At 32.5% G+C, this 144,179-nt stretch overlaps 3 protein-coding genes across 3 annotated transcripts; 1 reads left to right on the top strand and 2 right to left on the bottom strand.

The window, feature by feature from the left end:
- The first annotated feature begins 9,465 nt into the window (after nucleotides 1–9,465).
- LOC134718974 (glutamyl aminopeptidase-like) lies at nucleotides 9,466–46,348 on the top strand. The gene is made up of 21 exons (XM_063581857.1): nucleotides 9,466–10,731; nucleotides 25,199–25,308; nucleotides 25,883–26,052; nucleotides 26,863–26,983; nucleotides 27,735–27,889; nucleotides 29,403–29,516; nucleotides 29,927–30,064; nucleotides 30,590–30,655; nucleotides 33,497–33,562; nucleotides 35,273–35,436; nucleotides 37,023–37,111; nucleotides 37,705–37,829; nucleotides 39,267–39,322; nucleotides 40,816–40,963; nucleotides 41,624–41,697; nucleotides 42,025–42,129; nucleotides 42,727–42,894; nucleotides 43,250–43,390; nucleotides 44,010–44,091; nucleotides 45,396–45,469; nucleotides 46,181–46,348. Exons 1-21 carry the CDS (start codon nucleotides 9,887–9,889, stop codon nucleotides 46,257–46,259), a joined length of 3,090 nt encoding a protein of 1,029 aa, XP_063437927.1. The 5' UTR covers nucleotides 9,466–9,886; the 3' UTR covers nucleotides 46,260–46,348.
- Nucleotides 46,349–49,551: 3,203 nt separating this feature from the next.
- Nucleotides 49,552–109,085, bottom strand: LOC134718118 (deleted in malignant brain tumors 1 protein-like). The gene is made up of 24 exons (XM_063580610.1): nucleotides 109,013–109,085; nucleotides 107,201–107,351; nucleotides 106,848–107,008; nucleotides 105,291–105,462; nucleotides 104,026–104,177; nucleotides 103,312–103,462; nucleotides 102,355–102,515; nucleotides 101,093–101,243; nucleotides 93,543–93,691; nucleotides 91,537–91,684; nucleotides 84,704–84,867; nucleotides 82,291–82,440; nucleotides 71,388–71,532; nucleotides 66,453–66,646; nucleotides 65,848–65,995; nucleotides 63,455–63,618; nucleotides 61,722–61,866; nucleotides 58,898–59,064; nucleotides 57,822–58,000; nucleotides 55,361–55,499; nucleotides 53,138–53,340; nucleotides 51,918–52,351; nucleotides 50,504–50,790; nucleotides 49,552–49,607 (listed from the first exon to the last, which is right to left on the bottom strand). Exons 1-24 carry the CDS (start codon nucleotides 109,083–109,085, stop codon nucleotides 49,552–49,554), a joined length of 4,044 nt encoding a protein of 1,347 aa, XP_063436680.1.
- Nucleotides 109,086–124,308: 15,223 nt separating this feature from the next.
- LOC134718971 (uncharacterized) lies at nucleotides 124,309–133,451 on the bottom strand. The gene is made up of 8 exons (XM_063581856.1): nucleotides 133,363–133,451; nucleotides 130,934–131,139; nucleotides 129,176–129,338; nucleotides 127,765–127,856; nucleotides 126,390–126,603; nucleotides 125,497–125,652; nucleotides 124,946–125,044; nucleotides 124,309–124,518 (listed from the first exon to the last, which is right to left on the bottom strand). Exons 1-8 carry the CDS (start codon nucleotides 133,400–133,402, stop codon nucleotides 124,364–124,366), a joined length of 1,125 nt encoding a protein of 374 aa, XP_063437926.1. The 5' UTR covers nucleotides 133,403–133,451; the 3' UTR covers nucleotides 124,309–124,363.
- Between the last annotated feature and the right edge of the window lie 10,728 nt (nucleotides 133,452–144,179).

The raw sequence follows: 144,179 nt of genomic DNA, 5'->3' as shown, positions 1-144,179 counted from the left end.
ACGCATGTATTCCACTGTCGGAAGGAAGAACTATAGATGACTACATTCTCTTATCTTTGGCCACATGCTCTTGTTTAAAAAAAAGAGTCCTATATACCTTAATATAACACAAGGTACATGTACTCTACTAAACTTTTTGAAAAATGTCACCAAGTCGCGAACTTCCGTCATATTTCGATTTCTTAGTTGTCTAACCTACTTAAACTTATCATGCCGTAAATCTAAATTGATTTATCTACACAATGGTGTATGACGCGACTACCATTGTTGTCGGGATTATTCGGAGCAGGCCTCATAAGCAGTTTGAAACGCTAAGTTCGCAGTGATTGATTTATTATAAGAGTTATTAAAAAAATCTTTCAGATTTTCTCTGAATAGGAATTACTATCTGTATTGTGTTATATTAAGTTATATAGGAATAAAAAAAATTCTGAGACAAGTGTCTGTGTCCTTGGCAACTCTTATGGTCCCTTTAGTAGGATTGGAGATATTGTAGCTACTTTTTTGGGGGTATGACATTGGTTGTCATAGCATGTGCTTACTATTATTCAATTAACGGCAATAGACGCAGTTCACTTTTTGTATTGGTACACGTAACCAAGAGGTAAATCCTGACATGTGACCATGAGGTAAATCCTGACACGTAACCAAGAGGTAAATCCTGACATGTGACCGTGAGGTAAATCCTGACACGTAACCAAGAGGTCAATCCTGACATGTGACTATAAGGTAAATCCTGACACGTGACCAAGAGGTAAATCCTGACACGTGACCAAGAGTGTAATCCTAACACGTGACCATGAGGTGAATCCTGACACGTCACCAAGAGATAAATCCTGACACGTGACCATGAGGTAAATCCTGACACGTGACCAAGAGGTAAATCCTGACATGTGACCATGAGGTAAATCCTGACAAGTGACCAAGAGGTTAATCCTGACACGAAACCAAGAGGTAAATCCTGACACGTGACCATGAGGTAAATCCTGACACGTGACCTAGGGGTAAATCCTGACAAGTGACCAAGAGGTAAATTCTGACAAGTGACCATGAGGTAAATCCTGACATGTTACCATGAGGTAAATCCTAACACGTGAACATGAGGTAAATCCTGACATGTGACCATGAGGTAAATCCTGACATGTGACCATGAGGTAAATCCTGATACGTGACCAAGTCAGAGGTAAATCCTGACATGTGACCATGAGGTAAATTCTGACACGCGACCAGTGTCGGATCTAAGTAGGGTTCGGTGGTTGCAACCCCCTTTAAAGACGATCAATGCTGTTGAATGGAAAAATATGATCAAAACTCCCCTCCCCTGTATCATGGATTGGAACCATCTTCTAAAAATAGCTGGATCCGCCCCTGCTTGGTTAATGAAGAATGGTCCGATGGTATAATTGGAAGATACTGGATAAACCGAATATATCTTTTAATTTTTAAAGACATACATTTAGAAAATAATTCTTTTTAAAAAGACAAATATACATAAAGTACATACAACTGAAATTGCACGATATCTATTTTTAACTATTTTTATTTAATTTATCGAGATTGATATGTTAATCCATCCGTGACTTCAAAAATAGTAAGTTGATTCGAATAAGATTGATTTCGACCTATAAAATTTTTTATTTTGGATTCAAATTGACCATCAATTGTTCCGTATTTGCAGGAGATAAGTTACTGTACATAACAATAGGACAATCAAAGAATCAGTTGTGTTTGCGTCATCTAATGTTTGTAATTAGTTTTAAATTGGTTTTGAAAAATAAAATGAATATCTTTATAGAATAGAATCAGCAGGTCACAGCAAGAATATAGGTATAATTAGATCAATTTTTAAAATGACCGTAATATTTCTTTAAATATCTTGGGTCTTTGTTTCAATTGACTTTGTTTTACCAACAGAGGGGCGAAAGACACCAGAGGGACTGTCAAACTCATAGATTGAAAATAAACGGAAAAGGGCATGGTTAAAAACTAAAAGACAAACAGACACGTAATAGTACACAAGGCACAACATAGAAAACTTAGAAGACTTAGCAACATAAACATCCTTTCAATTGGTTAAACGTTTCCCTGTGTTTTTAGGTTATGATTAAATTACATAAAAAGGTAACGGTTCCATAAATGCATTCCCGTTCCTATACGTCACGATGTACATGTACTTCTGGTTTCTGTTTTAATTTGCAGCATGCATGAGACTTTTGAAAAACACTGTTTTTTTTTCAGTTAAAACGTGCATTTTTTTATGCAGTAGATTGACTTTCAAATCAGATAAGCATGTAGTGTCTGCATCTTAACTGACCTTAACTGAATAAATATGAATTTTTATTAATTTCTAACTTCTTTGCATTAACGTAAAACAATTTCTCGTACGTACATGTAGTAATGTCGTAAAAAGTTGTAAATGTCGTTAAAGTTGTAAATACGTCTAAAACGGAATAAAAACCATGGTCTAATTAATGGATCACAAAGAAAATCATCAACAACAGCAGACATTATGATGTATTTATTTTCCAATTTAATTAAAATATCTGATTGAACACATTCCCTGGAAAGCAATTAGTGTAGCAACAATTATCTCGTGAAATAAGATGACAGGTCACGTCTGCTGATATCGACACTCAAAGTGACATTGCATTGTTCCCGCTAACTTATAAATCGACGTCTAGTTATCTGTACATTTCAATACCGAGTTTCAATAAATAATCAAAAAGGGAAAAGTTAAAAATTTAACCCCATTCTAGCGTCTGCAGTGCGATGAATTTTCGATAATCAATACTGTTAATTACAGAGGGTAAGCATTGTTAAAACTAAGAAGATCTGGTATGATTGCTAGTAAAACAATTATATATCCACCGGAGAGCAAAGAACGAGAGTGTATAGTGCACCTTGAACAACGAGTAAAACTAAATTGATAAAATGTCCTTGCATATGACATGATTTAATGCAACTCAAATGAGAAAACTAACGGTCAGATATCTGCTAAAGTAATGAACGAAAAACGAATATTATGGCAGATAGAATTAAACAACAATCACTGAATTGGGACAATGCATCATGTATATATTACAGAATGAAGCGGGATTAAACATGCAGCTAGCTAAGTTTTCAATAACAACCACTGATTAATGCTATTTTTTTCAAATTGTTTAGTCTAAAATATATATGAAACATAAGGTTTCTACGTAATAATAATAATTCTGCACTTTCAAGCGTAATATTCCAAATGCTTTTCAATAAACTATTTTAGATATGTCAAGTGGAATACTACCAAAATCAAATATGATTTATAACCTACCCACAGGGTACATACCTATACAACATATCGAATATTACATTGAACTTCTTTTTCACGGAGTGGGGTTATCGTAATAGCAAACAATAGCTAGCAGCCTTAAGATTGTTCCCCTGACTGTCTTCAATAATTACACTCAAAGGCTTATGATCTCTACTTCCGACCATAGTGGGGACGGTAGAACCGATTCTTCTTGTAAAGTGAGTACCGCACGCTTTGCATGTAAAGCACGCTTGCAACTACTCTTTGATTGGTCCGAGTGTGACCTGTTGAAAAGCAAAACTGTTGTTTTTATCTAAACAATTTGCCCTCTTTTTCCAACGGCTGTCCAAATTTCCCGGACTTTTTTCCTGGAAGGCCTCTATTGCATAACCTAGGTTGTGGTTATTGTTAGTAATCATTATGTTTTCGTCCTGAACATCAATAAAATATTTGCCACTGGACGATAATCAAACAACGAAACGTTAAACAATCAATAAATCAATCAATCAATTGTTAGTGAAGAAGCATTGCTTTTTTTTTTGGGGGGGGGGGGGAGGGGGGCGTGTTTAAACCAGAGCGTAAACATGTTTTAACCATACTGTTTGTATGTGTATCTCATAAAAGACTATTCCCGTGTGCCGTGACTGTCTGTTTAACTGTGGTGTATGTTGCAGAGGAGATAACCAGCAGACAACATCCGTTTTACGATATCACGTAAGTGATAACATTAAACCGGTCTATATATTCATACGCATGTTTTCAAAAAGTGCAATATCATCTTGTTATATTGCAATCAGATACTATGCGCGTAAATCTTTATCCTCATTTTCGAGTTAAAACTAAATATATACAGATTAATGAAATAGATTAATTATCCATACACCCGTTATTTGGGTAATATAAATGTACATAAAGGCTTTGAAATTAAAACATTTGAGCTCAGGATCATTTAATGAAGTTCTTCACCATTTGAGTTCGATTGGCGAGTTCATTGTTTGTACCTTAAAATACAATGACGTCACGTCATTTGCTAAATTTCCATTGTGGCGGACGTTTTAGCCTTTCAATGCGTTGATGTTTACAACTTTAAAGTATGATCCAGAATGTATTAGATTTCTAGAATACCATCAAGTCATGGACATCCAAATCATTGCAGTCGTCTCAAGACTTATCTGTTATCATGTTTTTATAAACAAAGTCAATATGACGTCATGATAGACTATTTGATGCAATCGGAACAACTCGGCCTCTCTGGTTGCACTAAGAAATAACCTCGTATGCATTAGGCGGAGGAATCATTGTCCGGAAAATTTTCCGATTCGATTCAAAATTATATTTTTTCGACTGGACTGGTACATTTTTTTTACCACTACTGATTTAACTTGCTCCTGTCCGGAAAATTTTCCGATCCGATTGAATTTTATATTTTTTCGACTGGAATGGTACAATTTTTTTACCATTACTTATTTACTTTGCTCCTTTTTTCGCGCCAAAATATTTGGCAGAGTTAAAGTTCTTGATTACTGTGATATGTAACCAAATTATAGCGCCACCTGGAGGATAGAACTTCTTTGTGTCGCGGATCACTACAATTCCGGCCAACAATTTAAGAAGAATTTCTCCGTAGTGCATACGAGGCTATTGTACTGCGTAGCGAGAATGGCCGAGTAGTTACGATTGCTATTTGATGCTGACACCAAAATTAAAATGTCAAGGTTTTACATGTTACGGACGTGATGTTACTACATTATGTTAGAAATTACATCCAGCTTGTAAGCGATCTATTTTTGATAATTAATTGATTCAGATAAACATGAAACATTATTATTTTACAGGTTAAAAAAAACGAACAGAGCATGGTTTTACGTCATTTAAAGAAACGTGATTCTAAGAGGATCTGGACGGGGGTCCTTCAATTCTGCATCCCGTTTAAATTTTTAGCCATTTTTCTCTATACTTTATAAATTTCCCTGTTATTCTTTATATTAGTTTGCTCTTTATGAGGATCATAATGGTTGTACCTTCATGACCAATAACGTTAAAAATTATTGCCAAATGACGATAAAATGAAGACTGAGGAATTTTCTTTAAGACGATAATTTTTTTTAACCGATTTTGACGAATCACATTAGCTTTTCTCCAATAATGACGGTTTTAAAACGATAATTATTTGAGACCTCTAACAAATCACGACCAGGATATTTTAACGAATCACGTGAACGTTTTAACCAATTTGACGCTAACGGTAGCCCAAAATGACCGTGTGACGCCTGGCGGCAAAGGACATTACTATCATGCTTTATTCTGCATTTTTTGTATAAACCCCATAAGGACCCTCATCTTAATCCTGCATTATACTAAAATGTATAACTTTTTAACAAAATATAGAACTTCGAAGCAGGTGCAATTATATGCATTTTTCTTATCAACAAATCGCAATCTGTTTATTTAATGCAATTCAAAATCCAACTTATCAATACTTCAAAGTGTATTCCACTTATGCAGTATAAGATGTTGACATAATTAACTATGTTATCAGTATTTTACAATAGAATTGCGTTGTAACTTTCTTTTTTTGCCAAGAAATTTTAGAAAAAGGTCACTGTGCTATATTTTTCGACTTTCCGTTTTCCAAGGTTATGTACAGATTCAATATTTTGTACTATGATCGTACAATAGTTACAGCCGATTCCATTGATTGTGTAGGCAAAAGTATTATCTTTGGTTAGCTTTTTTGCTAGCTGAGTCGAAAAGTCTTATTTAGGTAATGTATACTACGCTCCTTTCGAAGTAGCTTAGTCCTACAGACAGATAGATTGGTTATCTGTCGGACTAGTCTAATTGTAAAGGAGGGTAGTTTACCTGACCTAATAATGACTTTACTGTTCAGCTAGCAAGCAAGCTAACCAAAGATATTAACTTTGCCAACACACTCAATGGAATCGGCTGTAATGCCTTGGATGACACCTAGAGGAGTGGTCAAATAAAATGTCCCATGTTTAAAGAGACATTTTTTTCTTTAATTGATTGATGTTTAATGCCACTTTCATTGTAAAATTTACTTCAATCAACCATTTTCTACATCAGAAAATACCCGTACCAAGTTAGGAATATGACAGTTGTGATAAATTCGTTTGACGTCTTTGATCTTTTGCTGTTGCTATTTGATTGGGGACTTTTCGTTTTGAATATTACTCCCATTTCAATATTTTTATGACTTTCCTTTTTTTCCAGTACTATTGTTCCAAAAGTTGTTTTTTACATATGTTGTTCTCAGATTTTCCTCAAGATATGATTTTTGAAAGTACCCTTTATATTTTTTTCGCCCCTTTTTCCATTTCGTACAAGGAGGCGAACTTGTGTTGCAACACTGGAGGTCAAGGTCATGGTAATGGTAGAGTTTGTCTTATAATCAATCGGCAATCATCGGTAGAATCCGTTAAGATACGGAATCGGCCGAGTTGTGACGAACGCCTTCTGTAGAAATATAATGATCAAAAACAAATACAAACATTTAGATCTGATAAACACAGGCAATCAGTATAGGATTTTATGAATTAGTTTTAGAGCATTGTCGTAAAAACGTCATTATCCGTAATTCAACAAATTAGTACCATGGTGAGCAAGATAAAACGATTTTACTCTTATTTTTAGTGTTATAGATTCAATTCGAAACATTTGATTGATACAAAATAAGATAAAAACCAAAGCAAACATACACTACTTTTTAGGGGGTGAAAAGGGGGGTGAGTATAGCTTGCTGTTAGGTATGACGGTGTGAGTCAAGGCTTTGTGTTTAAGACCGTACCTTGACCTATAATGGCTTACTTTTATCAATTGTTATTTGAATTGAGAGTTGTCTCATTGGTACTCAAACCACATCTGCCTATATCTATAAACAACAGAAAGGCAAAACAGAAACCTAAACAAACAAAAACATGCTCCAACCCCCATCGTTATATAAGTTCCTTGTCTCGAGTCAGGGGCCTGTAATTTAGAAGTTTTCATTGATTGCTGTCTGTCATAACTGTTTTTCGTATATTGTCTTGGTTGTGTAGGCAAAAGTATTATCTTTGATTAGCTTTCTTGCTAGCTGAGTCGAAAAGTCTTTTTTAGGTAATGTATACTACGCTCCTTTCGAAGTAGCCTTGATTGTGTAGGCAAAAGTATTATCTTTGATTAGCTTTCTTGCTAGCTGAGTCGAAAAGTCTTTGTTCGCTTTGGGGATTCCGTATATCGTCAGATTATCGGAATTCCAATGGGGACTAACTGTGCACCACTTATTGCGGACCTCTTTTTGTTTTGTTACGAGTTACAATTTATGACAAAAATAAGCAAAGACCCATCAAAACAACATCTGATAAACAAATTTAATAATACTTTTAGATATTTGGATGATATTTTGGCTCTCAATAATGACGACTTCAGTATGTATATTAATGAAATTTATCCTGGTGAACTCACTTTAAATAAAGCTAATACTAACAATGACCACTGCCCTTTCCTCGATCTTGATATCTATATCACTAACGGAAAGCTGAATACTAAAATGTATGATAAAAGGGATGATTTTTCATTTCCTATCGTTAATTATCCGTTTTTAGATGGTGACGTTCCCTTGTCACCATCTTACGGTGTTTATATATCTCAACTTGTACGATTCGCTCGTGTATGTAACAATGTTTTAGATTTTAACGAGAGAAATTTATGTATTACTGAAAAATTATTACACCAGGGTTTTCGATATCACAAACTAGTCAAAACATTTACTAAATTTTATCATCGGTATAAAGACATCATTCGTAAATATAGCTCAACATGCAGACTTTTTATACGTTCAGGTATTTCACATCCAATTTTTTATGGAAATATTCTTTATAAAGCACAAAGGTGTCAGTATTCACCTCATAAACTTACAAACCTTTGAATAGACTTATTAAGAAGGGATATAATTACGATACTGTTGTCAAGTCATTAAAGATTGCATATTTTGGCGTTAATATTGAGTCACTGATAAGGTCTTTGCGTCGGAACTAAACACATTTATTCTAAAAACAGTTGTTGGCATGACACGGGTTATGTTCTTCTCATATATGTTATGATGGTATGATACTAAACCCCTTACGGGAAGGATTGTGCCTGATGTTCATATGATGAAATCATAATCTTTCAGTCAGTTTAATTGAAGTCTGGAGCTGGCATGTCAGTTAACTGCTAGTAGTCTGTTGTTATTTATGTATTATTGTCATTTTGTTTATTTTCTTTGGTTACATCTTCTGACATCAGACTCGGACTTCTCTTGAACTGAATTTTAATGTGCGTATTGTTATGCTTTTACTTTTCTACACTGGTTAGAGGTATAGGGGGAGGGTTGAGATCCCACAAACATGTTTAACCCCGCCGCATTTTGCGCCTGTCCCAAGTCAGGAGCCTCTGGCCTTTGTTAGTCTTGTATTATTTAAATTTTAGTTTCTTGTGTACAATTTGGAAATTAGTATGGCGTTCATTATCACTGAACTAGTATATATTTGTTTAGGGGCCAGCTGAAGGACGCCAACGGGTGCGGGAATTTCTCGCTACATTGAAGACCTGTTGGTGACCTTCTGCTGTTGTTTTTTTTTTTATTTTATTTTGGTCGGGTTGTTGTCTCTTTGACACATTCCCCATTTCCATTCTCAATTTTGTTTTTATTGGTGTTGGTTTTCTTTCACATTTACATAGCTTCACCTGTAAATAGTTTCACATTTTGATAGTTTCACATTTTCTATTTCAATCTTTTATAGCTGACTTAACGGTTTGGTTTAAGCTCATATTTGAAGGCCGTACGGGATCCTTTATGCACTTTAATTAACGTCGTTCAGACTCTGGTGAACACTTGTTTTATTTGTAATCATATCACGTCTAATAATGGTGTTTTGGAAAATAAATAAAATAAAGCGTCAAGAAAATCAGAAGTAATAACTATCTTTAACGAGTTTTAAATGTTTCATTTCTCAAATCTTCAATTATACAATCTTCATGATATTATTGTTTCCAGTCACTGATAATGTCAATCTCTGTATCTCGTGGTCAAATTAACACGTGCTTCGGCAATAATTTGATGTATAATTCACGTAGCAGAAGATCAGAAATCAATTATCTTATACATTACAACAATGCTGTCTACTTCGAAACATCTCACTTCTCATAGAAAACCGCAGTTGTATTTTTTATTCCGAATGTGTAATGTGGTTACTTTCGCTAATGAAGCAAGCAATTCACTTATTGTAGGCTTAATGGAAAAAAATTAGATATGTAATTGATCTAGTAACGTAATTTTGTGGAATTTTCATTTGGAGAAATGTAGCTGGTATTGGAGTTGAAATTGTTTATTTCGATTTTAGTTTCTTACATAAAAGTGTTCGAGTGTCGTAGTTTGGTGTGATTTTGTGGAAATGTTTGATTATTTTTTTTGGGTTGTTCAAACAATAAATTACCTCAACATTTTTTTAATTACAAAGGAGCTATTTTAGAAGTGAAAACAATAGAGAAAGATCGTTTGAATCTGTTTCAGTGATATTTCATAGTTTATAATATTTCTCAAAAGTGATATTAGAAATGGAGCCTCCGAAAACGTTGACACTGTTAGAAAACGGTTCAATTCAAGGTCAAACGAATGACCTTGACAGTAAAAAAGAGGTCGTAGTGACGTTAAAGGACCCTAAAGGAGGAATATATATAAGCAGATTTAAACTTATACTTTTTACCTCAGCTTTTTTACTATGTATGTTACTTGTTGTGTTATTGCTGACCTTTGTCCGGCATGATGAAACTGTGCGAGTTACCTCCCATTCAGCTATTTCCGGGTGTGATAAAATCATCAAAGATGATAATGGCGGAAAAACTATGGAAAATATAACAGTGTCCTTTAGTGATGGAATTAAAAACGGGTCTCAAGATATTTATGCCGAGAATTTGACCTATCCTGAAAATGTCACAGACGACAAGGACGAGAAGAACGAAAATAAAACGTATGGTATACTGAACGATTCGACTATCAACAAGGATAGAGAACACCCGAGAAACAATATCCGGTTATCGCGAGATTTCATTCCGGAACATTATGATATCCAACTTATGATAGATTTGGAAAATAAAACTTTTACCGGAAGTGTTAATATCATCCTTATAGCTAAGAAACCAACAAAATATATCGCTTTCCATATAAATATGATGCAAATTTTCCCACAAGATGTAAAAGTACGGAACATAAACACGAATAAATACCTAGCAATTGATCAACAAAAATCATATAAACGGAACCAGCTTTGGATCATAGAACTTGTAGATATGGTTGACGTTGGCCATTCTTACATGGTCGAAGTAAGATCGTTCTTTGCAAAAATTATCAGGGATCTCAAAGGACTTTACCTTAGTATGTACGAAGAAGATGGCGAGGTCAAGTAAGTGTAAATGCATTCATTCAATGAGAAAGGGCGATAGGAACTTTATCGGGACGTTGGGATCCGGTGTATTTGAGCTCGGGTTTTCGGGATTGACTTTTTCGGGATCCGGGAATTCTCTTTTTGAAGTTTGGAATGTTGGGATTTAAATATCTTTAAATTCGGACGTCGGGATTTCATGTTTTTAAGCCCGGGATTTCATGATCAGGACCCCTCCGACCCCCCCCCCCCAAAAAAAAAAACAAAATTTAGGTTCTGGATGAGGGGATTTTTTTACTGTTTTACCTATTATTCTGCGCACCATTTGCCAACTACTCTGCATTTTGTTGTCCCATCAAGAACCTCTTTTTTTCTTCGCATTATACAGTGCGTTTGGAAATACAGATGAAAAGGGGTTTCGACGCTTACCATGTCGAAGCACCGGGCTTTTTAAATCGATTTACGAGATTTGAACATCTAGAAACTACTGTCGCCTTTATTTTTTTAATTATTTGGTACAAGTATGTATGATAGGACTGTACTATGTATGTATTTGATACCAAACATAACATTGAACACGTTTCTTTCTTTTGTATTGTATCACTTATCTCATGCAACTATGTAGCTTCGGAACCATAACTCTTATGGTCCGAGTACACAGTTTCGTCCTTTGTTTATATACTAGTAGTCCTTAATGTGGATAGTGTGTTACTTGCCAATTTGTTGTATACCCCTCCCAAATTTATTTATTCATGTTTATACCTCAAATAGGAAGTAGGGGGATAAAATTACACAGTGAAAAAATTTGATTCATGAATTTTAAAGTAAAGTAGTGATTTGGTCCAGATGAAAAAGGTTAAAAATAAAGCATTTCAGAATCTGTCAAAAGATTTTAAGACCCCCTGAATATAAATTTGTCCATATTTTGAGTTAGAGCCGATGAAGTTTTCTATAATTTTGATATAATTGGTCCCCAAAGTAGTACACCACACTGTAAAAATATTATTGAGAAATTTTCACTGGGATTTCCATTTATTTTCTAAAAGAAATGCACTACAAATATATTGGGTATATTTTGGGGACCATATGATCCTTTGGGTATATTTTTGGGGACCATATAGAGCTACGGATGATTATTCATATGATAAAACTTCTAAATCTCGATAAAAATTAAAGTCCCACTATAATTAATACAATGATAGTGTTTACCGCCTGTGCGTAGCTTGTTACGTTGCGGTGTGTTCGGTTCCTATTGAAAGTCATGTTAAACAATTTTTGACAAAAATATCAGATCCAATCTCATCGTTTTTATTGTTTGTTTGTTTTTTTTAATTCTAAAAGCATTAGTCTTGTTGTCTCATCCGTTCTCCTTCTAATTGTAAGAACTAAATATACGTGTTTTTTTTAGTATATATGACAAGAAGATTAAAAACTTAAACAATAAACAAAATACGCTTTCATTCCGAAAGCACAATAATTTTTTCTAACATTAAAATATGGAAAGCCTTTCTGAACAAAAGAAGGCCCACAAAAACATAAGAGAGAAAAAAGTCAGGAAAAATAACCAAAAAATATATATGTTGCTCTTCTGCTTTTTGTACTGGAGTCCGATACAATATTTTCTTTTACTATTCTGTGGCTGCAATGAGCTCCTAAAATTACAAATGTTATCTAATTCTTATAAGTTAACTTCATAGGTGCTACGTTGATACATGTAGGTCTCGACACCTCAGTTCAGATATATGATTTGTGTTTTACCATGACGCCATTAACACATTTGAATTTCCAACTTGACATAGCAGGAAAATTGTTTTCAGTATTTTACGAGTAACAGCCACCGCGTAAATCTGTGTGTCAGACACAATAGAAAAATATACAAATATGACAAACTAGTGTCTTTTGGACAACCGAAAAATAGATTTTAAAATACATTTTTTTTTTCATTTACCTCCTTTGCACTGCTTCACTGTGATAAAAATGTTAAGACGATATATTTGTTTAATACAATCATGTAATTACTTTTAGTATTTACAGCAGAATTACATATATTTCCCTGTTTTCAGCGGCGCGGTTATTTACGTCTAACTTATATTTTCTTGAAGAATTTCAATGAAGAAACTTCTCTCAAAGAGAAACAAACATTAATATAAAAAGCTATAGAAGGCATTCACGTCAAATCAAATACAAATGCGTAGTGTGCATGGTGTGTCCATAATTCAGATCAGTTGACTATTTTGTTGATATAAGCAATGCAATCACGAGACACGCGTAACAGATAAAACCAACCGGAACGACTACTCTTCAGATCCGTACATGACGGGTTAATTAAACAATTTGGTTACGTTCATTGTGCTTTTAATGACTTTCTTATCTGCATACACATCGGCCTCTATCATTTGCAGAATATGTAATACTATGTGTTTATTTGACTTATGTTATTGTTAGAAGTTATATGACAAACTCTAATTCTTGTTGTGTAATAGAGAAAACGACCGTTTGACTTAAAAAGGGGGAAGAGTCCTAAAAAAATTTCTGATCCCCAATTTAATGGAAAAAAAATATTGACGTCAAGCAGATGACAAAAAAATATTCTGAATCCAGATTCCCTCCATAACTTACAAATGTATTTATGGAGTTTAGTTTAGAATAAAAATATAGATAGCGTTGAAAAACTGAGACAAACTTATTTTTTGTGTGTGTTGTTATTTTGGGAAGAGCGGGGAATTATAGAATACATGTAACTAGTCCAATAATTCAAATAGTATAGAAAATATTGAAAGGGGACCGACAAACACATTATTTAAAGAATGCGCATAGCGCATACATTATTTATCAGTGTAACTTGTTTTGTCACTATGGTAGAATATTTTTTCTATACATGTATATGAGGAAGACTCGTTTATATGTTGGTCAAAATAATAGGGAATTACAACCAAATCCTACTTTTTATGAAATACCACAACAGGAAAAGCTAACTCGTGTTCTATTCGTGTCCCTTTTATATTTTAACCCTAAACTATAGAAAAATTAAGCGGGGTTTTGTTTGTTATGTTATCGCGTAATCGTATGGATTTTTTTGGAAAAAAAGGTTTGTTTCCATGCAGTTTTTGCAGAGAAAAAAATAGTTTGTTTTTGATTCTGAGAAAGAAAAAAAATTGTTTGTTTCACCCTCAGCTGCCACTGTATATATATGTTATGCTAAAATTGAAAGAAAAAAAATGTTCTCGACTTTCGAAATAGATTCAATGTTTTTTCAAAAAAGTTTGTCCAGAAAAAAATCCATAGCCCCCCCCCTCCCCCCCCCCCCCCCCCCCGAAACTCAAATGGTTGCTGCCTTAGTAAAGCAAGGTCAACGAGAATTTCTGACAGAAGGAAACAATAAGAGTATTGAAAAAACAGTATAATGGCTTTTTATTAACAGAAATTTCTTTTTAAACCAAATAGCACGTACACTCTTAATAAGCTGTTTGAAGCCTTTATCTGTATTTTGCACATGTTCATCATGATGTTTGAATTTAATCCTTTGTTTGGGGTTTTTGACACAAATAAGTAATTGAGATGTTGATTTCAGGTCAGTTTGATGTTTTACAGGTCAAGTGTACAAAGAGAAACAATTATCGTAGATGACTCTCGGATTACTTCACATATTTTTTAATATCAACTAAAGCACGCTATTCTAAGCTTACTCTTATCTTTTCCAGGATTTTTACTATAAATAATGGTCGCGTGTTGTTGAAATGAAATGATAATAATGGCTCATTAGATTCAACGTACATAAATATTGAAAAGCGCGGGGTGTCAATAATGACATTGTTATTGTTTCGGGCTGCTTATGCCTCATCAAATATACACCTTTTTACATTTCTATGGATGTTCTAGTCGGAATAACTTTTTTCTCCTAATAACGTTAACGTTTTGTGCAATTGTTTTATTGTTTAAGAAGCAATACTGTATAAGAAAACGTGGTGGAATTTTTGAAGAAATAAATATGTTAAGCAATGGGAGCAAGTGAAATGCACGCGATACTTAGATTTTAAATTTGAAGTCTAGAAGCTGTTGACCTATATCACGGGGTGTCATATGAAAAAAGAATTATTGAACATTTAAATGTAGAGTTAGAGTATTCATTGTATAAACTTGTCATTGTTATCGGGGAGAGGGAGCTGGGGTTCTAAATAGTCCAGGCCAAGATTAGATAATTAGACTTTCAACACGGGGTTGTAAGTTCGAATTCCGGACGTGAGAGTTCTGCATGTTACATGTGTGCTCGAATACAATCTTAATTTACAATTATTGTAATTTTTGCTGCCAAATGTCGGTGGTTCTCTCCTGGCTCTTCGGCTTTCTCTGCCAATAAAAATAAACTGGTATTAAGTTAAGGTAAAGTAATAATATGGTCTTGTTTAGAAAAGGTAAAGTAAAAGAGGGACGACAGATACGAGGGGGACAGTCAAACTCCTAAATCGAAAATAAACTGACAACGACATGGCTAAAAATTAAAAGGACAAACAGAAAAACAATAGTACACATGACACAACATAGAAAACTAAAGAATAAACAACACGAACCCAACCAAAAACTAAGGGTTATCTCAGGTGCTCCGGAAGGGTAAGCAGATCCTGCTCCACATGTGGCACCCGTCGTGTGGCATATGTTATTACAAATCCGGTAAATAGTCTAAATCGGGAGGTCACATTCGTAAAAAGGGAAGGGTATTGTAGTTATGACGTACGTTGGAACATATTCGATATCATCTGTGAAAGGGTTATTCCATAACGGTCAATCAACTCGTGATTTTTCGAAGGGATGACTTCAACTTTACCATTTGGTTTAATAGGTTCCTTGTAAGCAAACATCTACTAGTTTCAACTATGATTATTCTGCCAAGCATTTCACTTATCTTTGACTTAGCTGTCAAACAGAATCATTAACCACCTTCAACATGGAATTAGCCATATTTTAGTTAAAACTGGCAAAAATTTCTATAATTTTGATATGATTTGTCCCAAAAAGAAGTACACACCACTATAGAATTTTCTTTGCGATTCTTTAATTTGAATTTATTGTGTCTGAGAAATGCACTACGAAATGACTGTGTTCATGGACTATATGATCCTACATCTATACCCTAGTTGGTCTTTTCAATCTGAAAGTTAAACGCTTTATAATATGCTAGAGAATTGAATTTTATACAGAACTGCACCGTATAATGTAAACACGAACGGCAATAAATCTTGTTCAGCACGATTCTGACTTGACAAATGCCTAAAAATGACGCAACCAATATACTAAAAAAACCTTCCGCATAGATTCAGATGAAATTACACCACGACACAATAATTGATCCTAATTACCTTGTAATTGTTTTGTAAACCAAGAAGTATGGAACAATCAAGTGACATGCAATTGTTTAATTTACTTGCTTAGTCAAACCAATGATCGGTCGAGAAGTGTCACGAACGGCAATAAATCAGTCAGATGAATGTTTTAGGGACATATCTCAATAATAGAACGATAAATCGTGCTGATTTTACACTAATATAGATGCACAATTTTCTCTGCTTTCGGAGCCTTTCGGTTCGAACACGCTTTTTGATTTTCTAACTCCAAAAAAAAATAACTATAAACTATTTTTTTTAGCTTAAACAATTAGCCAAATTAATAGTGCATGGCATTGAGGCGGAAGAAATCAAACTTGATAAATATTGTGCTATAGTTTATAAACATAGAGTATAAAACAACTACTCCTGACAGAGGAGGGATTTACAGAAGGTAACAAGATGCTGTGGACCGACCCTTAGTTAAAATGATGTTTCTACAGTATTAGTTTAGTTACATCTGCTTATAAAACTCCACTAGTCATTTTCGAATTAAGACAAAACCACGCGTATGTTGAAACACTTGTGAATATAAAAAAGAAGATGTGGTATGATTGCCAATGAGACAACTGTCCACAATACACCAAAATGACACAGACTTTAACAACTATAGGTCACTGTACCGCCTTCAACAATGAGCAAATCCGATACCGAATAGTCAGCTATAAAAGGCCCCGATAAGACAATGTAAAACAATTCAAACGAGAAAACTAACGGCCTTATTTATATAAAAAAAAATAAGGCGACCTTTAGTGGCTAACTTCTACGTCAATCATTAGTTTTAGTCTTTGAGGAGAGATGCTTCATTAGAAATCATGCATGTACCACATCTTATTATTTGTTCTTTTATTAGCCAAGCAACTGTCAAAAACAAAACAGACCAAATTATATGTAACTATATATACACAGCCTAAATAAACACTAAAGAACATTTTTGATGCACCTTTTTTGTTATTATAGTCCATAATATATAATTGACTAAGATTAAAGGGTGTAGTCGATGTTTCATATGTATGTGTACAAAGCCCGTACGCTTCTCGTGTGATCGTATTGGCGAAAATGTATATACAAACTTATGTTTCTTTACAGATCTTTTAATGAACACAAAGAGCTTTGCTCATTGTTGAAACCGTACGGTGACCTTTAGTTGTTAATTTCTGTGTCATTTTTGGCCCTTGTGATGAGTTGTCTCATTGGCAATCATACCACATCTTCTTTTTTTATATATACAATGTATTTAGTGTAAACCAACTTCTTTTCTAATCATACTTATGGGTATGAATTTGAATATTCCTTTGATATCTTTCGCTTGTCTTTATCAGTGTAAGTTATTGGTGCATTAATTGGCATTTGGAGATGTAGATATTAAGTTCAAAACTGTTATATGAAATTTGTGCACTGTCGTTCCCAGTTTAATCGTTTTTCTCACAAGCTAAATTCATAGCATGCTTCGTATCATATCATTTTATCAGCAATTATTGTATACTTCTTCTAATCACTTATGATATCTTTTAAACTAATTTACGTATTGCACCAATTCTGGCAGGAAATTTATAACAAATTGGTACTTGGTTCGATATAAAGATTGTATCTGTTTTAAAGTATGAATATATGGGCTAGCTGAAAAACCGGTTCCGGATGACCCGCTGCGTCGAAGACCTACTGATTGTGTTATTATTGTGTTCTTCTGTGGTTTTGTTGTCTTCGTCCAACATTCCTTGCTCCCATTCTTTATTCTATTATTTTCCGATTTTTACATCACAATAATTACATTAGATGTATGTTTCATTATAATACGTTATTCTGATTGGCTAATTGCACATCACATGTAATTCCGTAACCAATTGCATGAGACAATAACATTTCATTCATGATGACACGAGGTCCCACAATTAAGTGCATAGGTGAATTTAAAAATTGAACTTCATGAAAATCGTGTTTTTATAATCCTAGCTAAAAAATGTAATTATAAGTATTGAATGCTTCTTTTTGTAACTTTATAGGGTTGCTAAAGCGTTGACCGTGCGTACATTTTAAGAATGAAGCGCAATGTACTTCGGTCAACGCTTTTACACCCCAATAAATTTACAAAAAGAAGCATTCAATTCTTAAGTAAGACACGAATCATCTAAGGGAGCTACCATTTGATTTTTATGGGGGGGGGGGGGGGGGGGCTAGGATGAATTTTAAAAAAATAGGCAGGTCAGGAGTTTTCAGTAAAATAAAAAGGCAGGATGAGACACTTTCCCAAAAAAGTCAGGATGACAATTTTTGTAAAAGAAGTCAGGATAATATATTTAAAAAAAAGCAGGACCGGATAGAGTGAAAAATAAAAAGGCAGGACAGAGATTACAACTAAAAAAAATGCAGGACAAAATTTTTCATCCTAGCCCCCCATAATAATCAAATGGTAGCTCCCTAATTTGAAAATCCATGATCAAAACGACGCGGGACTCTCAAAATGAGAAGCAGGATCTTCTTACACTCCCGGAGCACATGGAATCGTTTTTTGTTTTGTTTGGGCTTTGTTAACGTTGCTTAGTTTTTATTTCTACTCAGTGTTTTATACTAGAATGTTTTTCGCTATTTTTCGATTTTCCAATGATTTTTTGATTGCACTGCAGCTAATGAATTTCGATTGTTCGTTTGGTATCTTTCGTCGCTTTAAAACTTTTAACCACAATACATTGTTTTTGTACATCCAGATTTCTGAAGACAATATATCCTGCTATCATACAAAAAAAATTGCAGAAAGAAGAAAATGATTCGTTTAGTACTTTGCGACATTCTTTCTAGTTATCTTACATCTCAGGCATTCTGCCGCATTCATATGTGTTGTTGACAACACTGCGAACATTTAAATCTAGAGATAGTATTGTCATGATTGTAGGGCATAAATATCTGACAGTTTACTGTGCCGTAAATCAAGCAGACGATATCTATGACGTCATACACATGATCATTTGAGGTAATCAACGCGCGTTACATATTACAGTTATGACAATAGACAGATGTATTTGTTTATCTGTCAAAAACGTAATGTTGCAACCTGCTATGCAACATTTAAAATGTCTTATCTAATATGCGGTAATTATGTGTTTTAAAACGATATCCAAACAAATCTTCAATTAATTTTACAAAGCATAATATTTACAAAGCATTATATATTATGCAATGTATTTTAAATTCAATTATACAATAGTGACACTTTCTATGAAGGTAGCATAGTTGAGAATGAAAATGGGGAATATGTTTAAGAAACAACCCCCTACCAAAAAGTAGACAAAAGCCGAATCCCAACAATGGGTCTTCAATGCACTGAGACAATCCCACACCCGGAGTAGGACCTCAGGTAGCCCCTAAATGAAATTGTGGACTTCACACTTTTAAACTCCAAAACGTTTAAATGAACTAAAATTTAAAAAAAACATACAAGAATAACAAAGATAAGAGGCTCCTGACTTGGGACAGGCGTATAAATTCGGCGGGGTTAAACATGTTTCGTATGACCTCAACATCCCCACCCTTTTAATACCGCTATCCGATGTAGTACATAAATGCATAGCAATACGAACAGTAAGACTCGCATGTTTTACATTGTAATTGGTACAAGGCGCTAATTCTGTATAACTTACCGTTCCTTTAAAATACATGTATGACACATTTGTAGTAGAAAGGATATGCTTACCCTCCCTGCAGGCCCGTAGCCAGGAATTTCCAAAGGGGGGTTCGTTGGACTCACAAACTCGACTTTAACAGTCACAATTCGAACAGAGCATTGACTTTAACAGTGCTTATTTGTTTTCAAGGGGGGTCCGAACCCCACCCCCTGGCTACGGGTATGCCCTGTGTACCTAATGTCACTAAAGAGATTTTAGGGGTTTAAAGTCAACTGATTCAATTTATATAAATCCATGTAACAGAATCTTATGCCTTATGTTAATATTTTAAAAGGCGGACGTACATCACAATGTCGTGATTTGTTAAAAACGTCATAAACAATGAAAATTCAACCAATGACGTAACGTATATTTCGGTGTTTTTTTGCATGCTAAAAAAGGCGACGGTTTTCGGGGAAATACATTGTATGCTGTACGGTGATGATAATCTATAACCTTCATCCAGAGTGAACATAATAGGGGTGTCTGCCATGGGGCGCATGACGTTTGCGCGCATTTGGGGATTAAAAATGTTTACATTTACGCACAGCTTTTAATTACATTTGCGCGCGTCTTTATGATTTTGGACTTTCCTTTTTGAATTTTCCTCGGAGTTCAGTATTTTTGTGTTTTTACTTTTTAAAGGTAAACTCAGGTTAAAAAAATGATACAAATAAAATTTATATATTACAGATATAAATAATTCTAATTTTATCAATTTTCATAATAGCTATAACCTATAATCATGAAAATGGTTTACTTTTATAAATTGTTATTTGGATGGAGAGTTGTCTCATTGCCACACACACACATCTTCCTATATCTAATGACTATAACAAAAACCTGATTTAAAATATTTTTGCTAATTCAAACGATTTATATAATGCACCGCTGTTATGCTTTTGTTAAACCCAAACAAATTGGAATACTATAGAATGATTATATTCTTAAACATAAAGAATAGATCATAAGGGACAAATGCTACGAAGTACAATCATGTATACTGCAAAATAGCTTTACCCTTCAGTCACAGAAGTGCTTTCGCCAAATTTAGATGTGGGGTTGCTCCCCTTAGAATTGAAACAGGGAGATATGAAAATATTGTTTTAGAAAATAAAGTGTGCCATATATATGACGTTTTTATTGAAGATGAAGCGCATGTTTTATTAAGATGTTCTCTTTAGTGTTTTTATTCTCAGATGTAAATATGATTCGTGTGTGTGCCAAAACCTGTCATTTAATTTTAAAAAGACGTAGAAATTTTATATATTGTACATAGTATTTTATTTCATATTATGTATTATTATTATCTATGCATTTTAATAGTCTCTTATAATTCTGTATAGAATGGCTCTCATTTTATTTAGTGTTATTTTACAATATTACTATTGTATAAAGATTGATTGTACTTGTTGAGAGATGAGACTTTAATAAAACATTGAATTGAATTGAATTGTATAGAAACAAGAGATATTAAACATCGAATAATAAAGACACATAGAAACACATACAACCACTCGTTCTTAGGCCAATATTTTGTCTTACTTGGCTTTTAATTTGAAAATACCTACTGGTCAGAATAAAAAACCAGCCTTAGGGCATATGCCTAGTTGCTAGTGGTGGGGCCTCGGTGGCCAAGTGGTCTAAGTAGTTACTACTGTAACCACTGGTTATTCAACACTGGGGTTCTGAGTTCGGGTGCATTTGACTCCAACCATAATTGACTAGGATTGTCAGTTTTCCTATCAAAGGTCGATTGTTTTATTATGGCATTCCGGCATCCTCCACCAATAAAAACTGGTCGCCACGAAATAGCCTACATGCGGTGGTAAAAAATTGCGTTCAAACGCCCAAAAACCAAATCAGCAGCTAATTGGGCAGACAACTGAAACTGACACTGACAACGTAAATAAGAACAAAAGACTTCTAGTTCAAGAGGTCAAACCACTGTCAAAATCTTGGCGGCCATTTTGGCTCTCAAATTATAGTGACAAACTACAGTTTATAGCAACCTGCAAACTATTTGCCTGCCAGTTTTTGTTCTGTCTCGAACTATTTTAAACAAAATGCGAGAAACCTTTGTCTCGAACTTAAAGATACAAATTCGACATCTACTATACATGTAAAAAGAACAAATAATGAAAACAATATTTCAAAAAGCAGTAATGAGGGTTGTCGGATCGGGTTTAACATAATAATAGGTAAATTCCACATAAATGGAGTTAGCAAAAAATAGACAAGAGACAAATAGGCAACAACAAAAAATAGATTAAACAATAATGAGTGGTTTAAATATAAGGAATAGATAATAATGGTAAAATATTTTGGAGAAGGGATAATAATGGACAACATTAATGAAGAATAAAGAAACGTGTCTTTAACAAAAGATGAATAAAGAAACACAGAACCCCTCCCCCTCTAGAGCTTCAGTTATGTCGATAAAGAATAAGGAGGGTAATTAGTGTTTAAGAGCCTACTTCAGTACAATTGCATACACATGTTATGCAAAGAAAAACGATTGTTTACACCTCCATTAACTTCTAGTTATTGAGTAATTAAACAGTGATAAGCGATGTCAGCTTAAACAAACTTGCTAATTGTTCATGTTTTTTATTTTGTAAAAGAATGTTCCCAGGAAATTTCCTTCACGAAAAATACAGAACGATTTCAATTAAAAGATAATAGAATGATCATTAACATTACCACAGTTACAGCATCAGAATTTCAAATAGCAAATTGATTTTAAGTTGGGAGGTGTAAACATAAAACTACTTGCAATTTTTACAATGATATATGGTGTGAAAATAGTCTACTTCTTGTAACAATTTATATGATTGAAATGTCTTGTACCGTTGCAGACACGGATCCATTGTATTTTAAAAACCTCTGGACACATATCTCTAAGATTTGTTCGCTTTTTTAGTTGTGTTATTTATATACTATCAATGTATTACAGACAAATCTTATTATTTCGAAACAGAGGGACGATCATCCTTAATACGTGTAAATAAAGCAGAAAATAAAAATGATATGAATAATCAAATAAAAAATTATATTCTTCGATCATTATCAATTAATCACGTGATCAATAAATCACCAAATTTATTCAGACGTCAATATTTTCCAATTATTTTTAAGACAAATAATTTATCACCTTGTTATGATCCTGTTTTTATAGTTAAGTTTATGGTTTTATTTTACAATTCTCCATTTTGATTGACGGATGGACGAGGATAGATAAATGAATGATTTTTGGTGATGGATAAGATGATGATTTTATGTTCGAACGATTTATATGGATAACGTAATGATTCTGAGGAAGAATAATATAATGATTTTATTCTGCAACTGATCATTTAACCACTTGCTTTGATTAATACTAGAAACCTGACCTCGTTGAACTTAAATTGACGGAAATTAATAGTTAGCTTCGTTTTTCGATTTGCAGACTTAATAAGTTCGCGTAATAACATAGCCTATCTTAAGTGGCTTTAAGAGTTCAAGAAAATAATCATCTGATGAAAATACGCATCTACTAAGGCTACAAAAACTAACGTAGTAAAATGAATATAGAATTGCAGCAAGAATTAAATAATAGGAGACATAGAAACGGATCAGCTATCATAAATTCTCCGTAATTACGGAAGTAAATTCAGCACACTTTTTGTCCTTCAAGGAACAATTACTAGCGGAGTTTGTTTGCGGACATCAAATGGTACAGTAAGAAAAGGCCAATGTTCTAAACTAATATTTACCTAGCGTCAGTCAAATGTTAAATGAAATTGTGAGATGAAGCGTAAAGAAATTTGTCCAAAAACCGAAACCATTCGAGAATCTTTTGATTCTTTCATTTTCTTCAATGTTTCCCGCGAATCTCTTTCTTGAAAATGTCATCAGATTTTGAGATTTAAAGTGTAAGAAATTTGAAAATCTCTTGAACCTTTGAATTATTAGAGATATGCTTTTCAGGTTAAGCATTGGGTTACATCTATGATACGTGTCGACCAAAGATTCGGGTTTTTTTTGTTTAACAAATTTTTAATAAACTGAAATAAAGGATACACGTCAACTAGGCTACACATACAAATACAAAAAAAACACAAACATATATTTATTTGTTTCGATCTTTTATTGTTGAACATCTTTACATCATCCAATTGTTCGTTGTAAAACAAAATCGGTTCGCCACCTTTGTTTATCCAGTACACCCCATATCATCAACTTAGAAATAAATTCTGCACGACTAATATATAAAAAATGTTAGTAATCGTATCCGTATTTGGCACAACTTTTTGGAATTTTGGATCCTCAAAGCTCCTCAACTTTGTACTTGTTTGGTTTTTACATTATTTTGATATGAGCGTCACTGATGAATCTTATGTAGACGAAACGCGCGTCTGGCGTACTAAATTATAATCTTGGTACCTTTGATAACTATAAACACCACTGGGTCGATGCCACTGCTGGTGAACGTTTCGACCCGGCGGGTATCACCAGCCCAGTAGTCAGTACTTCGGTGTTGTCATGCATATCAGTTATGGGGCCATTTTTATTAATTTCCTGTTTACAAAAGTTTGATTTTTTCTGAAAACTATGGATTTTCGTATCCTAGGAATTGATAACCGTAGTCGTATTTGGCACAACTTTTTGGAATTTTGGATCCTCAATGCTCCTCAACTTTGTACTTGTTTGGTTTTTACATTATTTTGATATGAGCGTCACTGATGAATCTTATGTAGACGAAACGCGCGTCCGGCGTACTAAATTATAATCTTGGTACCTTTGATAACTATAAACACCACTGGGTCGATGCCACTGCTGGTGAACGTTTCGTCCCCGCGGGTATCACCAGCCCAGTAGTCAGTATTTCGGTGTTGACATGCATATCAGTTATGGGGCCATTTTTATCAATTTCCTGTTTACAAAAGTTTGATTTTTTCTGAAAACTATGGATTTTCGTATCCTAGGAATAGATAACCGTAGCCGTATTTGGCACATCTTCTTGGAATTTTGGATCCTGAATGCTCTTCAACTTTGTACTTGTTTGGTTTTTACATTATTTTGATATGAGCGTAACTGATGAATCTTATGTAGACGAAACGCGCGTCCGGCGTACTAAATTATAATCCTGGTACCTTTGGTAACTAATCAGTCTGACAATGGAATATAAGTAACCTAACATCATGATAGATATAAGCTTAAAACCATATACGAAAACAACTGAACAATTTATTTTCATCTTTTTGATGAATATATACTCGTACAATTTATTTATTACATCATTTTGAGGAATATATAGTCGAAATTAGTATCAATTATAAAGAATCTATCGTACTGGATATGTATGAAATGTCAATGGTATTTTTAAGCGTAATGTATTTTTTTTTTAAAGTAAAACGTAACATTTTTTTAAAGCTTAATTTTGAATTTATCAAACTGGTTTTATTTCAGATATTTAGCAGCTACCCAACTCCAGTCTACAGATGCACGTAAAATGTTTCCGTGTTTGGACGAACCTGACATGAAGGCAACTTTTAGTATGACAATTATACACCAAGAACGTAAGTTAGATTTCATTGGCGCACACAGGCAGATTTTTATCACGTGAATTTTTGCACGAATCGCAAGTAATATTCCGGCACATTTAAACTCAAAGTGAAATTCGCCTCCAACGTGCTTATACGCGAAACTCTAATGAACATTTTAATAATTCTTCCATGATTTTGATAAAATTTGAAAATGTTAGATGTTATTGAAACAACTTTATTTTGAAAATTTATGTGAATATATTAATTTTACGTGAAAAAAAATCATCACGAAACTTAAATGAAATCAGTTCACGTGAGTTTCATGTGTAAGCTCGTTTGATGTGAAGTTTTCGTGAAATGCACTCGCGTGAAATGTATTGGTGTACATGCATCCTGAAGAGTTTTGAACAACTACGTACAACCAAGGAAACACAAAAGTTCTGGAAATTTTTAGGAAACTTTGATAAAACAAAAACAGCGTGACTACACAAATCTCACATTTGAAAGCCAATTAGTTTTTTATCTAAGCTATTTCTTAATAAATTCTCTTATATTTTCAAGGCAGAACAAATAAGAAATTAATATTGAAATCACTTTTTATTTGCAGAATATACAGCTTTAAGTAACATGCCAGCAGAAACTGAACAGTATTTGACCTCTGACCCTGGATATGTCAAGGTCAAATATAAGAAATCTCCAAGAATGTCAACCTATCTGTTAGCAGTTATTGTTGCTGAATTTCAATACAAAGAAAAGATTTTTGATGATGGCTATCAGGTTTGAAAAAGAAGAGACAAAAATAAAGAAATTATAAAACAAGCAAACAATTATACTAAAACAATCGGAATGTATTATTATACTTTTGCATAGTAGACGTATGCTATTCTCAAGCAAAACATGTGGCGTGAGAGCACTTTTAAGATAGCTTACCAAAGGGCGGATCCAGCCATTGTAAAAGGGGGGTTCCCAACCCTGAGTAATTAGGGGGGTTCCAACTATATGCTCCCATTCAAATGCATTGATCGTCAAAAAAAGGGGGGTTCCAACCCCCAGAACGGTTGCCCCCCCCCCCTTGGATCCTCCAAATTAAATGCTTACGTTGAAATTGATTGATGGATGTTGAATAACGTCCAGTGGCTAATATTTCACGTATATACAGATTCATAACTTTGGTATTGAAAGATTGCCGCACATTTATCTAGTTTCTAAATAAAATGTACTAGGTGATTTTTTATTAAAAAAAAAGGTACAAATATTCTTTATACAATATCAAGTCAAATGTCATTTTACCACTATAACTATATCGTAAGCCCTGAATGGTCATATAACTTTTTGATATCGACATATGTTAGACCACGAACTCATCTCCCAAGTGAGTTGAAACACCGACATTTCGTATATATACCAGTCTATACATTCGTGATGGTGAGTGGTGACCATACAACTTTTGTAGACTAGTGTCAATTTCAGTTGTTCATCCTCATAAATCTCTTTAAGCACCCCCCCCCCCCCCCCCCCCCCCGGTTACCAAATTACAAATGAAATCTTGATAATAAAATGTGAACACAAATACCCATTTTTTTTCAGTTGAGAGTTTGGGCACAACCTAAGAAGATCAACCAAACTGAGTACGCCTTACAGATAGGAGAAGAAATATATGAGTACTTTACCGATTATTTCGGTATTAACGACATTGTTCCTAAATCAGGTGCGTTATAAAAAATTAAGTTAAATGTCATAAACATGAAATATGATGCATAATTTCTAATACTGTATATTCACAAATTATTGTGTGTATCTATTATTGCGATTTTTTCATTTAAGACTAAAATGCAATTTTATTTTTGCGATATTGAAAAAAATCCTGTTTAATTCATATAAAAAGATAAAAACAATCCGAGTTTAATTTATTGCAATTACAACCCTGTAGCATTTTTTCGCAATAATAAAATTAACCTCGCAATAATTTCTGAATTTACAGTATTCAACTTGACGTGTCACAATATACGTAGACAACTACCGTTTAAACACTGATATCTGCAAGTTCAAAATTGAGTGACAAGCTTATAACTGTAATGTATGATATGCTGTTTTTGTTTACAATTCACATTGAAGAATATCAATAAAAAAGTTGAAAATTAAGATTTAAAAAAATATTTCTACAGCAAAATGCATTGAGTGTGTATGTAAAGGTAATACTATTATCTTTGACTAGCTTTGACTAGATTGTGTGCCCTCCTCTAAGAGTAGACTAGTCCGACAGACAACCAATGTATCTGTGTGTAGCACTAGACTACTTCGAAAAGAGGTAAGGATACCTAACCTATAAATTATATCCCGGTTCAGCTAAGAAACAGGCTAGTCAAAGATGGTACCTTTACCTACACACTACTGCATTTTGCTGCAAACTTGCAATTAGATCAACACAATTGTAACCGATGGTTGTTTGTTATTCACAGATCATGTAGCTGTTCCAGATTTCAGTGGTGGAGCAATGGAGAACTGGGGTCTCGTGATATATCGCGAGACAGCTTTACTGTATGACCCTGAATTATCATCAACTGAAAACAAGTTGATGGTTACATTAATTGTTGCACATGAAATAGCTCATACGGTAAGTACGCATGCATTTATTTATTTTTTCTCTCTTTCGTTCGCTCATTCATTCGTTTATTTCAGCATTCATTTATTTATATTAATTCGTTCGTTTTCTCATTCATTCAATCATTCTTCTTACTTTCTTTCTTTCTTTCATTTATTCTTTCTTTCTGTCTTTCATTCATTGATTTGTTTGTTCATCTTTTCATTTATTCATACATTCATTGAAAGATTCGTCCGTCCGTCCGTTCGTTTCTTCTTTTCGTAATTCGTTATTACCTTTCGTCATTTATCATTGTTCCTTCTGTCCTCCATTCCTTCTTATATTATTTGATCATTCAATCTCACTATTTATTCATTCTTTCCTTCATTTATTCACACATTCATTCATTCATTGTGAGTAAAATGCGATAATTGTAACATTTGAAAATAATAAGGCAGCACAGAAATAAGCACTTTTAAATTTATATGAACGATCATTCATACATTTATTTCTAATGAAAATGTACTGTTTGAAAAATGTTAAAGTATTTGACTCAGTAAGGTATGTCTTACTGTAACCATAAAATGCCATTGCCGTATTATGTACACATACAATTTAAATTTGTGTTTGATTTGGCCCTGAAACTGTTTAGATTTTTGAGCGCCGTATATGAGTCATATATAGAAACAAGTGTGTCTTATGTACAAAATGATAGGCCTGTTATATTTTACTAATTTTTAGGCCTGTTATATTTGACTAATTTTTAGGCCTGTAATAGTTGACTAATTTTTAGGCCTGTTATATTTGACTATTTTTAGGCCTGTAATATTTGACTAATTTTTAGGCCTGTTATATTTGACTAATTTTTAGGCCTGCTATATTTGACTAATTTTTAGGCCTGTTATAATGGACTAATTATTCCAAAACAAAATCTCAAAAACGCTATCATAAAACCAAACAGTCAACTATCATTTTATCGCCGACAACGTTTGCAGGATGTTTTGAATAAATTAAACATTGCACTCCAAAAAGAGTGATTTACAAAAATCTCCATTTGTCAAGGTCCAATAACAAGTACAATCATGTAACTCGTATACATTTTATTTTAATTTGAAGTTTTACCTTATTATCATTTAACAAGTGTTAGATATGTATTTTTACCAGTGGTTTGGTAATATGGTAACAATTGCACCGCAAAAAGTAATTCATTAAATGTCCGTTGACCAATACCCAATTTGATACAATTAATATTTTTTGGTATTTGATGAATGTATTTGAATTTTTTGAACCATTAAATTAATTTTTGACTCTTCACAATGAATAATCCTGGAAGCCATTAATTTAAAATAAATTCTTATCAAAAATAAGGCTAAGAGAACTTTTTGTATTATTTATATTAACAATAACAACGAACACACATGTTAGCGTATGAAGACACAACGTCAGAGTCGGCGTGTCGCCATAAAAATTGAGAAAATTGAAATAAAATTAATACTTTTTTACCAATCAAAAGAGAGTAAATACACCAAAGTTTTGTATTATGCAGTGGTTTGGTAATATGGTTACTATGAAATGGTGGGACGATCTTTGGCTGAATGAAGGAGTTGCAAGTTTATTGATGTACTTCGCCATGGATCATCTTTATCCTGATTGGGACATTGTAAGTTTTTTGGAATATTAATGCATATAAAAATACCATTAGATTCCTGTGCTTTACTTATCTTTCAGACATTTGTATGTTTTTAATTTGAAATATGATAATCCAATTTTCTGAATATGACCTTTTGAAAATGCTAGTATGTAAATTGTGTTTTGTTATGATAATTAAGATATAAAGAACCAATTGAACATGAATTCACCCCTCTGCCCCCATCCCCTCGCTCCAAAAAATAGAGAAAAGAAAAAAAAAGAAAGTATAGAACAATAAACAAACAAGTCGTGTTTATAATTTTTTTATCATTAAATATTTGCATCCATTTGGGATAGTTTTTCAACATATTAAACGGTAATTAACACGACTTTATTTTGTGCAGTATTTTTTGTTTACACATTTTTGTATCTTTTTTTCAGTTTAATCTATATGTTGTTGTTAAAGAAGTGTTTACAGTTATGCTTAAAGATGCTTTACCTACGTCACATCCGGTTTCAACACCAATTAGTACACCTGATGATATTGCCCAAACTTTTGATACTATATCATATAGCAAGGTAAGGTTCCGTTTTCACAAATTTATATATTTATATATTGTATGCCTACTAATTTTCACAAAAGATTTATTTTTGTTTTTCGGAAGTAGAAAATTACGCAAACATGCAAATATGTTAAACTTCTCTTATAAAAATATGAAAATCAGGAAAGTAAATCGCAGTAAAAATTACAAAATGCGAAACTAAGTTACCACAAATATAAGCTGGTTAACAATACATTTATAAGATTTCGAACTTATTTAAGTTTTTTTTCACAATTTTGTTATGTATCAATGTTATAGTCAAAGGGTAAATCATCGAATACTAAAATATAAGATTCATAAAAATACAAAAACAGACCTCGATTAGAATGCGTCCAGTATGGTAAATTAATGCATAAACTAAAAACATTTATGTGTCAAATGAATTTTGCTTGAAATCAGCAGTTTATATAAAAAAAAATGTGTTCACTCATTTTAAAGTCACAACGAATAAGGTAAACTTTAACACGATGCTAACCATAATGTATGATTCTATTTGAATTAGGGAATGGCAGTGCTGCGCATGTTACTTGGCTTTGTGGGCTGGGAAGACTTCAAACAGGGATTAAGGGTAAGTATATTGTGAATCTATCATAAACCTTTGACACCCGTTTGGGTACTGGGTTAAAGCATAATGTTACAATATGAATTATGCCTTTCATAAATGCATACAACAGTTTACCAATGTTAGGATTTCAAAAATCAAGGAAATTCAAAAGAAGTATGTTTTGTGTTGATTGTTTTATCTTGAATAATACATTTATCCTGTTGTTTACTTCACAAAAACGAATTATCAAATTAAAATTACTTTAAAAAACGATGATTATTTTTTTTTAACATTCCTTTTCCCCCTATTTATGTCACCCGATCGACAATGTCGGGTGACATATTGCTTTTCCTCTGTTTCTTTGTTATTATTATTATTCTTCCAACTATTTTGTCCGCCACTTTTCTCGGAGACGATGGAACCAATCTAAATGATAGTTGACTATAATGAGGAACAAAAAATTTCGGGTTGCAGTAGGTCACAAAAGCATAAAAAATGGCTGCCGTTACCATGGAAACCGAACAATTGTGAAAAATTCCAGTTTTTGGTTTTGGTGAATATTTTAGAGATGCTTAAACTCAGAATCATTATATTTTGATACAATGTAGGTGGCGCCCATATACTGGTTTTGGGTGATTTTGGTCATCATTGGAACTACTATGTTGCCATGGAAACTACACCAAAAATTTCAAAAATATGAAAATGCTCCAATTCTTTGGAAACTTAAGCATAACGATGAGCAACTTTAGTAGATGTGGAAATTGGCGTTGGAATTTCCAAAATGTCTGCCGTTTCCATGGAAACAGGGCAAAAATGGTAAAAACGCTTCAAAATCCATTAAAAGTGGCATTTACTTCCTTAAAATGGTAGGTCAAATCCATTGAAACTCTGATGGAATGTTCCCTCTCATGTACCAATGTGGTATCTGCTATTAGAAATTTGGAATGTTATCTGTTACCATAGAAACCAGCCAAAATGTCAAAAAAATCAAAAATTTCAAAATGCTCAAAAAGTAATGAAACTTTATAGGATTGTTGACTGTCAAGTCTGTATGAGACTTTTGAAGTTGGAATTTCCAAAATGGCCACCGTTGCCATGGAAACTTCAGAAATGTCAAAAATTTTCAAAATGCTCCAAACTTAAGGAAACTTAATATTATTGTCAACTGGCATGTATAGATGATACTTTTGACTTTAGAATTTTCAAAATGGCTGCCGTTGCCATGGAAACAGCAGAAATGTGAAACTTTTGTCAATGCACTTATTGTACTGAAAATTAGATATATCGCAATTCATAGATCTGCATTCACTGTTTAGGTGCTTTGAAATGGCTGCCGCTTAGTGGCAATGGGGGGAAGGGTGACATCCGCTATTGCTTGCAATGGCAATTCTAGTTATTTTTACTTTTTTTATAAGCATTAATTTTGTTTTTGTTCACAAACGGCTACAACAGCAAATAAGTAGAAATCATGCATCCTTTAATTGTCAGATAAACTGATCAGAAATACCAGGATGAAAACTCTGTACGCGATTCGTGTACTGTGGATTCATTTATTTTCGTGGGTATCAATTTTCGTGGATTGCTGAAAACTTTCATATTCATAAATATTTGATTTCGTGGTTTTGCCAATCTCTGTATACAAAGTCTATTGAAAATGTGTTATTTGTAGATCATTTGAATTCGTGGTTCCCCTGAACTCACGAAACCCCCAAAATTGGTATCCAACAAATAATAATGAATCCACAGTATAACATATTAACCACTGACCCTCGAATTAAAATAATAGAAATAATGGGGCAATAATAAAGGTCAAATAAAGTATGAAGTTAAAAAGCATTCAGGACTCAAATTCCATTAGTTTTGCCAAACACAGATATGGTAGTATATTCATGAGTGTAGACCATCTTTAGTTTTTCGAAAATTCAAAGGTTGTAAATAGCTAATTTATAAGAATGACCTTGATATCAAAGATAACTCATGTCAGCAAATTAAAGAAGTGCCGACTACTAGACTGATGACAAAGAAACTCATCATATATATACTAGTATCAGGATTAAAATTGTGTATGCCGGATGCGCGTTCCGTCTACAATGACTCATCAGATGACGCCCAAATTAAAATAGTTTAAAGGTCAAATAAAGTACGAAGTTGAAGAGCATTGAAATGCCCCAAAAAGCATGTCAATGACAACTTGATATTGCATATTACAAGCAGTCAGATGATCATGCATTCAATTAGATGTTAAAAACAGGAGTACACTAGGAACGTTAATATCGACTTCAGAAAGTTTTATCTTCTTCACCAAATGAGGGGATCGAAAAACATAATATCAATGCAAATAGTCATGAGTATACACTATTTAAACAGAAATGATAGAAAAAAATTGACATTCAAATCCCATCAAGTGTATTCTTTCCCAATGCACGCATTCCTTTTGAAAATAACATAATAATGCATTGGTGAGTAAACGTCGTATTGACAGACAAACGGAATCATCAAGTGAGATATAGTTAAACCTTTTTCTGTTGAAGAAATAACGAACAGCATGATAAATAGATGTACTTATTGATAAAATAGTCAATATGCAATTTCGTATTTCATTGAACTTAAGTCCATCATATCAAATTTTATCTGTTAGGACCTGATAAAACCAAACATATGTCAACTTGTGTCCAGAAGAGGTTCGGACCAGACAGGTTTCACTGTAACTCCTGACCAAACGGGATACACGGTAGCAAATGTAGTGTTTTGTCCCAATTGTCAGCAATAATTAAAGAGGGACGAAAGATACCAAAGGGACAGTCAACTTACTTAAATATACTTAATATATTAGAAACCCTATATCTCTCGAGGTTTTCTTTTCAGCTTTATGTCACCAAATATCAATTTAAGAATGCTGAAATGGACGAACTATGGGATCAGTTTTCAGAGGTAAGATTTGTGAAATGTAAGAATACAATTTAAATTGGGTTTAGGTGTCCAACTACTCTTTCAAGCTAACTGTCGAGAGAGATACTGTATTTCAATTAACTGAATTGGAAATATTATGCCGACTTCAAAATCAAAGCAAAGTCTTGCATGTGTGATTAAACTAATTATTTTACGTTTGGTTTTCTTGTAGCGCATCACAGAGTTTGCATTGAAGTCGAATATCAATTATTATTTTAGAACTTTTTTTTACAAAATGATAACGCAAAAAAGAAAAGAACAAACAAGTCCGCAAACAATATGCAGCAGTACACAAAAGTCGTAACAGCATGAACACCACAAAAAAAATCTAAGTTGCTACCAAAAACATAAGAAGATTCTGACCTAAAGTTGACACTCGTCACATAACTTTCATAAAATACATTTAAATTTTCTAATGTTAAAATGTGATCGAAAGTAAACATTTAAATAGAAACAAGTTTCTCTGTGTTTAGACTATATAGACAAGACTGTCACGGTTTAGATACAAAAAAATGTATTTAAAAAATGAAAACTCAAAGCCAAACATTCTTAACTTAAAACAAAAATTCCAAACTCCAAAGAAAATTATAAACGGAAGGTTCATAAGCAAATGACAAAATCAAATGCTGAAACACGTCAGGCGAATGGATAAGGTTTTGGGTGCTTTGGTATTGTACACATATCGTTCTGTGGTTCGACTGATTTGGTCATGTCCATACGAGTAAAAAAAAATGGAATTATAGTCACGATAATTGGAAAAAATCCTTTGTAATCTATGACATATATTCGCTTACTGTCAACCAACCCGCAACAATGTTAATCTTTTGATAATCTTGTATGAACTTGTATAACTTAAACAAAAAATAAGTCGGCGAGCTGTGAGCTGTGGAGCACAGTTGCATCCTATATGAATGGCGATTGTTTGTTGATAAACCCTTCATCCGAACTTAACAAATACTTGATGATAGCAGTTCAAAAAAATATTTGTTTGAAAACATTTACATTTAGTAAACTTACACAATAAAAGAAACGATATAAAAATAAGATGTGGTATGATTGCCAATGAGACAACTGTCCACAAGAGACCAACAGGACACATACATTAACAACTATAGGTCACCGTACGGCCTTTAACAATGAGCAACGCCGATACCGCATAGTCAGCTAATTACTAATTAAGTTTAGTTAGTGATTAACCATAATTTGAAATAAGATTGAGCATGAAAAAGGGGAATGTTTCAACCAACCTTTTTAAAGAATAGCAGACAATAGTACTGATATGGAACCAAAAAAAATCATTTAGGAATATTAGTTTCAATAATAAAATCTGTTGGAACGTTGATTCAAGGTTGATCCAAAAAGATGCATAATATCTAACAAAATTATTTACTCGACTTCATGGACCAAAGAACGAATGGAAAGATTTTTTTATTCTGCAAAAAAATGATAAAAGAGGGACCAACAACCAGGGGGAGGGTCAAACTCATGGATGGAAAATAAACTTACAATGCCATTGCTAAATATTAAAAAAATTAACAGACAAATAATAGTACAACAGACACAACATAGAAAACTAAAGACTACGCAACGCGAACCCCACCAAAATCTGGAGGTGATCTCAGGTGCTCTGGCAGATCCGGCACCACATGTGGCACCTATGGTGTTGCTTATATTATAAACCTATATTTTCAGGCGGTTAATCATAGATATGACATAAAATATATAATGAACACGTGGACACGGCAGATGGGATATCCCGTAATAACTATCACGTGTGAGGGTGATGATTACGTGTTGCAACAGTCACGGTTTCTATTGGACGGCAATTCAAGTTTTGGTGCTCCAAGTATATATGAGTAAGTTGAAATTTGAGCCTTGTATACGCGACTTTACGATATGTAATGCTTTGATTATAAAATGCCGTACAGTTGCCCATAATAACATTGTGTTAATGTGGTATGGAAAATGTTTGTTTTTATATTTGTTTGTCCTTATAACGATTAAGATAATAACACAATGTTGATTGATGTACCCCTATTTTTGACATTTATACCTACTAGTATTAATTATGTAATAAAGGCAACAGTATAATACCGCTGTTGTAAAGTCATACATCGAATGAGAGAAAACAAATCCGGGTTACAAACTAAACCGAGGGAAACACATGAACTATAAGAGAAAAACCAACGAAACAATAATACACTGAAGTGCAACAAACAACAATGCACCAAACATACACACAATCCGTTATATAAGGAAATTCAATGTTAAACTTTTAACTTGGAACAGGAAATTTTGAGATTTAAGAAAAACATGGTGGGTTGAATTTTGTTTTTGCTTCCCAAATCTCCTGGCTTTATGGCAATGTTAAAGTTACTTCTAGCATGACAGCATTACACGACGGGAATAAGTATAAAATATGTTGCTTATACATAGAAACTCTTTTGTATGTTTGTTTTGTTCACGTATGAGTCAATATCCCTAAAAAAAATGTGTGTAAAACAAATCTCTCTGTAGTGATATTTGACATGTTCTGTTTTTAACAAGTGACTGAGCTTAACCATTTGTGTTAATTTTGAAAGTAAAGGAACATAGAATAATTATGTTAAAACTATGGATCTATTAAATGTGTTCAAAGCATTAAATTTTTGTAAAGACATTATTGTGTTAACAAGGGATTTTTAACCCCGAGAAGCCGCATCACGAAAATATTTTTGGGCTATTCTGAGTCATTTTTGGAAAAACTAATCTCACTTTGTACCCAGCAAATTTAACCACATATGATAAAATGTCTTAGCCTCGAAACGAGTCATCATACATATCCGAGTTTATGTTACGGACTGAACTACAGAAGAAAATCTTACCACTACTGTTTATTGAGAAACAAATGAGAGGTTTAGCTAACTATTAAACCATCTTTAGTCCACTATTTTCTACATAGGAAAATACCTTTCCCAGTCAGGAATATGACAATTGTTATCCATTCGCTTGATGTGTTTGGGCTTTTGATTTTGCCATTTGATTTTCATTTTTGAATTTTTCTTGGAGTTCAGTACTTTTGTGATTTTTCTTTTTACATCCACTTTAATTAGATTCATTGACGATAACACTTTATCTTCTTGTTTAAATATTTTAAAGATCTATAACGATTTCATTCTGGCAGTACAATCCTTTGCCAATTAAATTGACGATACCAACATTGACGATACCAATTTTATCAATGTTCATTGCAACATATGCTAATAATGTTTTCGATTATTTTTTACATCTGTTAGTATATGTTTATTTATGCATGAAACCACTAACGTTAAGACATCCAATAGTAGTACAGATTTATCGTTGGACATGTAGAAAAAACCCGTATGTTCGGAACAAATCTTAGCCTATGTAGCTTTATGCATACGGGCCTGGTTTCCTAAGGGCTCTAAAATTTATATTTTAGTTACAAATGGGTTATTCCTTTTACGTATATGACAGAGGAACACTCGGACCCGAACAACGCTTCTATAGTCTGGCTAGATATGGGGTCAGGTATTTATATTTCTATAAATAAATCTTACTAGTTACAAAACATTGAGAGACCTGTTAGCTTTTATTGATTTACCTTTATAAGTAATGCTCAAAAACAAATCATTTGAAAAGACAAGGATTAAAAAGAAAGACATTACTCACTATAATTTTTGAAACCAAAATATACGGTTGAAGAATAACCAAGTTCAACGGAGGTCAACTTTACCTGTACCTGCTGGGTGGTAACCTCATTTTTTGAATAATCTATAGTTTTTTTTAGATGAAAAATGAAAAAAAAATGAGCAAACGTCACCCCCGGGAACTAGCAGTTCATCAAACTGTATGGTGCCAATAATCTTAATTTATGATGAATTATTGCTTATTATTATGCATACATACTGTGTACGTAAGAAAATGAAAAACTGCTTCATTTGATTGCCGTAAGAACTGATATTATAAATAGTTTGGGATATAAAGTACTTATCCTTTTATATTATTAAACACTAAACAAGATATGTCAACCCATTTTTTATTTCATGCTATGCACATGAGAGCACATGAGCATAAGAATACAATTTAAAATAGGTGACATATTGTTTTGTATTTTTTTGCAGCAACTATTCCAAAACAAGAGAACAGTTGGATTTTAGGGAATGTTTACTACAAGGGATTCTACAGAATTAATTATGAACTCTCTATGTGGCAGTCTCTAGCAGCTCAACTTAATAGAGATCATACTGTAAGTATTCAGTAATTCATTTGCAAAGAGGGACGAAAGATGCCAAAGGGACAGTCAAACTCATAAATCTAAAACAAACTGACAACGCCATGGCTAAAAATGAAAAAGACAAACAGAAAAACAATAGCATCTGCTGAAATTGAAATCTGAAACTGCACCAAAATGTATTGTCTTTATTTTACAATAAGGACAAGTAGTATGATAACTAATGAGACAACATAAAATTTTGACTCTCAATGCTCTTCTCATTTGTTTTTAATTTTGCATTAAAATGTTTTAATTCGAGCATCAATTCTGAGTCTATTGGAGAACTATTTTCAATATGGCTTTGATACATGTATGATACTATCCTGTGGATTCATTATTATATGTTGGATACCTTTTTTTGTGGGTATCGGTAAACCACGAATTTAAATGTTCAACGAATAACATATCATTAATGCACAGATTGGCTAAACAACGAAATCAAATACATGTGTATACACAAAAATGTATGGTTTTAGCAATCCACGAAAATTGATCAAAACGAGAAAAACAATTCACTGTATTCGTCTATTTCGAAATATTACCGATTGTGTCTAATTCCCGACTGCCCCATTGAATAGCATGAATCACTTTCCTTATCGATGCTGTTTTTTATGCGATTTATCAGCTTTTTGTTATCTGAATTTGTATATTTATAATCAATTTAAAAGATTTGAATACCATAAACTACTGCCGCCGTAATCACATTTTGGTTCATAATTATTACATGTCCATAAAATAATCGTTTATAAATTTGAAAATATTAATACTAAACATGTGTATCGTACTGATACGATATCGGTCTTTTCAGTTCTTCGACATTAAATAGACTTTTTGGCGTATTCTATTAGTTTCGTAGTTGTTATTTGTTTTCCAAAACATACAATAATCTGTTTTTTTTTATACATGTGAAGAAAATTATTATCACTAAGTCATTGTCAGTTAGTCCGAAGTTCACAGATATAAATTAAAGGATCGATTTTCTGTCATTTAGTAAGCCAGACGCTTGTTTTGCATTTATCAAATTACCGATGGCGATCAAATAACAAAAAAACCTTTAAAAAACAGGAACCAAATATGCAGTTGTAGAGTATTGAAATACCTCGAATTTAAACAAAGTACGTCGAATTCAACTATGGCAATATATTTCCTGGAATAAGAAAAACGGAGTGGATCGAATTATTCAACATTTTTTAACAGTAAATTGATAGTAAACAAACATATCAATTTCACTTCTTGTTAATACAAATCTGGTGATAATTTGTATGGCGATACGACCACCAATAGGGGCACCAACCCTTTAGTTGTCAAAAATCAATTTATAGCTAACATATTTATTGTTTGGTATGGCAGACGCCTAGAACATATATTAAGTTTGTTTTTTGTAAATTACAATCCATTTTGTTTTTGTAGGTATTTCCTGAATCTAATAGAGCTGGTCTTATAGGAGATGCTTTAAACCTTGCAAGGTAATACAAACAAATTGTATTGGGCACTGTAGCCAGTCATTTGATGTTTTGTTATTGTTGATATTATGGGTACAAAAGACTATAATTAGATATAGGAAGATGTGGTGTGAGTGCCAATGAGACAACTCTCCATCCAAATACCAATTTAAAAAGTAAACCATTATAGGTTAAAGTACGGCCTTCAACACGGAGCCTTGGCTCACACCGAACAACAAGCTATAAAGGGCCCCAAAATTACTAGTGTAAAACCATTCAAACGGGAAAACCAACGGTCTAATCTATATAAACAAAACGAGAAACGAGAAACACGTATATATTACATAAACAAACGACAACTACTGTACATCAGATTCCTGATTTAGGACAGGTGTAAACATTTGCAGCGGGATTAAACGATTTAATGGATCCAAACCTTCTCCCTTTTTTTGAAACAATAGCATAACATCACAACATAGAAAAACATACAATAAAATATCAATAGGCAGACTTAACTCAATCAAAAAACGTATGATTACACAATGAACGAATAAATTTGATCTGCGATATCTGAACACAAATGCACAGTAAATTAGATATTAGAGACAAACATTCATGACCAAAAAGCTAACAAACAAATTCAAACACACTGAGAAATATTTAACCAATCAATGTTCACTTTAGAAAAAAAAAAAAAAAAAAAAAAAACGCGTTTTTTTATAATCTTGAAGTTCATACAAATGTTGTAAGAATAAGTGAAAAATTGAAGATATTACAAATAATCAAAGCTGGTGTACAGACAAGATCCATATAAATAACAAAATAACAAAAAAGCATTATAAACAGTATCAACAGGTCGAATTAACAAGAAAATACGATTTGAGAGTACTCGCAGTTACTGACAGCTAGTTAAAAGCCAAAACCAATTAATAGTAAAAAATCATGCATCAGAGACTAAAATCGACAGGGATTTAGTATTTTAACGTCATTAATAGTAAAAGAAGACATAACTTGTGCAATGCCAAAAATAAATGTATCGACAGGTAGTAGTATAGCGAAGAGCGACTTCTATAGAAAAAAAAGTTAACGTGTCTGTGTCTCTATACATCTCGCCTCAAAAGATAATGAAATTTAGTTATGTTTTAATTTGCAAATGACAAAATCAATATTAGTTATAAAGCTATTTATACAAAGTTAAATAACAAAAAATAGGAACTCTAAACGAAAAGACCTTACAAAATGTCCAAATCAAAAGCTTCAGCACATTATACGAATAAAAAATACACTGTCATATGACTTCGTACAAGCTGATATTGACACTTACAAAAACTCATATTTTGCGAATGCTATTGTTCTTGTGAATTAGATTCAAGCTTTAAGACGTATTATGTTTTTTGTCTATTTTTATTTTTCGTCTTCAATAAGTTTGTTAAACGATGTAAACTTAGCAACTAGTTTCAGTTTTCTAAAATGAATTTATTTTTCCTCAACGTTAACCAATACCATTTTTCCCCTAGGGCTCAAACTATTGACTATGAGGTTGCATTGAATATGACAACATACCTTAAGAATGAAGAGAACTACGTACCATGGAGAGCCTTTGTAGATTCAATAGAATTTATTAAAGGGATGATTTCAAAGCAGGGTTCATATGTTTTATTACGGGTAAGTTATACAAGGCATTCCATAGACACTTTATTCATATTAGTTATAAAAGATACCGAGATTATATTTCAAAGCGCATGACGGGCGTTGTGTATACATAGCACTCAAGAGTGACGCTCAAATCAAAATATATATAAAGCCAAACAAGTACAAAGTTGAAGAGCATTGAAGACCCAATATCCAAAAACATTTGCCACATACGGCTAAGGTATTCTATGCCTGTAATAAGAAAATCCTTGGCTTTTCGAAAAATTCGAAGTTTTGTAACAGTAAATTTTTTAAAATGACCATATAAATGATATTCATGTCAACACCGAAGTGCTGACTACTGGGCTGGGGAAACCCTCGGGAACAAAACGTCCACCAGCAGTGATATCGACCCAGTTATCAAAGGTACCAGGATTATAATGTAATACGCATAAATCAGTTACGGATATGCCTACATCATGCGCCCGCTATTCGGGAATCTCCTCCCGTAGAACCTTTCGGAAGATAACAAAAATGACGAACACAGTTACAATGTTTGGATGTATATATATAATTAGTTATATAAGGCGTTTGTTTCTTATATCTGTGAAACTGAAACACAATATCTCTCTTCATAAAACATGTATTTCAAACGCAATTTGAATGGTTGACTTCTTAATTGCATGTTTTCAGAAATATCTTCATGACCTGGTGGCACCTGTATTTGACACTGTAGGAACATCAACGTCTGGAACTCTGCCAGAACAGTGAGTTATTGCTATAGAATTGTTATTGTTATTTGATTATGAAAAAGTTGATATTTTTAAAAAGTACAACAACAAAAAGCATCCTAAACACAAAGATGTGTTTTATTGATTCCCAAGTCTGAATTGTTTCCTTACCATCAATAAATTTTATTGCCTTTCAAAAATTTAACCTGAAAAAAAATATATAATCGTTCTTTGAACATTCTTCTTTTTTTAAAGTGTGAAGGGAATGGTATATACGGATGGCAGTAAACTGGACTGATAACTCTTATCTAAAACTTCTCATGCATATTAAACAAAATTTTAAAACAATATGTGTATTTCCAGGCACATGAGAGACGTAATGCTACAAACAGCATGCGATGTAGGTGTAGTTAAAGCTATTAGTTATGCCAAGGAAATGTTCAAGAAGTGGAAGACGGAAGGTATCAAGTAAGTATTAGTTTCTAAATTTAAAGATTTTTTTTCAATTTTCTATTTAACCACTGTACTTACTAATAATTATTAACGCTACCAACCTATCACAATATACATGTATTCGCATTTTCATCTCGATAATGTTCAATGCCGTGTGAATGTCCAGAATATAAAACAAGCGATGAATAGCTAATTATAATAACACAAGGCCTAAGCAAATTAAGACTTGGACAATCCTAATTTAGCTATATATTTCGATTCTAAGAATGTTTGTGGTTTTACATAGCATAAGACTGAGCCGTGTCTACATTTGATAAAAAAAAACAACCGGCTGGGTGTACTAATATATAACCTCTGTTCAATTATTTCCCGGTATTTTCCAAATTATTATTAAAAAAATGGCAAATTTAAATGTTGACTTATTGTAATGGAATTTAAAAAATGCACGTGAAACATGTTACAATTCCCTTATGATTTGTGATGCATTCACATCAGGACACTACGTCCGTCGTAACACTTAAATTCATTGTTCTCTGACACACTTTTGAATATATCTTTTACAAGATCTTTGTCGTCAGTATCTTTTATAACCCTTGCTATTTGAATTCAAAGGTTACCATCTCAGTATTCACTGGTTATTTACACTGTTGGGGTCAGAGAAGGCAGTGTTGAGGAATGGGATTATGTATGGAACAAGTCTAAGTCCTCTAATGTTGATGGCGAGAGGGAGATGTTGATGGACGCTTTGGCTCAATCTCAGAAACCATGGTTACTTTGGAGGTAATTTATAATAAATGTGTATACTAATCATGCTAATAGATAAATATGACTTATGGATAGAAGAATCATCTAAATTATTTTAAAAAAACACGAACATAAACGTCTGAACATTCTCTGGTCAAAATTTTATGAAAACCGTCAAACAATTTTCTTGCAAAATACAGCACATTTAAAAGATTTTGTTTTTATCAGTCAATCCAGAAACTCTCAGTAAATTTTCTGCAAACTGATGCAATTTCATTACATTGCATACCAGTATTTTCTTCCATTTGAGTATATAACAGCTACTGTACTAGATTGCAGAGGTAACGCCAGTGGACATCCATTCATCCTTATCTTTTACCGTTTATGACAGGTATGCTAACTGGATTTTTGACAGTTCAAAGATTAAAATGCAGGATGTTCGGCTTGTTGTCAGCTACTTTGCCAAGAATCCACTTGGTAGGATGATAGCTTTGCATTTGCTGATGACGAAATGGGAAAGACTAAATGAACAGTAAGTAAAACAACAAAAATACCAAACTCAAAGGAAAATTGAATACAAATAAGTGGATTTAACATGGTATTATAGCTAACTAAACATCTCACTTGTATGACAGTCGCAAACAAACTTGAATATTACCTAGACTAACACAATCAAGTTAATTTGGATATCGCGAAATTGAATAGCAGTTAATTAGGCAAGAAAGGGCTAAACGTATAATAAAGCATCCGTGAGAAAAAAATAATAGTTAATGACATTTTTTATTCATTAAGAAATTTAACTTAATGAAGAAGATGTTATCAACAATAAAAGTAAATATGTTACAGTTTGAAAAAGTGGTGACGGCGAATATAAACATGTATCAATCATTGATACATGTTTTTATTCGCCGTCACCTCTCAATTAAGTGTTCTCCCAAGGCCGTTTTAGGGTTGCGGTACCGTGACGCTATATTTGTTCACCGTGATGCTATTATAATTCCCGCGACGCTATAATTATTTTGAAGAGGCTATTTTACTTGTCATCATATATGTATGACATACATATATTTAATAGAACGCTGATAACTATGTCTGTAAGGCTGTTGCTTTTTGTGAATTTATGCACCCTCATAGATATTTCGTTTTGTTAGGTTTGGTGGAGATAATTTTCTTCTGCGAGAAACCATTGGTGAAGTTACTCAGTATGTGAATACGGAATTTGAATATAAACAGGTATGATATCCATATTCAGGGGCAGATCCAGCCATTTTAAAATCCTTCCTCTTTGGATCTGCCACACATAATTTTAGACTCGCACAATCTCAAACACCAGACTAAAATATTCATTGTGTAAGTGCCAATTTGACGGAAACTCATGCTATGGTGAAAACATTACAAGCAAAAAAGCACCAAGGTATACATTAATTTAAACTTAAAATTGAGAATGGAAATGGGGAATGTGTCAAAGAGACAAAAACCCGACCATAGAAGAAAACAACAGCAGAAGGTAACCAACAGGTCTTCAATGTAGCGAGAATTTCACGCACCCGGAGGCGTCCTTCAGCTCGCCCCTAAACAAATATATACTAGTTCAGTGATAATGAACGCCATATGAATTTCCAAATTGTCCGCAAGAAACTAAAATTTAAATAATACTAGACTAACAAAGGCCAGAGGCTTCTGACTTGGGACAGGCGCAAAAATTCGGCGGGGTTAAACATGTTTATGATCTATCAACCCTCCCTTGATACCTATAGCCAATGTAGAAAAGTAAATGCATAACAATACGCACATTAACATTCAGTTCAAGAGAATGTTTGATGATGATAATGTTTTCCTGTTCTGCTATTTCGAGATATAATTATTATTGAGATGCCCTAGAAATTAAAATTAACAGGAGGAGTAATCCTGTAAATTTCACAGGAAGAATCAGAAGACGTATTCCCACTGAGCATGAGGGTTACTAAAAGTACTTAAATATAGGACGGTTATGTCGGCGGGTTTTCAGCCTGGTTTTGAAATTCTTTGAAATAGGGTTATTCTCACAAAGACTGACTCTTTATAACCTTTTTTCCGCCGCTATTTCAAAACTATCTTTTTGTCAATGATTCGAAAGGAAAATTATGGTTCGTTTTCAGAATTGTTAAATATTTTAACTATGATCTTTTAAGAAGATCCCTTTGTTCATGTATTATATATGTGATTAACTCATGGTTAATGGTTTTACGGTGACTGATAGTAGTTCACCTCCATGTTATTTTGTGTCATGAGGAGATAAACTCATTTGCATTCAAACAATATTTCTACATACGATTTGTTTCAATTGAAACCTTTCATAACAGTATTAAATAAAAGTTTTTATATGTTAAATTCAGTACTTGTCTACATGCCCATGTGGACTAAAAATCAACAGGAAGAAGTATCATCTAAGCTGAAACCATGTATCATTTCATATACCTGAAGTTGTTTAAGCTGTTACATTTGCGTGATTTGTTAAGGCCATCAATTTTTTTTTTATTTCATATACTTTTTTTAAGCTTGAGAGACTCTTCCGAGATAAACCACCAAAGGTCGCAAAGAAAGAGGCAGAGAATGCATTAGCTCTAATGAGGTAACTTACGAACTTTTGATAAAAATGAGAGACGAACTATTTTCTTTAAATATTTTAACACATAATAATCGAGGAGTAATGGAAAACATAAAACAATGTCATTTTACGTAGCTATTTGTAATAATTTGAAAGTTAAATGAGAAACAGATAAACATTAGAACTGGCTATGAATATCAACGTTTTGTCATTCAGTCAAAACTTATTATCTATCAAGGAACACAAGGATTACAATTGAACAAAATTTGGTATTTATTTACTATATATATATAAATCTTTCGGATATGTATGCTTGTTTCAAAGCTGTTTTCTTAAAATCAGATTTATAATTTATATGTTGATATATCATGAATGTAATGGTAAGGAAATAACAAAATTAACAGTTTTTTTACAAAGCTTCCTCAAGTGCATCATATTGGTTTAACAGTGTTTTGTGTCAAAGTCAATTGTGCAAATAAGTCATTGACGTTCTAAGTATATAAAAGAGAGGCAAAGAAAACAAAGTGATATTCAAACATATCTAGAATTTAGAAGAGACATATAAATAAAATATACTGTAGTTTTCTAAATAATAAATAACTCGAAATGATAATTCTGAAATGATATTTGTAATATACCTAAAATCACTCAAGTTACAAGTCATATATTTGACTCTCCTCCAAGTATGGTTTTTACTTTTGAATATCAATTTAACAGTAAAGATTTCATTTTTAGAGCAAACATAAAGTGGATGGAATTGAATTATGCTACAATCACAAACTGGTTACGGGATCACGTGGTTGGAATGCTTTAAAAATTATTGGTCATTTAATTATTTGATCATATGACATAGTTTCTGATAGGAAAAATGGCCAGTGACTTGCAAGTGAAGTATTGACAACAACAAAAAAGATGTAACTGTATATGTATATATTGTGAATTAATGTTCAAATTTGTTTGTTATATTTCTTTTTATCTAATAAAATTACTAAATGTTATGCCGTAATAATGTGAAAATAAAACCTAAAATTTGTTGACCCATTGCGTAACATAAGTTTGCTTAGGTTTTTTTTCATTTATCGTATTTTATCCCCATGCTAGGTAAGTGCTGTGCATGTTGTTGTCGACATGATGTTCCAATACATGCTGCATTCAGTCCACACCCACACTCCGTAGTAAAAGTTGAACTTTTTAATTTCAGTACAGATTGTATTCGGGTATTTTAACTCATAAAAACACTATCCAGAAAAGCAACACGAATCCTACAAAACGTCATATATGAAACAGATATTTCAGTTAATATTTTAAAAGGGATAACTTCAACATCACTACTAGGTGTCGGTTGATTCTCAATGACTTCACGATAAACTGCCACCAGAATCTACTTAAGATGGAGTTCATTATGTTGATTTTAGAGTAATTGGTCTTTGGGAAATCTCTTGGTTTGATCCACCTGCTAGTTAATTGTCATTCCACAGAGTTACCAGATGACTAATTGCGTAGTTCATATAACCGTTGGTATATTGGGAAATATTTTGTATATGTTTTCCATTCATGTTGAGCTTCGATTTTTTTCATTTAATAAGGAATACAAATTTTAACACGGTCATGACATGCTATATCGTTACCCGTTTTATACGGTACGTTATACAAAAACAAAATAACATTATCAACGAATTTTAAAAGACCTGCAACCGAAAGGAACAACACAATCAGTTGGAAATAAAATAGCAAAAATCTGAACAAAGCAAAAACAAACGAACCCTGTTTAAATATAAGAATGAACTCTGATGTGCGCGGACAACAGTTCCTGTACAACTAGTGGTACGTTTTGGACGACCCTTTGCGATGAACGACTTCACACGAAAATCTATGATAAACGGGAGGATATCAATTTTCCAATTATCAATTTCCAATTTCTCAGCAGAAACATACCCTCTGCCCCATTCCTATGGTGTTAACCTATCTCAATTGATACATTATTCTCGTGCTTGTTCACATGTATGTAATGTATCCGTTTTTTTTCTGTAATTAGTTAATAATTAAATTAAATCATGTATATCTATTATATAGTCATTTTATAAAATTTACTGTTTGCAAAAGTATAAATTATTCTAAATAATAAGGATGTTGTTATCCTAATCAGAAATCCCTAGCTGTCCTGGGCACAACTTGTTTGAACTTTTGTTCCTCAGTGCCGTTCAACTTTGTACTTGTTTTGGCTTTTAAACTTTTTGTATCTGGGCGTCACTAGTTAGTCTTGTGTGGACGAATCGCACTTTAGGCGTATTAGATTTTAAACCTGTTGCCTTTTGTTAGTTATTATTCATGTATTTCTTTGTCCAATATGTTCTCCTCCCTATTTGTATTGTAGTCCTGTAATGTTATGTTGTAATTATGATATTATATTTAACATTGCCATTAAAGCGGGAGTTTAGACAGGAAAAAAAAAGGTTCAATCCACCATTTTTTTCTCTTATAAAAAATGTCCCGTACCAAGTCAGGAATATGGCCATTGTAATATTACAGTTCGTTTCTGTGTGTGATACATTTTAACGTTATGTTTCTGTTGTGTCGTATGTTTCCTGTTTTGAGTATGAATTCGCATTGCTATAAGACGTGTAACGGTTCTGTTGTATCCCAAATTTATGTTCTTAGTTTTGATGTTATATTTGATATTCTCATCGTATTTTGTCTAATGCTTAGTTCGTTTTTGTGTGTGTTTCATTTTAATGTTGTGTCCTTGTTCTCCTCTTATATTTAATGCGCTTCCCTCAGTTTAAGTTTGTAACCCGGATTTGGGTTTTTTTTTCCTACCGATTTATGAATTTCGAACAGCGGCATACTTTTATTGGCTTTATTTATTATGCTTATGACGAGTAGAGAGTCATATAAAAATCACATTCTTTAATGTAAGAAGATCTAATAAGCGATATGAGGGGAAAAGGAAAACTTGAACAAGAAAAGGAGCACACATTGTTCTTATAGGTATACAGACTGTCTTTTAAAAAACAACTCAACTAACCATTACACATTTGCCGTCGTCAATTATTGCTCTTCTTTGAAGCTCATAACAATTAAAAGATAAAAATAGTTAACATATGGTACAAGCATAAGACAAAAAAAAACTACTTAATTTCAAATACTACCGAGAGATTAGTGAAATTCCTATACAACACATACATGAAGGCCAACAGAGATTGTTTTATAAAATTTGATGATAGGGATAGTTAAAATAAACTCATCATAGATACGAGGACAAAATTTTTTGTATACGCCAGATGCGCGTTTCGTCTGCAAAAGACTCATCAGTGACGCTCGAATCCAAAAAAGTAAAAAAAAAAAAAAACCCAAATAAAGTACGAAGTTGAAGAGCATTGAGATAAAAAATTCCTAAAAGTGTTGCAAAAAACAGCTAAGGTAATCTATGCATGAGGAAGAAAAGCCTTATTAGTATTAAAAACGTTTGGACTTTTTTTTCTAATTTCTGTGTAATTTAGTCAGTGGATCGATCTGTGTATTTAGATGTTAACTCGCTTGTTGACTGATTATCAATTAGGAGATTTAACTGTTTTGTATGTTAAGCCCCGACGGCATAAATTGGTCATTTGATGTTCCCAAACGTCGTCTGCGTTTGAGCAAATGTTTTCATAGCATCAGTTTTGAATTGATGCCATGAACATTTATGACGTTATCCAATCAAAATGAACGTTAAAACGATATTGCATTAGAATTATGAATGATAGTGTTACAAACCAGTACAACTTTTTTTTCTTAGATGATAATTAGATGTCATCAAGCCTGTATTTTTTGTTGTCATTATTACATGTATTTTGTTTCTTTGGTTTGATTGAATTCTCATTAACGAATATTCAATTTTTGTTCGATTGATTCTAAGGTTTTGTTATCAAACTCATTGTCCAATCTATCAATTCAAAAAGATGATTGAAGAAGTTTACTGCCAAACATATGTGCAACTACATTAAACGTTGAACAAATAGATAAATATTGTGTTTTTTCGATTAATTACAAAATAAAGAAAGAATTTCTATATCTAAAAACTTAAATCACATTCATCAGTGGTATTTGTTATCAAATTATTGTTTTCATATTTCAGATATTATAGAGTCCTCTTCATCCAGAACTTTTTGTTGGTCCACAACTGAAATAAAATATAAATAAAATTAATTGGTCGAAATTGAATTGTACGATACTGATAATATTAACAGAACGAAAGAGAAATGATAATAATAATAATAATAATAATAATAATAATAATAATAATAATAATAATAATAATAATAATAATAATAATAATAATAATAGATAAGCTTCGTTTTAAGTTACGGTGCTGATGCAATAAAGAATTCTTGTCTGTTGAACGTTTGTTTGATGTGCAAACATCGATCCTTTGCAAAGTACAACAATGTTACACATTGTCAAAGTGTTGGTTGGTAGACTTTATCTTCGCAATGGGATTTTGTCATTATTAAATACAATATTACTTTTATTCAGAGCTATACACATTTTAGATAAGAGTATAAATGGTTATGATAAAGTGAAATGAGCGCATTCTAAAAATTAAAATGAATTTCAGAATTTACTGACTTTTGTTATGTTTCATTGATTCCTAGAAATAGTCCTTGTTAGGTCAGAAGAGAACATTTAAGACTTGAGATTTCAACATTAGACATTTACTTCGAAACCTCGTTTGCAACCGAATGGGCTAATTCCTAGAAATACTCCACATGTATCCTTTGTACAGGCCAAATATAGTTTGCTTTACATCATGTTTATTCTTTCAACCTCGCACCCTGAGAGTATTGCATTTTATTTTATTTTATTGTGTGTGTTAATCCTGCGTATATAAAATGCATGAATGCTAATGAGGCAATTTGCCATCAGTAACCAAATGATAATATTATAGAAATTGACAACAACACGTAAAATACGGCCTTCAACAATAAACAAAACCCATACCGCAAAGTTTTTGTTAAAATATGATTTTCAATTAGCATATATCTTGTATATGTTCAATATATACATTGCACAGCTTACTGTGTTTTACATCATGCGGACGTTTGCTTGAATCTTCCATATATAATACACGAAACACAGGACTGTATCCTACTTCTTTGAAAGATGTATCGGGAATTCTGACGACACTTCTTTTGGTATGACAGGCTTGTTGACAAGCGATGGAGTTGTCTCCCGTTAGACAAAATGTGGCATTGCATTCAACAAATACGTTATCTTTTTTTGTTTGAAATTCAAAAGAGCTAAATACAAATGTTGTCTCGTGTGTTGTTTGACTGATGATTTGTGTTGTGCTCTCTGTAGGACAGCTGAAATGATAAAATTAAAAATAAAATGGTTTTTTAAATCGCTTGAAAAATATAAGGTTTCGAATGAGAATTAAAGGATTTTTACTTTTCTGATAAATATCTAAGTACGTAACATTCATTTGAAAATGTGATCTAATAAATTTACTTCCTCGTGCATTTTGTTTTATGAATTTAGGATTCAAATAGCGACAAAATTGTATCATTAAGTCGTATTGTGAATATTTGCTTGATAAAAATACAGTACTGGTCAAATGGGCAAGATGTTGTAAATTGCAAAGAAAATACATGTCAATGAATTGCATACATTTATCTGAGTAAAGCTAAGCAATTCAAATCTGATAGCATATCTTTACACTCCACAATACTATATCATTGGCATCAAAATCTTCCTTATCGTTTAAAAATGATTGAACGTATGCATATGCCTCATATTTTCAACTATCAATACGTTATGGTTTGAATTATAATGATATAGTTAATATATTAGGTGACTTTGCTGTTGAAACATATCGATATAAATTATTTCACAATATTAGTTATATAGTGACCTAATACGATGTATACAGCATGTACAGGGTCAGTAAATTCCATATGGGGTGACTAGCACTATGTAATGAATTTATCTTACCGACTATCTTTATTTGCTGAATTAAGACTAGAGTTTTCTCGTTTGCAATCATACCACCTCTTCTTATTTTTATATTAAAGTGTGCAATGTTCTAAACAAAACTAATGCCAACAATAGCAATTTAATATCAACAACTGTGATATAACAATATTAAACAGAACTTTCAATACATTTGAATAATCAAATAAAGCCAAAGTCGTAACTCCACTACTGACCGTGTATTGAAATAAGCCCCGTCTCCCTACTCATGCTACTAGACTAATATGGAATAAACACAGTCTCCACGCAGACGATTTTAACCAATCATTTTCCGAGAAATGTATAGAAAGTAAGATTGGACAAATTGCAAAGAGGTAGGCCTGCAAGTTACTTAAAACCTCATTTATTTTTTGAACTTTATCTTTAGCTATTCATCTTCAATTTGTTGATTTAAAGATGTAAATCGATTCCTGTATAAGGGACTTTAAATATAAATCAAATGAATTGTAAAGCGCCTTACCCATCTTTTATGAGAGGATATGCATACGCAGCTGATGAATAAGATTGTGGTTTCGCTACACATGAATGAAGTCTCATTTTATAGTTGTCTGTCGCATATGTTTTGATCTTGACATATATATTTTCACCAATATTGATTTGAAGTGGATTTCCATTGATCTGTTGTAAGAAATGCTGATCTTTATAAAAGGCAATTATAACACTTTCTTTTCCTGACCCAGATATATGGTCCACATTACTATGCCCGCCATGGAACGACGAAACAGTAGTTGAAAGTATTTCGTTCGGATGGAAATTAACTGTTGCACTGTTTATCTTCGAAAGTTCACAATCAACATCTACTGTCCAACGAAAATGACGTATAACTATCGGGTTAGGTGAACTGGCTTCTGGGTACATCAGTCGATTCTTATATAAAACACTGTTCACTTTATCCTACAATAAAATATACATCCAATAAACTTGTCAAAGATGAATCTCGTGTTTCTAAAAGTAAACAAAATATGATTTCATGAACTACATTTTAATTTTATAGTATCTGCAAAAGTTTAGTGTTTATTCATTATAATCCAGATTTAAACAAAAAATCTTAAAACCACAAAAGAAAGCAATTGGTCAAGCTGGTTTTGTTAGAAAGGAGGACAATTTGGAGAAAAACATATTGGGCAGGCGAAAAAGGTGACGAAAAAGAAAATTTACCTAGAGGAAACCCTGATCATGATAAAACTGCTCCATATATAAAGATCCACATTTCGAATATTTTGTCTAGACAGAAGAATTTAATCCTGAATGGCACAGTATGATCCTTACAAGGGATGAAATTTAACAAAATAATCTGTGCTCTATTTTGATATCGAAACAAAAAAATCTTCAGTCTCTTTATTTGATACCTAAGTAAAATAGATGTATATTTTCCCGTCAATTCGGGTTTTTTTTTTTGCTTTTGAAGTGGCATGTGGTTCCATTTAACTACATCATTTCGTAAAATAATAAAATTAACACCTTTAGTATTGCCTTAAAAGTAACGAGGTAAAGGTAAAACTCGAATATTATCTGATCAAGTAAATTCAGAGAAACCCGAAAAAAAGTTACCAATATGGATGAAATCAAATTGATATATTTGTATCGCCCTAATTTGTGTTCGCAATATTATTACAATATGATTAGGGTGTTGCAATAAAGCAAGAAATGAAAGAAATCTTATTTTACAGACTATACTACCTCTCGTAGGGTTCCACATTCTGTGTATTTATGTGAAAAGAATAGTGTGTCATCTCTCCACACACCTTTACAGCTAGCATCAGGGAAATATATTAATTCCCGAATAGTATCTGGGTATAGCTTTTTCATTATCGTCATGTTTACTGCTATATCCCATGAAGCAGGTCCACATCCTACCTCAATGGCATCCCGTCTTTCTAAGGCTATGCAAAATAAAATAAACTGCATTTAACGGATATAATTTATAAACAATAGAAATAACACTTAATGACGAGAAGCCAGCGGAACATCATCTGAAAATTTTACAATAACAAATCAAAAGTCTTCATCTTAATTTCGAATGTGGACAACGATAAGAAAAAAAAGACAGAGGTACATGCAAACGTCGTATTGAAAACGAGTACGATCAGGTATGTACAAACAGGCAAATGATACTTAAGGTAAAAAAATACATTTAGAACATCTGAATAGCTTGCAAATAAAATGATGTCTCAACATCAACTGGTATTTTTAAAATATTAGTTGTCAAGGTGTGATTCACACAGTATGGAATTTTGAAATTCAGAACAAATTTTTAATAAATAACATTAAATTAGAAGGAGGCCACTGTCATTATTCATTGCCTCTTGTGACAGCCTCAAGATGAATTGGATAACACTCGTCAGTTAACATCGTATATTTAACAACTTTGAGCAAAAGTTCACAACTCATTGAAAGTTAAAGACAAAGGTTTAAGAGGAATCTTCTTGTGTCAATAACTCAACACATGTGCATTACCGACTGACTAAAGATGAACATATGTATTAAGAAAATTGTTAATATAACGAGAAAAGATAAATGCTATCAATCAAGCCAAACACGAATAATAATAATAATAATACAGACACCATGTAAGCATTAATAAAATACCGGTCTGTTTGCCCAGTTGTAACACGATGTTATCAAAATATGGTGAATTTGATCACGTCTTTACATTTATTTGTGTTGTTTGAATTTTGAAATCATTGAAAACACGAAGGCATTAGTACCCAAATTTTACCTTAGCTAGATTAAGCATATTGTTGTATCTTGACTTTCAATTCTCTTAGCTTTGTTTTTATTGACAATTCAATTGTATAAATTAGAGTGCAACTGATAACGCGAAAGTTGCGGCAGATACTCTCATTAAAAACACATGATATATATGTTGTTTACAAGATGTAAGTTTGTACACATTATAGTCTGTACAGGGTTTTTGTACAAGTGATGAGTTTTTTATACAAACCTTCTTGCACCAAGTGATAAAAGGTTATCTTCTAAAATGTATTTGTTTAATGTCTTAAATCAATATTTATATACCTCAACTTAACATTTAATTTATTCTCTTTGTCCTCAAACTAAAATTAGGAACCTTGAATGGTTGAAATTCATATTTTATTTTTCTCCTCATTCCAAAACCATTTCAATAAAAAGTGTTTTGTGTTCTTATAATGTTTTGTTTTTTTGTATCAATGCTCAGTAGTAGACTGTATCATGAAGTTGTGAAAATATGACAGAAATAAGTTAAACAAAAGACTGTGTGCTTGCATCATCCATTTGTGTTTAGCGGTTCATATTTTGTTTTAACTTGTACAAAAACCCTAAAAACTCTAACTTGGAATTAAAATTAGAAAGAAAATATCCTAGGGAACATATGTACAAATTTTCAAGTTCATTGAATTTCTACTTCATCAACAACTACCATAACACAAAACTTTAGCATAAAGTAGACAGACAGGCGGACCAACAGATGTGAACACTTAATGTTCCTCTACTATCGTGGGTAGGGCATAAATAACGACGTACTGTGATGGTCAAGAAATGCTGGTGTTTTGGGATTGAGTTGTCGCATTAAGTTTAAAGAAATTATTACATCTTTAATCAAAAGACAAAATAAAACAGAAAGTAAGAAATAATGGATTTCATTGCAGATAAAAACAAAAACTACAAAGATATGTTTTCGTGATATCTACTTAAAACAAGATAATTATCAAATCTATTCAAACTCAGGTTTTCAAAATTTTAAAAATTGTATTTATGCTCCACCTATGGGCATTATGTTTTTTTGGTCTGTTTGTCCTGTCGTTTGACAATAATGTCTAAGTAAGACTTGATGTTGCTCGTATCTCAAATGAAAGCTTATCATAGAATCATGTAGTATGTGCACTGGTGTATTCTAATATGACAATGTCTAAAACTACATACCTTTCCATGTTATCTTATATCTATCAGCATAGTAGTTTGTATTTGTATATCGGATGTAGAACTCTTTGCCAATAATTTTATCTGTAGTTGGATAATATTGAACATTTTGTAGAACAATTCCACGAACGCCTTCTCTTATCTGCAATATATGAAAAAATATTGTAATTTACTGCCTTATTTGAATTATACAAAACTGAATTCAACCGGAGAAGTGCTTGAAACACATCTTACACTATAAACTAATCTAGGCGTTTGATTTACATTCCGTTTTTACGATGATCAGAATGGCATATTTAGTAGTAAATCATTCATGAAAGCTGAATTTAAAAGGCCAGTAGAACATCTGACTTTTTGGTAGATCAAACACAACCGTTTCCTTAATTGCGACAGACATGTGATGATGCGGATCGAAAAGTTAATTAAACAGATTAATCCAAATACTTACTTCGTAACGTAAAAAGTAAAATAACAAACAATACTGTAACTTCTTATCAGAAGGTTCCTAACAGATGTCAAAAGCAAACACATCAACCGAATTGATATTATCTATACATTTTCGGTTTTATGGTTAGGGTTGAAGCTTTGCAAACTTCTAGAACACCAGAATAACATTTGAATATCGAAGATAATATACAGTACAGATAAGAACTGAGAAAATAAAACGCTATCAATCATTAAAAAAATGATAAAAAACTGTAATATATCTGACTAGGTACAAACATTTGGCTGGCTAACTAACACTGTTTGAGCAACCCAAAAATAAATAATATGAAAATGTGACAATAATTGGGATCCAACATCACATGTAAACAAACATCCAAGGCATACAACACCACTGACTAAAAGTCGAGACGTTCTTTGACAAAACCCTGTTTTCTCCTCAGACGCAGATGAGTTTGACAAAGTCTGAGCAGCTCCAAGCTCTCAAATGTTGTAGGAGTTGAGTAATCTCTATTAAAAAAGCAGGAGCATTTTGTATCTTTGAAAACACGAAGAAAAGTTATCTAGTCAAATGGAAATCGTCCCGGTAGTCATATATTTTTGTACTGAGGTTGCCACTGTTGTCAAATTCGAGATAAATGTCTAAAAATGCTGGAGAGGAGCTGTATCTCCGACCTTTATAGTAATCAAATCAAACAATTCAATGATGTATGTTAATTCAGATAAACCAGTTTCTTTTATCTCCTTTCTTCAAGAGTCTGACAGAATTTCGATTCACCTGGAAAAAAGAAATGGTCGGACAGGGAAGATACACAGGTGGTTCCCATTGCAATTGAGACGACCATAATGGAAATTACTACATTTAATTTAAACAAAAAAGTCAATGAGAAACTCTTACATACTGATAATTTGATCTTTGGTATGATTTGTTTAATTTTTGAGCTAACCAAAATATGAAGAACTACATTTTAATTCAATGATGTGGACAATTAATGAAGGAAAGCAGTGTGCATTGTTTCTTTAAGGTTTCTTTTTTTTCAATTTTCCATGTGGTTTTCTAATAATTATTAAGTTCCACAAAATTGTAGGTTTTGATAGAATTCATTATAATGAATGACCTAGTATCAGTAACGATTTTAAAGAGACAAATAAAATTCATTTAAAGTAAAGGAGGAGCGAAAGATATCAGAGGGACAGTTTAAATCATAGATCGAAAATTAACCGACAACACAATGGCTAAAACAGAAAAAAAAACAAATATAAAAATATTAGAACACCACACACAACAAAGAAAATTGCAGACTAAAAAAACACGAACTCAATCAAAAACTGGTGCTCCGAGAGGTTGGCAGATCTTACTCCACATGTGACATACGTCATGTTGCTCATGTGATGACAAACCTGGTAAATAGTCTACTTCGGTAGGTGATATTGTTTTTACGATAAAAGAAATATATCCGATTACATCTGTGAAACGGTTATTCCATAACAGTCAACCAACTCCTGATGGCGGCCGTAAAATTTACGAAGGGGTGACTTCAACTTCACTTTTTTTTACTTGTTTAAAAAGCTTCCTTGTGAGCAGCAATCCTCTATCAAGGAAATCATGATAGGACATACATGTCCGGGGTATCGGATCAATTGAGAAATACATACTCTGTATGCAGGCGCTGCAGTAATGTTGCTACAAAGTAATGGAAAATTCACAATTGGGAAGCTGAAATTATCCCTTTTGTCATAAAGTTTTGCCTTCAACTGACCCTCATTGTCAATTTCTACATGTCCAAAGTAAGCATTTCTGTTTTTTCTCGATATTTATGTGTATTCTATATTTTACAATGTTTCGTTTGTTTGATTTTTATATAACCGTGAAATAATATCTAATTTACACTTTATCCTTCTCTTTATTTTATCATAAACAAATGTTTCTAAATCACGTTCCTATTTGTATATTCACTACGTTTTTTAAGGAGAAAGGTATTGACAGTGTAGTAGTATGTAACCTAGTTAATAACCATACCTCAATGTTTCTAAATATTTGGATGTGTAAATCTTCTATAGATAAAACATACTCAGATTTTGTTGAGGTTTGTTTCTGAGGTTTTATCACAAAAATACAGTCCTTTCGCTCCGAGAAGGAACTCGGATAGTTTTTGGATGTTATAACACCTGATTCTGTTGTAAACTCTTCAAAGCAGTCTACAAATATAATTACAAGATAAAACAATGTTGCTGTCTTTTAAACTTAAAGGTTCTTTACAGATCCAGTTCAATGAGTGTTACACCATTACAGAAATATGGTGTTATCATATATCGAAATTGATAGCAGTAATAAAGTATAATAGAATAGATATAGGAAGATGTGGTGTGAGTGTTCATTTGCTAGTGTTTATAATAAACGCACGTATTTTATGATATCGAAATAAACTATACCCTACGCAATTTGTTGCGTTGGGTTTATTGTTTTTGACTCGCCTGCCTTTCTGGTTGTCTGTACCTTCATCTGTATGTCCGTTCGTCCATCCGTTAGTTCTATTATTGTCAACGCAGCTGTTCGGAAATCACATAATAGTATTTTGTTTAACTTGTTGATAATAAGGAAAAACTATGTAGATGTGCATATCGACAGAAAATTATGATTCATTTTTTTGGTCTTGGAGTAATGCCCCTTTAAAATTATTGTCCTCATTTTAAATACAGTCCATCAGACTTATTTTTGTTATCGCGACCACACAACAGAATTTCATGAGACTTTGTAGACAATAAGGACATACTATGTAGAAGTGCATATCGATATAAAATCATAAAAGACATATTTTTTCTATGAGTTATGACCCTTTGAACTAAGAATTTTGATCTAGATATACTACTGAAACGTTTTTTTAATTGATTCTGGTAAAGTAATGAGTCTTTGAATTTGAATCTGGTGCGATTTTGTTTTACCAGTGACAATTAAGGGGCGTGGGTTACTTGCATGTGAGCGTGATCACAAGGGTTGTTTAATTCGTTGGTTAGTGAGGATAAACTATTTTCTTTTTCTAAGTAACTCCGACCTCATCACCTCATTACTAACTATCAATTGGTATAACATCGTACCGACACATTGGACACCAGCGTCTTCAGTATGCGAACATGAACCTCTGTCTTGAATATTGCACTGACCAATATGATCTTCCCATCCAGCACAACCTAAATCTGCTATTACTCTCGAGGTATTCCCATGTCCATAATGTGCATTAGATAGTACCACCGGTGTAGATTTTCTGTAAAGTTGTTTCAGAATAGTTTCATGGAGAATTAGCAATTATGACAAAAAATGGAAAAAAATACAGAAGAAGCTTTCTGACCATAAAGGACTACAATGAAGGTAAAATTGAGAATGGAAATGGGGAATGTGTCAAAGAGACAACAACCCGACCAGAGAGAAAAACATCAGCAGAAGGTCACCAACAGGTCTTCAATGTAGCGTGAAATTCCCGCACCCGGAGGCGTCCTTCAGCTGGCCCCTAAAAAATATATACTAGTTCAGTGATAATGAACGCCACACTAATTTCCAAATTGTACACAAGAAACTACAATTAAAACGATACAAGACTAACAAAGGCCAGAGGCTCCTGACGTGGGACAGGCGCAAAAATGCGGCGGGGTTTAACATGTTTGTGAGATCTCAACCCTCCCCCTATACCTCAAGCCAATGTAGAAAAGTTCGAATACGACTACAAATCATATTAGTTATCTTTAGGTGTGATTTTTAGGTTTAATTAATATCACAAATTTGTTCATGTTGTCTGATCACAACGTTTGATATCAGGGTTAATTAAAATTCCCTATTTGTTTGGGAAAAAAAACACATTTTCAATTCTAATGGACCTTGAAATGTGTTTTAATATATTGTCTTTATTTTCATTTTAAAGCAAATTTTTTTCCGTTATGTTTAGTGTTAGAAGTTATTCAAACCATTTTGGAAAAAAAATAAATTATAGCTGTGAGTGAGAAATATGTTGTAGTACTTTTGTTTGCAATTATCATGTTGAGTGTATGTTGTATTACGCAAACTTTTATGAATAGCAAATCGTATGTTTGATTTGAGAAGTGTACAAAAATCACATGAATAAGTCTGACTATGAATCAAACAATGCTTCATTTTTCAAATGGGCAAATCAAAGATTCTTAACATTTCCGCCCTTTAGTTCTTTTTGGACAACGCAATTGAATGAAAACTCTTTTTTTCAAAATGATTGTAGAAAGACAATTTAATTTGAGTGCAAATGATACAAACGTCGGCTGGGGCAAAATGATTACATCTATGACAGGTTTAAAAACTTATAAATATAACAGTACAAAAAAAGTTTAAAGTCATTAGAAACCTCAAATTAAAAAAACAATAATGCATCTGTTTGTTGTAACTCAATAGATAGTTGTCATTATAAAACTTATGTATATATACTTTTTTTCTGAAGAAATTTTTTAATTTATTTATAATAAGAAGAGGTTTACTTTATTTTATTCCAGGAAGCAATTCACCGACATATTTTCCGTATGCAAAGTGACCTCAGTGTGACCTATCTCGTTAAAATCCGGTGATCGCAATACGCATGGATGTCTTTGATATAAACTATTGTCTGAAATTCATGATAAACACGTGCTCAATTTCCAAGTTTTTTGTTGATTTTTTATTGATTGTTGACAATCAGGTGACAATCGTTTAACTTCGGCTTCAAAACTTTTATTACTTGCCATATTTTCACAACAACACTGACCGATTGAAAAAAAATTGACGATTATTCGAAATTTATGCGAAAAAAATGATAAATTCGTGCACAGAAGACTAAGTTTATGAAGTTTGTATGCATTGGTTCAAGAATAGGGAGAACATTTTTTTCACCGGTCACTCGTTTCTTATGACTTTATGGACAGCGATACAAAATTAAAATATTTTGGTTGAAAAAAAAAAAGCCGGATAAAATTTCCAAAAAAAAACCAATATCTCAATAACCATGAGATATATTCTAGATATCAGTACTTTTGAAACTCTAGCTTCCCGTGGTGTAGTGTCATTAAATACGTATCTGTGTAATAACATAAGGGTTAATTTTATAATGCTATTAATCTTTTTAAAGATGCAAAAAACATATTGCCTTACTGTATTCACTCATTATCGAAGACCAAATGGTCACCCGTAATTTAAGATTTTTATTAGTTGTTGTCTTATAGAGAACCGAAACTCATATCCTAGGTTATGATATAATTTTCACTGTGCATATCATATATTATATGTCTCTTATAATTGTTACGATATGCCCGTGCTAGTATTTCCTATCATAATTTTCCAAATAGTGGGTTGCTGCTTACAAGGAAGCTACTGCATCAAAAGTTCCAAATGGTGAAGTTGAAATCATCCCTTCGTTAATTTTACGTCCAATTGACCGTTATGGAATAACCGTTTCACAGATGATATGGAATATTTTCCTTATGTCGTTACTAAAATTCCCTTCCCTTTCATGAAAGTGACCTACCGAATTACACTTTTTACCGGGTTTGTAATCACATGAGCAGCACGACAGATGCCACATGTGGACCAGGATCTGCTAACCCTTCCGGAGCATCTAAGATCACCCCGCGTTTTTGGTGGGATTCCTGACGCTATGTCTTTAGTTTTCTATGTTGTGTCATGCCTACTATTATTTGTCACCATATGCGTATTTTTACGGTAAATGTATCTTCAATGATGGTTCAGACTTACCTTATTTGTGTGTAAAAAATCATATATGAAAAGATGCTACACTTTATGACTTAAAGTATAGACAAGGAATTCAAAAAAGTGTATTTTAAGAATAAGTAAATAAGATAAACCATCATAATTCATGGTTCACGATGAGACATATTCTTAAACATGTTAAAATAGAAACCCTCTGCATACCCAACACCAAGGGAGGAACAAATTGCGTTTGCATCGTAGTTATTCCAACTTGAATCACACAGCGTTTTCCATTCTCCGCCAAGAAATATTTCTACTCTTCCTTCAAATTGATTGGTTCCATTTTGTAGCCGGACCTGTATTCCACCTGAAATTTAAATGTACAGTACTTTATAACTAATGATTAGGACATATAAATCTTGTATAATCACGTATGACTTAACATGTAATATTAGTTATCTTATTATAACGTCATTAAGGAGTAAAAATAAAGCACAAAAAAGTAATATAAAATTAAACAACCACATGCATTGCTACTTATATATGTATTTAAAATCAACCCAAATGACTGTATGGCGAGGTTTACATCAACTCGAGTAGACAGTTACGTGTTGCTGATTGTTACGTCACATATTAAGAGATATACAATAATATTGTCGTTTAAAGTATTTTCAATATCATAATAAAACAATAACATAAAGAATATATTATAGAACAATAACATATATGATGGGATGTTCCAAGTACATACTTACGTCATATGTACCAACAAATTACAAAAAGTAGCACGTAAAAAGCACACCATAACACGTTATTAAGATGATAAACAGCGGCAGTTCACACAATCTATACACCAAGACCATCATGTATCATTTGTGAAGTTGATGAGGAATAGTTATCAGCAAGGTATTTGTACCTTCCGATGAACTTTTTCAGAAAAGGAATGAGACGTTCGTTGAAGCACCCCTGGTTCATCAACTTTCTGCTAAGACACTGATGACGTTTTACAAAATCTGAAAAGGAGCTGCAAGTTCTGGAATATCGAATAAGTTGGGAAATATATATCCCGTATGCATTTAAGTTGGTAAATTGCTACTAAGATGGGGAAAATTAATTATTTCAAAATTTAAATCGTCTCGGTTGTCATAGATTCTGGTACTAAAATGAATGTATATTTAACAATTCGAGGTATATATCTAAAAATGAGGCGGCGGAAGCCGTGTCTGTAGTTTCATTAATTTCTAGTTCACGGGGGATATATTAATGGAACCCCAACAGAAAAGTGCGGATGTAGCCATCTGCCAAAATAAATTGAAAAGGTTCTTGACGGTATTATAGTATCTTTCTAGCAAATGCATGCACGATACTATTTACTTTCATGAGTCCATTAGCTTCTTATTATCCTAAATGAGGGTAGTTTAAGTGACTGTTACTAAGGTTCTGCGTGTGAGCTTACATGTATACAGCAACTAGCAATAAGCTGGCTTCGTATGATAATGCATTTATTGTTTGGAAATACATAAAATAAACTATAACTTTTTTTTTATAAGATTTCACTGTGTTTGATGTGTTGTGACTGTCGTCATCATTCTTGATAGGTCATTCTGACAAACCTATTTTTTAATTATCATCATCATGATTTATTATGCTAGCCACAACAAAACATATACAATGATATCGCTTCCAGATAGATATGATTTTCTCTCATTAACATGACAAAACGATTCCGTTTAAATTTCTTAGATTATTAGACTGTATACTTTGGTTTAAGAAATCTTTGGTCCAGGTGAGTTGCAAATGAACACACTTTTCTACCCGGGTGATATAATGGTTGACATATTGAGTCGACATAATATGCCAATTTCTAACCTTGTTTCTCGATCCAAATTGTCGTTTTGTTGCCTCTATGACATATGCACTTCACATCTGTTTAGTCGTACTTTCATTGAACTTACCAGAACAGTCAATACTAACTGAATCCGTAGTACAATTGTAAACATCATAATATCCTTTACACATTCCTATGTTTACTTCGTCACCAGTACAGTTTAACTCCGATAAATGAAGGGGGTACATCTTTTTGTCTGTTTTATATGAAATAAAACTTTGTCCAAGTGGCCTAGAAAAAAAGCAGAAAACATTAAAACATATGCTGATCCCATTTCTAATTATATATTCCGCTATCTTTATTTATGTGGTCTTATTCTTTTTTAGTATTAAATTACATACTGTATATTTAGTTTCCCTAAGAGAACTAGAAAATTGATTGTAAGATAATAAAATATGAAATATATATACAGATATATTATCTGCATTATAACTTAATTTAAACATATATAAGAGGATGTGGTATGATTGCAATTGAGACTATCCGCTTGGGCTTAATCTGATGGACATGATCGAGTAACCATAGTTCATCGTAGTGCCTACTACACCACTAAAACAAAGACCCAACATTAAAGTTTGCTATGAAGAGCAAATAGTTATCAAAGTACCAGTATTATAATTAAGTACGCCAGACGCGCGTTTCGTCTACATAAGACTCAGTGACTCTCATATCAAAATAGTTATCAAGCCCAACAAGTACAAGTTGAAGAGCATTGAGAATCCAAAATTCCCAAAAAGTTATGCCTAATACGGCTAAGGTTATCTATGACTTGTATAAGAATTTCCTTATTTTTTTGACAAAATTTCAAATTTTGTTAACAGGAAATTTATAAAAATGACCTCATTATTGATTTTTATGTCAACACCGAGGTGTTGACTACTGGGCTGGTGATACCCTCGGGGACGAAACGTCCACCAGCAGTGGCTTCGACCCAGTGGGGTAAATAGTTATCAAAGGTACTAGGACTATAATTTAGACGTGTGTAATAAATTCAAACGTGAAAACAAAAGGGGTAATATATATAGGTCGATGCCACTGCTGATGGAAATTTATTTCACCGAGGGTATTATAAGCCCAGTAGTCAGCACTTTTTGTGCTGACATGAATTGTCATTGATATGGTTATATTTTTTTTAAATACTAAGGCTTTTCTACCTCAGGCATAAATTACATAAGCTGTATTTGGCAAATATTTAAGGATTTTTTTTTCTCAAAGCTCTGCAACTTCGTACTTTATTGGCCTTTTTTTAACTTTTTTGGATTCGAGCGTCGATGAGTCTTTTGTAGACGAAAGGTGCGTCTGGTGTATATATTAAATGTAGTCCTGATATCTATTATGGGTGTATTTGAACCACTGGGTCGATGCCACTGCTGGTGGAGATTTATTTTCCCGAGGGTATTACAAGCCCAGTAGTCAGCACTGTTTGTGCTGACATGAATTGTCATTGATATGGTAATATTTTATACGGTTTACAAATTTTGGAATTTTTTAAATTCCAAGGCTTTTTTACCTCAGACATATATTAACTTAGCTGTAAATGGCAAAACTTTTAGGAATTTTAGTTCTCAATGCTCTTCAACTTCGTATTTTTTTTGGCCTTTTGAACTTGCATGGATTCAAGCATCACCATTGAGTCTTTTGTAGACGAAACGCGCGTCTGGCGTATATACTAAGTTTAGTCCTGGTATTTATAATGAGTTTTTTTATCACAATAATCCAACGATATACATGTTCTTTCAATGGTCGCTTTTAACCAATGATATTTCCAGAAATATAAGTTGAATATGTAGAACTGTATATGGTGCGTGCATAGTATTCTATCATCTATTATTGTTTGAAAATTTTAAGAATAATTCCTTGACAAATTCATGTTGAGTAATAGAATATCTATCATCATAGTTACATTAAGGCACAATGCTCGGTTTTAGGTTTACCTTGTCAGAGTATTGATGGTAGATCATCGATATATAGAATTTTCTTGTTATCCTTGTACCTTTGATAACTACTTATACATTTTATCATGCTTATGTCATAAATATGATAAAAAAAAGTATACATCACCGTGCTGATTTCATACATGTTATAGCTATAAGTAGTGCAAAACGGCGAATTTTCAAATTGATTAATCAGGACAAAAAAGCTTTCTCGTGTATCACAACTTTATGAGATAGAATTTTGAACGAAACATTAAAAGATATGTTTGCAATATGCGTTACCAAAGTGAAAAGAAATAATAGCGTCATTTGTTCATGCTATAAGTGAAAAATTATTTAATATTCCTTAAAAGAAAAAAATAGTATTATATTTACAGTTAGATCCTGTAAAATGCTATTTTGTAAATATGATTCAAACAACGTTAATTATTGATATTTGTTGAAACAATGTGGATAATTCAATAAATCATTACGTTTTCTTCATCTAAATAAACGGGTTTTTTCGTTAAAAGCCATAAAAACAAACCTGTATCCAATAGTTTTACAGACAACATCGTTTGTAATTGTGTCCCAAAATTGCCAACAAATGCCTCCCCAAAGTTTATTGGACAAACTTATTGTCAATTCACCCTTCCATGGACCAGGACCATTTTCCAGTCTTACTTTGTTTCGATCTGTTTAGAGATAATTAAAAAAAAAAATGTTCAATCTATTGAAATGATGCTGATATCAAATTGCGTTTAAGGCTTGGAATATGTTTTGGTTGTTAGAATTTTACCTAATCTAACAGAGCACTGGAGATGTATTTTCCGAGTGTTTTTCTTTGCTAGTCAAGAAATATCCTGCACTAATATATTTTGTCTAACAAAAACTAATGTTCCAATTTTCTGCAGATTTATCAATAGAATACTCAACAAAAAAGAGAGGAGAAAATAAACAGATGAAAACTTTATGAAAAATAGAAAGAAAAGAACAGTGATACAATGTTCAAGGTAAGAAATATTTTACATGATATTGAAAGAGCATGTGAAAAGTGATTAAAATAAATAATACAATTAATTTTTAAACACAAATTCCATACAGTGTTATAATTTGTAAATTCTTACCGTCGGTAAAATTAAAATTAAGTACCTGTATTTGTTGGCAAACATGATACTCCTGCCTCATGTGTATGATCATAATGCATTCTACCGTAAAAGTAGACCCAGGACACATCACAAAGACCAACATCAATATCATTCGGCAGACAGTAAGGATTCATGAACCATAGTTGATTAGGAGATTCTCCAAACCATGAACTTGTTCGTGCTGTGGCAGATGTGCTCCTTTCATTAGAAAAAAATATTTTACCCTTGTATCTATTAAAGCTTATCATTTGAATCAATAAAAATATATTAATAACATATTTTGATTCGTCTTATTAAATTCAGAATTTTTTTAATATAATCAAATGTAATCAGACAGCTTCTTTGAAGTTACAATGTGATTCTATATCAAAAGACATATTAAACACATATTCAGCACAAGTCATACAAGTTACAGTCTCACACTAAATGTTTTGTATATAAATATACAGTATCTTGAAGCCAAGGTGGTCGTTTATACGAGTTGTATATACAGTTTATATATATATAATGACTGAACAAATAGTCAACAATAAATTTTACGGGGCGATGGATCATGTAAACATGATTTAGTACACTACAAACTATAATATATAACAAGTCTAAAAGGGTACAACATCACCAAAAACACAATTAAACGAACAATATGTTAGATATTTCGGATAACAGATATTCCTCATCGGTAATTGCACCATGACAAATGAATCAAGTCAATTCAACTTAAGACTCTATCAAAATCTTGAAATTTATAAAATTTAAGCGAACGCTGGAACATTATTTTTAATTTCCAAACACGGCGCAAATACTACAAAGATATGCCAAAAAAAAGTTATTTACGATGTGAACTGGCAAGTGATGGCAGGAAATAATTGATGGTAAGGAAAAAGAGTGACTCTTCTATGTTTTTTCATTAATGCTCTCTGTGAAAACTGTCCTGAGCTTTTTTATCCAAAAATTATCCGAGCAAATCTGTCGGCTTTAGACCAATCCTCGTGGTGATCTATGATGGTGATGGTAAGTTTTTTTTAAATCAGCTTGGGTGTGCCAATGTCATTTTAAATGACGACTTACGGGGAGGTCGGGCTTGCAGGTGTAGTCACTACGATGACCATTCATGCGTTTGTTGAATGGCTGTTCTGTTTCGCCAACATATTGCATGCCACATCGACACCGAAGAAAGTATACAACAATCATGGGATCTACCAGACAGTCTGGTATTGTTTTCGTCAGTATATATATATTTATATAGATAACGATAGCAACGTCAAAGTTCTTGTATCCGTCATTGTTGTTCTGAGCCAAAAAAATGTCACTGTCACTTCGGCACTCGCTTCAATTAAGGTGGTATGGGTGTCTTTCTCCATCTTGGATTGTAAAGAACTGAGAACCAAAGGTCTAAATTTTCTATTAAGTTAGCAAAATTTGATGCAGGAATGCAGATATTTAATGTGAATTTTCATTTAAAAGAAACAATTTTTAAGAATATTACTTATAAATATATTTATATTTTTGAAAATATTAATTGTTTTTTTTTTTTTTATTCTTTTTTTTAATTGCCATTTTAAGGGGAGGTAATTTTAAAACAGTGCATTTTCTGAAGGATTCTCCATGGAATTTTCATATTTTGTATTTTAGCGGGAAACAAAACGTACGATGACCCTATCTTTTCTTTTGATATTCTCAAAACATTGTCTGAAAGCTATCTTTTCCTTAAGTATTTAACAATTCTATCATTTTGTTTAGTTTCTAATCACAAAATTGTGTTTTTTTTCTGTACAATCCATACAAAATTTGTAATTTTTTCACGTCCTGTAGCTTGAAAAATGCGCGGTGGCCTATCATTTTTATTATAGTTTTCAAAATATATCAATAGATACTACGTTTTGGTAAAGTATGAACAAATTCTATCGTTTTTATTTTAGACTCCCATACCACCTTAAACATTATTACATTATTTTTTAATCCTATGAGTATATATGATTAAAACTCATATGGCATTAAATATTTTTGATGAAGAAACTCTAAACATCAGAATATTAACTTTAAGAATATAATATAAACATTTTTTTTCAGCCATTGCGTATGATTGAGTAATATGACATAAACAGATTTGATTCCTTTTAAAATGCACGAGACTGCTAACAAAATTAGACAGGAAACATAGTTGTCGATATTTGACTGATACACTGTAAATAATGTTCAGAACTGAACGTCTAAATTTAATTTATCTATAAAACAGTATGATAGGAGCACTATGCTGTACATGGATTCCGTTTCACACGTTCGTCCCGTATTGATTTAGATGTATGCACGCCTTTAGATGGGACAGAAGGTATAGTACTGTTGACAATAGTTATCAAAGGTACCAGGATTATAGTTTAGTACGCCAGACGCGCGTTTCGTCTACATAAGACTCATCAGTGACGCTCATATCGAAATATTTATAAACCAAACAAATACAAAGTTGAAGAGCATTGAGAATTCAAAATTCCAAAAAGTTGTGCCAAATACGGCTAAGGTTATCTATGCCTGGGATAAGAAAAACCTTAGTTTTTCGAAAAATTCAAAGTTTTGTAAACAGGAAATTTATAAAAATGACCACATAATTGATATTCATGTCAAATGGGACAATTTCAATTTAGAAATTGAAGCTGAAATTTTGTCATTTCGTAAGTGTCTATCATCACAAGTTTATTATGATATATAAGAAGCATTTTCTCTGTAGAATGTAGGTTATTGGAACATCAGCAATATAATTTGAAAGGGCAATTAAATAACCTTGTTAAGGGGGGTCTCGGGTCTACATAATTTCTTTATTCAATATAAGATTTTGCTGTTTTTTCTATAAATGAACTTTATCTTAGTTTTAATAGAAAAATGAAATAAAAAAATGGGATCACCGTTCATTTACGCTCACGATCTGACTTCGAAAGAAGCATAATATTTTTGTTAATGTCCTTCTTTCTGTTGAACTTATAGGATAAATTGAGGTAATAACGAAATCAAAAATGAATAGCCTATTTGAAAACATTAATAAAGATATATGTCACCGATGAGTTTTAAAAGATATTTCAATTTTAATGCCCAAAAAATGGTATTTTTGCACCAAAAGGAGATAATTTGGAGCTCTTTCAATCTACATTTTAAAACTCACCTTGGGTCAACACAAAATGATTTTTTGGAATGATTTTTGTACCATATGATAACGTAACAACTGCTTAAGGTGACTAGGGCGTCTTAATTAAAACTGACAGAATTTCTAACTTGTCAAAATGAAGCTTTTATCATGTTGTTTTCAAAACTGTATTAAAAAGTATGGGTCACCGGATTAATTTTCACGCTATAGGTTGCTCAAAATTGTCAGATTTTGTATTGCTTATTTATGGAAAATCAAATTTCGTCTCATAAAAAGAAAACGTTCTATAAGAACTTTAAGCTAAAATGTGGAAATATTGCTTATATAACATGCTTTCAAAAAAGCAAACGAAAAATAAGGTCACCAAACTTGTTTTCTTGCTACATATTGAAATAGGTAAATTCATAACACTTTCTAATGTAAAAAGTACTTTATCGGAGTTATCTCCCATTGTTTGGCAAATTTTGAAAACAAAATCTATTGAAACAAAAATAAGGTGTTTTTGAAAAATTACTTCTGCAATTATGTTTAAACAAAATTTTCTACATCCATATCAAAAGTCTTGTACAACAATGACATACACTCTCAAAATTTGCACATTTCACCAAATATATAGACCAAGGATATCAGCTTATTCAAAATCAAAGATGGAGATAGACACCCTAGCCTCCTTAAGGTAATAAATAAAATTTGTAAAGAAAAATAAATGTTTATTTTTTTACTGAAAATTTTATATCCGCGAGCCTCCTCAAATGCTACTTTTACTTTTTTTGTCTTTCAGAAGTTCTGATTTTATTCCGTTGTATTTAAAAATTGAATGCCTCCCTTTGTAACTTTATTGGGGTGTTTTAAGCGTTGACCGAAGTACATTTTGTATGAACTCGGTAGCGCTTCATTCTAAAAATGTGCGCATGGTCAACGCTGTTACAACCCTAAGAAGTTACAAAAAGAAGCATTCAATACTTATACTTATATATTTTAGCTAGGATCATGAAAACACGAATTTTATCTGTTTTTATGCCCCACCTACGATAGTATAGGGGCATTATGTTTTCTGGTATATGGCTCCGTTCGTCCGTCTGTGCGTCCGTTCGTTCGTTCGTCCGTTCAGGTTAAAGTTTTTTTTGTCAAGGTAGTTTTTGAAGAAGTTGAAGTCCAATCAACTTGAAACTTAGTACACATGTACCCAATGATATGATCTTTCTAATTTTAATGCCAAATTATAGTTTTGGCCCCAATTTCATGGTCCACTGAACATAGAAAGTGAAAGTGGGAAGTTCAGGTTAAAGTTTTTGATCAAGGTAGTTTTTGATGAAGTTAAAGTAACATCAACTTGAAACTTAGTACACATGTTCCCTATGATATGATCTTTCTAATTATAATTCCAAATTAAAGTTTTGACCCGAATTTCACGGTCCAATGAACATCGAAAATTATAGTGCAAGTGGGGCATCCGTGTACTATGGACACATTCTTGGTATTCAATTCACCTGTGCAATTTTTTGTGGGACCTCGTGTTATCATGAATGATAAAGTTTTATTGTGTAATGCAATTTCTTAAGGAATAACACAAGATGCCGAGTTAGTCAATTAGAATAACGTATTATAATAAAACATACATCTAATGTTTATTCTATGGGAACAGGACACTCGTTCACTAGGGTTTGAAAATAAATATACATTATCTGTTGAAATATCAACCGGATTAAAAGATCTTGCCGATCAAATTGCACACAATATTGATGACATACGAATATAAATTTTGATTAACAAGTATCGAATAAATGTTTTAAAAAAAAATCTTACCAAAAACCCAACGAATGACAAACTGCTGAAGCGTCATTAGAGTCCCAACTACTATCACACACACCAATCCATTCGTTATTGTATTGTATTTCCACTCTGCCCTCGTGTTCATGGGATCCACCAGAAAGTCTGGTATTCATATTTGCTAAATCAAAAACAAATATCAATTGCAAATGTTACTGGTTTAATATTATAATATGAAAATATATGTATCAACTCATTGTTTGTTCATTTGTTTTCATATATATATATATATATATATACAACTCGTCTAAACATCAACCCAACAATGTTAGATCTGTAAATTTGCTTTCGCAAATTTTTGGTTCTTCCCTCGCCGGGATTCGAACCCATGCTACTGTGATATCGTGACACCAAATCGCCTGCACTGCAGCCGTCCCGCTAGACCACACGACCACCTGGGCTCTCAAAAAAAGAGCTTTCGGTGGCCATATGTTACCTTTCCACGTCAGTTTTAATCTAGCGGCGTACTACAGTACATGATATATAAGGCATGAAGATGTAATTGTCTATATATATATATATATATATATGTGTGTGTGTGTGTGTGTGTGTGTGTGTGTGTGTGTGTGTGTGTGTGTATAGCACAATATGTTAACGAACTGTTATTATTTCATGTGTAATGTTTATACATATGTTGGACTCAAATCTATGGCGGGTTCGAAATCAGATTCATAATCTTTGGCAAATGTGACGTTTCAAACGCCAAAACAACGCAAATTTATGGCAGATTTTGTTTTCTCCAAATCTATGACAGATCTGAGGTAAAGAGTAACATATAACGTCATAATGAATAACGCCAAATTTCATCTTCGATGGCGGAACACATAGTTTTGAACACCATTAAAGATGAAAATATTTCCCTACAACAATTTACGGGTAGTTTAAATGACGATGTGACCTATTTTCTCGAAGATGGACAAAATGTGCTGTACTGGCCGCATGCCGCGATGAACTATGGCACCGCATATGTTAGGAAAAAAAAGAGATTGTGGGGCCCTGTATAGCTTACTGTTCGGTGTGAGTCAAGGCTCTGTGTTGATGCCGTACCTTGACCTATAATGGTTTACTTTTAGAAATTGTGACTTGGATGGAGATGTGTCTCAATGGCACTGATACCACATCTGCCTATATCTATTCAGTAGTAGTTTACGGCTGGCACAGTTTATAAAGTGAAATATCAAATTACCGGATAAGAATTTGATTTTAATCGTCATTAAATTAAAAAGATTTATTAATGATATCGTTGAAATAAATGTTATTTGAAACTTCAAACTGTTTATTTTTATTTGTTACTTTTTTGTATTGTTTAATAAGTTACTATGCACAGATTAAAAAAATGTTTTGTTTTTTTACAGAGCACATCATTTAAATCTTGAAGTCTGTATCAAGGCATACGAATTTTTCCATTTTTGTTTGACCATTATGGACTGTATATTTCACCAATGTTCATAGATATGCTTCCGTAGTCGTGTATGTCCACATGCTTAAGACAAGTAATTGGTCGAAAATGAACTGCATTGTTTTCAATTTGCACAAAACTTGCTATAGATTTTGAAACAAAATTAATCCGACATAGATTAGGAAATTACATAGATCTGGCATAGATTTGGAACCCACTAAAGATTTGAGTCCTACATATATAACATTAAAAAAGGATCTAGTGCATTTGGTATTCTAAGAAAAAGAATCAGAAAAACGAGTTGTTCTATTGACATGTAGCTCTTTCGTCCTTCTGGAAGGACATGTTAAGATTCTGGCAACGTTATTAAATGATACTAACGCATAGGTTCCTGGTTCGATTCCCGTTTGGGATGAAAATTTCAGGAACTCAATTTTCGGCTCTCCCTTTACACCATTTGCGAGTATGGTCTTAAAAGGAAACGATGATAGTCCGTCGGAAGGGGACGATAAATGGCTGACCCGTGTTAAGAGAGATCCATATCTCTTGCACCCTTGTAGATTTCGAAAAAGAGTAGGCTAATGCCGCTACAAGGCAGCACTCGCACCCGCAAATTGGAAAGGGATTAATAAAAGTTGCAAAACTTGTTTTCCAATCCACTCTAAATAAATATGTTTAAACTAAATGATACGTTGCATTAAAAGACTAGTCTTGGATTTTGTGCGGTTAATTTTTTTTATATAGGCTTTTTTTTTATCTTTTGTGCCGAGCTTACCATATACAAGTTATTGAAAAATCCATGCTTTGTCAAGTGTTGCTACATCTGATTCAAACAATCAAAAAGCTGATTCTTATGTATTTGGAATATATGATGCATATACTTTACAATGACAGAGACAAAAAGGAGAAAAAGTACCCACAAAAGCAAAAAACACCAATATCTTCACTATGGCTGCAATCCTGATGGTCATTTGCGGGTAATAAACATTTTGCGATATCTTGGTTACATCCATCTCGTATTCTCCAAACTGGTCCCGAACCTTTCCCATAATAACTGTTTTTCATCAATTGTCCTGTCGTGTGCCTTTTTGTAAATACAAAAAATAAATCAAATTATTTGTGCATCTTGTCCTTGTGCAAATTTTACGGACGCCAACACAAGTTGGTTGATCGTTATGGAATAACCGTTTCACAAATGATATCGGATATGTTCCTTACGTCCTAACTACAATCCCCTTCCCTTTCATGAATGTGACCTACCGAATTAGACTATTTACCGGATTTGTAATCACATAAGCAACACGACGGGTGCCACATGTGGGGCAGGATCTGCTTACCCTTCCGGAGCACCTGAGATCACTCCTAGTTTTTGGTGGGGTTCGTGTTGTTGTTGTTTATTTTTTAGTGTTCTATGTTGTGTCATGTGTGCTGTTGTTCAGGTCAGCATTTTTACTTTATTTTCACAAAAACACGATACAATAATTTTAATAGGATCTGCCAACCAACGTTTACTCATTACTATTATTTGTACATGAAAGATATATATAGTTACATAATTTCTGTTTTCTTTTTCTAATTTAGGATTTTTGAACTCGATTTTTCGTGATCAAAATTATATACACATGAGAATAATACCTCCTTCCCAATGTAAAAGAGGGACGAAACATATCAAAGGGACAGGTAAACTCATAAATCATGAACACAGACAAAGTTTCAGGACTTGATTAATTTATATGCAATCCTCAACCGTCTTGTCAGTCATAATTAGGCCGCTGGTTTTCTCGAATAAATGGTTTTACACTAGTTATTTTAGAGCCCTTTATAGCTTGTTCGGTGTGAGCCAAGGCTCCGTGTTGAAGGCCGTAGATTGACCTATTATGATTTACTCTTTAAAATTGTTATTTGGATGGAGAATTGTCTCAATAGCACTCACAACACATCTTCCTATATCTATAGAACTTTACCATGTTAACGTAATACTCAGAGTACTAAAAATAGTTTACTTTGTATTTTAATTTCTTAGTAAAACAACAATAATCGTGCTAAAAAATTTGCAAAAATAAAATAATTACAATTTACGTTTAGATAATGATTCAGAGTTAAGGCTTACCATGTTAATGACCAAGAAGCAACCATTTTACACACTTCTGTTGCTAATTTTTCTGTCATTCCGATGCTACAAAGTGTTCCCCAAACTTTATTTCTCATTATTTCAACACGGCCAGCTGACCGACTCGGTCCGTTTGCAAGTCTGATGTGCATTCCTGTAAATAATTTGACAGAAAACATGTAAAGTTTAATATGTTTAGCGAAGCATGTGAAGGATTACATAAACCTAACATGTTATAATACATGAACATCCAGGTGGTCTTTCTAATCAATCTTCTTGAAAACAACTGTTTCACAAGTTAACACTATACACATGGGAATATATTTGAAATTTTGCTTACTATGAGGTCACATATTCTGCTATCGATGCTACGTTTATACAGAAACAAATTTTACCATTCAAGTCAAAGTCGGGAACATCGTATGTCATTACATATTTGCACAAGTTTATCTGTTCTTACCTTGAAAATAAGAGATTTTAATAATAAAAAAAAAAAACTAAATATTTTTTAAAAGTCAACTTAATCTAGAGGAATACATTCAAATAATTGCAAAATATGTTTTATAGTATTATATTATTTCTATAACTTGAAATATAATAAAGCTATCTGTTGTAATAAAAGGTATAATTTCCGAAAATATTTCTTCACCCCTATCCTGACTGACAATATTGCAGTACAAAATTACGAGCCTGCCTTTTTTGTTCTGTTCAAACTTAATATAAGAAATAAAAAATAAGATAATACAAAATTATACGCTCAAGTTGATATAAACTCTATTTCTGATATTAAATAAGGGGTACACTGTAATGGAGTCGTAGGATTAATGTTTTTTTCTTGCGACAGTAGCTTGATGTTCAACGATACTTTAATAAAACTAACAATATTGTGCTTTGTCCGAAAACTATACTAAATATTACATATCCACAGAAGCACACACAACAGAATTATTTAGCAAACTTAAGACAACAGTTGCAAAATACAGTAAAACATCTCACATCCCTGGGTCAGAAAACCCGCTAATTTAACCTGATACGTACACTGTGTTTATACATGTATTAGATAAAATACAAAGGTTAATAGTTATCAAAGGTACCAGGATTATGATTTAGTATGCCGGACACTACAAATGACTCATTTGTGACGCTTATACCAACTTTTAAATAAAGCCAAACATATACAAAGTTAAAGGGCATTGAGGATCAAACATTCCAAAAAGGTTGTGCCAAATACAGCTAAGGTAATCTATGCCTGGGATAAGAATTTCCTTAGTTTTTCGAAAAATGCAAAGATTTTTTAATAGGAAATTTATAAAAATGAACACATTATTGATATTCATGTCAACACCGAAGTGTGGACTACTGGGCTGGAGATATCCTCGAGGACGAAACGTCCACCAGCAGTGTAATCGACCCAGTGGTGTAAATAGTTATCAAAGGTACCAGGATTATGATTTAGTATGCCGGACACTACAAATGACTCATTTGTGACGCTTATACCAACTTTTAAATAAAGCCAAACATATACAAAGTTAAAGGGCATTGAGGATCAAACATTCCAAAAAGGTTGTGCCAAATACAGCTAAGGTAATCTATGCCTGGGATAAGAATTTCCTTAGTTTTTCGAAAAATGCAAAGATTTTTTAATAGGAAATTTATAAAAATGAACACATTATTGATATTCATGTCAACACCGAAGTGTGGACTACTGGGCTGGAGATATCCTCGAGGACGAAACGTCCACCAGCAGTGTAATCGACCCAGTGGTGTAAATAGTTATCAAAGGCACAAAGATTGTAATTTGGTACGCTAGATGCGCGTTTCGTCTACATATGACTCATTAGTGACGCTCATATCAAAATATTTATAAAGCCAAACATGCATAAAGTTTAAGAGCATTGAGGACTAAAAATTCCAAAAAGTTGTGCCAAGTACGCTACATTCCAACTGCCTAGAAGTATATTATCTTTTGGTGTACAAAAGGAAGTCAGCTTGTGGACTTTCCGTGGTCTTGCATCCACCAGCGTATTGTCCCTTAAACCATGTTGTACAGCAGAGATGTTATCCTCATGCTGATTCCTAAATGTAATTTGGGTTTCCGTATTCATCATTTTCTTTATTCTGTCTGGTGATTAGCCATACAAGAAACCTACTACCTGTAGGATAGAGTTGTTGTCGAGGGTTTCCCTCCCATAGATAGTTGCCTGCCATGGCTGACGAGTTCTATCTTCCCGGCTTTTCTTACTTGGTCTGCTCCCATAGCCTTTTAATCTTCCCAGATCTAACCACAAGGCAGCGCTACTATTTACCCATAGTTGGGACAAGGTTGATGAGTGGGACTACACACTGCATCTCTATGGACCTTGCTGCTCCGGGATCCTCTAGAATGCTAGATCCTAGTTACCATGTGCTGTCGCGGGGAGGCATTGTAGAAGTCTTGAAGAGTGTAGAGGCTATGAACTGGCAGAAAGACTTACGCACTCGGCTTTCTTTTCACCCACAAAGGCTAGCCAGCGGTGATAGAGAGCCTATGGCCCTAATCACACTAGATGTTTACAGGATAAATAAAATAGAATATCCAAATAATAAACAAATAATGAAATTTCAAGAATTGACAAGGACGTTATGCTTTGCTCAATAAAATTGAGAAAGGGAATGGGGAATGTGTCAAAGCGACAAAAGAGCAGACAGAAGCCGAAGGCCACCAATGGGGTTTTCAATGTAGCGAGAAACTCCCGCACCCGTAGGCTTCCGTCAGCTGGTCCCTTAGAAATATGTATACTAGTACAGTGATAATGGACGCCATTGTAAACTTCGAATTATACACAAGAAACTCAAATTAAAAATCATCAAAGACAAACAAAGGCCAGAGGCTCTTGACTTAGGGCAGGCACAAAGTTGCAGCGGGGTTAAACATGTTTATGAGATATCCACCTTCCCCCAATACCTCTGGCAAATGTAAAAAAGTAAACGCATAACAATACGCACATTAAAATTCAGTTCAAGAGACATCCGAGTCTGATGTCAGAAGATGTAACAAAAGCAAATAGATAAAATGACAATTATACATAAATAACAACAGACTACTAGCAGTTAACTGACATGTCAGCTCAAGACCCCAATCAGACTTATTGAAATTTTATTTCTGGATTATATGAATATCAGGAACAATCCCTCCCGTGAGGGGTTTAGTATCATACTATCATAAAATATATGAAAAGAACAAAACCCGTGTCGTGCAACCAACTGGTTTGTTTGAATTAAATGTGTTTAGTTCAGATGCAAAGACTCTATAAGTGAATCAAAATTAAAGCTAAAATATGCAATTTTTAATGACCTGAGTTTTCTTATACCGATGATAAAATTTAATGAATGTTTTGGCTAGTTTATAATATCGAAAACACTGGTGTAATAATTTACCAGGAATACATAAATTACTCTCGCTAAAATCGTTTTTACATACACAAGAGAATCGTACAAGTTGGATATATATATTGACAAGGGAACGTCACCATCTAAAAATGGATAATTAACGATAAGAAAGCATATTTAAATGTAATTATTACATATGTACAATACTAGATATTTTATAATGATAAACCACATACGGCATCTTACAGATGCTGAAAAACGAGTTCCTGTATCTCTTGTCCAGTTTGTCTCTCTATTTCTCATGCATCCGTCAATGTCAATAGGTTGATCACCACAATAGAGAGTATTCAATAATTGCAGGTTGCTTTCACCAAATATCACTGAGCGACCATACAGGAAAACAACATTGACGTCACTGTTGATAGAAAGAATGAGATCATAAACATTAAACTGTTTTAAAATGGAAAAAAAATCTTATATAAGACAGTCTAGCTATGTACTTTTAAATTCTACTGATGTCTTTCGTATTTAGGTATTAACATCCTTTACTTTCAAATATGTTGGTTTAAGGGTTGGTAGAATCTATAAAATAGTGTTGGACGTACCAAATTAAACAAAAATGCGTTTTTCATTTTCTACCACTTGAACGACAGCGCTGGTTGTCAACAGCTGGTTTCCGGATATCGTAAAAGGGGGTCGGAAACACCAGAGTGACAGTAAAACTCAGTAATTGAAAATAAACTAACAACATCAGAGCTTAAAATAGAGAGGCAAAAAGACACATAAAAGTACAAAAGACGCAACATAGAAAGCAACAGACTAAACAAAATGACCCCCACCATCTTTTTCGGTGATCTCATGTGCTCCGGAAGGATAAGCAGATCCTGCTCCACATGTGGCGCCCATCGTGTTGCTTATGTTATTAAATACCCGTATAGTATAAAGTCCAATTCGGTAGGTGACATTCTTGTAAAAAGGGAAGTGATTTGTAGTTCTGACATAAGGAACATATCCGATATCTTCTCTGAAACGGCTGTTCTATAAAGGAAACAGTAGTTTACAGCTGTACAAAATTCATAAAACTATGTTCAGTCCTTCATCTTAATTTCGGAATCTGCTGCGGTAAGTTAAAATCTCCGCTGTCCAAAGCAATTATAAAATGCATAATGAAAATAGTAGTTTAGTTAATTGGATGGTATTACACTTAATCTACTGTAAAATAAATTATAACAACCGACTATATCAATTAAGAATATTTTGTTTCGTTCAAAAAAGAAAATCACATTTTCTTTTACTCAACTTGGTAACTTGTATGTCCTAAACAGTTATCCAACAAGGACATGCTTTGTCAGTGTTAGATTACCCCGATGGCCAGAGGCCAGAGAATGATCAAACACTGACACACCAAGTCCGAGTAGAATAACTATTTTACATCCCAGCTGTTTCGATTAGACGAAAATCCATTTACAATTCATAAAATCTAGTAAAGAACGCCACACAACCATTAAAATATACTTTATATATTACTATATGATGTATACTTTTTATGACCCCCGAACACGCTGAGTAGATATCAAACAATGTCAACTCGCCCCACTTACCAATCGGTCAATACTATATCGCAACTTTACAAAAAAATCGCCTCACTCTTATTTACCGACTCAAAAAAAAATCAAAAATGAAATTGAACAATCAGTCTGACGACTCACTTAATAACGAAAAAGTTTTAAACCCCAGTGAAAAAAGGTCTGCCAACTCGCCCAACTTATAAAAAGATCTTGCTTCCTTTAAGTATATTAAATACTTGTTAGTTCGTATACAGTCGTCCTGGTGTAGTGGTATTTTTCGTGGCTTAAATATAAAAAAAAATGTGTCGTGGATTGAAATGCTAAAGGTCTTGAGTTCAAATCCCAGCATATACACTGGATTTCGTTCTACGTGAATTTTAATAGATGGTCTTCTCCGTATAATTTAAGTTTACGTTTTTTGGTGGATTGGACATCCCCGCCAAAATGTTACAGAACAAAGGAAAGCATGCATAACAAAGAAATTCAAACTGGGGTGATATAGTGGGGGTGATCCGGTTCAGATCATTCCTGTTGGGATGTAATTAAAATCAACCTACGTAGTTAATAAATTCAGTTTATGATCGTCAATATACCATCCGGACCAAGCTCAAACTTTACAGCAGATGTGTGTTGCCTGTACTTTTGTATGGTTCAGAATATAGGAGAATGACAGAACAAGACTAAAACAAGCTGTCTGTATTCCATAGAGAAGGATTCTGCGAAACTTTTGGCCTTAAAAAACGTTCAAACGAGTACCTTTCCATTAGATACCAGAATATATCCACAAAAATAATGAGAAGACGCTGAAGGTGGATTGGGCATGTCCTACGGAAAGACCAGGAGAATATCACAAAGACAGTACTCCACTGGACCCCAGAAAGTAACAGAAATCGAGGAAGACCCAAAATGACATGGAGAAGAACTATAGAGGCAGAGACTAATAAATACCAATATAAATAGGGCACACTACAAAAAACTGTTAACGATAGACAATAGTAGAAAATCTTCGTTACTGCCCTACACGCCAATGGCGTACAAGGGCAGTAATTAAATAAGTATATGATCGTCTGCTGTAAAATCTTATTTGACTTATATGTGGTATATACCTCTTCGGCTCGGTTTCTTAATTGTCAATATTAGGACATTAAACTGCGGAAATTTCAAAGTCTCTGATAAATCAATCGAGCACGGATTATATCTTATCAGTTGGGACAGCATTTTATTTTAATGCAGCTCGAAACACCATATTTGTTTAAAGCGGAATAATCTGTACATGAATTGATTGTCACCCGTATTACTTTCTCTTCAATAAGCATGTAATATGTGTTCAGTGTTATATTGTATTGTATTTTATTTTATTATGTCATTGTTATAACACAAATCATTGTAATCATTGTATAAAATTTAAAACCCGTAAGGGTCCATAATTGGATTAATAAAGTATTCTTAATCTAATTGTTATTGTATTTCAAATCTTCAAGTTGCACAGAAAACAATTTCATATATATTCGCGTGAATTTAAAACGAGCTTGTACATGTTATACGTGAAACTCCTGTGAAATCAGTTCATGGATGTTTTCACGTGAAATTTACGTGAATATTTTTACATAAAGTAATTCATTTAACATCTCAATTTTCAAACACAAATACTAAAATTATAAAAAATAAATACCACGCGAGCTCGTTTTATGTGAATTCGATGTGAAATGACAAGTTGAATTGGCCTGTGTATATACTCATATACATTTTAAATTGCCTATCCAGCTTTGTAACTCAAAACTGACGAAAAAAAACCGAAAATGAACACCAGGTTGTCGATTTAGATGACTACTTAGAAAAGTGTGCAACCATTAAAGTTGTGAAAACGTTTGTCGTACCGATACGTATTGGTAAGATTATAATCTAGCGATTCTTGTTTTTTTGGAACGTTTCTGTGTTTTAAACTGATCAAACCAGTCAAATTCAGAGATGATTAAAGCTTAAAAAAAATCTTGACAACATTAATAACGTGTCGGCAATTAACTTTATGGACAGTTAGCACGTATTCGTATGCGGACCAATTATGCCATCATGAATAGCAGAGTGACTTGTTCTGGTATTGTTAAGAATAACCGTTTATGGTCAAACTCAGTACGATTCGTCTAAATAACATTAAATTGGTAATTTATAAAATCACTCCCTTATGTTCTTTGATGATCTTTCTGTTTTAAACGATATCGAATTCTAGCAGTTCACCACACAAATGCCCAAATGAACTAGTTTGTAATCAATATAATACAGACATCAATAACTGTCTTTTTTTCATGTAAGATTGGTGCAATCAGCATACCAGTCTAATATAATTTATCTATTAATATCACTTCCACACTATATATGACTGTCCAGTTTCAAGCAAGTTGTTTTTCGTTTTAAAAATGCTAGCTTAATATGTACTTAACCTTGCGTTGTATCCTAACATTCGACAAACAACACGCCCAAACGGATCATTCCCTTGATTAATAGATCCCCATTCAGAATTATGGTAAAACTCAATTCGTCCTTGAAATGGAGCTGATCCATTTATCAGTCGAACTTGATTATGCGCTGCAAAACACATGTCATAATGTTACAATTCAATTATGGAATTACATAAAACGGTACGACATTCCTACATGAAAATTATGTGCCATTAACGACTTCAACCGTTTGTTATCATGAGATATAGCTGGATCTTGAATAATATTAAAAATTGTTTTATTTAATTTTCTAATAACGCATATGCAAACAATGGCAATATTTTTTTTCGACTGTTAGAAACTCTTTGGATGTTTTAGATATATTAGATGCTTTTGATGGTTCAATTCCGGTAATAGACAATAGCAATCCAAACCAAGGAGTAAACAAAGACTTAATCCAAAGGACATATACATCAACAGTTATAAATAATAATTAGGAAAAACACGAACTCAAATAGAAACCAGTACAAAAATCAGGTGCTCCGGAAGGGTAAGCATATTTTGCACTGTTTACAGCACCCGTCGTATTATTTCTTTGTTCAGTTCGGTAATGATGGAAGGTTATCATGACTGAGGAAGAAAATCTTGCACACTTTTGTCAGAATCGTCAATCAGCTCATGATGACGACCGTAAAATCAATTGAGTGATGACCGTTATTTGATTGATTCCTAGCCCTGTCTTAGCAACTTTTGAGAAAGCAGTATTCCGCGTTCAACAAAATCATCGTACTTTGAGATGGCTCAAGAGTAACGGATCAATTACAACACATATAATCCATATGCTGATGCCGCTGGGATGTTGCTTCACAGAAATGGAAAGTTGACTATAGGAAAATTAAAATCATCGCGTTTGTCATAAATTTTGGTATCCAACCTACCATCAGTAGTAATTTGGAGAAAAAGGTCTAAATATGAAGCAGATTTATATGTGTCGGTAGTATCTTTAATTTCAAGTTCACTTGGATATATTAAATGTAAGTGATCACTGAATCTATTATTTTTAAGAGACAGTACATCATCAATATACCGAAAGGTGAAAATCAAAAGACTGGGCTCATTTTTCCCCTTTCTGTACAAGCCTTTGGATGAATTCTACTTCATAGGAATATAAAAACAAATCTGCAAGTAGAGGAGTGCAATTGGTACCAATTGAGATTCCAATAGTCTATTGGAAGACCAAACTTCTAAATTCAACAAATATGTTGTCAATTAAAAAGTCCAGCATGGCAGTGATATCTTGGTCGGTATATTTTTTTCCCGTGAATCTGCATGATCTTTTTTACAAAGTAAGCTGAATTCCAGCCCAAAACTAGATATTTTAAACGTCTAGTGCTCTTTTTGTTAAAGAAACATAAGCTGCCTTTAGTCGACCTTTAAGTCTAGTTTGTGGAATATTGGAATAAAGAGTCGATAAATCGAAGGTTTTGATGTTGGTACAATGTTTTAATGGTTGAGATTGTAAATTCACCAATAACTCTTTTGAATTATTCAGTATCCACGTCTGATTAACACCACTTCTTGAATATGCCGTTTAAGAATATTTCTGAAGTCCTTTTTTTGGCTGCAGTGAGTATGGCAGTAAGAACTTTAGAAAGGGGTTTAGTGGAACACTTGAGAGAACCAGCAATATCCATTTCCTTATAAGGATGCTTGTGAAGCTTAGGAATCCAATATAAGGATGGAAGTTATAACTTTTCGATAATTTAGACAACACTTTCACACAATTTATTGAGGAGAGATGTTCTTATTCAGTAAAACAATATTAAACAAATACCAAATTCCAAGATCAATTAAAAAAGGGCTGTTCAATAGAGACAATCAACCGTTATAAACCAATGAAATACATGGAAAACAAAAATTCTTTGAAAGCACCTGATTGTAGTTTTATTTGCTGGACGTATCATATAGCCATCTTCTATAATGCTGCATGTAATTATGCTAGATATGCGTAGAATTCAATATGTTACTATTCCGTTTTTACAAGAATGGATCGTTAACGCTGCTGGTGGATTGACATTTGCCAAGTGATTGATCTGCACAAAAGTGTATACTTCGGTACTGACATGAGTTGTAACAAAATTTGAGTTATATCCGTCTATGCATTCAAACACTTTAAATTTTTTCTTGATTTTTTTAAAATTTAGTTGGTTATTCTCGTGTCCCATCATTTATTATTGAATGTTTTATCATTTGCAATCATACAAGTATCACATTTCCATACTTTTACAGCAATTAAAATAACATTTCTGTTTTTGAAATCTGACATGAGTTTAATTGTACTTTGTCCTAGTTGTATTGAAAAAAATAACATTTTACATTTGTGCTTTTAAGTTCATAATGATAAGACTCACCACAGATAACACCAACATTGCAATTTTCACTGCAACTTCTTATATACCAGTCATCTGAATTACAGGCAGAAATATCTTTTTCAATACCACTGCATGCTAAATTTTTTATCCACATTGGTTTCTCGTTAGTTCTACCGTACGAATTTCTTGACCATGATGTTACCCTGAAAAATCACAGCAGATCAATAGTTTTGAGGAATTCAAATTGGAATGCTGATATTTTTTTCAGATGAATCGGCCAACCCTTTGTTGGGCTGCTGCCCCTGAATTGGTAATTGTAAGGAAATTTTGCTGTTTTTTGTGATTATCTTGAATATTATTATAGATAGAGATGAACTGTAAACAGCAATAATTTACAGCAATATAAGACATAAAAATAAGTCAACATGACCAAAATGGTCAGATGACCCTCTAAGGAGTTATTGCCCTTTAAAGTCAATTTTTAACCATTTTCATAAAATTTGTAAATTTTTACTAACATTTTCCACTAAAACTACTGGGCCAAATAAAATCAAACTTAGCCACAATCATCATTGGGGTATCTCGTTTAAAAATTGTGTCCGGTGACACGGCCAACTAACCAAGATGGCCGCCATGGCTAAAAAAAATAACTTTGGGGTAAAATGCATTTTTTAACGTATAATTCAAAAACCAAAGCATTTAGTAAGAGCAAATCTGATATGGGATGAAACTGTTTTCTTCCATCCATAACCCTCAATGCCAAACATTTGAAATCCGAAGATTTATCAGTACCGAAACCATTGAAGAGCTGTATGTCAAAATACCTAAAAATTAATAACCCAAATTCATCTAAAGCAAACTTTCTGATGGAGTTTCTGAATAATTTTTAAACGAACAATTTTAGTAAAGTTTGTTAAATCATGTCAGTACCGAAATACTGACTACTGAGATGATGATACCCTCGGGGACTGATATTCCACCATGAGAGGTATCGACCCAGTGTAGTTTAAATATTGTCAGTTGATAGTAAACAACAACCATTAACATGGATGTTGAACACGTGTATAACATGTACAACAGGATAATAGTTTATTTCAATGACAGATCCATCCGTATTGCGTTCAACGGATTTTTTACGAAAAAGGTCACGTTGTGGTCACTGCATATACGGAAAACATATTGGTGAATTCTTTACTGGAATCAAGCAATTATAAAAAAAGTAAATTATTCCTAAATTTGGACAAATTACAGAATTTTCTTCAGAAAACAAGTATATGCAATAGTATTATATTAAAAACTAATAATTAAGTTATAAAATAAAATGTGCATCACATTTGTTTTTCTTAATCTGAAGTTTCATATGATATCTATTATGATAAGTTTTTTTTTATAATACCGTTATTTTCGCGGGTGTAAAGTTTCGCGATTTTCATTTAATAAGGTATACGAAATATTTTGATGGTTTAAAAACCTTTTTCAATACTTTGCGTGTACACTTTTAATTTGGCAAAATTATTTAGGGCAATTTTGTTCTATCGGTGCAAATAAGTGAAAATAAGCACCCCGCGAAAATAACCCGCTTTACTGTTATATCCCATGAAAATGAAACTCAAATGTCTTGCGTTCAAAGCACATTTGTATATGCCTTATATATGAAAGCTCAAACTTAATCATTTAAACGTAAATAAGGACTTAAAATTTACCATAATATTTTTCTGAGCAAATATGGTTAAAACCAAGCAAAAGTAAAAATACAAAAATACTAAACTAAAAGGCAAAATCAAATCCAAACACATAAAACGAATGGATAACAACTGTCATTTTCCTGACTTGGTAGAGGCATTTTCTAAAGTAGAAAATGGTGGATTGAATCTGGTTTTATAGCTAGCTAAACCTCTCACTTTTATGAAAGACCCATCCTGTTCCATTACATTGTCAACGATGCATGAACAAACAAACATTCTCAAAGAGTAAAAATGTCAAAAATAGGGGTAAAACAGTCAATAATGTGTTATCATCTTAATATCACTGTTAACACACCAAACGAACGAAGAAGCAAAAAAAGGCATACATCAAATTTAGCATACTTATTTTGTTTTTCTAATACAACTTAATGTATGTATGTAAAGTCTTCCCGTAAAGGATAGAAGGTTTTCAGTACTGGTGTAAAATTGCGCGCTTGAAATTCGCACAGGTAGACATAAAAACAATTTTGTCGTTCGAAGTATGGCGGCTACATACATGTAGAGTCACTTAAAGTAGATATAACAAAACAGATTTAACAGTAAGAGTAATAATAATAATTAAAATAATTGTGTGGTTCAAAGTATGACGGAATACATAAGTACAGTTTCACGTCAAATGTATATCATAAAAAACAGACTTAACAGAAAATTTAGTATTATTGAATAAAATAGTTTTGTCATTCATAGTATTCAAGATAATACGTAAAAGTAATAATAGTTAATGAAATAATTTTGTCGTTCAAAGTATGATGTTTTACACAACCACAGAGGCACTCCAAAAGAATATATAAAAAAACTGACTTAACAGTACAAGTAATATTGATAAAGACAAATAAAAGAATGCTATACCACGTTATTAAGATGATAACCCAACGTCAGTACGCAAAATCTATACTTCAAGATCATCTTGTACTATTGTGAAGTTGATACGGAATATTTATCAACAAGTTCTGGGTATCTTCCGATGAAATTTTTAAGAAAAAGGATGAGACGTTCTTTGACATACCCCTGGTTCATCAACTTTCTGCTCAGACACTGGTGACGTTTCACAAAGTCCAAATAGGAGCTGCAAGCTCTTGAATACCTAATAAGTTGGGAAATGTATATGCCATATGCAGGTGAAGTTGGTATATTACTACTAAGATGGGGAAAATTGATAATTTCAAAATTAAAATCGTCGAGTTTGTCATAGATTCTGGTACTGAGATGACTGTGTATGTCAAATTCGAGGTATAAGTCTAAAAATGAGGCGGAGGAAGCCGTGTCTGTGGTCTCTTTAATTTCTAGTTCTGGTGGGTATATTAATGGAACCCAATCAGAAAAATTCGGATTGTTAATAGAAAGAACATCATCAATATATCTGAAAGTGAAATTAGATAACCTGGCTTCTTTGATCTTCTTGTTTTTGACAAGTGTCTGGAGGAACTCAGATTCATATGCAAATAAGAAGAGATCCGCAAGGAGAGGCGCACAGTTAGTTCCCATAGGATTTCCGAAAACTTGTTGAAAAAGACTACCCCCAAATTCAACAAATATGTTGTCAATAAGAAACTCCAGCATACTGACCACTTGTTCCTCTGTGTAGTATGTTTTACCCTTTTGTTCCTTATTAACAAAATATGCCTTATGGTATCCCAAAGAGATAAATTTATAGCGTATGCTACCATTTTTATGATGAGGAGCATTGTGGATTATTTCTTTTAGACGGTCTTTCAATTTCACATGGGGAATAGTTGTATACAAGGTTGAAAAATCAAAAGTTTTAATAGAACTAATTTCAGAAAAAGACCGAGATTTAAAATTATCCAGAAGTTCTTTAGAGTTTTTCAGAATCCACATATGGTTAATACCACTACGTGAGTAAACAGTGTCACAGTATATCTGAAGACCCTCTTTAACTGCGGACAGAATTTTAGTCAATCTAATAGACGTTTCTTTAGTAGAACAAGCAGATGAGCCGGCAATGTACCGTTGTTTGTACGGAATTTTGTGAAGTTTAGGTATCCAATACAAACAAGGTAAGTTCTCCCATTTGTTGTCCAATGCAATGTTCATAGAAGCTATGCAGGACTTATGATTCGTCATAATCTCTTCCTTGTCAAATGATATGTTTTTGTATGTGGGATTACCTGAGTGCTCATTTATTTCCAATTCTTTTATAAGACACTCGTAGTAATACGATTTACACACAAAGACAATATTATTTGAAGCTTTGTCCGCAGGAATAACAACATACTTATCTTGAAGAGATGGTAGACATTTTACAGCCTCATTGTCACTGAAAATGGACTTAGGTCGATCATTCACACAGTTTTTCAACTTATGAATGCGACGTTTTATCAGGGACCTGATTGTTTTGACCCATTCTGACAAAGTGTCCAGTTGAATTTCTTCTCGCTTAGCCCATGCTCTGGCATATCTCTCAATGGAATCCATAATAATTTTTAAGTTATGGTTCCAATTGATGTGTTGGGTTTCTCTAAACTTAGGATCACGAGAAATCACCTTTCGGAGATTTTCATGTTGAATTATGTTTAGATACCCAGTAACAACATGGCCATAGGGGCTGTAATTGTAAGGCGAGTGGAAACAGTCACATGTCAGAGGTTGTTTTACGTATTGTTCTAAATCAAGGTCCTGTAATACTTATTTATAGTTAAATATTTTGGGTGCAATGGTTTTGGTGTAACTGTAGGATACAATAGGGACAGACTGATTTTGAAAATAAATAGGAATTTTAGATATTACTTGTGATGTAGAACGTTGCTGATGTTGATTGCATCAATTCCTCTATTTGTAAAGTGAACAGGAAGGAATTCCTCTTTTCCTCATGTAAAGGTTCCGATCTTACTGGTTTAAAGAGACGGAAGAGAGCTACATCACAAATTATACTGACAAGTCTGTATATTGGAGAAAATGTATTGATGCCTTCCTTGTCAAGTGCATAATCTCGCAAACATTTAAGAAAATTAACCGGCAGTGGAAAAAGAATAGTTCTAATGTAATGTAACACTAATGGATGATGTAGATGAGAAAGAAGATAATCAAAGCTTCCAGAGGCCGATCTCGATTTGGAAGACTTTTTTTTGGCACACGACGTTAGGTCAAAACGTGCAAAGTGAACTTCAAATTTTCATTTTAGCTGCGTCGGCTGTATGTTTACGAATTACGCAATTTTTTTTTTTTATTTTTTTTTGTGTACTCTCTTCTGATTTTTCTGTTTTGTTTTAGATATATTATATAAAAGAAATGGAGAAGTTTTGCTACTTAATGTTAGCAGTCGAAATGGGCAACTACTGGAATGAATTATAATGTCCTGCATGTGCCCTTCTTTTCAAATAAAAAATCTTGGAAGTATCCCGGATCTAAATTATTGCATTATTAAACAACAAGTTTAAAAATGTTCGAACACCGGAAATATTTTTTTTTAAATACCACTTAGGAATAAGTTAAGTTAAGTGATTTTAAAAGTATTTGTCGTGATCCTAAACGGCTACCTTTATGAGAGGGTGAGGATTTGATGAATTATCGATCTTTTATTCATGTACCATGTTTTTTAGTGTTCTCATTTTTCCATTATAAAAGATAACCTCATAGTTTTATCATAAACACAGCACATATATTTTGAATCAAGATTCAACACAAAAATTATTAAACCCTCAAATTTCAAATTGGACAAAATTTCTACTTTGTTTAAGTATTCATGCCCCCAATTTGTTAAGATGTTATGTCATCCTTCTACTAATGCATAAAATGTAAAGAAATATATTTGAAATGTGTATTAATGTGTTTTGCCAGGTTGACTGAGGAAACAAAACAGTCTGTGATTGCAAAATAATTCAGCGAAATCTAGCAGATTGTTTACTCCAAATTTTGTATATTTCGAAGGAATTGGTATCGTTTGATGGGTGACTGACATTTAGAAGCGATTAACCGTTCACTTATGCTTATTTTCTGTTTTGGTTTACAATTTTTAAATTCAATGCTTTGAAATCGGTTTCTGTCACGAAAACAAACAGTATCCAGGCTTGAAAAATATGCGTTTCAATATGTTTCAATCGATGGTTTACGTATGAGGCCCATATCAAGAATAACAGATTTATATTTATTTATTCATTCCAGTTATGGTAACTGCAATTCTACAACTTTAAATCACGAATAGAGACACGAAAATCTTCTTGTCCTCTACCGACTAGTGATGAAATCTTTTGTATTCTTGAAAGAAGAATTATAGAATAATTAATATAAAATATATAAAGAGTATAACTTATCCATGAATTTAGACCGGGAATAATACACACAAATGATGATGGATGATGGATGATTATGATAAATGTCTTATATCCAGTGACGAATTAAGGTGCATGTTCAGGATGAGAACTCGGTAATGTAATATGAATATTAGCCGTGCTTGCTACTAGACAGACATGCTGAGCCTGTTTTTATGTGCTAGTTCACAAGGTAACAGTCCACATGAAAGACCTTTCACCTTACCATATCACAGATTTTTTAATAAGTGTAAAGTTGACACCCCATCACTTCTAAATATATATAACAAACGAACGAAAGGATAAATATATATAAAAGAAAAATATCGTGGCTCTTTCAGTTCATTTTTACGTGCTCCACATGCTCTGTGTTCACAGAAACGTGAAATTGGTGACTGTAGATCAGTGTCAATTTCAGTCATTCTTTGTCATGTTAGGTCAGTTTTCGTGCAAAGAATACAACCCTGTTCATAATGTCGTAATGTGTGTGTTTGCAAGAGTATTACCTGTTAATTCATATACAAATTATCACCACAAAATGGAGTAAAGGATGTGTTGCTGGTGAGAAATGGGCCATATGTAAAAGTATCTTTAGTTTTAATCAGATAAGAAAAGCAGATCACATACTAACATACCTCATACGAACGCTGTAGTCTTATCCATCTTAGAATAGAACCCCAATAAAATAAGTTCATATCATCGGACCGGGACTATCTTTCACATCTTTTTACTCCTAGTTTCATATCGGAATGACGAAAACTTTTTTTTAATTTTTAGTTGAAGGTTCATTACTTGTTGAAGAGTTTAAACAATTCTTCATATTTAAGCAAAATATAAAATTAGACTCTTTTGAACTTACCCAATAAATCCTAACTGTTTACAAACAACATCACCACTAGTGCTAGTAAAACCGTCACAACAGATAGCTCCCCAAGAGCCTTGGTATTGTAGTTCAATCCGTCCTTCATTGAAAGACATTCCACCAACTAATCGTAAGGGTGTATGTCCTAACAAAGAATGTACAAATGCACATTTATATACATCAACAGGATTAATTCTATGTTCTCCGGAACGATCACTAATTGTCTGTCCAAAACAGACCTACACCAAATGTGTACCATTGTAAAGGATATCGTGAAAAAAAGGATTCTCAATTCTGAACAAATTATTTGTTATTCAGTTTTCTTGATGACATGGAACGACTTGACCGAAGCGAAAACAAGCTTATTTAGCTTGTTAACAATCCAATAGTCTCCGAACTTATGTCTATAACTTAGAGCAACCACATAGATGTCACTAATTAAATAGAAGCTTATAACTCTTCCGGCTCATTTCAGATCCAGCTTATGCTGTTAATCGAGAGTTACCTTGCATCAAAATTGAAACAGTTTGTTAGATTTCTTTATTGAAATTGTTTCAAGCACCAATCAGGAGCAACCTTATGATACACATCAAATATTGAATGCATGTTAACAGTATGTTAATATATTTGACATGGTCTCAAACAAATTGCCCTTTTCAAAATGTAGTCCAAACAAAACCATATGTTTTTCAAACTTATTCTGTCGAGGTTCTTTACAAGGACCAGATACTTACTAATGAGGTTCAACTATTTGTGTGAAATCTCAAACTTTTTTCTCTTTTCTTCATGGAATGAATACAAAAATGAATGAAAAAACACTATGCGGTTATAAAGAAAAGGCAAGTAACAATACTTCCTCAGGAATGAGCAGAGTAGTTTTACACAATACCGTATAAAAGAATGTGACTAACATCAAATTCAGGGATTTAACCTACATATATCAAATTATTGAGGAGATTTTGGAACGGATTTCGATGTACTGTCAAGCTCATTCTGTTAACGTTTTTCTGTATAAAACAAATTTATATCCTTTCTTCCCGATAAAGTTAATTCTAGAATCGAGCTTTTTGTGCAATTAAAACATGATTTGAAAAGTTTTCATTATAGTGTATAAAATCAATTTTTGATTGAGTTAGTGTTTGTACAAACGAAAGTTTCTCATAAAAACAAAAATATTTGATTTATCTTTTTTGAATGATAGTTCCATGATATTGTGGAGTTTAAAAAGGATATGCAATAATACAAGTAGTTGAAGATCTGACAAATTTAGATGCATTTAGACTTAAGATACTTAGTAGATATTTAATTTCAAACTACAGATTAAAACACAATATCATATAGAATCATATTCAAAACAGTGTGGTCCTGGCCATTGATTGACGACCTAAATTATCCAATTGACTGGGACAGATTAGGTGAACGATTGTCTGTTAGGACCATTGCTCACTTCTTACTTATTATAGAATTTCAACTGTGAGGTCACCATAGGTACTTAACGTCTTTAATAATAAAATTATTCTAAAAATTATTCAGGAATAAGCTTTATGTTTTGATTTATATTATTGATATAAATCAACACATCGTATTATTCCGGATTCGTTTTTCAAATTGCTTTATTTAGGTGTTGAGAACCTTTGGTGACCCTACATATTCAGTGTCTTTAACAAGTACATAGTGAGCAGTGATTGTTACCGACAAACGTTCACCTAATCTGTCCCAGTCAATGGGATAATTCAGGTCGTCAATCAATGGCCAGGACCACACTGTTTTGAATATGATTCTAAACAAAGGCGACGGAAAAATAATTAATGCTTATTTAATGATCGCGTAGAATTATCATTTCTTATTTTCGACAGCAATCAATAGTGAACAAAAAAATTTCTCTTAGAAGTTAATCAATGTCGCAGAATGCTAAGTATTATATAATAGCAAATATTCTTGGCTAAGATTTTATTTTTATGTTAGCCAATTCTGGAACAGAAATTATATGACAAAAAACGTACTACATACAATACCAAGATCCCTGTAATGATTTCTAGTGAGATGATCTTCTGCAAAGGGTTTTCCTGTATACATGAACAGTGGTTGTAAATTCCATACTGGAGAATTGTTTCCACCTCTACCAAATTTATAAGGGTTAAGAAATGTGTCGCTGAAAATGTCAATTTTTCATATTGTAATCCTTGATATATATTTTATAGAAATACATAAAGGTAACAGTAGTATACCGCTGTTCAAAACTAAAGAATCCATTGACAAAAAACAAATTTGGGGTAACAAACTAAAACCGAGGGAAACACATTAAATATAAGAGGAGAAAAACGACACAACACTGAAATGTAACACACATAGAAACGGACCAAGCATCAGGCAAAATCCCACGAGAATAACAAACATAACCTCAAAACCAAATAAATAAATTTGGGATAAACAAGTACCTTGACACGTCTTATCGCAATGTGAGTTTACACTAAAAAATGAGAGAAAACAAACGACGCAACGTCAAGATGTAACACACAGAGAAACGAACAATAATATAACAATGGCCATCTTCCTAACTTGGTACAGGACATTTTTAAAGGAAAACAAATGGTGGGTTGAACCTGGTTTTGTGGCATGCCAAACATCGCACTTTAATGGTTATGTTATATATAACATTGAAATGACAACATAATATTATAGGACTACAATACAATAAATAGGAGAACATATTAGACAAAAAAGCACATGATTAATAGATAACAAAAAGCATCAGGTTTAAAATTCAATACGCCGAAAACGCTCCTCGTCCATACAAGACTCAACAGTGACGCCCAGATATAAAAGATCGAAAGTGAAAAAAGTACAAAGTTGTACAGCACGGAGGATAACTAGAGGCTCTGAAGAGCCTGTGTCACTGACCTTGGTTTATGTGCATATTAAACAATGGACACAGATAAATTCATAACAAAATTGTGTTTTGATGATGGTGATGTGCTTGTAGATCTTACTTTATTGAACATTCTTGTTTCTACAATTATCTCTATCTATAATGAAGTGGACCAGTAATTAAAGTGGAAAATATTTTCTAAAAATCTACCAAAATTTATGAAAAATGTAAAAAAATTGACTATAAAGGGCAATAACTCCAAAAGAGGTCAACTGACAATATCAATCGTGTTGACTTATTTGTAAATCTTACTTTGCTGAACATTATTGCTGTCTACGGTTTATCTCAATCTATAATATTATTCAAGATAATAACCAAAAACAGCAAAATTTCCGTAAAATTAATTACCAATACAAATGCAGCAACCCAACAAGGAGCTTTTCGATTCATCTGAAACTTTCAAGGCAGGTAGATCTTGACCTGATAAACAGTTTAACTCCGTGCCAGATTTGCTCTTAATGCTTTGGTTTTTGAGTTATAAGCCAAAAACTGCATTTTACCCCTATGTTCTATTTAGCCATGGCGGCCATCTTGGTTGGTTGACCAGGTCACTGGACACAATTTTTAAACTAGATATCCCAATGATGATTGTGGGCAAGTTTGGTTTAATTTGGCCCATTCGTTTCAGAGGAGAAGATTTTTGTAAAAGATTACTAAGATTTACAAACTAGAGGCTCTAAAGAGCCTGTGTCGCTCACCTTGGTATATGTGAATATTCAACAAAGGACACAGATAGATTTGTGACAAAATTGTGTTTTGGTGATGGTGATGTGTTTGTAGATCTAACTTTACTGAACATTCTTGCTGCATACAAATATCCCCATCTATAATGATTGGCCCAGTAGTTTCAGTTGAAAATGTTAGTAAAAATTTACAAATTTTATGAAAATTGTTAAAAATTGACAATCTGTTTGTCTGAAATTTTCAGAGCAGATAGATCTTGACCTGATAAACAATTTAACCCCATGCCAGTTTTGCTCTTAATGCTTTTGTTTTCGAGTTATAAGCCAAAAACTGCATTTTACCCTATGTTCTATTTTTAGCCATGGTGGCCATCTTGGTTGATTGACCGGGTCACCAGACACAATTTTTAAACTAGATACCCCAATGATGGTTGTGGCTAAGTTTGGTTTAATTTGGCAAAGTAGTTTCAGAGGAGAAGATTTTTGTAAAAGATTACTAAGATTTATGAATAATGGTTAAAAATTGACTATAAAGGGCAATAACTCCTAAAGGGGTCATTTGACCATTTCGGTCATGTTGACTTATTTGTAAATCTTATTTTGCTGAACATTATTGCTGTTTACAGTTTATCTCTATCTATAATATTATTCAAGATAATAACCAAAAACTGCAAAATTTCCTTAAAATTACCAATTTAGGGGTAGCAACCCAACAAGAGGTTGTTCGATTCATCTGAAATTTTCAGGGCAGATAGATCTTGATCTGATAAACAATTTAACCCCATGTCAGAATTGCTCTAAATGCTTTGGTTTTTGAGTTATAATCCAAAAACTGCATTTTACCCCTATGTTCTATTTTTAGCCATGGCGGCCATCTTGGTTGGTTGACCGGGTCACCGGACACAATTTTTAAACTAGATACCCCAATGATGATTGTGGCCAAGTTTGGTTTAATTTGGCCCAGTAGTTTCAGAGGAGAAGATTTTTGTAAAAGTTAACGCCGGACGCAGGACGACGACGACGACGGACGACGACGACGGACGACGGACGCAAAGTGATGAGAAAAGCTCACTTGGCCCTTCGGGCCAGGTGAGCTAAAAATGGTTAAAAATTGACTAAAAAGGGCAATAACTCCTAAAGGTGTCAACTGACCATTTTGGTCATGTTGACTTATTTGTAAATCTTGTTTTGCTGAACATTATTGCCTTTACAGTTTATCTCTATCTATATTGCTGTGTGTTTCTTTATTCTATAATAGCTAGAGGTGTAGGGGAAGGTTGAGATCTCACAAAAAACATGTTTAACCTCGCCCCATGTTTACGCCTGTCCCAAGTCATGAAGCTCTGGCCTTTGACAAAAAAAATGAGTGAAGACCTGTTGGTGACCTTTTTTATTTTTTTATTTGGTCGGGTTGTTGTCTCTTTGAAACATTCCCCATTTCCATTCTCAATTTTATTGATAGACTGGCATGTTGGTATTTTATTTTTTTTAGTTTATTTAAATGTTTGGAAGTTTAATGTTTACGTCCATTTTCACTAAACTAGTACACAATTTTATTTAAAGACCAATAATTCCATACAACAAAGATATAAGACCTCCTACTTAAAGTATCTGAGGTATGGACTTGACCTTAAAAACTTAACCTTGTTCACTCACTGATGAACTGATGTCGAGGTTAGGTAAAACCGTCTGACAGGCATGAGGAAATTGCATGGTACGCACGTAATATAGTTCTCCTTTTCTCATAATAAGAGATAAAATAAGAATACTTTACTTTTTTCATATAGTCACGGAACTATGAAAATAAGGACAATGTCCATATGACAGACGGAAACTTCATAACATAAGGCATCTGTATACAAGTATGGAGGAATCCGATATTCTACCTTTTGAATTATAAAGCATTTCAGAAGTTTGTTAACGCCGCCACCGCCGCCGAATCACCTTCCATATGTCGTTCCTTCTCTGAAGAAAGTAATCGCAATAGGCATTGCATATTAATGGGAAAAAAGGAATTTAATAAGAACACAAAACAATTTGAACATTATGAACATAATTAATAAATGGTCAAACAGAAATCCTTTATAACCATTTCTGACATCACAAAAATAATCGTGAGAACCAAAATTTATAAAATCTTATTGTCGTCAAGAAATTCCAGCACTGAACTATAGCTGTGCCTCCAGATGAATGTTTCTACAGGGTGTTTTTAATAAAAAAAAAAAAAAAGTTGAGACAACTCGTACCAAAATGATCGAGCCCTAATTGAGTGCGGAAAAAGACACTGATGAATTAACTGAATTGATTTTATTTTTTTCATATAATTCATCATTCAGGCATTATGAATGCATGTTTTCAATAGATAGAAATGTCAATTTAAGTTCTATTGACGTCCTTGCAAGAAATAATTATTAAATTGTTTTTTCAAGTTGACTGGTACAGAGGAACAAAGTAAAGATTTATATCCGATCGTTTATAAACCATAACTTTAAGAAGATGAAAGTGCATGTATTCCTAATTATGATCATGCTTGCAAGAGTTCTTATGATTAGAAGGAAATAATACATGAATACCTACATACAATGTAATTTAAAATAGTCTTACCTTTCGTTATAACCTAAGTTTTTGCAAATCTGGTCCGCCATGTTTCTTGTAAAATGACTACCGTCAACAGTTCCACGTTTGTTTGCTATGGTGACTTCAACTCTACCTTCCCGTGCATTGTAGTTATAGTTCACTAAATGCATCTTAATATCTATGGTGTATACAAATGAAATGTACAGCTTGCTATATATGAATTAATACCATGCATTGTTTGAATTATGAGTTAGAAGAATTAATATTAATAAATTTGATCGGACACAAAATACTCATTTACTTTAATAAAAAGACAGTCATATTTATGTCGAATATTTCAATTCTTTCTTCTTTGCTATTGTTTGTCTTAGTCGTCCTTATTCGGCCAAGGTGTTTTTGTATGTTAGTAGATCAACCAAAAAGAAGGCAAACTATTTGGGAAGATAACTCTTATACCTTGGAGATTTGGCAAAAAGATCAAAAAGTTGACGCAGAAGAAACATGACTGTCGTATGACAATGAATGAAAAACAAAATGTGAAAAGCAGAGGAAAGTATTCTGGCAAAACAACTAATTTTAATGTAGTTAAATCACACAAAATAATCCAACAAAAACTCTTTTATATCCCTTTACTGGTCTCCAGGAGTAATTTTTGTCAATCAATAATAGCGTTTATCTTTATTTTTCCCGCAAAAAAATTATTGATATTGTTTGTCTTGCTATCGGATAACATTCAAGTGTGTATTAACACTGCTCTGATTTTGTTACCTTTACATAAGTTGATTTCTTAGTCCAAAAAAAATGAAAATTAGAAAGATTTAAATTTAGCTTCATTACACACGTTGGGGTAAATAAAATATAAAAATAGGGTCATTGCTGGCAACGTATTTCAGAAACAACAACATCATAGCGGAAATTTGTTTGTTTTGTTCACGCATCGTTGTCAATATAAGGGAATTTGATGCGACTGTCATACAAGTAAGAGGTTGAACAAGCTATTTAACCAGGTTTTGTCCATCATTTTTCTACATAAGAAAATGCTTGTACCAAGCCAGGATTATGAGAGTTGTTATCCATACGTTTGATTGTTTGAGCTTTTGATTTTACAATTTGATTAGAAACTTTCCGTTTTGAATTTTGCTCGGAGTTCATTTTCTTTTGTAATTTTACTTTTTGAGATAAGATATTTTGCCGTGCTTTTGCTTCAGTCAAAAAAAATGTCGTTTCATTTTTTACAGGAACATTTCTTATCGTTTTAGCATCGCTGGAAACCAAGCTTATTTTTAATATATGTCAAAACCTGAAATGCACTGTACTGATGCATCTTCACCATGATTGCAATCTGTGGTCCCCCAACCACTAAATGGACATGCAGCAATGTCCGACTCATTTCCCAGGCATGCAACATTATTCATTGATATTCCTTCTTTCCCTTTATCAAAGTGCGCAAAGTTCCATTGAATTGAATTGCTGAAAGAAATATTGTGTACAAGTTTTATATTGAGATTGACCGTTGTTAGCCATGAATGATTACAAAAGTAAAACGGTTAGAGCTATATAAGTAAGCAGGAACGAAACATAATAATATAATACAGATAATCTTTTAAGGTCAATGTTGCCTGTTGTAGTTAGTTGTTAAGTCATTTATTGATTTATTCATTGGAATTTCAGAAAAAAACATATTTCAATCATGACATAACAGAAGCACATATATTATATTTCCATCGTTACTGATAGTTTATCGGGTTTTATCGACCTAATGTTAAACGTGCGACTAGATAATATTCTAGATTTTACAAACACATGGAGTGAGTTCATGTACTTTATCAAGAATACCATACATTACATGTGTACTCTACAAGAGAGAGTATAGACAATTTTGTTGCGCTGTAAACAAATAGTTTAAAAAATAATCAAATTTGAATTTGAAGATATGGAAATACAACAAATTCTTAAAAGTTGTGCTAAATATAGTTACAGCTTCGTATTTAGGTCAAAACCCTAATTAGTGGTGAAGATATGTCAACAATCTGCAAACAATATATGATAATGTCAAGAATATTAAGATGGTAAAAAAAAGGAAACCACAGATAATCAGCGAAGATCAACTTCACCCGAGGGACCTAAAACCTAAATTTTATAGTCATTTTCACAACAAAATTGTACCGATATTCAAACAATTATCAGCTTTTGGAGGCAACTGTAATAAAGACAAACATCAGATAAATCGTTTGCTATGAAATGTCCAACTGATTCAAACGTCATATAAGGTAGTGTGTCTAAATTAATAAGGCAACAATACAGAAGAAATATATGAACTATTAAAGAGGTACAATCGAAGAATTAAGAAACTGACACCACAGTGATACGTTTATTGTTATAGAATATCTTCTTGTTGTAAGGATTATTAAAGGGGCACTAGCTACGAGATATATAGAAAATCTAAAGTTTTTTTTTTTTTTTGTTCAATCAATAATGAAGGTGAAATAGTGAAATAACAATTCGCCTTTTGCAGCCAAAAAGGTTCAATTTTCTCAAATTACGCTAAGAAACCTTGATAATTGGTTATTCATTTGCAAGTGAATGAGTCGACCTCTTTAAATCCGTATACATGTGAACTTCAATTTAACCCCTAGCTATAGAGATTGAAAACGAATGCATTGTACGTGTACTGGTTATTTAAAGAAAAAGAATGTCAACAATGAAAGTGAAACTACGGTTTCTCATTTGATTACTAATTCGATGCACAGAAAATCATTCTTATACGGTTAAAAGCAATGAGAAAAATCTATTTTAAATCTAATAAATAAAATCAAACATACCTATAAAAATCCAATTGCACGTGTTGCTTACTAGTAAATATATTCATAACTTAATTTATGTTTACATCGCGTATATGCTCATCTGAGGTCCAATCGATAGTTAATTAGATGGCGTCTGGACTAAAATACACACGAAACGAACCTTTATATTATCTACCCCAAGCTCTGTAAACTGTTAATTTTAGACTTTTGATAGTTTGGATAAATGTTTTACATTGTTATAAATCAATTTGAGAATTTGAGTCAAATCGGTGACCATGAATTTGACAGCTAGTGCCCCTTTAACATGTATATGTGCAAGTAATATATCGCTACATTTCATAGAACCACAAATGTAAATTCTAAAATTTTCAGGTAAGATCTTTTTCTCCGTTTAAACTATTAACGTGCATTTGATAAATCTATATATTTCCAAATAAATTGTTCTAATATTGCAAGAAATAAATCTATATTTGTAAAAGCAATACAAATAGGATGTTTAATTTAAGTGAAATGCAAAAACGAACGAAAATCATTTTTAAATTAAAAAACTAAAAACATACTTGGATAAAATGCCTAGCATTCGACAAACAACTTTTGCGTCATTTATGGAAAATCCGCCATCGCAAATAGTTCCCCATGTACCATTATATTTCACTTCAACTCGACCTTCAAATGGAGATTTACCGTCGACTAAACGTATCTCGGTTGCATCTGAAATGTTGCATATAGAATTCAAAAACTTTTAAAGTAGTAATAATCATGATAATAGGTCGAAATGTATTTATATAAGATTCCTTTTCAACTGATTTTCAACATTCCATAATGGTCTGGGTTGATTTTATGTTAGCCTGGAAAAAAAGTAATGTTACATTTTGCAGAAATTAGTTGAAAATAAAGAAGAAGATGTGGTGTGATTGCCAATCAGACAACTCTCCACAAGAGACCAAATGACACAAAAATTATCAACTTTCGGTCAACTTACGACCTTCAACAATGATCAAAGCCTATATATCAAAATCAGCTATGAAAGGCCCCGAAATGACAATGTAAAACAATGCAAACGATAAAACTAACAGCATAATGGCCTAATATGATCAAAGCCTATATATCGAAATCAGCTATGAAAGGCCCCGAAATGACAATGTAAAACAATGCAAACGATAAAACTAACAGCATAATGAACTAATATACAAAAAATGAACGGAAAACAAATATGTAACACATAAAGAAACGACAACTACTGCAGCACGGGGCCCTGACTTGGAACGGCATACACATACAGAATATGACGAGGTTAAACATGTTAATGGGATCCCAACCCTCCCCTAACCTGAGAAAATGGTGTAACAGTACAACATGAGAACGAACTATAAAAGTTAAAAACAATTTTGAGCCAATCAACATAATCTAGTTCATACTTTACTGAGCAATTGAGAATTCGCACGGTTGATGATGAAAGCATAGCAAGAGTTCGTGTAATTACCTAAGTCATTGGTTTGTTATATATATTTGTCTCATCGTAATTGATTTAAGAAATTTGAAAAATTGTCAAACTACTGTAATTCTCATAGGTAAAAGAGTTAATAATCCGCTATTAGTGCTTTAAATTAAAAAAAAACAACATTTGTATTTTTTTAACACCGTTTACAACAACTGTTTAATTTGTTTGTGCCTTTCCATATGCCAAACGGTGAGACTTGGATGTACATCGGTTTTTGATTGGTTTCTTGTTGAGTTAAGTCTTTAGTAACCTTTGTAGTGTTATGAACTATTTTGAAAGAAATCTTTATATACTTTTTGACAGTAGCAACAAATAACTTACAGCACCTTATGCCAACGACCTCATTTTGAGAACAATGTGTATTCCATTGAACATTCTTGCAGGTGTTGATATCCTTTTCACTTCCATCACATGATAAGTTCGTAAGATGTACTTGCCCTAGTCCATGACCAAATTGTTGATCAGTAATTAACTCTACTTGCCTGAAATATAACATTCGATTTCAATTTAACTAAAGAAATACAAATAAGCTATTCCCTAAATTCTCTTTCCGTGATAAACATTTTTTTTTATTGGATACCTTGAAGTGCTTTCATTTTCATGAGATGCTAAAGACGTCGGATCAATTACCAAATACACACCCCTTCATAAGAGTGTGGTATCGTATCAAATACAATGTATGTCTTAAGATGTATTTAAAGTAATTAAAATTAAGATTTTTTATACTCGATCTATGCATAAAAATAAAAGAACCACACATAGTTCGCATGGTACAGATCAATAAGAACTATCCATCGTGTTCAAAAAGATACCGCAATATTACATGTTTCTATCTTTTTTCAGACGTATGATGAAATAACCATTGCGAATTCATTACAGAGTGTCTTATCCCAGGAAAAGATTATCTTAGCCGTATTTGACTTTTTTGAATTTTGGGTCCTCAATGCTCTTCAACTTTGTACTTGTTTGGCATTATCATTATTTTGATCTGAGCGTGACTGATGAGTCTAATGCAGACGAAACGCGCATGTGGCGCATTTAATTATAATCCTGATACCTTTGACAACTATTACATATTGAATCATCAGTTTGAAAATGTTTTATCTCAAATTTACTTGTAAGTATAAGAAAATGTGCAAAATTAGGCCAATTTATTTATTGAACTGTACATCCGGTTCCGATAATTAGAAGCGTTGATGTTCATGATCACTGTTACATTTGTACAACGCGAGTTATCTGTTCTATTTTGGCACTTTCTGTAAAACGAATCACAGCTACCTTGTCCTAAATCCTAGCATTCTGCATACAACTTTACCATCATTTTCATCAAATCCTTTCGCACACACATTTCCCCATTGACCGTTATGTTTAATTTCTAACAAACCCTCGAATGAAAAATTTCCGTTCGTCAATCTTACTTCAGTATGATCTGAAATATTTAATTGTTTAATTTATCCAAATTCACTTTTGAATCCCTTCACACATAGCCAGAAATATTATTTTCAATGTTCGAATTTTAGTAACGTATAGTACACAATGTAGTAAAGGTATAAGATAAATAAGCACAGATATTGCCCTGGTTCTTGCTCTTTTGTAAAAAAAAATAGTTTATATGATTCGCATATACTCCTGGTTTTGACATCTCCTTTGTGTTGAATTGAGGGGTGTTTTTTTTTTGTTCAACTAGTGAACAGGAGAGATTTAAATCGTGCATATAGTATTTTGTGTCCTGTATTTTGTTTTCATGCTTAACTTCTAAAAATATCGCAGCTTCATTTACTTTTAAAGTGAAGCCTGTAGAAGCCAATTATCTAATACGATTGAGTTTTAAATAGACACAGACACAGAAATTTAGTCAACTATCGATGAATATGTTCTCAATGCCGTACAGAGGTAAAACTAATGATGAATATTTTGAGATTGATACCAAATTTCAGTTTATTCAAATTTCTGTTATCAATTTAGACAGAATCCAAAGAAGTTTAAATTTACCACATGAAACCACTGCCACTTGTTTTGAGGAACAAGTTGTTCTTGCTTCTTTTGCACATCGTAGAAGTTGATTTTCAGATCCTTGGCAGTTGAAGTACTCATTCAGAGTTCGATCAGAAGACGAAATTTGAGATGTTGATACGCTTGATCCACTAGAAAGATGACAGTCAATGATTATAAAATAAGATATTGAATAAATGTTTTCAATGAATGATGAATATTTTAAGTTTATTTACAACAACTGGGTCGATACCACTGCTGGTGGAGATTTATTTCCCCGAGGGTTTCACCACCCCAGGAGTCAGCACTTCTGTGTTGACTTGAGTTATCATTGATATGTTTATAAATGTAAATTTACTGTTAACAAAATTTAGAATTTTCGAAATACTATGGGTTTTCTACCTCAGGAATAGATTACTTAAGCTGTATTTGGCAAAACTTTGAGGAATTTTGGTCCTCAATGCTCTTTAACTTCGTTCTATATTTGGCCTTTTTAACATTTTTCGATTCGAGCATCACTGATGTGGCGACGCGCGTCTGGCGTAAATATGAAATTTCAATGCTGGTATCTATGATGAGTTTATTTTCTAAAACCTAAGAATCTTGTCCGTCGATTTGACTCATTCCAAAAAAATCCACATTTTGTGTTGTTGTGAAGGACGCTCAACCTCGATATTAAATAAACTTAATCAGTTGTAATACTTAGTACCTCCAGTACCGTGTGAGTTCGCAAGTAAATTGTTAAGTAAAAAAAAACGAAATTGCGATTCAATCAGGGATTTTATTGACGAATTTCTACTGGACCGCCGGACCACTAGGTGACAAAATATGCTGGTCCGACTCAAATTCTACTGGTCCCGGACCACCGGACCAGCGCTAATTTTGACCCCTGCCTAAGATATGCATAACCAGGCTGATATGGAGTATTTTTGCATACAGAAAATCAAATCAGTTTTTTCTTTGGTATGGAACATTCTGTCATAAAAAGTTGAGAATTAAAATAATGTGATTGTCAGCTAAATCTAGATTCAATGATTTGATTTTAGATGTTCCTTTTAACAGACGGACATCCATTCAAGCGTGTTTTCTTTTGTACCTGTTAAATTGGTTTATAAAATCCTTTACCATCACACAAAATTTAAAAAAAAACGATGGACAAAAAGGGATAAAAGTCAATGTTTGGAAAAAACATTTTATATTTAAAGAACGGATACAGTTTACAGAATGAAGTAAACAGCAATTTCATTTAATATTAATATACATACCTTGAAGAAAAGTTCAAACCTCGACATATAACTTTCGCTTCTTGGTGGTCAAACCCATCTGCGCAAAGTGGTATCCATTCCCAGTGCCTTTCGACTGGTAAAAATACTTCAACAATGCCCTCTGAAGCACTGTGTTTGCCATTAAGTCTAAGTGGTGTATCGTAGTCATAACCTTTGGTAGAAAACAAAATCCTAATATGATTCTACAAACCCAATTATTGGCTTTCGATATGGCAGATACAATAGTTAATACGGATCAAAATCTACTATACAAAAATTCAAAATTTATCATAGTGCAATTGCAATCGGAAATGCCAACAAAAATTAGATATACATAATAGCCAAAACCTTTGTTCTTAATATCAATCGAGAACACATGCAATTCTGCATCTGTCGTATCCATAGCTGGAAAAACAAAAGAAAACTAAATGAATGAATGAGGAACTCTTTTAAATATTAGACATGATATTTCATTTTGCTTAAAATTATTTTACCAAAGATATGAGAAAAATGAGAAAAAAAGAGAATAAGCCATAAAAACGTTTCACAGGACATCTTCCAACAACTTTTTATTATATAAAGTTTTATATAAGCATGATTTCATGTATATCACTCATAAATCTATTCTTTATTGTTATTTTATGTAGTTTTTTGTCGGTTGCTGTTAAATTTCTACATACATTGTAAACATTTGGTTTTGTTTGGTTTAATTAGTATAACAAAGAACATGTGGTATGCTTTTCTTATTAGCAAGTCGATAAGTTGGTTGAAAATGCCTGGTAATACTGATACAAAAGATACATAATGAATAATACTCGACATGAATACCAACTCAATAGAAGAGCGCGATTCATCATAATTTGCTTCAATCTCTCAAATTAAAGCCATTTAGGGAAAATGTGAAAATATAAAGCCCATGAATGAGCCAACTTAAAAAAAACTTTAATGCAGGATGGACAACAAACTTGACACAGTATGAAATATCGTATAGGAAAAATTAAGTTATTATTTATAATGGAACATTGAGTTAATTAAAACTGCATTCATTTTTATCTAACATAATCGTTTTAATAGAAAAATATTGGGAAACAAATCTTCAAACTAAAAATAGAAATAAACATGCTTAGTTTTATAAAATAAAATCTCATTGAAAGTGGATGCATTACATTATATTCTAAATCGAAGAATTGATGTGCATTGATTTTTTAAAACAATTCTAAACAGTCATATAATAACAACAGCTTTATTAAGAATTTATATCTGTTTTCTACGGTTTATTTTGACAAAAAGAAGTACAACCATAGATCTTTATATATCAATTTTCTTGTTTTTCAAACCAAACAGCAATTGCATTTCGTTGTCAAAGAAAGCAACTTGTAATAACTATTAGTGGTATCAACACTTTAATTTACTATAACGTGTAGAAACTTAAGTTCGTATATTATGAACAAAATAAATATTATATCATGTATATATGTACTTTAAATATGTTTCAATGTACTACTTAATTGATACAGATTATTTCTTCATTGTGTTGATAAATATGTTATTACTTACACGACACTCCTATATCATAGTTATGACCACAGCAATCGCCATTACATTTATCATAAGATGAACACTGATCTATATCTGTTTCTAAACCAGTTTGACATCTGATTCCTCTCATGTTAACTGGTTTATTACCACTACCGTAATTCTCGTTCAAAAATCCGCTCCTGAAATAATTAAACAGACGTTCAATAGCCATCACGATTTCGAAACATCTACCGTTGCATATGTTGTCCTTCATGTGATACACCAATTAACCAACGATAGAATGTTTGATGGTAACGTTAGATTTTCGAAACCAATTACATACATTATACATAGCTACTAAAAGTGTCAGTTTTAAAGTTAGAAATACTAACCAAGAAATGCCAAGCATTCTACATATAACCGATGGTCCACGTTCATCGTCAACGAAATAACTGTGTTTGCAAGCATTTATCCATGTCTCATTCCAATATAACTCTAATCTTCCTTCTGTATTGTTGCCTCCAACTAATCGAACACTAGTGGCTGGAAACAAAGTTTATAGTAACATATCATTTTTTTATTTGAACTTTCATGAAATTAAATTATATTGTATTTACTCATACATATTGCCATACCTTTGAGTATTAGAAAATATGTTTCCTTTGAGACTGAATAACATTTCCGCTTTTATTTTAAGGCATTCAATATATCTCGCAAGTGACATGATGTGTTGGTGATAATTGTTATTCAGTATGAAGGATTCATGTTTCTAAACGGAAACAACTATTATTTCTTCATTTTTCATAACTGCGAACAAGTATGTAGTTTTTTCCCTGTTAATCCTTTAATTTCCCCTTACGAGACAGGGTATTTAGAAAGACATAACACCTTTTAATATATGAATTGTCTTTTTGGTCGAGTTAAGCATTTGCTATTGATATTTTAATGTGTGTCTTTTAATGTTATAATATTATACAACTGTTTCAGGGTAGGATGAAGGTTTTCGCCTTTTAAAATGTTTTAAATGCGCTGCATTATAATTCACCTCTTCAATGTCAAGAGCCTTTTATTCTGTGGTCTTTGTTTGTTGGTATGGCTCATAAACTTTTGTCGTTTCACGCTTTATATATATATTAAACCGTTGTTTTTTCCTGTAAGAATGGTTTTACACTAGTCTTTATGAGACCCTTGAACCAAGACTACGTGTTGAAGGCCGTACGTTTACCAATAATGTTTACACATTGTGATTTGAATTGATTGTTATCTCATTGGCACTTAAACCAAATATTCTTATTTTTTATAACTCAATTATACGACGAAAATGAAACTGTTGAGGAGTTATTTAGCCAAATACATCGAAAGTCAACATTCACTGAGAAAGTTAACATTCCATTTTTATTTCAAATAATTTATTGATTTATAACCAGTCAATTTAAGAAAGATTTGTGAAAAATCATTTCAGTACAAAAGTATTGACTATTGATGAGCTCATGATACACTGAGAGACCGATTATCCATCAGGAACGGTATCGAGGAAGGACTGTCAAATATATAAAAAAAAAAAATAACAATACTGTATAATTAATGGTATACGTTTGACGCGATTTTCTGCTAATATTCAACAGGAAATCTAAAAGCAGAATATACCCAAAAATAAACGAAATTAAAGAGTAAAAAATTGCATCCGTCCGAAGCATTTTTCTTGATTTATCTTCATCAGGAATGCCTTAAGCCAAATATTTGACACTCAGATGTTCAGCATTTGAAAATCAAAGCATATTTACGCGGTGTGCCCATAATGTTGACTGCCGATAAGTACTTTTGCTTGAAAAGTGTTTTTTTTACTTTATTGTACATTTTGAGGTTTAATATCTGATTTTTATATACCAAATAAAATTTACCTATTGCGTATAGTATCAATGAAACAAACATCATCAAGAAACCTAATGTTGATCAATGAATACTTAGAATGAGGTGAAGGTCATATCAACCCGCAAGACAAGCATGTACACTATACAATCATTGCATACACTAAACATAGAACATTTTACTAAAAAATAACTTAGAACTTCAGATGACAAAACACATTATGTTTCCATTTGTCTGTAAATCCTGCTAGACAATATGATGAAAGGCAAGGCATTCAGTACCGAAGAATACAAAGTATCTAGCCATGGAATCAATTTACTATATTCGAATCTTACCTTGTGCGTATCTCTTTAGAACCAATACAAAAATAAGATGTATCTGTAAATGAATAAAAGGTACTGAAGGCATATTCAATTTCAATTATTGAATGAGTTTCATTTCTCTTTTTGGACAACATATGATATATGGAGAACCCTAGATTGTGTGAATGCATATATACACAGTATTGAGCTCAATAGCAAATGAATATAGTTGTTTGTATCATAAACTTTGCCCTATATTGATCGATGATTATGCATACACAATTGGATGTTACTTATGTTTCGCTCATCAATGAATAGGCTCCTGTAAACTGTTCACAGGGAAATCAGCCCTTTTGTGTTGACGGCCAAGTATATTTATACTGGTAAAATGTATGTATCAATAAAATGAAACATAAATATCCTATCTGGGAACCTATAGGTAAACAAAACAAAATATCTACCAAAATTTAATATCGTCAAAAGAGGCATAGTTTGGGTAAACAGTTGTATTTACAAGATGCAACCTATAATAACATTTATTCAAATAGAAAATTCTTTTAAAAACACAGTTCCTCACAATAACACTATTCATCCGAATTATAGCCTCAAAGAGGGGCGAAAGATACCACAGCGACAGTCAAATTCGTAGATATAAAAAAAAATGCCTGTTATAGCTCTTTCTTTTTTTATACACTATATGTAATATCCTCACGCCTGTTTCAATTTTTACTTATTCAAAAACAAAACTTTAATCATTGTCAGCTTATCCAGCTGTGTGCATGTTTTTACAAGAAATGTATAGAACTTGTATGAAACTACTATGATAACAAATTGAAAACATTCTACAATACTATCAATGCCAAGTGTTTAAAACATTTAGTTATGTCAAAGGAGTAGGTTCAGTAAGATCCCTTTTTGGCCCAAAATTTAGCAGTTTTACAAAATTGGATAAAGTAATCTTTTAGCTAATTACTGGAAAGTAGAATGGTTCTGCTACATAAATATGGGCTGTTTTTGACAAATCAATGCACATATATCGGGTACTAGCATCATAAAGTCATGTTAAATTGCTAAAATCTTCACAATTTAAGCATTTTAGTTAAATCTTAGACTCTTTCCGTCTTAATCGAAAGTGGTCGCATTCGTGTGTCATAATATTGAAACGTTAGTTGTATTTTATGATTATACATAGCATATATAAAGGTTGAGGATGAACACGGATACGGCAACTTTCGTTTTTGACAAAAAAAACATCGGAAAAGTGACGTTTTTTGGTATATTTGATATATTTTTCATATTAAAGCCTGAATCGGAGCGTTTTTAATGACTTAATCAGTTAAAATCTTTCACATAAACTAATTGAATCAATTGAAATAGACACTCAAGTGTTTAAAAAGTGTCCAAAATCTTTCGTTAGATGAACTCGAAATTTGAGTCCAAAATCGGCTCTTACCGGACCGGACCTACTCTTTTCCAGATTATTCAATCTATCGAGTCAACATTTGTATACTACTTCAACTAGAACGTTCACAATTTCAGGCTTATAGAATGACAGATAAAACAAATATGGCCTTTAATTTTCATTATTCAAATTGTACCTAATGTGGTCTTTCGTGAATTTTAGAATACAATATAGTAAATTGTAGTAAATTGGTTCAGTTGAAAATGCTAAAATAATTGTACACAGGAGCTGTAAAATTGAATTCACTGTTCCCTACACATAAATTTATTTAAACTGTTCATATTTTGAGCTAGACCTGATGAAGTTTTCTGAAATTTTTAATGTCCAAACATTTTAACACTACACTGTAAAAAAGCGCCTGAGCATTTCCTTTTTATCTAGATATACAAAGATGTGGTGTGAGTGCCAATGAGATATCTTCGATCGAAGTAAACTTTTATAGGCCTTCAACACGGAGCCAATAGCTCACACCAACAGCAAGCTATATAAAGAAAAATGATAAAAAGCTAGAAACGAAAACACTTATGAATCATATCAACAAACGACAGCAGATTTGTGTTCAACGAAATTAATTGTGTTATCGGGCCCCATGAGTGCGTGTACACCTATGACAACGTTGTTCAGTAGTATCTGATATGAAAATGTATAAACTTACCAGTTTAGAAAACATTTTCAGCATTAACCATTTGGTCTTATCTATAGTCTTAATGAGTCTAAAACAAATCAAAGGTTTTTCATTAAGTTCTTCCGAATTTAAAACATTTCTAATCTATCTACATGGCTAAATAAGAAGCAAGTCAAAATGTAGGTTTGGTTTGCCCGCAGTAATAATGCAAATAATATACTATGCGGAACGTGTCGTACTTAGAAGTTACTGTGAGCACCTCGATACATAGTATTCAAGTATCTGACTTATATATGACTATAGAACCCCACCCGTATTCCCGCCTAAGAAATGCCTGTGCAGTACTAACTAAAGACTTATATATCGATACTAACCAAACTAGTTCTTCAGACTAGTTTACAAACTTCAAACTTGTTCTACAATCTTGTTTCACCGTTACTAAAGATCAAAATAGATAAGGAAAAATCAAAGTATAACGGTGGGAAATATATGTATTGATTGATTGGAAAAGTTTAGACATGCACGACATGTTTGATTTTAATAATTTTAAATGCAAGTTTGTAAAACGTATTGAAATAAGTTATATATGGTTCAGTTGTAAGGTGAAAAGACCAGAGGTTTCTAAACATCAAGTAACATGATTTTGATCAAACTTGAAAGTTGAAGCAACTTTTGCACATGCCTAAATACAATCATGGGAATTTCAATATAAAATGTAGCAAATATTTGTAACACCAAAAAACTTAAACCATTAGCGGGACAGACGAACAAACGGACGAAGGAACGATTAAAAGACAAACGAACGCTCAACCTAGAAAGCACAATGCCTCTCTTATATCGTAGCTGGGTCTAAAAAATTAATCCAAATTCGAAGTGACTTATTTGCACTAGGAAATATTTTGAAGGTCTCTTAAATTCTATTAATAGTTTGATTATTATGTATTACGCAATTCATTTGCAAAACGCAGTTTGTTAAGATAAAAAAAAGATTACAAGCTAACTAACCTTATTATTTATCAAATGAGTCAGTAACTAGTACAATATTTTATTTTACCTGAATGTATGTTTGAATAATAAAATGGGGCGTCAATAACAAAAAACAGTGCATTTAGTTGCACCCTGCCATAAAGCTAAAGGCTGATACTAAATTTTGTTGAAAATTGAAATGGTGGTAAACAGATATCCTTAGCTGTATTTGTCAAAATGCTCTTCACTTTTGTACTTTATTTGGCCTTTAACTTTTTTTTTATTCGAGCGTCATTGATGAGTCTGTTGTAGACGTAACGCGCGTCTGGCGCAAAACAAAATTTCAATCCTGGTATCTATGATGAGTTTATTGTTGACAAAAAAAATCGGAAATTTTGAGAAACATATTTTTTCTAGAAATTCAATCGAATTACAATAAGGGTTTCAATATATAAGAACAAACCGGCTATAAGTCTAAATCGCCAGGTCGCATTTTTGTTACGACAATTGGATTGGAATATATCCAAACGCGTTATTATACGGATGTTAAAGAATAAGAAAGTATTTCAAAGGGATACTTTATTGAAGCTTGGACATTGAAATAAAGTTGTATCAAGGAATTTGAAGAAATATTTATTTGTTGTTAAAAAAAAAGAATTAGAATCTATATTAAGGTAGCAAACTAAAAGTTAGGAGTTTGGTTTCGCATTCTGGCCCCTGTCAAGTTTTCAAATATGAAAGATGTTGTGCAATCATGTTCAATTTAGACAGCTCAGCACTAACTTGGCCTTTAAAATTTGTTTATTAGAACATCAAGATTATATTTGACATATATTATGAGCTATTTTCTGTTTAACTGTTTGTATTGTCAAGAAATGTTCACTAGCACATTTTTCCTACATGAAATTTTGACTCAATTTTACCCAAAACAATGAGATGAAAGACATATGTTTTTCTATGTGATTTTTTGATAGGTATACGTAAATAGTTTCAGAAAAATAGAATGAAATTCTATTTCTTTGCCAATTTGTTTGGAAATGTATGACATCTTTTCTCTCCTTTTTGCAATATTTCATAGCAAATCAATTCAAATAGTTGCCATGGATACATATACAATCCCTTTTGATACTGATTACATGCATGTACGCAGATATATAACACAAACAGAGAGCTTAATTTGCAATAAAGCAAAGAAAAGGGGACGATAAAATTAATCAGAGTAATTAAAAAACAAATTATTTATAGCTACCTAAACGTGTTTATAAACACAAAGATAAGATTAAGAGCATTAAGAAAGTCAAAACGCAAATCAACAACATAACCATATATTTGTAGCATAATATAAAAAAAATAACATGAAAGCAAGGCATTAATTTATAGACTATAATGCATATTTAAACGAGTTCATATAATTTGGATATAAAAGTGCTCCATTGGTAGGAAATTGTTATAACTACAAAAAATATTTAAATGCACAAAACATAAACAAAGCTCAAACACAATAATTTAATTATAAAACGGAATTGAGATATTGTGAAAAGAATCATTTTGTGATTTTTTTTCCAAGCTTTTTCACTCACAAATACAAATATAAATACTTACCTTTATATGCCAAATTGTCTTACTAAAAATATATACAAAGATGAATTAGGATGTTATCATAGATAGTAAATCAACCAATCATATTTCGTTTCTGTAATCTAGATTCCCCTAGCTGTACCAAATGTATACTGTCTGTGTGTGATATTTGAAAAAAAAATATAGGTGCGAAAATACAAAAGAGAAACTCAAAAATCATAAGTCGAAGAGGTGGTCGTTAATACCATGCCTAGAAACAAAAACCGACGAGGAGACTTGCTAAAGAAAAACAAATTGAAACTGCGTGAAAAACAAACATTTTGACAAAGTATAGTATTCAATTGTTGGCATTCTTTCTCCTTCTATATCTGCACAAAAATCTAAAGATTTATTCCATACGAGATGGGCAACTATAGTATGTTTTCTTTTCACCAATCACAGACATATGTATTCGATACATATGTTTCTGTCAATTGATTTGCTCAGTATGAATTCGAGTGCATCATTACTGGTATAATTTAGAAACGATGAATGAAAAGCATGACATATAATTTGTTATCAAAGATACCTAAGGCTTATAATTTGATACGCCAGACGCGCTTATCGTGTACATTAGACTCATCAGTGACGCTCAGATAAAAATACAAGTTGTTAGAAAGCCAAGTATAAAAGAGGGACGAAAGTCACCCGAGAGGGACACTTAACTAGTAGAAAAACTGAGTGAATTTATAAGTAAAATATTAACAAATTGTCTTTTTCTATGACGCGGAATTAGGGTCATAAATATCGAATTTAGCATATGCTTAAATCATTTAAGCATATGCTAAATTATAATTTTAGCTTATACAAAAATGAATTCAGCTTATGCTAAAATGAATTAAGCTTATGCTAAAATGATTTAAGCATATGCTAAATTCGATATTTATGACCCTAATTCCGCGTCATATTTTTCGATACTATTAAAAGTAGTACAAGAATGTTATTAAATTTTAAGAATTTACCCACAGAGTGAATGCCTGGCAGAAAATCTATTTCCATTTAAAAGTATAAGAAGGAAAACAAGAGGCTCTCAAGAGCCTGAATCGCTCACCTTAATTCTTTTGGTTAAATCTCTCGTCAATGATTATTTTGGCTTTTCAATTTATTTAAATGTTTTTGGATCAACATATTTTCTTCAAAAGCAAAAAAAAAATCATTTTCTCCTATGTTCTATTTTAGCCATAGAAGCTATGTTTCTCGACATACAAGGAAATAAAATATAAAATTTATACTAGATACTATGAAACTCATTTAGCCTAAGTTTGGCTGAAATTGATACAGCAGTTTCAAAGGAGAAGATTTTTTAAAGTAAGTCAACATGATGAACAAATGGTGAAAACAATTCTTTAAAGGGCAATAACTCATTAAGGGGTCAATTGACAACTTTGTTCAGATAGACTTATTTGTAGATCTTACTTTGCTGAACATTAATGCTCACTTTACAGTTTATATCTATCTATAATAATATTCAAGATAATAACCAAAAACAGCAAAATTTCCTTAAGATTATCAATTCAGGGGCAGTAACCCAACAACAGGTTGTCTGATTCATCTGAAAATTTCAGGGCAGATAAATCTGGACCTGATAATTAATGTCACCCCATGTCAGATTTGCTCTAAATGCTTTGGTTTTTGAGTTATAAGCCAAAAACTGCATTTGACCCCTATGTTCTATTTTTAGCAATGGCGACCATGTTTTTTGATAGATCAAAACTTCTGATACAATTTCTAAACTAGATACCCTAAGGAACATTCAGTTAAAGTTTGAAAGTATTTGGCCCAGTAGTTTCAGAGGAGAAGATTTTTGTAAAAGATATCTAAGATTTACGAAAAATGGTTAAAAATTGACTATAAAGGGCAATTACTCCTAAAGGGGCCAACTGACCATTTCGGTCATGTGACTTATTTGTAAATCTTACTTTGCTGAACATTATTGCTGTTTACAGTTTATCTCTATCTATAATAATAATCAAGATAAAAACCAAAAACAGCAAAATTTCCTTAAAATTACCAATTCAGGGACAGCAACCCAACAACGGGTTGTTTGATTCATCTAAAAATTTCAGGGCAGATAGATCTTGACCTGATAAACAATATTACCCCACGTCAAATTTGCTTTAATGGTTTGGTTTTTGAGTTATAAGCCAAAAACTGCATTTGACCCCTAGGTTCTATTTTTAGCAATGGCGACCATGTTTGTTGATAAGTCAAAACCTCGGATACAATTTATAAACTAGATACCCTAAGGAACATTCAGTTGAAGTTTGGAAGTATTTGGCCCAGTAGTTTCAGAGGAGAAGATTCTTGAAATAGTTTACGACGACAGACGACAGACGACGGACGACGCCGGACGCCAAGTGATGGCATAAGCTCACTTGGCCCTTCGGGCCAGGTGAGCTAAAAAGGATTTATTTTTTACAAAATTTACTTCTGCATTCTATTATTTTTTTTTATCATAAACAAGCTTCTATACAAGTTTGGTACAAACCCAGGATAGTTTTAGGGAGTTATTAAATTTTTTAAACTTTAACCATGGACATGATGGAGTGAATGTAATGTTTCCCCCCAGAAAAACTAAGTCCATTTATTTGTAAACTAGAGGCTCTCAAGAGCCTGTGTCACTCACCTTGGTTCATGTGCATATTAAACAATGGACACAGATAAATTCATAACAAAATTGTGTTTTCATGATGGTGATGTGTTTGTAGCTCTTACTTTACTGAACATGCTTGTTGCTACAATTATCTATATCTATAATGAAGTGGCTCAGTAATTAGTGGAAAAAAGTTTCTAAAAATCTACCAAACATTATGAAAAATGTAAAAAATTGACTATAAAGGGCAATAACTCCTAAAGGGGTCAACTGACCATATCAGTCGTGTTGACTTATTTGTAAATCTTACTTTGCTGAACATTATTACTGTTTACTGTTCATCTTGGTTGGTTGACTGGGTCACCGGACACAATTCTCAAACTAGATACCTCAATGAGGATTGTGGGCAAGTTTGGTTTAATTTGGCCCAGTAGTTTCAGAGGAGAAGATTTTTGTAAAAGATTACAAAGATTTACGAAAAATGATAAAAAATTGATTAAAAAGGGCAATAACTCCTAAAGGGTCCAATTCACCATTTTGGTCATGTTGACTTGTTTGTAAATCTTATTTTGCTGAACATTCTTGCCCTTTACAGTTTATCTCTATCTATAATATTATTCAAGATAATAACCAAAAACAGCCAAATTTCCTTAAAATTACCAATTCAGGGGCAGCAACCCAACAAGGGGTTGTTAGATTCATCTGAAATTTTTCCAGCAGTTGGATCTTGACCTGATAAACAATTTTACTTTGTCAGATTTGCTCTAAAACCTTGGGGCCAGGTGAGCTAAAAAGGAAAAAAATGAAATCTTTTTTTACAAAATTTATTTTTGGATACTATCTCATGATCATAAACAAACTCCTGTCCAAGTTTGGTATAAATCTTATAGTTTAAGAAAGTTATAAAAATTTAAAAACCACAGAGTAAATATTTGTTGATGCCCCCAACGACGCTGACCCTGACGACGACGCTGACCCCGACGGAATGTAGGATCGCTTAGTCTCGCTTTTTCGACTTAAGTCGAAGGCTCGACAATAATAGTTTATTATGGAAGCGTAATTACAACGTCAAAACTAATTCTGTTTATGTTATTGTTTTTCATAAAGCTTACAAATGTATAATCTATCCTTCAGATGATTTTTACAATCCGTGTAACAGCGTTGAACAAAATCAACATCAAAAATGAACTTTGATGTACAGTCGCATTTATAATTTTTTGGGAAAGGATAATTTCATAACAGTATGTTAAGTTATCAAAAATTCCATATCAATATTTTAAGTAAGTACAACTAGATGGAGATATATGGGCAAGATAGCATGACACCAAGACAGACAGACAGTGTGATTCCTATATAACACATGTTCATGTGCAAGAGTAAAATAAAGGAAATATAATACTACAGGTTCAATAGTTTATTGGATGAAACTTGTACATAATTGTCATGACAAGAAGATGAACCAGTGATTAGAAAAAAAATTATAAACAAAACAATCATTTTTAAACAATTTTAAACTATTCAAATCAAATACAATAACTAGCTACATATCACTCTTGAATAACATGTTGTTAGTATTATAAAATTATAATTAAAGCAAGAAAAAATATAAACAACTTTATGACATCATTAAGTTTAAACAAATTTTTTTTTTACATTACTGAAAACATGATGCTAGACTAAAATCTCTTCCTTATCCTCGTACCTTTGATAACTATTCAATTGGTACTCATGATAACAATCGGTACTTTGACTGTTCTAAAGTATGGTAAAACAATTACAGGGTCTTCTACATTCAAACATATATTTTGAATGTAAATACCTTATCACTATTTGTCTGCCATTACTGGATATCACACAGGTTCCCGTAAAATTTTGATGTCACAATACAATATATCTGACGCCACAATGGAAAAGTGATTGTTGTATGCGTCAAAAGTTCAAGCGGCTGGGTCAGCCGGGATTAGCGATAAGGTGTATACAAAGATGGCAGTTTTCAAACTAAGATCTCAGTGGCATAGTTTCATGCAGGTTAGTACAGTAGAGAAGATTGTTATCAGTGGTGCTTAATTTTGCTTAATTTAGAATAAAAATCACCAAATAAACACTACAAACATTTTATGTAAATCAAAATAAACCTATAAACATGATAAAAAAAGAAATTATTACAAACTGCAAATATCAGATCTTCCAAACCAATCCTGCTATTAGTTTGCAATAGCCATGGTACCAAGAAAGGGAATGTAGAATTACAAACCCCTATACTACCCCTATAAAAAAATGAAGATGTGGTATGAGTGTCAATGAGACAACTCCATCAAATCATGATTTTTATTAGTACACCATTAAAGGTCAAATTATGTTCTTCTAGAACAGCTATAAAATTGTATCATGTTTGTTTAGTGGTATAAATGTATACATATAGAAATTAGAAAATGGATTTCTATTGTTAACATGATTGTACTTCAAAACAACCTAGTATAATATTATCAAACGATTTCAAAAGTGTACACAAAACACACAAAAAGAGTATACTAATAAACACAGACATTGATGATGTAGTCAACAATAAAGAATACTAATAAACACAGACATTGATGATGTAGTCAACAATAAAGTGTACTAATAAACACAGACATTGATGATGTAGTCAACAATAAAGTATACTAATAAACACAGACATTGATGATGTAGTCAACAATAAAGTGTACTAATAAACACAGACATTGATGATGTAGTCAACAATAAAGTGTACTAATAAACACAGACATTGATGATGTAGTCAACAATAAAGTGTACTAATAAACACAGACATTGATGATGTAGTCAACAATAAAGTATACTAATAAACACAGACATTGCAACAATAAAGTGTACTAATAAACACAGACATTGATGATGTAGTCAACAATAAAGTCAATAACAAAGATTTTGTATAAAGAAAATGAGAATTTTAAAAAAAATGAGAGTTGAACATTTACAACTTTGTTCAAGTATATATAAGATATTAGTTAAAATATACTTGATACATTGCCAGTAATCAAAAATATCTAATTTGAAGGAAAAAATACTATACATGATAACAAATGGGCAGATTCAGATGAAACTAGACCTTATGTAAATATACCTAAAAATGTACATGTCTGAGTCTAGGTCTAAGTGATGTTAATTTGCATACGGTCAAATTTTTATCAGACACAGCTTATATCAAAATGGACAATATTGTAAACCAGATGCTCCGCAGGGCGTAGCTTTATACGACCGCAGAGGTTGAACCCTGAACGGTTGGGGCAAGTAAGGACACAACATTCAAGCTGGATTCCGCTCTAAATTTGGATTGTGATTAAATAGTTGACACAGCATAGGTTTCTGACACAGAATGAATGTATTCAAATGAACTTAAAATTTTTGTTTTCTCTTTAATAGAGCAATTCACTATGCTGTTGAATATTAATCCTCTCAAAAAAATGTTTGAAGAAATTTTCTTTTTATTTATGAAATTTCAAATGAGAAAAATTTAACCCAATTTTTTATTCACATCCCCCTTTCCCTTATTCCAAAACTAATTTCAATTAAAATATTCTAATGGAGTTTGCAACAATTACTACTCATTTAAATACATGATGTAAAAAAACTGCTTGTTATCACTGAATGGTAAAGATTGTTTAAATTTATCAGTTGGTAGTAAAAAGTGAATATACATTGTATATTGTATATAACAAAGATTTAAGTTGATTCTGGACAAAGAAAGATAACTCCAATTAAAAAAAAATTTGCTATTTCACAATATTGTGAAATTAGATATTTCTTGCCATTGCACAATACTGTGCAATTGAAAAGACTTGCTATTGCACAATACTTAATATAATAATTTTAGATCATGATTTGGACCAACTTGAAAACTGGGCCCATGATCAAAAATCTAAGTACATGTTTAGATTCAGCATATCAAAGAGGCCCAAGAATTTAATTTTTGTTAAAATCAAACTTAGTTTAATTTTGGACCCTTTGCACTTTAATTTAGACCAATTTTAAAACTGGACCAAAAATTAAGACTCTACATACACAGTTAGATTTGGCATATCAAAGAACCCCAATTATTCAATTTTTGATGAAATCAAACAATGTTTAATTTTGGACCCCGATTTGGGCCAACTTGAAAACTGGGCCAATAATCAAAAATCTAAGTACATTTTTAGATTCAGCATATCAAAGAACCCCAAGGTTTCAATTTTTGTTAAAAACAAACTAAGTTTAATTTTGGACCCTTTGGACCTTAATGTAGACCAATTTGAAAACGGGACCAAAAATTAAGAATCTACATACACAGTTAGATTCGGCATATTAAAGAACCCCAATTATTCAATTTTGATGAAATCAAACAAAGTTTAATTTTGAACCCTTTGGGCCCCTTTTTCCTTAACTGTTAGGACCAAAACTTCCAAAATCAATACCAACCTTCCTTTTATAGTCATAAATCTTGTGTTTAAATTTCATAGATTTCTATTTACTTATACTAACGCTATGGTGCGAAAACCAAGAAAAAAGCTTATTGGGTCCCTTTTTGGCCCCTAATTCCTAAACTGTTGGGACCGAAACTCCCAAAATCAATACCAACCTTCCTTTTGTGGTCATAAACATTGTGTTTAAATTTCATTGATTTCTATTTACTTTAACTAAAGTTATTGTGCGAAAACCAAGAATAATGCTTATTTGGGCCCTTTTTTGGCCCCTAATTCCTAAACTGTTGAAAATAAAACTCCCAAAATCAATCCCAACCTTTATTTTGTGGTTATAAACCTTGTGTCAAAATTTCATAGATTTCTATTAACTTAAACTAAAGTTATAGTGCGAAAACCAAGAAAATGCTTATTTGGGCCCTTTTTGGCCCCTAATTCCTAAAATGTTGGGACCAAAACTCCCAAAATCAATACCAGCCTTCCTTTTATGGTCATAAACCTTGTGTTAAAATTTCATAGATTTCTATTCACTTTTACTAAAGTTAGAGTGCGAAAACTAAAAGTATTCGGACGACGACGACGACGACGACGACGACGACGACGACGACGACGACGACGACGACGCCAACGTGATAGCAATATACGACGAAAATTTTTTCAAAATTTGCGGTCGTATAATTCAAAATTTGCGGTCGTATAAAAAGATTAAATATGATATGGAATGTATTTTCAACAGATTTAGTAAGCATGAAATCACGTTTTTTTTTTTATGATTCAAGCTTTGTGAGATAAAACTACATTTTGACAAAATCACAACAAAACAATTAACACAAAATAAGAGATTCAGATTTAAACTCATAAAATATTTACAAACAACCAATCAAAGAAACACACATCACTGAGAAAAAGCAATACAATAATAACTCATCATTTTTAGCAAGTTTAAAATTGAGTTTGCCAGTCTCAATTTTTATCTACAAAACACATCAGTGGCATACTGATAAAAAAATTAACAAAACTAATCGAACTTGTAAACCCGACTTTTCCTTACTCAATAAATTATCAGATCATAATATTATGTATTTTGTCAAAAAAAAGATAATTAAAAAATTATTATGCATACATTTACACCTGTTTTCTAATCTCAAAGACAACGTTATAGGCTAACAAAACATGGCAGCAAAATTTACCAAACTGTTTTGTTTCTATACTAATTATGCTAATAGCTAGAAAAGAATTCGCGTTCCTGTATAATTATGTGATTTGTTTTGATTTCAAGTTTATTTATTTTTTGCATTTAATGACATCTTATTTTTAGCAAGTGTGTTTTCAATTCAAAAGTAAAGCTACCACAATTTGTTCCCAAACTGTTACTAAATCTAAATTAAATCGAACTGAAAAAAAATTAACATTAAATCAAGTTTAAACTAAATTTAACATTAATTCAAGGAGTTACTAAATCTTAACATTAAATTAATTTGAAAGTGTTACTAAATTTTAACAAATACATTTAAATACATTATTGCACATAGACAAATAATTTATAACATGACTTGTATATAAACATCATTTTAAAATATTATAAAGGATAACACTAAATACCTAATATATATGACAGAAGAGCAGATCACCACAAACAACCAACAATAGACTTGAATAACATATACATTCCTTTTCCAAATAAACTGAGTAAAATAAAGATTTACAGCAACAAATATTTTTGAATCTTTACATATGATGATTTACTTGTTACAGCTTATTTCCTAATGCATGTGGAGCAAAACTTTGATTGACTTGCTTGCTTTGTTTGTATAATTGTTTATACAAGCTTTGTAAATAAGATTCACATCTTTAAACAATATATATAGGCATATATATATATATATATAGTTTAACCTGTATATATCATATTTGAATTTAATTTGGTGTTATCCTAATGATTGTACAATATACAAACAAAGCAAGCAAGCTAACCAAAGTTTTGTTTTACATGCATTAGGAAATTAGCTGTAAAGGAAATAAACCATAAGGTGTAAAAGAGAGGTGAAAGACACCAGAGGGAGATTCAAACTCATTGTTCCAAAATAAACTGACCATTCTATGGCTAAATAAAACAAGAATGTGTCCACAGTACACGGATGCCCCACTCGCACTATCATTTTCTATGTTTACTGGACCGTGAAATTGGAATAAATTCTCTAATTTGGCATTAAAATTAGAATGACCTTATCAAAGGGAACATGTATACTAAGTTTCAAGTTGATTGGACTTCAACTTCATCAAAAACTACCTTGACCAAAAACTTTAACCTAAAGTGTAACAGACGGACGAACAAACAGACGAACGAACAGACGAACAAACGGACGAACGGACGCACTGACCAGAAAACATAATGCCCCTCTACTATTGTAGGTGGGGCATCAAAAAAAGAAAAGACCAACAGAAAAACAATAGTACACATAACACAACATGCTATGTTCTCTCAACTAACATAATCAACCTTAAACATGTTAAAGATTAAAACTTGGAAACTTTTATTTAAAAGTTTTAACCTGAAGCATAAGTTGCTCAACTCTTTTTTACAGACATAAAAATTATCAATCAATTAACAATCATGATTCAATTTAGGACTAAGGGTGAACTCAGAAAACTATACCCAGTCCTGCAGATTTGATTATCGCTCCTTTAAAGAAGTCATCTTCACTTCAATATGTTATGTCCCTTTAATATGTTACCCCCTTTTAATTTGATTATCTCTCCTAAAACATGTTTGACTTATATTATAGGACTTATCCATTAAGGATGAGATACCCTTTCAAGCTGCAATACCATTTGTTATAAAATCTAAGTGAGAAATTTGAATTGTAACCCCTTTAACAAGTAGGACTGGGACAATATTCTTTTAAAAACACTTTCCGGCAATGTTCCACAAATGTGTAGAGGTCGTTAAAATATGTCTAGCCATTAAGCAGGAATTGCATATACAAAACCCTATACAGACAGAGTACAAACAGACAGACTAGTTGAGGTACAGAAAAACAGTAAGATTTCCTACTGCGTACTATATACAGCTAAATACGGTAATATAAGTCAGCCTCCAAAAAATAACTTAAGATCTTTGTATGCATGAGGGAGTTTGTAAATCAAACTACATAAAATTATCAGCTCAACACCTTCCAGCTCAAGTTTTTAAATATACTGACAAATGAATATACATTCAAGTCTTAACAAATTACAAGCAAAAGACTTATCATAGCCTATAAAGTGTCATTGGCTCAAAAATTTATATTGGCCAAAATTTCAAATAAAAAATGAAAATAAATATTCAAATTATCCTACACATCAACATGATGAAGGTAAATTAAAGAAAAAACAATAGAAACCAGATTCAAAAAGCATATCACAAAAAGTCCTTAGAGGCTGTAAAATCCAAAATTGAAATTCTTCCTTTAGAACCATCATTATACATCAGATTTATTTATTAGGCTAACTTCATCAACATCCAGGTTCAAAAGAAACTTTTACTAATTGATACTAAAGAGACATCTATATCACATGAGCTGAGACCTTATCCTGTCTTTTTTTTTTAACCCAGCCCCTTTTTCAATTCTCAGCCTCCTTTTCATCTCCAAGCCTCCTTTTCATCTCCAAGCCTCCTTTTCATTTATATAACATTATCAGTGTCTTCATCTGTGTCCAATAAGAGGCGTCCTATGTACTGTCTATTGTTGTGATGACGTTTGCAGGCCACAACCACAACAACTCCAATTATGGCTATAAATATAATACCTCCAACTATTCCACCAATCAGAACTGATTCTAAAAATAGCAATTATAGTCACATGATTGACAATTAAAAACAGAAAATAAAATGTAAATTTCACATGTCATTTTATTCATCTAAAAGATTGTGAATAGTGCAGGTATTGAAATTACTAAAAAAAATCTCTATTAATAGCAATGAAGAAGGATAAATAAAGCTATACAAATGTATGCACAGCTCCAGTGATGAACTGGCTCACAGATTTGATCACTAACATATTTTCTGTTTTCAAATTATTTTACATTTATCATTTTGAGACCTTGTTATGATAGCTGACTAAGCCATATGGATTTTACTAATTGTTGAAGATTGTAAGCAACCTATAGTTGTTAACATCAATTGGTCTCTTGTGGAGAGTTGTCTCATTGTAAATCATACCATATCTTCTTATTTTCATATTTGAATTTTTTTCCTGAAACTTACTGCTGACAGATGTGGACTTGTTCCCTGTCTGTGGCTGACTATGAGGGATAACAGCAGGTAAAGCAGTGGTAATGGGACCAAAAATCCAATGAGGGGTAACTGTAAAAAAAAAATCAACCATTAAAAAATAAATACTTTCTTACATAAATACAATTTTGATGTTTTCCCCTAAAAATGATACAATGAGCTAAGGGCCTGAAATAAATTTAAAAAATCAAGATTGATGTTGGCAGTTTAAAACAAATTTTGAATAAAGTTCTGTAACTTTTGCATTTTTTTATTTGAATTTTTAATTCAAACATGTTTTGCATACTTTTCAGTGGATACCAAAACCTTGACTAAAACTAATTTGGCATTTTTCATAAAATTTAGAAAAAACACTAATTTTTATCATTGAAATGCTTAATATTTCTTAAACAATAGAATTTGATTAAAACATTCAGCTGATTCTTAAACCCTAATCACCCTGTAGTACTAGTGTACTAGGTACTACCTTAACATAATTGTAATTTTGGATTTTAAAGTTCAATAGACAAGTTGATTTTTCTTACCTTGATTTCCTGAGCAAGTACCCGTATTGGGGCTCAGAATGTGGTCATCAACACATACACAAATTCCATGGGTCTCATTTTTCTGTTTACACTTTTCATTCGGACCACTAGTACAGCTGTCAAAGGCAGATAGATCACATGCTTTGTTGTAAGATGCTTTAAAAAAAGAAATATATAGTTATTATTTTGAGACCTTGTTGTGATAGCTGACTAAGACATATGGGTTTTACTAATTGTTGAAGATAGTACGCAACCTATAGTTGTTAACATCAATTGGTCTCTTGTGGAATATTTTTTTCTATGATTTTGTGGGGATAATATGTGAACCTTGATTTAAAGCCTTCACATCTAACACTACAGGGAGATAACTATGTAAAACCAGCAGAACGTTTTAATGAGGTTGTGTAATGAAAGGAATATTTTAAAAGCTTCTCAATGATCAAAACAAGTTTTTGTCAAACTGCTATATAAACAGCTGTGTAACGATGCACACTCGTTTAATCCATGTGTCGTTCTGTCACGCGTTGTCATATTTTTTATATTCAAATATGACGATAAGTTATACTATAATTCTTTAATAAATTTTGTAGAATATTTTTTTCTATGATTTTGTGGGGATAATATGTGAACCATGATTTAAAGCCTTCAAAGATGAAAATAATTCCATGAAATGTGCATACAAATTTCAACAACATCATTATATCAAAGTATCTACAATAAATAAAATCTTTCATCAATCTTGCAATAAAATGAATCCACAATCCATTGAAGCAAAGTAAGGAAAAATAGCATCCACATTAAATAAAATCTTTCTTCTATCTATGAAATTAAATGAATCCACAATTCATTGAAGCAAATATTTGCAACCACGGAAAAATTAAACATATACTTACGAGATTTGATTGGAAATGGCACAGCTGTTGTACGAGGAATCATTACAGGGTTGTGCACACATGTGGCAGCAGTAAGAGGAGGTGAGGTTGTTTTTACACCCCTAGGACATGGGGTAGCAGGAATTTCTGTTTTTGGAACGATATCTTGTTGGTACTGTGAAGGCCAAGATTCAATACCCAAAAAACTTGATGTCAGTCGAACTTTTAATCTTATCTGCAATGGAAAAAAAATCATTTCATTTATTTTCATCATGTTCATGGGTACCAATTTTTGTGGATTTAGGAAAACTTGTAATTTGCGTTGATACTAAATTTCAAGGTTTGTGCAGTCTGCACATATTCCTTTTAGAAATTTGTATTTCGTTGAAGTAAATTTGTGGTTCCCTTTGCATGCTCCTATGAAGTTCATAAAAATTGGTATCCAATGAATATAAATGAATCCCCAGTAAGTTCTTGTATCAAAAATTTTTTTACTCATTGATGATATTTCGGTTCTTATGTAATTTGTTGGTTTATAACTTAATAAAATGTTGTGAAACTAAAGTTTCAACTGCCTCAGGCAAAGTTGACTTAAGATGGATTTTGATATCATTACATGATGTAGGTCTTTTTTGGTCAAATAGCTCTTTTTAACTGAGTTTCTTATCTATTACATTACATCATTAGTTTCAAAAGATTTGGCACACAGTGTTCCTGAAAAAGGTAAACCTAGAAAAGGGCTTCAAGCAAATGATTAAAAAATTGCTGTTTTTTTTAGTTAAGGTGGTACCCAACACTTTAACTAAAATTAATTTGGCTTGTTCAATTTTCTTAAAACTTTGACAAAGTAGTTATTTTGACCCTTTGACAAAAATATAAAAATTTCAATAAATTTGAACCAACAGTTTTTTCAGATATATTACACTGGTTATATAGCAGTTTGACAAACACTTATTTTAATCATTGAGAAGCTTAATATTCTCTTCACAACACATTGTGTATAAAACGTATGTTTATTGTTGATTTTACAGAGTTATCTCCCTGTAGTGTTAGGTACCACCTAAAGGCGACAAAACATCTACATAAATGATTATGATGAGTATACATCAAAATTCTCCACCAAATATCAAATGACATTCTCCATTACAGCTAATTTCCTAATGCATGCAGGGTAAGACTTTGGTTAGCTAGCTTGCTTTGTTTGTATATTGTGCAATTGTACTAAGGATAACGTCTAATCAAATTTATATGATTTATACAAGTTAAAGTATGTCTATTTATTGTTTGATGATGTCAATGTTAATTAGAAACTTTGAATTAACGTTTATACAAACAGACCAAGCAAGCCTACCAAAGTTATACTCTACAAGCATTAGGAAATTAGCTGTAATCTTACCCCAAACAGTACATGATGTGGGACTGGTTTGGTCAGGTGAAAGAAAAGGAATGGTTGTGCAGTCCCTATACTTGCTAAGTCCATCTTCAAACCTGAAATATTTAAGTAGAATATAGATAAAATGGGGCAATATGCGCAATTGTTTCTCCACAGGCGGTAAGAAATCGGTCCAGTGCGATTTGTTCCTGGTATTTATGAAAACATGTATAGTAACATTGAATGTTTTCTTCTGAAGTTCTGTAGCTCAGTCTGTATCCTTAACTTGGATATGTATGATTGCTCGTTTCGAAGCTGAGATATTTTCATATATGTGGTTAATTTTTCCAGGTTAGAAGTGTGATTCGTTTTTCTGTAAATTAGCATACCCTGCAAATCCTTTTGTGATGCGGCTCTTCATGGTAAAAAATCCCATTTTTCACAAGTTCTTTGAAAATTCAACATGTCAAATATCACTACAAAGAAATTTTTTGTTTACACACAACTTTTGTGTTTCCTCAATTGAAGGCGCATTAGGAATATTGACCCAGATGGGTTAAGTGTTTACATGAAATATCCTATTGAAAGATTTAGAATAATGTAATTGAATTATTTCCATTTGCTGCTATTGGGAAAATGTTTGATTTTCCTATTTGACTAACCAAATTGATACATGCACACAATTCTGATAATAGATCATTGTGATGAATCAGGAAAAGCTAAAAGATGTTAAAATACACTACAGCTCAGGTGGATTCTGCTTTGTCCACCCGTCTACAGTGGGAGTGGGCATCGGGTGGACAACATTCCTATCTTGTCCACTCTACCCACCCATAGGAGTGGGCATGTAATTTCTTTTTTTTAGTCAAAAGACTTGCAAATACAATCAATTGAACAAAGCAGATAAGCATTTGTAATCAATATTTTTACAAAAAAAGAGATTATACATGTAGCTGGAGTGAGCACTGATGGGCTGTCCACGGTGGGCCAGTGGAAAAGTTAAATCCACCGGGCTGTTGTGTAGTTTATAAGAAAACTATTCTTAAAGGCTAGCATAACAAATAACATTGCCTGATTTATGCAGGAATTTGTGCAATTGAACATGATGACAAAACTCTTGTTGAAATTGTGTCAATTGATGCTTATTTATTTTAAAAAGTAAAGACAAGATTATTTATGACAACTCTTGATTGATTGGTTGATTGGTGTTTAATGCCACTTTCAACACTATTGTACTATTAAATGGTGGTCCGTTTTTATTGGTGGAGGAAGCCACAGTCCCCTGAGAGTGCCACTGACCTTTGGTATGAAAACTGACAATCCTAGTTAAAAAATATTATATAGTAGAGTGCTAATGCCCTGTAAGGGATATAAACTTTCTGATCCACGGAACCCCTCTGGATTTGCCACTGACTTAAGTCTAGATATTACTTACTTGTGATCTCTTTCTTATCATTGTGATGTATTCGGTCAGTAAATGAAACCGAGGAATTTTTTGGGTCAGCATAATATATATCCATAGATATGTTAGGGTGGTCACAATGATTGATTCTCAACCCAAAACAAAACGATACATTGATCACTTCTTTATCTAGCACCTATAAATAGAAGAAAAAAGATATTTAGAATCCTCTAGTTTTATCCATTAACGTTATTAAAATAAAAATATATAGATATAAGAAGGTGTGGTGTGAGTGCCAATGAGACAACTCTCCGTCCAAATAACAATTTATAAAAGTTAACCATTATAGATATAGGAAGATGTGGTGTGAGTGCCAATGAGACAACTCTCCATTCAAATAACAATTTATAAAAGTAAACCGTTATAGTTCAATGCACAGCCTTCAACATGGAGCCTTGGCTCACACAGAAAACAACAAGCTATAAAGGGCCCCAAAATTACTAGACATAATAAGTGTATTACCATCCAAACGGGAAAACCAATGGTTTAATCTATATAAAAAACAAGAAAAGAGAAACACGTATAAATTACATAAACAAATGACAACAACTGTACATCAGATTCCTGACTTAGGACAGGTAGAAACATTTGCAGCGGGATTAAATGTTTTAATAGTACCCAAAACTTCTCCCTTTTTCTGAAACAATAGCATATCATCACAACATAGAAAAACATGCCCAGCACCTAAAAAAATAATAACATACCAATCTTTTCTAAAGAAGGGAAGACTATACCAAGGCAACACTAATAAGTTTCTGAGAATGTAAAACTAATTGGGAATGTACATGTGTTCATCATGTTCATACGACACAGATGATGACCCCCATTGCATATCACACATTGTCACACATCATTTTTTGCACATGTCATATAAAGTAATTAAAAACATAATAAACTGAAGAACAGTAAAAGTCTTGAAAAATTGGTTTATTTAAACAATTATATAAAGTATGCTCCCTATAGGAATTTTGAAAGCAAGGAGTAAAAGTGTTGTTACCCAGATTTGAACTTGATCTGAGTTGTGTGGTAAATGTAATATTTACTATTGTTCATTTGGTTGAGGAAAACTAAAGAAAAGGAAAAGAAATGAAAAATTTAGAAAGTTTTGCCATCTATACCATATACTATGTATACAGAGGCATAACTTTAGAACAGTTTGGGTCAGTTAAATATAAAGTGACACCGACAAAATTTTAAATATGATAATAACTATCTTGTACAAGTTTTCTAACTTTTGGTTGAGGCAAACTTGAGTAAAAGAGCAGAAACAAAAATTCCCGCAATTTTTCCATTTGTTAAGGGGCATTACTCTAGAACGTTAAAGTGACGCCACCAAATTTAAAACTTGAATCTTATGGTAATTGACATTTTGTATTACTTTCATAACATTTGATTGGGGTAAACTATTTAATTCGATAGATATAGGAAGATGTGGTGTGAGTGTCAATGAGACAACTCTCCATCCAAATAACAATTTATAAAAGTAAACCATACATCCATAATATGTAACTGTATGGCCTGGAAACTTTTTAATGTACAGACAGACATATGGACAAGGATAAAACTTAATGCCCCTCTCTGCAATGGCTACATCAATTTTATGATGACGACCGCAGTATATTTTTGATGGTCTAGTAAAATAATATCAAGCCAAACAGTTGGTAAATATTTCTGAGCCAAGCTCGAATTCTAGATACCATGTAAAGGCTACTGGGTCCCTGCTATACAAACCTTGTAATAAATGGAACCAGTGCAGTCTGCTCCATTACATTTTTGTGGATCATATGTGCAGTTATAATTAAGGTAGTTGTATGTTTTGTAGACATTATTCATCTGACTTGTAAAGTTACTCCAGAAAGAGCAGGCATCCTTTTGACTGACAGGTCGTTCAGTTGTAGTACGTGCTTGTTGTGATGGGTAGACAAAATATAAACTCACTGAAATAGATAAGATAAGAGTTAATTTCTACATCAAATATTTACAGTAGGTTTGTTGTTGTTCATTCATTTAATGTGTGTTATCATTTAATTTTACCATTTGATTAGGGACTTTCCATTTTAAATTTTCTTCTAAGTTCATTGTATTTGTGATTCTACTTTATTCATAGTAAAGATAGTCAGATAGTGGTTTAAGCAAAATCATTTTTTATGTCATTCTTGATTAAAAAAAATCAATTTCAAACTGTGTACACGTAAAAGTGGTTTTGAAAGGCAAATAAAGTTTGTGATTTTTCTGTACTTTTTCTCAGTTTTTCGTGCATTGTCATGTATTAAGTACATGAAAAGTGTCTAGTCCTATTTTTCTGTTTTAGCAAATAAAAAGATGTAAACTAAACTAAGTTTACAAAATCTTCAGTTACATACATTTGTAATTGAATACATATTACAGTTACTCTCATTTGAGACGTTTTTATGTATACATTTATAGATTCATATTTGTGATTAGGAGAAAAAGGCCATAATTTGGTATTCGGCCTTTGGTTTCTTTTTGTATCCTTTTTTTATAAGTTCTAAAACTTTAAATTTTATTCTGTGGGTTGTGTTGGTGTTAGAATAGTATTAATGGAACAATTGAGTTTTTCAAGAAAAAATTAATACATTTCAATTCACCGTTTACATGACAAGACCAAACAGGAAACCAATCTTTATTTTCTTTATTTTGCACAATATATTTCAAAAGACATAAATGACCACCATTACTAGTGTTACTTGCTTCATGTTAATATTTAAAATCTACTTTCAATGTTAAATTAAAGTTTTTTTTAAACGCGACAGGAAACCATAAGAAACCGAAAGCATTTTTTTAGTTTTATTTTATTGCAAAATCTGCTTAAAATAATCTGAACAGTATACTTTTTCTTAAAATCCATCTTAAATGTAACAGTATTAACTCCTAAATATTAGCTTGTTTTGAAAACAATTAGTACAATTTATTCAGAAATTTCCATATTTTCTTCATTGATACAGGATACATGTACCATAATCATTGTATCTGGATGTTTTAGCCAAAAAAATGTATTTATATTTGGTTTTGAAATTCCAGTTATTATACAATTTATTCCAAATCATTGGCAATGTAAAATTATTTAAATCCAGTAAAGAAAAAAACTTTTATCTTGGAATTAAAATCTTTAAAATAGGCACCATGTGATATTTGTGACCTGTATACCATCTACATGGTTTCCACATTTTAACCTGCTTTAGTTGGCTAAAATCAATAAAGTACTTCCTTTCAAGTCATGCATGGTAAAAGTTTACTTCTCCTTTGACAAGTTTATTTTGTTTCTGAAAAGAATGAACGAAAAACAAATATGTAACACATACACAAACGACAACCACTGAATTACAGGCTCCTGACTTGGGACAGGCACATACATAAATAATGTGGCGGGGTTAAACATGTAAGAGGGATCCCAACCCTCCCCTAACCTGGGACAGTGGTATAACAGTACAACAAAAGAACGAACTATAAAAATCAGTTGAAAAAGGCTTAACTCATCAGAGGCTGTTAGTTAGCACCAGAAGCGATGAAGCAGCGCATCTATACACCTTATCGCTATTTGTCCGCCATTACTGGACATCACACAGGGTCCCGTAAAATTTTGACGTCATAATTCAAAATGTCTGACGCCACAATGGAAAAGTGATTGTTGTATGACGCCAATAGTTCAAGCGGAACAGATTCTCGGGTCAAGCGGAAATAGCGATAAGGTGTATTTTGGGTGGGTAAATATCCACCCTTTGATATGGGACAAGCTCTGAGTTCCCAAGACCCCAGTAAAGGCAGTTTGTCTGGCAAAAACAGCCGTTGGACGTCAGAGAAATCTCTGACTATGAGTCTATGTTTAGCATGTAACTTAGGGGTGATGCTGAGGTTGGATTCCTGGGGTTCTGTTACACAACTCTTTCCTGAACTTCCATTTAATGGAAATCAAGGAAATTTGACATGAATAGAAAACAAGAAGTCCAAATAACTAAGGTGGGAGTCCCAGAAAAAAATAGCATTGCAAAACGTCATAATTTTTTGGACAAGATGAGTGTGAGAAATTGAATTGATCAACCAATGAACCTTTTTTGAATGTCTTCAAATTATACCCGTATTTTCAATTTGCTTTAATGTTTTATCAATAAAAAGTAAATAGCCTGAAAGTTGATGCATACATAGAGCAAATGTTCTAAACATGACACTGCTTCTAATCATAGTGATTCTGGTAATCTTTTGTATAACTGTTTCTATCTTGTGACTGCTAAAAATAGGTATCGGGACCGTTCGCCCTAGTAACATGTTCGCCCTAGGTCCGTTTGCCCTGAGTTCGTTCGCCCTTAGAGTCCGTTCGCCTTACTAAAAAATATTAATATTCAGGGCATTGAAGTTGAATAAACTTAATCAGATATATTTCTATGGTATATATTCTTGAAATTTATGGAAACATGGAAATATCTAAAAGTTTATGGCTTGTTAAGGATCATTCATTTATTGTTTTATGACAAAATAATTCGGATCACTGCTTATCTACATCTATCTCTACATAATACTTCTTAACTTCAATATGTTGAAGATTACAAGAAGGCACATGCTAGGGAAACAAATTAAAACTAAACATATTGTGATACCTGTCTTTTGATGGATTTATAATATAAAAAACAAATTTGTTTTGATAATATATTCAGCTTGAAATTAATTTTAAAAAAATGTACGAACAGTAAAACGGATTTACAAGTTCATTCATTAAAATACTTTGAGACTAGTCTAAGTTATACTGCATACATCTGAGACTACTATAACCGATACTGAAATAGACAATTAGTAGTCTCGGTGATTAGGTGATGAAATTTGTCGTCTGCTACTGATAAATCCGAAACTACGATTGAATACGAAACTACGTTATATTAACGTAGCTGAAAAGGTGGAGACTCACACTACACGATAAATCGGTAGTGACCAATCTCTGTGTTATAGTAGTCTCAGCATACAATTATTTTGTTAACAAATATCAACAAAGATAAATACATTGTATTCCAGTATTCTACTGCAATCAAAGGGAAAATGATGAAATTGATTGCGGCAATATCAATATTCGGTGATTTTTTCAACAAACTTCAACATATTTTATTCAAATACTTAAAATTATGCCACTAGACAACAATTAGTAAAAAATAAAAATCAGGGCGAATAGACCCTGGGCGAACAGGTACTAGGGCGAACGTGAATTAGGGCGTACGGACCCGGATTCCTAAAAATAAAATACTTCCTGTTTTGGTACTCCGCACTTAATAATATGAAACTTTTTTGAAAAATTAAGAATCTAAATGAAAATTAACAGTACAAATCTTACACTTCATGATTTGCGTTAATTTTATTGTTTTATTTTTGTTAAAAAAAGAAAAGAAAACCAGACAATATTTACTGCAGAACTGACATGGATAAAAGGTGCAGATGACAATTTTTCTTCTGAGAAAGTTTATAACTACTGTACATTGAGCATCTTTTAAACTACCAGAAAATGCAAAGCACTATATCATATATTCAAGTCATTTATTCCTTATTTATTTAATAACTTTTGAATTGAACTGGAAACCCTAAATTAATTTGCAGATACCTGTGGTACTCATGTGCAGTCAGCTGATTTTTGTTTACATTGTTTACCTTTAATTTTTTACCGTAATTTTTGTGTGTATTGTAATAAGATATAAGCTATACCCTTATTTCTGTATGAATTGAAAACAAAATAAGCAGATTAAATGTGGGTGTTACCCCATGTTACATCAATTTATTTAATTAATTACTTCCTGTTCATGCTTATTTAAATTTGGGAGATTCCCATGTCTACAGTTAGGCTTGATTTAATTAACACTCTTGAATACATTTATCGCCTGACCCTGCTGCTTGAACTTTTGACGCATACAACAATCACTTGTCCATTGTGGCGTCAGATATTTTGTTCTATGACGATAAAATTTTACGGAAATCTGTGTGGTATCAGGCCCTTTCTCGCCCAATAAACTTTCCCATGTTCACACTCTACACATTTGCGCCCAATTTTAAATTCATATTCCACTTGAATATTTGGAATAAAGATTTATTCAACACAAAAAAAGGTGCTGTCTCACTTTATTATGAGACAATGACAACAAATATACTTAAAAGAATACACTTGCCAAAACTTGTTTACAAAGTTCAAAGTTATTAAACACACAACCAATTGAAATTGGGCTCCATCATGTTGGGTTCGAACGGATTTTGGGTGCGAACATGTAGGGTGAGAAAGTGAAAGGGTGCGAATATGAGTAGATGTGAATGTGGGTGATATCCAGTAATGGCTGAAAAATAGCAATAAGGTGTATTAAAGAGGGTGGATAGGGTTTATTTTCGTGCCATTTGATCAGCGTTTTTTATTTAACTTTCAACATGTTTTTACTTTCTTATTAGATGTTCATTTGTGCAAGACAGGTTCCTCGTTCAAATAAAAACTTATTAAATTTACGTGCATCATGTGCAGGGTTTCCCCTGGGTCAATTATTTTTTTCGCCACCTCTTTCGCCAAAACAATACATTTTTCGCCACTTTATATTTTTTTCGCCAAATATATTTTTCCTTTAAAATTTTCTTTTTTTCCAGCACACAAACCCCCCCCCCCCCCAAAAAAAAATAAAAATAAGAAGGTTTTTTTTTACAGCAAAACGAAGAATCTTATTACTTGAAATTAATCCCTCGTGTAAGGTGTAGTCATTACATTGAAGGGTTACTCTCATGCCAACCTTTTGAATAGATTTCTTCATAACGACAGTTTTCTTTTCTAGACTATTGTAAATAAGTAAAACTATATGCTTGAAACACCTGTGTTACTGAAACGACTTTGAAGTACCCACTCAAATCAATGATCTTTATATGAAAGTTAAATGATAAAGTTTAAAATCAGAGACCTTACTAGCTTTTGAACATTTTTCGTCATAACAATAATTTTCTTTTCAAAAGAAGGAGAGAAAGCGTAAATTTTGCTGCAAACACGTGCGTCGCAAAGTGGTAAATAAATCCCTTTTGAGACATGTGACAGTGTAAAGCAAAATTATATCCAGGGGAAATTTGATCCGGAGGAAAAAATGTCACAGTAGTTGTTGTTATTTTTTTATCCGGAGGAAAATATTTCCCTGGGATGTTTTTTCCTTTGCCGTGAAATTCTATCAGCATAGTTAAATTGATGAATAGTTATTAGAAAAAAAACTATCCTTTCAAGTAAAATACTATAAAATAATAATAGTGTATTTGAATTAAAGCGAAATAGTAAAAAAAAATGTATTATAATGGGAAATAATTTCACAAATTATCATTGAAAAAAATTCCTGAAATATTCAAGTCAATATCATCCTTTTAAAAGAAAATTATCATGAAACATAAGGAAGAAAACCAGAAGTAATTTCAAAGATCGTAATATTAAAATAATATCATGATTACATAAGGTTAGTGAAATACATGTAAAAGTGAGTTGTTTTCAGATCTCAGTGCAAATATAAATTTAAAAGTAAGGTAGAAATGTAGTTGCATTACTACTGTTAACAGTAATACAAGAATTTGATTATGATGATTTTTTTAACTCTATGAATAGTTTTGTCTGGGGACAGAGATGTAGATATATAGTTGTTGATTTTATGAAAATCAGATAAATCAAAGCATAACAATATATTGGAACAAAAAATATTTAACAGCTGGATAGTATTTACCTGTGAAATGTGATCCGTCTTATTAAATCAAGTTGTAAGTCATCTTTTTATATAAATGAATAAATATAAAAAATAAGATTCAAGGAAACATTTCACTATGAAATAGATTCAGAAATATTATATATTATAATATTGATACATGTATCTTTAAAATATGAATTCCTCATAATTACCTCCCTTTGATAAATTATGCAAATTTGTTTTACCTTTGTGAAACATTTTATAATTATAGTCGGGTATATATTGATTGTGAGCAACGTACACTGTAGTTAATGGGACTCTATTTCACACGGGTCTGTGAAATATAGTACGGCAATATATACCGGTACATATTGTCCGCATAAACACAGATAGATTTTCACTGCTCTGGAAAAAATAAACCAGTGAAATACCATGCCAGGAAAAATATTACCGGGACAAATTATCCTCAGGATAAAATATCACAGAGGAAGAAATAAACCGTTACAACAGAAGCCATTTAACCATATCATTTTGTCATATCATACAATCAACACCTTTATTAATTAGTCCTTTGATGTCGATAGCTATAAATGCAATCAGCTGATTATTGATTTTCTGTTGAAATCTTAACGAGTTCAAGGTGAATTCCGAGTATTGTCTGATCGGTAAAGTCAGAGAAACCCGAAAAATGTAAACAAACAAGATGGCTGAAAATAAATCGTTATATATATTTCTTTCGCCAAATTCTTTCGCCAATGACGAATTTTAATCGCCACAATTATTATTTTTTCGCAAATTGCGAAAATGGCGACCACCAGCAGAAACCCTGATCATGTGCTTATTTTGAGTGCTCAGTATATTTCAAACAAATTTCATAAACTGGGCAGGGATCTTTTTTTTTTTTTTTTTTTTTAACGTAACAATATCTTTATTGCAATCTTGCTGTAACAAATTACTAAGTTTACAGCTTTAACTTAGTATCCCTCATGTTAGCTTACCAAATAGTTAAGGGAAGCACTATTTGGCAAGGTATTATTTATTCATAATATTAGTCATGTTAGTATTCATAACATAATATTTTTCACAAAATATATTCTATAAATTAATGTGATAATACATATACATTACATTTTGTTTCTCTTTTTCATAGTATTTATTTTTTCCGGAATCAACTCCGTTATCGGTATGATCTGTGTTTCCATTAGTATTGGGCACAGTATGTGTTGTTTTTCGCATGTGCGTTATCGGGTATAGTTTGGATGTGTGTCTAAATTATATAAATATTATCCACTGGATTTAACTATTATATATGGTGAGTTTACTATTCAAATTTTCTTTAGTTATCTACTGATCTTTTTTGTCGAAATGTAGGTGTGTAATTCACAAATAGGTAATTTAAGTGTAACAAGTTGAAACACTTGACATGCGAAATGATACATTATTTTTCCACATTAATTAATAAACATACAGTCATACAGTACGGATATACTGTTTATAGTATAACTTTTTTTTTTATCATTGTAAATACAAAATTTAAAATATAAAAAAAATGCTGTATAATTTACATGTGGTGACTCATGCATGGCTGAACATGCTTACAAACATTGATCATGCATGGTTGAACTTGATCATAAATATTGCCATATTTGGTTTGTGTACAAGAAACAATTTTGTACACAATGTTGTGTGCTTCATACATAGCTAAGCCCTGATTCAATTGAATCTTTGCAATGAATCTATATGTTTTTATGAGTATCTGTTTAGTTTTTTTGTTATTAAAATTGTTTATTTCAATTATTTCTGAAATTTCTTTCTGGAAATTTTTTAAAATGTTTATTTTTTTTGTCTTCTTTTCTGAGACAAAATGTGATTTGTATATTGAGAAGGATATTAAAGTTAATATATAATTTATATCAAAGTATGCTGAATCTTCAATTTTGTACCCTGTTACTAAATTTTCAAGGCTTATAATGTCTTTTTCAATACATGTACCTAGGGATTTCATTAATTTCATTATTATTTTTAGAAAGTCATTATTATTATATGAGCAATTGACAAAAAAATGTTCATAGTCTTCCTTTTTTTTACAATGCTTACATAAGTTGTCTTCAGTAATTTTCCACTTTTTTAATAGTTCATTACTTGGCAGTATGTAGTGAATAAGTTTCCATCTAAATATTTTCAATCTATTATCAGTAAGATATTGAAAAATAAAAACAAAAGTATTTTTCAATTTAGAATTTAAATGTTCATCAAATATTTTTTCCCACATTAGAAAACCATTTGGTTTATCACAACTATTTTTCAATGTCAATAATTTATAGAGTTCTTTTGTACTTATTAAGGGAGTAATTGCCCTGTGCATAATTTTTAAATCATTTATAACTTTAACTTTAGTTTTTAACTTGATGATAGAGTTGTGTCCCTTACGATAAGGTGTGTCGAAATTTGTCTCCTATTAATATTTGGATTTTGAGTGTTAAAACGATTTTTTTTGGATTTATTTATGAACTGGATGCTTATTCTATTTTACCAGGATTGCTAACATTCAAATTTGTGAGTTAAAACATTTATCTATAATTCGTATAAAACAGAATATATGAAACAATTTGCACAACACAACAGTGAAAACATCTCACTAAGGGAATATAGTGTGTACTCTATGGTCAACGATCGTCCGTAATTATTAAGTTGGACTTTGGACTCTATTAATTGCCTACAGCGGAATACGGTATACTTGTATATGATTTCTACAGTTAATAGCAGACGAAACGTTTAAATACAGACAAGGACTTGTGGAACTATCCGAATACGCACTACTATACTCAGTTATTATGAACGACTCTTACACGATCACTGAGCTCCAAGCGGTTGGTTCATTGTATTTACAATATGGTCAAGATGATAGTCACATAGAAACAAACAATGAAATGGATCTGACACAAAATAAAACGAGGGATGATTTAAATGAATTCGAAGGACCCGACGATTTAGTGTTTAACTATATGGATATATCATCTCAAGATGCAATACTCAATAACTTCGATGACAATTTCAGAGGCTGCCCAAAAGAAACCTTCATTTCAAAACTTATCCAAACAACTAGCAGTGATACACATAAACTTGAAGAAATACGAATGCGCTTCTTTTCGGAAGTTAGAGATCAGGAAAATTTTCCATACAAGACAGCAACTTTGAAAAAGCGATACGGAGCACGTTCAAAAAATGGGGACACATTATTACAAAAATTAGCCAAAGATTGCTTTATTTTGTGTGTTGCATTGAATGACAATTGTAACGACGAATTGCTAGAAACTATTAATATTCCAAAATCGCAAGGACCAAGGCAATCACAAAACTGTAGATCATCTGATAACGGACAAGATGTAGGAACAGACAGTTCCAACGACTTATTCCTTAAGGAAGGCTTAGCACGGTTGGATCGCGATATAATGACAATGAAAGGTGAAAACGCACAAGATATTGATAATATTGATAAAAGGATACACGATATGATTAAAGAAAACGAAACGTTAAAAAATGTCGTGGAGAAACAAGCAGATAAAATATATCGACTCCAAAATTCGATTGACAAATCTGACTCTGCTTTAGTTGAATTCATGGCCGAAATAAGATGCAAAATCAAAACTCTTACAGATGAAAACCATCAGACTAAGCAAACTAGTCCAAACTTGATTGAGGTCAAAAAGGATATCTCAGAAATTGATACAGTAATAAGTTCTCTTGCAACAGAAACAGGAAATAACTCAACAAAGATATAGTCAGTAAAAGAAGATATTAATGCGTTGAAAATGTTCGAAAAGTCTGTAGATTCTAGAATAACAAGGCTGGAAGACTCGAAATTCAGCGGAGTAGATGCCTTACGTGCTAACTTAAAATTAGTGAGAAAAGATATATATGATTTGAATGACGAAATAGACACAGTAAAATCAGACATCACAGTGAACAACAGAAGTATCTTAGATTTAAATAAAAGTAGTGACATGAAGAAGACAAAAACAAAAACAAAGAACTATCCAAAGTCAACGAAAATAAGTACAGGCAGCCACATTGATCTCATTTCGTTCGTGAGTCCAAAACGTCTGTCAAAATCTCAAATGGAAGAGCTAACATGTACAGATAAAGAACAAAGAAAGTCAACAACTGAACATCAGTATAGAGGGGAAAAACATATAATTACTGATAATTCTACAAATATGGACATAGTTATTGATGACAGTAGTATGTTAGAATTCAGCTCATTTGAAATGTCCAAGACTATAGAAAATCATGGGGAAAAACAAACACAGAATCAATCTGCACCTGAACACATTGAAGTTGTTATATCGAGTGATCAAAACATGGTTTCGTTAAACAATTTTAGAGGAGTATCTGATAAACGAGTCGATCGTTTGTATGTCGGCGGAATTAGGAAAGACTGCACCGAAAGTGACATGCGAGCCTTCCTACTTGAAAATAATGTCAAGTTCACCTATATTCGATTTTTCACCAAAGGATTATATAGTAACTCTGCTCAACTACCGGTAAATGTTCGACACTCAGAAAAAGAAAGAGTGTATGATTCTAACTTTTGGCCAGACGGCATTTTTTTCAAACGTTGGTTATCCCGTCGTCAGCTACAAGAAAGAACCGGTTATAAGAATGAAAAATATGGCAATTAACAAATTAACATATCTAGTAATTATATATATCTTATGTGACACTTTCATGAACATGTCCAGCAAACTAACATTTATGTCATGGAATTGTAGAGGGATTATGTCAAGTATCCCATATTTAGTGGAGTGCTTGAAAAACCACGATGTTGATATATGTGCGTTACAGGAACATTGGTTGCGTAGACACTGTGTAAATGTACTTGAAAGTATTGATTTGACTTATTCATCAGTAAATCCAAAATGTGTTGATGATGACTACCCTGAAGCGTTTAAAATTCGAATGGAAGGTGGTGTGACTTTTATTGTTAAATCTTCAATTGTCAAATATGTTGAAAGTATTGATATAGAGGACACGCGTATAACAGGAATGGAAATTCACACCATTCACTCAGAGAATATATATTGTTTCTGCGTATACTTACCTGCATCGTCAAAGTCATTCGAACATTTTAGAATTTACGTTGAACGACTGTACGACATATACATGATATACTCTCAGCTAGGTACGGTCATCATTCTTGGAGATATAAACGCCAAAGTAAATGGACCGAGATCATTTAATTCCGTTAAAGATAAACGATCAGTAACATTTGCGAAATTTTTGGACGAATTGCGTCTTGTTTCCTTACATTTACAATCCTTTGGGGAAGGAAGTACATTTACATTTCAGTCGTATGAAAGTGGTCCATCTACTGCTATAGACCATATTTTGATATCAAAGGATAATATCAGTCTGATTGATTCTGCAAGAGTGTTAGACGACCATTCGTTTAATGTTTCGGATCATCATCCAATTATAGCCAAGCGAAAATTAGACAATACAGTAATTGCAGACACGGAAACAATAATAAAACAATCTAAGGTATCATGGAATAAGGCTCGAGAAAAGAACAATTTGGAAGACTTCTCTTTTGCAACTTCACAGCATCTTTGGGGCGTGGAGATACCGAGTTTAGGATGTTCTAATTGTGATATAGAGTGTTATTATTCGAGCATCGTCGATGCAATACAACAAGCTGAAACAGAAACTTTACCACACAAAACTTTCGTAAAATACCTTAAACCATACTGGACTCATCACGTAAAAGCGCTGCATGAAAATATGGCTTCAAAACGCCAACAATGGATTTCTTGTAATAGACCAAGAGGTGAACACGTCATATTTCTAGAATACAAATCAGCCAAACGAAATTTCCGACGGGAATTACGAAATGCATATCAAGAGCATATGCAAGAAACATATGATTCACTCGAAAAGGATTTCGATATAGATCAAAAACGTCTCTGGTCATTTCTGAACAAGAATAAAAAGTCTAAAAGCTGCTTATCAAAACTAATTGTAAATGGAAGACAATGTTCGACTCAGGATGATATCTTAGATGGATGGGCAGATCACTTCGAGTCAATCTTCAAACAAAATACTGAATCAGAACCGGTTAGTGACAAGGAACGGGCTATAACCAAGACTGTTGAGGTTGCTCACAAAGATTTCAGAGGAACATTTTATGACAATACTAAGCTACATATTACAGTTAACGAAGTGGAAAAGGTAGTGAAGTGCCTAAAAAATAATAAAGCGTCTGGATTGGATAACATCGAATATGAACATCTGAAATACGGTGGAAACAGTTTGAGAAATCACATGACAAAACTTTTTAACTTAGTTTGTTACAACTTTTATTCTCCAAAATCTTGGAAATCAAGTTTGATTGTTCCTTTATTTAAAGGAGGAAACAAATGTAAAAGTGATCCAAACTCATATCGAGGAATAAGTTTAGCACCGTGTATTGGAAAAGTGTTTGATAAAATCATTGATTTAAAACTTGAATTGAAGAAAGACAACAAATGTTTTCCAAACCCACAGCAAACGGCATATCAACAGTGTCTATCGTGTTTACATACATCATTCAATATCCATGAATCCGTTTATCACCATATTGAAAGACTTGGAAAAGTTATAGTTGTTTTACTTGATTCAACAAAGGCATTTGACACGGTTTGGCACAACGGATTGTTGTACAAACTGCTTGAATATGGAGTAACTGGAAAACTATGGTTGCTTATAGCTAATATGTACTCGGACGCTAAAAGTGCAGTTCTTTACAACGGACAAATTTCACGTTTCTTCCCAATTTATCGTGGTGTTCGCCAAGGGAGCAGCTTATCATCCAAATTGTATTTGTTATACATTAATGACTTGTTAGAAGAGCTTTCCGACTGTAGACGCGGCATACTCGTAACAGACATTCATATTTCATCACCCGTTCAAGCAGATGATATCGCTTTGATCAGTACTAACTGTTGTAACATGCAAACGATGGTAACAATATGCGAAAATTATAGCATTGATTGGAAATTTAAGTTTAATCCACTAAAAAGCATTCAACTTAATTTTTCCAAATCAAAACAACATACGGATATTCTACTGTACAACAGCAGCATACAATTGGAAATTTCCGCTAGACACGTAGGAGTCCTATTGAACAGTAACCTTAATTCTATGGACAGAACACTTCAAGCCTGCAGAACATTAAGATCTTCAGCATTAGGGTTAATCAAATCAGGTTTACATCCTTCTGTTATCAGTATTGACACTTGTAACCGTATAGTTCGTCAGGT

Source organism: Mytilus trossulus, chromosome 5 (genome assembly GCF_036588685.1).
Source record: "Mytilus trossulus isolate FHL-02 chromosome 5, PNRI_Mtr1.1.1.hap1, whole genome shotgun sequence".
NCBI lineage: Eukaryota > Metazoa > Mollusca > Bivalvia > Mytilida > Mytilidae > Mytilus > Mytilus trossulus.
Note: the sequence above shows the minus strand (reverse complement) of the source record. Positions and strands in the feature narration are given on the sequence as shown.

Bases quoted from the DNA above. Each gene is read 5' to 3' on its own strand.
- LOC134718971 (XM_063581856.1), bottom strand. From the start codon at position 133,402: ATGATTAGAAGCAGTGTCATGTTTAGAACATTTGCTCTAT. The intron at 129,339-130,933 runs GTTTGTATAGCA...TTCTATTTATAG, and splicing joins CTGGTTCCATTTATTACAAG to GTGCTAGATAAAGAAGTGAT. The intron at 125,045-125,496 runs GTAAGAAAAATC...TTTTTTTTACAG, and splicing joins TACTTGCTCAGGAAATCAAG to TTACCCCTCATTGGATTTTT.
- LOC134718974 (XM_063581857.1), top strand. From the start codon at position 9,887: ATGGAGCCTCCGAAAACGTTGACACTGTTAGAAAACGGTTCAATTCAA. The intron at 40,964-41,623 runs GTAAGTTATACA...GCATGTTTTCAG, and splicing joins GTTCATATGTTTTATTACGG to AAATATCTTCATGACCTGGT. The intron at 41,698-42,024 runs GTGAGTTATTGC...GTGTATTTCCAG, and splicing joins TCTGGAACTCTGCCAGAACA to GCACATGAGAGACGTAATGC.
- LOC134718118 (XM_063580610.1), bottom strand. From the start codon at position 109,085: ATGCCTTCAGTACCTTTTATTCATTTACAGATACATCTTATTTTTGTA. The intron at 65,996-66,452 runs GTACTTAATTTT...ATCTCTAAACAG, and splicing joins ATGTTTGCCAACAAATACAG to ATCGAAACAAAGTAAGACTG. The intron at 50,791-51,917 runs GTAAGGCGCTTT...TTATCATTTCAG, and splicing joins TATCCTCTCATAAAAGATGG to CTGTCCTACAGAGAGCACAA.